We start from the raw sequence: 144,179 nt of genomic DNA, 5'->3' as shown, positions 1-144,179 counted from the left end.
GAAGGCTGTAAGTTTTATTTGTTTCTTGAACACAGCAACATTAACATTTAAGCAAATGAACTGCGCAGAATTTTCAGAATGTATCAGAATTAGGAAAGAACAAATGAAGCACATCTTTTTTGCTAATCCTGAAGTGTGGCGGAAACAAATATTTTCATACAATCAAATCAAATAAATACACTAAGTGATGACATTTCCACACATAATTGTTTGTATGCTTTATACTTTCATCAGTAAAATTGTATGTCTATGCAAAGTTAATGATCATTTCAATTAAATATATGTTGTCTGCAAAGGCAGTGCTCTGCCACACCATGCATACTCCACTTTACACCACTTTACTCTGCTTTGCACCACTCCACACCTTGCCACTCCACTTTACGCCCCACACTCTATGCCTCTCTATTCTGTACTACTCTACTCTATGCCAATGCACTCTATGCCACTCTACTCTACTCTTCACCACTCAACTATTCGCCACTGAACTCTACACTACTCCAGTCTAGGCCATTCCTCTCTACTCTACACCACTCCACCCTTCGCCACTCCACTCTACAACACTCTACTCTCTGCCAATGTATTCTATGCCAATGCACTCTACTCTGTACAACTCCATTCTATGCCAGTACACTCTACCTCAATCTACTCTATGCCACTACAATTTACACTTTACCACTCCACTCTGCACCACTGCACTCTACGGCACTCTGCTCTATGCCACTGCACTCTGCCCTCCACCACTCCACTCTCCATCACTACTTCCTACTTGAAACATTCTACTCTATGCCACTGCACTCTACACCCTGCACTCTACGCCACTCTACTCAACTCAGCAACACTCCACTCTCAGCAAATCAGCACTATGCCACTGCACTCTGTGCCACTGAACTCTATGCCACTGCAATCTATGCTGCACCACTCTTTTCTGTGCCAGTCTACTGCACTCTACACCAATGCACTACATGCCACTACACTCTATGCCACTCTGATCTGCACCACTCCACTCTCTGCCATTGCACTCTATGCAAGTCTAATCTACTGTGCAGCACTGCTCTCTACAACGCTGCACTCTACACCACTCTACTCAACGGCACAGCACAGCACTCTAAGCCACCCTATTCTATGCCACTTCACACTAACCTGCACCATTCCACTGTACCCTGCACCACTCCAATCTATGCCACTTCTCTCTCCTCTGAAATAATCTACCCTGCAGCACTGCACTCTATGCCACTTTACTCCATTCTACACCACTCCACTCTAGGCTACACCACTCCACTCTACGCTGTGCCACTCCACTCTACCGCACTCTTCTCTGTCTCACTGCACTCTGCGCCACTGCATTCTATACCACTCTATACCAGTGCACTATATGCCAATCCACTCTATGATGTTGGATAATAAGCTTGCTCTGGGTGACCAAATAGGTATGGTAATCTCTGCCTGCTTTTTGGCACTGAAAATAGTCTCAAGACAGTGGTCACGGCCCTCATAATATCCTGTCTTGACTATTGCAATGGTCTATATTTGAATGCCCAAAAACAACACATCAAGAGGCTTCAAATTGCACAGAATGCAGCAGCCAGATTGCTGTCAAGGACTCTGAATTTATTTTCCATAAAGGATAAACTTAAACAACTCCACTGGCTCACGGTAAAACAAAGAGATTGCTTTAAAGCACTTTGCACTGCTTTTAAGACCCTCAATGGAGTAGGACCCGATTTCCTGAGGCGAAAATTCCAGTGGTATATCCCAAGAAGAACGCTATGCTCAGCAGGAGCAAAACAAGTTCTTGTCCTCTCATTTAAAAAAAGTTAATTGGGGAGACCGGAGCTTTATCCTCTGCCCGTCAAAGGCTTGGAATGATCTCCCTTTCCACCTAAGGAATGCCACAAACCTCTTCTCTTTTAGGAAGGGGTTGAACACATGGCTTTTTACTCAGTAGCATACTCCATTACGCTCTCCAGCAGTCAGTGCTTAGCACCAGGACACCCAGGGTAACTGTGCGCTCTAAAAATGTGATTAACATAACATAACGTTATTCTACTCTACACCACTGCACTCTATGGCACTCTTTTCTACTCTACACCACTGAACTCGATGCCACTGCTCTCTATGCCACTCTACTTTACTCTGCACCACTCTATGCCAAAGCACTCTACGCCGCTGAAATGTGTGCCAATATACTCTGCACAACTGCACTCTAAGCCACTGCACTCTACTTTGCACCACCCATCTCTATTCCACTCTACTGCACTCTACACCAATGCAGTTTAAGCTACTGCACTCCACACTATTCTATTCTGCATTGCTACACTCTATGTATAATGGCACATAATTGTTAATGCTAGAAAACAGTACAGATGACTGTACTTGTTTTGCAGGTTCCTTCTCTTTAACTTTCTAGAATGTAAAAAATGAGCAAATTGCTGGTATTTTTCTCTGAAAAATGTGGCAGCACTCAGTCCACCTGTCTGCTGACTTCACAGTAGCTTTGTGGTTTTTGAAGTTGCACAGTTTGTATCTCCACCTGACATCATGGATCCATAATATTTTAATTCATATTTTGCACCTGTATGCTTCAAAGACAGCAGGTTACTAGCCAGTACCCTAAATCCTGAGTTTAGCCGGTTCTTACCTAGATTATCCATGTGTTTATCCTTCCAACCTGACTGTCTTCCTCCATTCAATTTGCTTCTTACTTACGCTGTTACTCCATTTAACTTGGTTTACTGACCCATTTCGGAAGAGTTTTATTCTTGTGCTGTCTATTCCTTATTAATCTAACTAATGAGTTCTTATTAAGTATTGCATACTGACTCACCTGTGGTTGTCATGCCTTCTGTAGCATCCCATCAGCCTAGGCACCCACTAATAAGTACACCACACATGCAGAGAGGTTTTACACATCTTCATTCTGCTACATGTAAATCAGAATTCAACTTTCTAAGCCTGTCTTCAACTCATCTCTTCAACGCGGTGTACAGTGGGAAGCAAAAGAGCCCCAGAGTTCTTTTTATTACAAGACACTACATCTCCCGGTTTGTTAAATAAAAAGTCACAACTTACAAAAATAGGTAACTAAATAAATACATAAATAAATATACAAATAAATACATGAATAAATACATAGATACCCAAGCAGTTGCAATTTTTCAATTAAGCGTCTTGGGGCCTGAATAACACATCCTGATCAGGTTACGGGAAACCGGGAACTGGCAGTCGAAGTGTCAGCGATCTGCACAGGTGATGTGGAATTATCAGCAGACAGTCAAGAACAGTCTGTCTAGACCCAGTCTGTACATTGACACTGATGTTTGGTGAGTAATGGGTCACAGGCTGAAAATGAGAGGAATCACTCATAAGGGACTTCCAAGGATGCTGGGCAGTCACCATGTGTCCTTTGGTGTTGGTAGTAGAAAAGGGTTCAACTTCAAAAGGAGCATCAGGTTTCCTTCTTCTGTGTTGTCTAACAAGCACTCGATTTCCTCTGATAAAAGTGGTCCTTTGAATGATGTAATTGGATAGCGTATATTTTAATGTTCTGTAAGTGACCAAAGTCTGTAGTGTGAATGTCTCCCTCGATCTGAGGTTGGGCCATTGGGGCAGTTGTTCATTATTGGTCCTCCAAACATGAGAGTTGCAGGGCTGTTCCCTGTCGTTGAGTGAGAGGTTCAATGGTAAGCTTGAAGAAGAGTGTTAAAAACAGCTTTGAGGTCCAGCTTCTCTAATGCAGCACACTGAACGTCTTTCTTTAGAGTACTCATGCACAGTGGCGGGTGGTGGAATTTTAAACTGGTGAGGCGTATGCAGAATGAATCAACTGATGCTAGCGAGCACAGCGAGCAAGCCCGACGGCAATTAGGGTGGTTCGGGGGGGTTCTCCCCCGTGCATCATTTTTTTTTAAATTGACATCTTTTTAGTGCGATTTTCAGCAGTATTTCTGTGATAAATGGACTAAAAATTCAGTTCTTCTAGGCATTCATAAAAGAAAACTCATACATTATTTCAGAGAATTTCTGGGTTGCCAAGCAAATCTGACTTCTGAAGAGGGCTAGGGTTCTAAGCACGACTGCTTTGGCTCTACCCTTTCCAATAGAAAACACTAGTTAGTGATGTGAACAAGTTTAATGGACAAACCTGGGGTCTAAGGAGAGTCCCTCTCCTGTGAAAGAAATGTAAAAAAGATTGGCAAATGGTGCATTTTAAAGCAAATGAATGCAGCAATAAAGCAAGGCTTATTAAGCAGTTGGAACGTATAGTCTTGAAATATTAAACATATTAAAAACTGCCCGTATCTTCTTGCATTCATTTGTTCAACAGTTACTGTAATATGTAAATTGTTCTGCATGACAACTTTAGCTCTTTACAATGTATGCTTGCCCAGTGTCTTGCACTACATGCAGCATTAACTTTGGAAAAATATGCTCTAACCAGACTTCGGGAAGCACCCACAGCTGCTGGCTATAACCTGTCATATAGAAATATGTTCAGACAGGTCTTTAAGAGAGATGAAAAAAGTGGGTGCTCCCTACAAAGGAACATGCCAAATATATTTCTGTGATTCCCATAGTGTGCCATCAGACCGGTATTTTAGTTTCTCTCTGAGATGTAATTTTATCCAGATAAATGGCACAGCAACTGACATATTCCTAAAGCATGTCAGTATGATTGGCTTTGCCACTGGGTGTTAGTTGTTTAAGATAAATGAGTAACAACAATGATATCCTATAAATAATTAACATTGAAAATGTTTACATTCTGAAATTCTGAAATAGTGAGTCTGTGAAATAAATAGCATTGAGCCCTGTGAAAGACAGAATTTTTGGCCTTCAATTATGTGAGCTTTATGTTAGATATGTATCCTATTTTTCTCTGTATATCTTGTCCATCTGCACATCTTCAACCTCCTCTCTTTTCTCTGCAGCATCCTCTTTTCACTCTTCCCTGAATGCCTTTCCTCAAATCTGTCACTTCACTGCCCCCAACATGTATTGCACTCCCTCAAATATAAGCACTTTGGCCCGATTTACAGAACTAACTTAAGACAAAAACCTAAACTTACTACTTTTGGTATTTTGGGGTGCCTGCATAAACTGCTTTTGCCAGCTTTGGGAGAAACGCTGCCACATCTACCTGAGAGCCCTTGTTAAACCGCCGTCACTGCTGCCTTCGCCGCTGCTCCACCGCTGCCTGTCTCCTCCCCCCGCCGCAGCCTCCCACCATCAGTGCTGCCGCAGTGTGGGGGAGTGGGCAAACTACAACTCCCAGCGGCCTCCGCGACCGGAAGTCGCGTTGAGGCGGAGCGCGCCAGGAGGCGCTTAAAAGCGGCCTTCACCTGCCGTGGAGTGGGTGCCTGCATAAACTGCTTTTGCCAGCTTTGGGAGAAACGCTGCCACATCTACCTAAGAGCCCTTGTTAAACCGCCGTCACTGCTGCCTTCGCCGCTGCTCCACCGCTGCCTGTCTCCTCCCCCCGCCGCAGCCTCCCAACCATCAGCGCTGCCGCAGTGTGGGGGAGTGGGCAAACTACAACTCCCAGCGGCCTCCGCGACCGGAAGTCGCGTTGAGGCGGAGCGCGCCAGGAGGCGCTTAAAAGCGGCCTTCATCTCCCGCGTCGCGGGAGCGCGCGGGGCCGCACCGGGCTAAGCCCGGGCAAAGGGCGAGCCCTCGGTGGCCCTCAGGGGACCGAAGAGGATGGGACGGGCCACCCCCCTAACAACCGTACTGGAAACACCTCGTCCAAAGGTTTTAAACAGGGTCTATCGATGTCGGGAGGCTATACATCCACTTTTAGAGGATGACGAAAGTGCCAAAAACTCCAATGGCCACCAGATCAACAACGAGACTGAAACCTGTGAGTACCCCACTACCAACTATAACTGCTATTGACATAATGCTGCAAAAAACTATCAGTGTAGTGGCGGATGCTATCCAGGACACAGAGAGACGTCTCTCTTTGACCCCAGATATGCGTTTTCCAAATCTCTCTTTACACACCACTAATAACTCATGCATTATGGATGATAGTTCCAACTCACAAGAATCTCTATTGATGCAATCGTTTACAGACCTACCATCCTCGCACATGAAGGATACAACATCAAAACCCTTATTTACGTGTTCAACTACGCTCGCAAATGAGAGCAGCCCCCCAACCCTAAGTAACAGTGGAAATAACATAAATCACCTGCATATATCATCTCCAGACCCTGAGGTCCAGCTAATAGAGAGCCAGTCACCAGCTAGCAAAATTGCCCTGATGCCTGCACTTGATCAATCAACCCCAAAAAAGAAGTGCGCAAAGAAAAAGCGTAAGACCAAACATCCCATGAAAAATATCCACCATCCTGTAGGCAAGTCTAAGCGATCAATCAAAGACTTATGGCAGAAACTCACCCGGGAGAAACCCACTGACAATATCTCAACAGGCCCCCTCCATATTCTCCCTCCAGACTCGGCCCAGTCCGGTAATCATAATAACAACTCAGAGACCACCCAGGTTAACGAGCAAACTGGTCACATAATCGAAGCACCTACATTGATTAGGCCATCTCTATCCGATATTGAAACATTGATTAAATCTCTTTTACACCCCATCAATAATCAGATAGTTAATATAGAGAAGGCATTAGGGAAATTTGAAAGAGCACAGAATGAAGTTTCATCTAAAATTCTCATTATGCTCAAAGCACCTATTACAACCTCTACCTTTGTGCCAGTGAGCACAAATCTCAACATTAGCAACCCGAAACCTAAAAATTCCAATGTTACTAGCTCAGTGGCTAGTCCTGCTAAACAGGCTACAACACAGAAACGGGGCCCGCCATCCGCAATTAATCTTCCCATACCTCAACAAGTAACTCAAACCCCAGCCCAGATAGCACCTACAAATAACGTGCAGAATACTATCGCTCCTGTGGATGCCGATGACAGTGAATGGGCTGCGGAGAGTTCCCCCATAGCCACAACTAGTGTTAATAACGAAACATCCAAAACCCTTAGCATCCCACCCAGAAATATCTCTTCTAATGTACCTGGGACAAACCATCTTAAATTTAGGCTCCCAAGAACGACCACACACATAAATCTTCCTCCCGAGTCTAACGCCCACACAATAGTCATGATTGGGGTACCCAAGTTAGCTGAAAATACGAGGGAAACTAACATTGAACTAAAGAATAAGGTTATGCAGTGGCTAACCACTCATAGACCACTTCCCTCCCACATAACAGGGACAATCTCTCAAGTTAGGAGAGTAGATTGGGTGGGTACAAGATATAAATCAACTGAGGGAGATTGCATTGTCATTAACTTTAAAGATAGGGGAGCTGCTAAATGTATTGCCAATTGGAGGAGCTCCTCTTCAAGCAGCCTGATCCGTACAATGGGATTAAGTTATTTCTATCCACGCAACCCTGATGGCCTTAGATATAACATCAAACGTCCCTATGGTTATGATGGGTCCCCGGCGGCTGATACCTACTCCCAAACATGGGCCCCCGCCCTAGCCCCCAATCAGGGAAGAACCACGGATTTAGAAGCACAACACTATGCTCACTCTTGGGAAGATAGAACTTATAACTATCCTACATATCCCTTGTACGAGAATCCAGAATCTGTCTACCAACCATATACAAGACCGCATTTAACCCATGATTTATACCAGATTCCAACCTCTAATAGATATGACGCCCTATACAACTATGACAACGACTACCTTGATGAGGTAGATTGACTAGCATCCGTCTCACCCTCCAGTCCTTTAAGTAATCAGTTAAAACCCGTTGTCCCTCCAAATATAACAAAATCTGTTGCCAGTGAAATCACTCACGCTACCTCTAGTGCACACGTAGATATCTCTAATACAGAGACGACAATATATAGTTCTGAAAGTTTATCTCCTCAAGGTGCACCTGCCCCTTTTCTTGCTGACACAGGCCTCCCTCATATTAATATACACCCCATCCACTTAGATAGTGATAGAAGCTCCCAGACAGATACCGAAAGGCATGGTGACTTGCACCTGCCCTTACCATCATCTGCGATAGGGAATCCCCACAATAATCCTAGCTCCATCAAAATTTTATCATGGAACATTGCAGGTTTGGCCGCAAAAATCAAAGATCACTCTTGGATAGCCTTTGTTAAAAATTATACCATACTGTGCTTCCAGGAAACTTGGCTCATTGACAACAACGTTTTTATTGAAGGATTCCAAAGCTTTTTTGTTCCCGGTCTTCCCTCACCCAGTGGAAGGGCAAAGGGGGGGCTGGCAATATTTATTAGCCTTTCCCTGGTGATACAGATAAAAAATAAACACCAGGACAACACCAACATACAGATCTTGGAGCTTAGAAAAGGCAAAAAAGCACTAACCCTGGTGAACTTCTCTAATGCCGTATCGCCATCAGGTGATTGCAATATCACCAAACTTCACGAGTACCTTCACGATAATCTGGCAGTTCTACCACGGAATAAAATAATTGTAGGTGATTTTAATGTGCATATCTGTGGTCACCCGACATCGGCATCTCTGGGCTCCATGGGATGTGGAAACAGGTCAGGCCTTCATTTAGTGCATTGTCCACGAGGCTCTAATATGAATAATCTAATAGACGGCCTGGATCTGAGAAATGCGATGACCCTGAAAGAGGATTCCTTTATCTATGAAACCCCAACCTACAAAGGTTCAGAACAAGGCTCCTTTATCGATCAAATACTGCTCTCCGTTGATATGGCATTTTCAGCTTCTAATTTTAATATTCATGAAAGTGTCCATAGTGACCATAACCCGATCTCAGTGGAAGTTAAAAGTGGGCTGTTTGAACTCAGCAAAAACCGCAAAGACCCGGGTGTCTTAAAATTAATTAATGGCGACCGACGACTAAAGTGGTCTTCAATAAACAGTGAAGCTTTACTCGAATCTGTTAAAACGAGTTGTGTTCAAGAACTCACCCTCTGCTCCTCAAATATCACTCCCCCGGATCTTATACTATCTGCCTTTGCTGCACTGACTAATAGAGTGGATCAACTACTCTCAGTACCATTGAAGGGCCATGACAACCAACAGCCACGATGGTTTGATCACACCTGCTCAAAAGCCAGTCGACAACTAAAAATGGCTCTTAAGATCAAACCAAGGGATCCCACATTAATCAAAATATTACGCTCTGATTATAAATCCGCTTTGGCATCACGTAAAAAAGCTATAAAGGCGAACATCTGGGAATCCTTACTTGATCCATCCATTTTGGGCAACAGCTCCAAGTTCTGGAGCTTAATAAATAAACCAATGTTTGATGATCCGAACGCTGCCACCATTGGAACCTGCATACCTGAAAGTGAGTGGGTCTCTCACTTTAGTGCAATCTTTAACCTCTTGGCTGCTAATGACAAGGGTAACTCGTCATGGACTTTCCATTGATTTCAATGGAAATTAAATAAGAACCCTAATAATGCCTTAGCAGCCAAGAGGTTAAAAGGAACGATACACGGCATATGCAAGCTCCAGATTTTCCTGTAGAAACTCCGTTGCTATTCACAGATAAAGAAGTGGAAAGGGGGATTCGCTGTCTAACTAGCAACAAGGCCCCGGGCCCAGATGGCCTCCCCCCAGACTTATTTAAATCCAACGTCTCCTTCTGGGCCCCAATCCTTACGGCAGTGGTTAATGCTGGAGCTGCTACCAGGGCCCCTAAGTCCTGGGGAGCCTCAACTATTGTCCCCGTGTATAAAAAAGGAGACAGAAGCAACGCAGCCTGCTATAGGCCAATCTCACTGATTAATTCTGTCGCCAAGGTTGTTGGTGGGATCATCCTAAATAGGTTATCCACTTGGGCCAAAAACAACAAAGTCATGTCACCAGTACAATATGGTTTTAGACCAGGACATTCTACAATATCACAATGCATGAATCTATACCTAATTAGTGGCAAATACACTCTGGCCAGAAACGGAACGCTTAATATGGCCTTTATGGACCTTTCATCGGCATTCGATTGTGTCGACAGAAATAAACTTTGGGATGTCTTGCTGAAAATGGGGGTTGAAAAAAACCTAATCAACTTCTTGGCCGATCTTCACAGCGACACACAAGCGAACGGGCGGTACTCCAAAGACCTAAAAGTGACCAAAGACCTTAAAATAAACCGGGGGGTCAGACAGGGCTGTATTTTGGCGCCTTTTCTTTTTAATTTATACATCAATGAATTAGAGGAGCATCTTTTAAGAACAAACCCTGACTACCCATACATAGGTAAAAGGGGCGTCCCTGTCCTTCTCTACGCTGACGACGCCGTCCTTATTTCAAGAACTGCACTTGGCCTTCAAACTTTATTGGACTCATTTTTTCATTTTATGAACTCACGAGGCCTGAGTATTAACAATGCCAAGTCATACATCATGAAGGTAGGACATGGGTCTAAGAAGACTTACCCTTTATTCGTTAACGGGGAAAAAATACCCTATACAACAACCTTTTTCTACCTCGGTGTATTGTTCGACAGTAAACTTACATGGGGACCAGCACTAAAGAAGAAGAAATGTGACTTAATAAGGACCAATGCGGCAATAATTGACTTTGCTCGCAAGATGGGTAACACACCTGTGGTTGCGATAATGAAATTATACCATGCCAAAAGCATATCAGTTGCCTGCTATGGGAGCGACCTTTGGGGGTTCTTTCCAGTGTCTGATTTAACAACCACAGAAAATAACTTTTTAAAACAAATTTTATGTTTACCAAAGAGTACGGCCAACTTTTCCACCCATGAGGAACTGGGCACGCCATTTCTGGAGGATAAAATTGCAGTAAACCCCCTCTTGTGCTGGCTAAGCTGTTGGATGAACAGGGAAATACCTTTTACCCAGAATATTTTATCCGAAGCACTGGCATGGGATGGGAAACTAAAGATACCCTGGATAAAGTACATTCGAGACTGTCTTCAAGACCTAGGCAGGTTGGACCTCTTCTTAACACCACAGACAGTAACAAAATATGATGTAACATCTGTAAAGACTACTTTTCTAATGACCCGTCAGATGACGAGGGAAGAGACTGAACTGAAGAAGGGCAGTGTGTTGAGTCACACTCTATCCAAAACATGTATTCAAATAGAGCCTTACTTATCCTGGGCCACCTCCAGACATGAGCGCTTTTTATCGACTAGACTTCGTTTTGACCTTTTTCATCTGATGCTAGCCGTGCCCAGTGGTGCCCATAGGGGACAAGTGCTGCCAGCTTGCAGCTGCGACAATAAGTCTCCGCAAGATCTGGTGCACTTTTTATTTATATGCTCCTACTACATCTTACCTCGAAAAATGTTTTTAAAACCTCTATTTAAAAAATGGAATTTCGTTCAAATAAGGTCTGCACTAATTTATCTCAAAATGTTGCACTGTGAAAGCACTTTATACGTAGTCAATTTTTTAAAGACAGCCCTGAGATTTAGGAAAAGTATGGAAGGCTATTAAGTCTCTTGATGAATTGTACTGTTGCTCTCGCATGAGCTGTGATAGGCTACATTGTAATCCACTGTTTTTTATCTAAATTTTTAATTGATGAACTGTTTACATATGTGTTACTTTTTTTCTTTCTGTACTTTTATGACTGATTTTTCCTTCAGTCGAATAAAGAAATTTTGAATTGAATCGAATTGTATTCACAGAAGTTAGGATTTGTCTTAACCCCTTCTGTGCTGCGCGGATTTTCCCCCGGTGCTGAACGTTCCATTGGGCTTATGGAACCATGACGGAACGGTTCCGTCATAACCACAGGCCACCTTATGCTCATGACGGAACCGTTCCGTCATGAGCATGGAAGGGGTTAAGTTTGTCTTAAGACAGACTTAAGACAGACTTAAGACAGACTTAAGTTAGGATTTTGTCTTAAGTCTGTCTTAAGATAAATTTAAGACAAAATCCTAACTTCTGTGAATACCAAAAGTAGTAAGTTTAGGATTTTGTCCTGTGAATCGAGCCCTTACATTTCTCTTGATTTTGCCTTGCAAATATTTTGACATCAGTGTACCCCTTCGCACACATTTCCACAGAATTTCAGTTGCAGATGGAATACAGAAATATTGTTCTGTGTGCTCTGCAGAGGCCAACTCACTGACAGGCACTTTCTTTGGCTTTAGCCTTAGCGCCTGCGTGCTCAATCAACGCCCCTCATAAACACCTGGCATGGCTCAAGCCTCAAAGTATGCACAGAAAAAAATACAGATAAACAACAACATTATAAAATAGCTAACTCATGGGGAATGCAAGATCAAGTAAACATGTAAAATAAGAGAGGAACTAAATCTCTGAAATGCATTCCCTCGACGTTTTTGACATTCATTGTTTGAAAGTCTATCCATGTTTTTGGCATCAGTGGTAACTTAGGGGCATGTACACAAGGACAGTTTTAATGCCATACATACTGCTTGCTAATCTATCTATGCACTTGTCCCCCCATTTGTTTCATTTAATGATTCATCCATTTCTTCCATTCAGCCAGCCACCCGTCCAGCCTGCTCCTAGCCTGTAAAGAGCATGGCTTATCTGCTCATGTGCTGTTGACTGGCCCTATCTGAGGAATCTGGAGTTATCCCTGAAGGGATGCACAGGCCAGCGGCAGGTGTTTGGAACCGAAGAAAAATAATGTAACTCTGGAAAGAGGCTCCAGGAACAGCGAGTTTCAGGGACATTAACATTAGAACTCGGGTCAAGTGTTCTGCAACTGCAGATTTATGCACACAGCTCTGAAATGAAGGGTCTCCACCAGGCTTGGGTAACTTGACGGAGCCAGCCAGCCGACAATGGAAGAAAAGAATAAAGAAATTCTGCTAGTGTTCCGGAAACGGTTGTATACGTCGGCAGTATTTGAATTTGGGATCAGCGTAGGCCCTAATATGGAAATAGATGAATGTTGGTGATGTCTGATATTTGTCGGTGGTGAATCCTATCCGTGGTATTTTAAGCTGATGGGCACCAAAATAGTTAAAGATTTACCTTTGGCTGCAATAAAATACCGCACACTTTACCGCTGCTCCATTACAAAACTGCTGTCAGGTTTCACCGCCCACAAACTCACATTGCGCTGATGCAAATCTGTTTATGAGGTGTGTCCATGTTTGCGGGATAATTCAGACAGCACCAATGAAACTGTTTTTGTGATTCAAATGGTGGTACATAACAACAGCGTTGGCAGTCATTTTAACAAGATTCTGCAAGGAGGCATTCCTCCATCTTGGCTTTCTGTTAGCTGCGCATTTGTTTTGTGTTGTTGGGTTTGAGTTTGTCAGGTGTTCTTAATTTATGGAAAAATAAACCTTACTGATGAAATTAAAAATAATGAATTAAACAGCATCAAGCATAGAAGTCAATCTTGCATGAACCTTCCTCAACACAGACAATTGTGACAGACAATTTGCTGTGATCCTCTTCACTAATGACCTGGCATGCCATAAGGAACACACAATAGGGAGAGTAAACTAAGCTTTCCCGAAGAGTCCAGAGGCTACTTCAAAAAACAGAATGATTTAGGGAAAGGGGCGATCCAAGCAATAGGGTGCTCATTGTGCGACAAGTTCAAGATGGACAGTCTGCACTTCAGAATACAAAGCCTTATGTACAGTTGTTTTGATGAGGGGCACGTTATACATGACGGTTTGCCATTCCAGCAGCATGCTTTGTGGATTTCATTCTAGGTTTACACACACACACGAAAGTCGCAGCTCACAATACTTGTGGGGCGGTCGCACGGGGCGGGGGCCGGAGAAGATTAAAATATAATAAAAGAAAACTTACCGGTCCGCAACGCCTCTGCTCGACTGCTCCTGGGCCAGTGGTTCCACGCTCTTCAACAAACAGGAACAGCCGCAACGTCACTGCCAACCCCTCTACTGACGCTGCTCCAGCAGCACCAGGATTGGTTGAGGGCAGGGATACTCCCTGCCCATTAGGACACCGAGGGCTGCTGCATGAAGCAACCCTCGGTCTCCTAAGGGAAAGGATAGTGCGCCTGAATGGGCTGATCGTAAAAATAATGAGCCCAAAAATGAACATGCGCACTATCGCTGTGACTGTGCGCTGCTGCCACTCAACTCCCTGAGTGCTGCCGCAGCCCCGCCCCCACCCTCTTCAGCGTCTCTCGTTCTACTTCTCCGACGCTAATTCCAATCAGGAGTCCTGATTGGAATTAGCGTCGGCGAATTAGAAAAAAGAATTTGAATGGGGCCGTGGCATTAGTGGGGCAATGCCCCAGAGCCCCCAATGGACACACCACCACTGCTCATGCACATTTTGCCAGTTCATTGGCCTGGGGCCAAATAGGAGTGCTTTTCTAATGCTTTATATTGAGGTGGTTAACAAATTCTTTAAATTCTTGACTATTGAAAGGTGGGCCGTTGTCAGACTTTAATACTGCAAGTTCAACCGATGTTGCAAAGATGCCGTATCATTTTTGAATTACCTTTTCATGTGTAGTGGATAAAATGTCTTCCAACAATGGAAAACTGAAGTATTCATCAAAAAATGACTAGAAGATGATGTCCATTCTCAAGAGGATCAAAGAAATCAAGAGCAATTCTCTCTCAAGCATGATGTGAAAATTCGGACATGTTCGAAGGATGCTGAATGACTTGAGATGAAAGACAGTAGCATATATGACAAGTCTTTAATTCTTTTATGACCCATTCATCCAGATACGGAAACCAGACTTGTCATGGAGTGCTCTCTTGAAGCCAACTATTTCTCAATGTCTCTCCTGGGCGGCATCGATTATTTGTTGTTGTAGACTCTCAGGAAAGCAATTTGTATACCTTGCAAAAAGAGGCCTTCTTAAGACACTGAAAGTTGATCTCTTACATTTTTGAACTTCAAATACTCACTGTCACTAGTGAAAGGTCTGGAGTGCTGGTTCCACGATGGATGAGCAATAATGCCTTTTAATTTTAACTTGTCACTGTCTTTGCTCGTGACAGTGACAATTTGTTCTAAAGACACAACAGCTTTTGTGCTCTATTTCACAAAAAAATCAGAGGCCTCTGCTGTCTTAGATGGGGTACCAGGGCATTATAATGGTACTCTTGAAAACGAATCAGCCAGACTCTGATCAATATTCAGTTTGAGGAAGCATTTTGGCTTTGTGAAATATCGTCAACAGTGCTAGCTGATCAGTCACTGCTGTGAAAGGGGTTCTATACAAGAAAACATGGAAACATTCACAAGCCCAGACCACAGCCAAACCTTCTTTTTTTGTGAATCTGTTTTATTGCCTTTTCATATATGTACACCATAAGACTTACATATGCAAGCACTGTTGAGCGTTTCAGTTGTTACATAACGCATAGGACTTGTACACATTATTCCTTCACAGAACATTTTGCAAGGCATTATATACAGCTGTGGATAGCAAGACTCATAAGTGCATTTACAGTTCATCTCCAATACGTAGATAAGGGAAGGAAAAGAAGGGGGAGAAAAGAGGGGACAAATAGACACGATAGCCACTCCATGTCTTGCAGTCTTGAGGCTCAATTGATGCGTGAGTATTCATACATGTCCACCTCTGCACGTTCGCGCACATGTTTCCTTGCAGAACGAGCGGTTGCACTAGCGCTCATATACAGGCAGGCGTCAATAATAGATTTGCAGGTAAATAAAAAGGGAAAAGCAGAACTTTGCATTTACTAACTGCAAAAAAGGGGAGGGGGAAAAAAGGAAGATGAATGCAAAAAAACCTGTACACTAAAATGTACACTTCCAAACCTTCTTTCTCAGGTTGCGAGTAGGTATGTTCTGTTTGTGACAGGCTCTTACTAGCCCAACAGACAGGGTAAGTATCAGCTACAACCTCAGTATGCAGTTTGGGATCAAAGTAAGACATGTCAGTGGCACTCTCATTGGCTTGCCTGATGTGTTGGAAGCTCTTCTCACACTCATATGACCAATGAAAAGTTACACTTTTTTCCCATTAGTTCTTGTAATGGTGTACTGATCACAGCAAAGTCTGGTATGTATCTCAAACAGTAACTGGTCCATCCAGTGAAGGATCGTAACTTAGAAATGTCTTGTGGGGGATTTGCAGTAGACAATGCTAGCACATTTGCTGAATAAGATGTTATACCTCCATCAGAAAAGACATGGCCAAAGAATTTAAAGCGTTTCTTGTGGAATTCACATTTTTTGGCATTCAGAGTGTCGTGGCTAGGTTAGGCCCTGACAGAAACTCTGTCATTTTACATGTACACATTACTTATGTTGCCTTCTTTTGGCTTTTGGCACACATTTGTTTACATGACAGAACAGGATTAGTTTCTCTGAAGCCACATTGATTACATTTCCACTTCTTAAGTACGCTATCACAAAATCTTGAACATTTATTACGAGGCCTGAACACACACTGTGCAAATGTTGTTGTTTGTTATACATCTATGAGTCGATATGGCTATCACAAACACAATAAACAATGTTGGCCGAGCTGAAACTTCAAAATGAAAGTACGGATGATGTTATTAAAAATGCACATGCATTTCCATGCTCAAATTAGAGGAGCCCTCTGCTGCCATTGCAAGGTCATCGCTGTGTTGGAGTCTCAGCCCAGTTGATTCATGTTTACACTCTCAAGGAGGGATGTCCCATTGTGACCAAGACAGGGACCTACATATCTTACCTTCAGGTAATGGGAAGTTTGATCATCCAGGAGGGAACATTTGGCAGAACACCTGCCATAGGCAACTTTGTAGGGTAGTGCATAGTATGAGTACACTATACCAAAAACTTATATGATGGCATACATATATATATACTGTTTTAACACAGTGGGTCAAATCAATTCCCTTTTCAATGTTCTTATACAGCTAATCACCTTTGTCTGCTTCTGCCTAATAATTTTTGCGATTAACAAAAAATGGTTCTGTTGGGTGGTAACACAAATTACTTTAAAGGAAGGCTGAAACAGCTCAAAACACAAAACAAGCAGACCTCTCTGAAGACAAAGTTTTTATATTGAAAAACAAAGATAAACAATACACGGGAATTAATTCATTCTGTTTTGGTCATGATAAAAGCTTCAAATTTGTGAACAGTGACTGTGGTGAACAATGTGACTAGTGCGATGCATATAGTGACACTTATATACAAAATTATACAATAAAACCACAGGGGGGGGCTTTGGGAAAAGGGCCGAGGGTGTTATCTTTCGTTAAACGGCCAGTATTGCAATGTTAATATTCCAAAGAAAATAGATGGTTAATGTCCAAGTTCCTGGAGCTATCTTGGCCAAGTAAGAGCGTTGACGTTTCGACCCTAGTTGCGCCCCAATTGGCGGTCGCGGCGGGTTTTATCAAGACAGGGGGGCTGCAAGGAAGGGAAAGAGGTATCAGAGAGGTGCTGGTATTTAACGTCAAAAATGACAGGAGTAGCTCAAGGTTACTTACAAGGGGTCAGGTCGAATGGAAGGTAAATCCAGAGGAAAGCCCGTCGGTCAATCTAGATGGAAGGGAATTATTTAGAACCTATGAAGTCGAACTGTTATCACCTCATGAACTGTACAGATCAATAATGGGAAGGCAAATTAGAAAGTGCCTAGGTGATTTACGCGGAGTACTACGACAGGATGTGCCTGGGTGATATGATTGTAGACAGTAGGTTTAATTAACCTGGTTTAACCTTAGGGACTCATATTGAGAGGGAGGTAATCTTAAAAAGTGCCTAAGTGATTTGCGCGGAGAACTAGGATTGGATGTGCCTTGGTGATTTAGATTAGAAAAATCGGTATTAATCTGAGGTGGTTGGAAGTCTAGAGATTCAGTTAATTAAGCTGGTGAGAGATTCGTTCAGACCGGCCGATAGGATTGCTTACCCTCGGTACTGCAGAATCAGAAATTAACGTAGGCGATCAGGACGAAGTCAGAGAGCCAAACGAGCTGTCCGGGAAGGCTCGGACTGAAAAACGAGCCCGGGATGTTAAGTAAGCTCGTAACCGGGCAACGCGAGTCGGAAGTTATGACAAACACCGACTGGCCCAATCAGAATGGAGGCATGGGCTGGGGAGACGTAGGGCTTGTCTCCTAGAGGACGCACGAAGCGTCAGTTGCTAAGCAACTTAGGAGAGTTATGACGTGCCGATCGTCGCCCAATCAAACAGGGGGCATAAGAAAGTGAGACGTGATGCTCATAAACTCGTGGACGATAGGTACGTGTGTAGCCGGGTAACTCAGGAGCAAACATATGCTAGCCTATGATGTCATGGGGTGATGAGTTGAGCACAATTCAAAAGTTTAAACAGTTGCCGCAATTCAAGGGATTACAATCACATAAAGTTGTCAAACTCACAAAACAACATCCAGGATTACATTGTTCAAGGGAAATAGATGGTTCAAAGCGGAATTCATGTATAAACCAAATAAACATTCATATACTATGATCACAGTAAGCCCATTTCAAAAGGATAGAATTTACAAAAGGCAACAGTAAAAATGTCATTGTTCAGTATCAAAAAAGGAGGGTGAGTCCATATTCAGTCTATCAGGAGATTCATATACCCCAGCTATAATAAGGCCATTTGTTTAGAAATCTCCTCGTGTTCATTCATTCCCTGACTCACAGAATTCAGTGTATGGATCCATTTGCACTCCTTTTTGTTCCATGTAGTAGACAGAGAGCCCCCTCTTGGGTTTGCATTGATTTTCTCTAGGATGCGCCAACGCATACTTTCAGGGTCATGGTTCTGAGTTACAAAATGGTCTACCATGGGTGCTACTTGCACCTTGCACCGAATCCTGCTCATATGTTGCAGTATGCGGGCCTTCACTTTCTGGGTCGTCTGTCCCACGTAGGGTTTATTACATGGACATAGGGCGATATAAATGACATTGGAAGTGTTGCAGTTTGTCAGGGAAGGCAAAGTATATGTCTTGTTGTTGTAAGAAAATGATGGTCCATCAATGCACACAGGACATGCTTTGCAGGTACTACATTTAAAGTGTCCTTTCATGGGAGGTAGACCCAGATGGTCTCTGAGGGTTGCTGGTTTGGGTGGTCCCAGGAAGGCTTTAACCACGTTATCCTTTATATTCCTACCCCTCTTAAATGCAAAGAGTGGAGTCTCATCGGTATTGAGTTCAGATGCCACCAAGTTCCAGTATTTCTTTATTGTCTTCTTCATGATGTTGCTCCTTGAGTGGAAGGTGGTGACACAGACTAGGCTGGCAGCGTTAGATTTTTTGTCTTTAGGGGTCATTAATTCTTCTCTCGGGCAATACCAGGCTCTTTTCTTAGCCCGTTTGAGAAGCCCTGATGGATAGCCACGTTCACGTAGGCATCTAGTGAGTGTCTCACATTCCTTAAAGAAGTCTGTTTTTTTGGTACAGTTACGCCTAAGCCGCAGATACTGACCAAATCAAATTGTCACGTAAATTACGTGGGTGATGAGAATCATATTTCAGTAGGGTGTTTCTCTCCATGGGTTTCCTATAGATATCACACAGTATTAGGCCATCCTCTGTTTTGAACAAAAGGTCAAGGAATGCAATGCTCCTTTTGTCATAGTTTATGGTGAATTGTATGTCTTTGCACCTTGCAGTAAGCCAGAGGAAGAAGTCTTTTAAATCAGCTTTCTTCCTCTGGCTTAATGCAAGGTGCAAAGACATACAATTCACCATAAACTATGACAAAAGGAGCATTGCATTCCTTGACCTTTTGTTCAAAACAGAGGATGGCCTAATACTGTGTGATCTCTATAGGAAACCCATGGAGAGAAACACCCTACTGAAATATGATTCTCATCACCCACGTAATTTACGTGACAATTTGCCACTTGGTCAGTATCTGCAGCTTAGGCGTAACTGTACCAAAAAACAGACTTCTTCAAGGAATGTGAGACACTCACTAGACGCCTACGTGAACGTGGCTATCCATCAGGGCTTCTCAAACGGGCTTAGAAAAAAGCCTGGTATTGCCCGAGAGAAGAATTAATGACCCCTAAGGACAAAAAATCTAACACTGCCAGCCTAGTCTGTGTCACCACCTTCCACTCAAGGAGCAACATCATGAAGAAGACAATAAAGAAATACTGGAACTTGGTGGCATCTGAACTCAATACCGATGAGACTCCACTCTTTGCATTTAAGAGGGGTAGGAATATAAAGGATAATGTGGTTAAAGCCTTCCTGGAACCACCCAAACCAGCAACCCTCAGAGACCATCTGGGTCTACCTCCCATGAAAGGACACTTTAAATGTAGTACCTGCAAAGCATGCCCTGTGTGCATTGATGGACCATCATTTTCTTACAACAAAAAGACATATACTTTGTCTTCCCTGACAAACTGCAACACTTCCAATGTTATTTATATCGTCCTATGTCCATGTAATAAACCCTACGTGGGACAGACAACACAGAAAGTAAAGGCCCGCATACTGCAACATATGAGCAGGATTCAGTGCAAGGTGCAAGGAGCACCCATGGTAGACCATTCTGTAACTCAGAACCATGACCCTGAAAATATGCGTTGGCACATCCTAGAGAAAATCAATGCAAACCCAAGAGGGGGCTCTCTGTCTACTACATTGAACAGAAAAGAGTGCAAATGGATCCATACACTGAATTCTGTGAGTCAGGGATTGAATGAACACGAGGAGATTTCTAAACAAATGGCCTTATTATAGCTGGGGTATATGAATCTCCTGATAGACTGAATATGGACTCACCATCCTTTTTTTGATACTGAACAATGAAATTTTACCTGTTGCCTTTTGTAAATTCTATCCCTTTGAAATGGGCTTACTGTGATCATAGTATATGAATGTTTATTTGGTTTATACATGAATTCCGCTTTGAACCATCTATTTCCCTTGAACAATGTAATTCTGGATGTTGTTTTGTGAGTTTGACAACTTTATGTGATTGTAATCCCTTGAATTGCGGCAACTGTTTAAACTTTTGAATTGTGCTCAACTCATCACCCCATGACATCATAGGCTAGCCATAGCATAGCACATGTTTGCTCCTGAGTTACCCGGCTACACACGTACCTATCGTCCATGAGTTTATGAGCATTACGTCTCACTTTCCTACGCCCCCTGTTTGATTAGGCGAGGATCGGCACGTCATAACTCTCCTAAGTTGCTTAGCAACTGACGCTTCATGTGTCCTCGAGGAGACAAGCCCTACGTCTCCCCAGCCCACACCTCCATTCTGATTGGGCCAGTCGGTGTTTGTCATAACTTCCGACTCGCGTTGTCCGGTTACGAGCTTACTTAACGTCCCGGGCTCATTTTTCAGTCCGAGCCTTCCCGGACAGCTCGTTTGGCGCTCTGACTTCGTCCTGATCGCCTACGTTAATTATCTGATTCTGCAGTACCGAGGGTAAGCGATCCTATCGGCCGGTCTGATTGAATCTCTCACCAGCTTAATTAACTGAATCTCTAGACTTCCGACTACCTCAGATTATTACCGATTTTTCTAATCTAAATCACCAAGGCACATCCAATCCTAGTTCTCCGCGCAAATCACTTAGGCACTTTTTAAGATTGGCTCCCTCTCAATATTAGTCCCTAAGGTTAAACTAGGTTAATTAAACCTACTGTCTACAACCATATCACCCAGGCACATCCTGTCTTAGTACTCTGCGTAAATCACCTAGGCACTTTCTAATTTGCCTTCCCATATTGATCTGTACAGTTCATGAGGTGATAACAGTTCGACTCCATAGGTTCTAAATAATTCCATTCCATCTAGGTTGACCGACGGGCTTCCCTCTGGATTTACCTTCCATTCGACCTGACCCCCTTGTAAGTAACCTTGAGCTACTCCTGTCATTTTTGACGTTAAATACCAGCACCTCTCTGATACCTCTTTCCCTTCCTTTCAGCCCCCCTGTCTTGATAAAGACCCGCCGCGACTGCCAATTGGGGCGCAACTAGGGTCGAAACGTCGACGCTCTTACTTGGCGAAGATAGCTCCAGGAACTTGGACATTAACCATCTATTTTCCTTGGAATATTAACTTTGCAATACTGGCCTTTTAACGAAAGATAACACCCTCGGTCCTTTTCCCAAAGCCCACCCCCCCCTGTGGTTTTATTGTATAATTTTGTATATAAGTGTCACTATATGCATTGCACTAGTCACTTTGTTCACCACAGTCACTGTTCACAAATTTGAAGCTTTTATCATGACCAAAACCGAATGAAGTAATTCCTGTGTATTGTTTATCTTTGTTTTTCAATATAAAAACTTTGTCTTCAGAGAGGTTTGCTTGTTTTGTGTTTTGAGCTGTTTCAGCCTTCCTTTAAAGTAATTTGTGTTACCACCCAACAGAACCATTTTTTGTTATTCACATATACCCAGGTTCTAAGGGACACAGGGTTTCCCCTTTTTGTAAAAGTAATAATTTTTGCAGCTCATATATTTTATACAAGAATCACAATAGTTCAATAATATTGAAATGCTTCAATAATATTGAAATGCTCCTTTGTATATCTTTCTTAGAAAGCACAAGTGACTGAGCGGAAAGGTTCTAGATATGCTACCACCATTCCTTGGGGAGTCAGGGTTGTCATGTTCTGTGGTTGCCCAATCCACTTGTTACCTTACTCAGTTTAGGGGTACATATAGTGGCACTGGGAGCTAGCAAGTTTATTAACCAGCATCTCCTAAGGGGGTGCATTGAATCAGTCTGGCTCCATCCCATTGTTTATGTTGTTCAACAGACAAACAGTTCCTACTGAGAAAGTGGAAACTTAACGACAAACGTTAGACCAGTACTGGTCAGCAAACGACATACCTACAACAGAGCTTTGTCATGTTTTTTCTGTGTGGCTCGGAAAACTAATATGTCCTCACTATAGTTAAATTGATTTGCCAAAGGCTTTGTGATATGTCGAATGACATCTTGACAAAGTTTTGCAGCAGAGGATACACCAAAACTCAATTGTTTCTAGTGAAACAGGACAAAATGCGTAGAATGGTTGTAATGTACCTGGATTTTTCTCCACGCTCCAACTTGTGATAATCTTTATTTAAGTCAATACATATGCGTTCAGCTCCTTCACTGTCTCTTTTGGGCACTACTACAATTGGAGAAACCCATGGTGTTGGATTAGTGCAGAGTTCATGAGGGTAGAGCTCACTGTATGTCTGCACATTTTTTGTGTAAGTGTTGAACCTCCAGGCCTTTTGTGTATCCTACTATGCAGCGCTCCATGTTCTTGAGTGTAGGCCCTATTAAGAAACTGGTGGGTATAGAAATTTGTATTTATTTGTAAAAAATCAGTTACTTTGTGGTACCATATAACCCTGAAACCAGAGATTAGAACTTAATGACAGAAAAATAATTTGCTCACTCACCAAATACATTTTTAATTGGAGGGAAAAGTTCATTTAGTTACTTGAATGACTCATTTGCTAGATGTTCCACAGCTTTGAGGCTGCACTCCAAAGACACATTCGCTTGAATGACTGCACTGTCACTGAGGTCAATTTGTTTGTCTGAAATGTCCAGCAAGGAATATATGGTTGGAAGGTTTTAGCCAAATACGATGGTTCTCCACTGTATTGATAACCAATGAAGGTTAACCAGGACAGGTGTAATAGTCTGACAAAAGATGGTTTTGGTTGCCACATGTGCTGTCACAACAACCAATATCACTTCCTTGAAATGTTAAAGGAAAGAAAATGTGCATTGATCCTAAAGAAAACACAGAAAAAGTCTCAATTGCAACTGTCTGTACTGAGTATCTACAATCATTATATTGAAGCACTTTGATTCTTCCACTGGCACTTAGGCAAATCATATTTTTGTAATCCTTATATTTGTTTTGTCAAGGAAAGCCACAATAAAGGGGATTGATGTAATACCACCACCTTGTTTTAGGAGAACCAAGGAATCCACTAATAAAATAAGAAGAATAGGTGAATAAGTTTGGGAATTACTAGGAAACCATTAATCGTCAAGATTTTCACCCCAGCAGAAAAAAGCTTTGATACTCAGTGCACTGTGGAAAGAGGTACAACTTGTTTATAAACACTTGCCCATCATCCTTGAAAAGATAGTGACCCAGTGCCAGAGTTTGATATGGAAGCAAACAAAAGACTTCAGAACAAATTTGTGAAAGAGAACAACATTGTCAAGACTAGTATGAGTTTTACACTCAACCTCAGAAAGTCCGAGAGACTGTGGAAAGGTTTGTTGCAAGGTTGCTTAAAATATCACTGAATTGCCAAATTGGTAACATGACAGTAAAACGTATTTGCAATCAACTTATAGTAAAATGTAGAAGTAAAAATTTGCAAGAGATACCATGGGGATTAAAAAAAGAAATCCCTAAAAGATGCATTTCATATACCCAAAGTCGTTGAGGAGACAGAGTACTGCATGAAAGAAATAGAGAAAAGGAAGGTGAACAATGGGAAAGATGTCTTGTTGATAGAAAACTTCGATGGGGGAAGAGGGAGAAGAAATGTTACTACTTAAAGTGTCAGTAAAATGGGGAGATGCCACAATAATGAAAACCAAGATGGCAAAGCATATTGTAGATGTGGTAGCTATAATCACAAATCAAAACCAAAGTATTGTAATACAATTAATAGCTAGTATAGTCAGTGTGGGTAACAGGGCCATTTTGCCAATATGTGCAGAGATAATGGTAGGAGTAGCAGAGCGGTGGTAGTACCTGAAAAATATGTTGAATAATATTAAGAGGACAGGCTTCTGAGGGTTGGGGTGGATTTAGAAGGAGGAAGAAGAGAATGTAGGCCAAAAGCTGAATTTGAAATTCCGGAACAAAGGTGTGTCTTGTCGTGGACTCTGGATCACTGTACACAAACGTATTGAGAAATGTATTTCTAAGAGAATAATTTGCGATTAAGTTGAAACCTAATGACATTGGGGTGTACTAAGTTAAAGAGAGTGACATATTGCGGAATATTTTTATGAAGATTGTGTATCAGGGCAGGAGACATTGATGGAAAATTTTACGCAGCAGAAGATTGCCCACCAATTCTTGAGTGGGTCCATAAACATAATTTGTATATCATCATTAATCCTAAGGAGCTGAACCAAGTGATGATTGTCGAGGAGACCACAGTTGATGACATCATTAAAATGTCTGAAAGTGTATTTAGGCAAAAGCGTGGGAAAGCGAAAGTGGATGTGCACAAGATCATTGTAAAACATGATGCTATACCTATTCAGCACAAGCTGAACAGAGTTTCGATATATGTGGGCAATGAGGTGAAGACAATGTTGGGAGACAGTAAAAGAAGAAAATATTGGGTTCAAGTGTATTCCAGAGAACGATGTCTGAAATTTCCAAGGGAGTTAATCAATCAATAAATCAATCAATCAGGTTTCTTATATAGCATGCCTACTCACCCGTGAGGGTCTCAAGGCACTGAGGGGTGGGTGGGGGACCTGCGGTTAGGTCGAAGAGCAGGGTCATGAGGTCCTTCCTGAATTGTGTCAGTGATTGTGTTTGCCTGAGGTGCAGAGGCAGGGAGTTCTAGGTCTACGCATCGAGGTAGGAGCAGAACCTTCCTCCAGCCGCGGTCTTGCTGATCCATGGGATGGTATCCAGGCCAGTTGGTATTATTTTTAAGGTCTTATTTAATACAATGCTACATTATTAGAGAATGTTACAAAATAAGACTGAGAATTTAGGAATATTACTGAGAAAGGGGTGCAACTTTGCATGGAGAAAATTTCAACAACGATGTTGTGACAATATTATTGAGGATATTTGTTCTGCTGGAATATTGGTTCCATTTGCATCAAGGTTTTGTTACCTTGTGGAATGGTAAAAGTATCAGTAAGGTTGGCCAGGTAAGGTGCTTGACTTGAGTATTTTTAAAAGTGAGGAGAGCATCACAGTTTTTCAGCAGTTACACGAATATGTGATAAGATACCACATACTCCAGTTGCACAGGCATCAGTAGTCAAAATAATTTGAGCTTGTATCAAATGGAACCAATATTCCAGCAGAACAAATATCCTCAATAATATTGTCACAATATCGTTGTTGAAATTTTCTCCATGCAAAGTTGCACCCCCTCCTCAGTAATATTCCTAAATTCTCAGTCTTATTCTGTAACATTCTCTAATAATGTAGCATTGTAATAAATAAGACATTAAAAATATTACCAACTGGCTTGGATACCATCCCATGGATCAGCAAGACCGCGGCTGGAGGAAGGTTCTTCTCTTACCTCGATGCGTAGACTACTGATGCCTGTGCAACTGGAGTATGTGGTATCTTATCGCATATTCATGTAAGTGCTGAAAAACTGTGATGCTCTCCTCACAGTCTTAATGGAAAAGGAGAGGAACTATTCTGTATTTCTAGAAGTACTAGCTGCATCATAGGACACAGAATATTTCAGAAGGTGCATCAAGGTTTTGTTACCTGGTGGAATGGTAAAGGTATCAGCAAGGTTGGCCAGGTAAGGTGCTTGACTTGAGTATTTTTAAAAGTTGGAAAATATCCTGGGTTGGCACAATGTGCAAGCAGATTGCCTGTCTCACTTCCCTTTGAATTGGGATGAGTTGAATTTTCAGGCTATAAAGATAAATGAAAAAGAGGACACTGGGGCTAGTGTGATGAATTTCCTTGAGTGGAGTTGTGTTAAAATGAAGGACGATACATAGACAGGTCATGTAGACATAGGTTAAGGATTTATTCTTCAAGTTACTTCTTCAGGTACAGGTTAAATGATGATAGTAAGATCCATATAATGCCCCACCAGGAGCAGCCTCCTTGCTCCTCATCCCATCCACTCCAACTGATTCTTCCTCAAGTACCAACACACTAAACATTCCAATGACCTCACCATTGGCTGAGCAGCAAGGCAGTGAACAACATTGGGGAGGGTTCAATACCCAACATGTAGATTATAGCACATCTCCCCCCTTATAATGATTATAGAAAATAAAATATATGCAAGATGTTAAGACACACATAGGACATATCCAATAAATCCATCAAAAAACTACATGCCCATCCATTCCAGGAAAAGTAGGAAAAACACAAGTAAAAGTTCCATTCTATAAAACAGTGGGTGCACACCCATGTTAACTCACACTCCATACACAACTAAGCACGGGGTATATCTCACCGCTCAAACAGTGGGCACCACATCACCTCGCCTGACCCTAAAACACAACGGGTACCCACCTCGCCTCACTAAGAGGCAAAATTACACACAGTGTATCTTCACAACCCCTAAACAGTGGGTAATCGGTATCTCAACCCACCTCTCCTCACAACAAAGCAGAACTACACTGAGTATCTTCACAACCCCTGAACAGTGTGTAATACATAAATTAACCCACCTCGCCTCACAACAAGGCAAAACTACACACATGGTGACCCCTAAACAGTAGGTAATACATAACTCAACCCACCTCACTTCACACAAACAGGGTATATATCATCCTGACAAACAGTGGGTATTTCATTCCACCTCGCCTCATTCCCAAGGCAAAAGTACACACAGGGTATCTTCACAACCCCTAAACAGTGGGTAATGCATAACTCAATCCACCTCGCCTCACAACAAAGCCATCCTCGTTGCCAGTGTTAAAATGAATGATGATACGTAGACAGGTCATGTGGAAATAGGTTAAGGATTTAGTCTTCAAGTTACTTCTTCAGTTACAGATTACAGAATGATGGTAAGATCTATATAATGCCCCACCAGGAGCAGCCTCCTTGCTGCTCAGTCCATCCACTCCATCTGATTCTTCCTCAAGTACCAACACACTAAACGTTCCAATGACCTCACCATTGGCTGAGCAGCAAGGCAGAGAACAACAATGAGGAGGATGCAATAACCAACATGTGGATTATAACACATTGCAGTGCAGTAATATGTGGAGAATGGATGAAAGAGAGGGATAGTAATATGACATTGAAAAATTATGTTTAGCTAATACAAAACGACAGAAAACGAGACAGCACTGTAATTTTGCTTCTTAGACCTTACCTTAAGGTATTCGTTGGGTTGTCTTTGTGTAGTGATAATTTAGTCATGAGTGTGGTGATAATTTAGTCATGAAGGGTGACAGATTGGTACCTCCCGGGGAAGATGTGAAGGAAAATTATCTATTTGGTGAATGAGGACCATTTTGATCAAACTTGAGTGAAAAATAAGCTATAGTCTGAATTTTGGTTGCTGGTAAGGACTGTGATATGATGTTATTAGGCCTAGGCAAACTATCAATTACACCGGAGTAATCAGCATAATTTCAGTGATTATGCATTACTCCTGTGATGCAAAATACAGAAATTATTCAATTGCACAATCTTGAGTAATTAAGAGTAATTTGGGACAAAGGTCCTACCACAGGAGCACAAGAACAACTAACTAAGAGAGAGTGAGTGGCTTCTGGCTAAATCTGTTGGTGTCCTGTAGCATTTAGTGCTATTTTCTTTGCACAAAAATCATCATTGGGACAATTTTGGATGTGAAGAAGCATTTTGCACAAAGGAAATAGCCCTAAATGTTTTTTTATGAGTAATTATGCTAGAGAGAATTATGTCATGCCCACCCCTATATGTAATGTCATGGGTGAAAGACTGTGGAGAGAACAGCAGATGAGAAGAGACTGAGAATGGGACCTCAGTCACAGAACACACACATGACGCTTTGAGGTGTGGCAAAGTGTATATGTGGTCTTTGTTGGTCTGTTTCTGGAATTCAGGGGGAAGTTGAAATTTGCTTTCTGTTGGTGGATGAGAAAAGATCCCTTGGAGAACACCTGTCAGTATGCTAAGATGTATAAATTTACATCATTGTAGCCCAAGTATAAGAAATAGATATTTTCACAACATACACTTTTCTTTTGGTTATCTTTTTATTTTGAAAAAAATGGGGGAAATTGTTATCCAGTATATATACAAAGTTAAAAACAAAGCATCACCAAATACATCAAAAACAATTATAATTACATCACTTCATGTTAAAATCAATCCTTTTGTAGAGAAGGATCTCTTAATTAATAAAAGATTGAGAGAAAAGACAAATGGATCAAAAGAGAATATGAGGAGAGAACAAAACAGACAGTATTCTTTGTCATATAGATACACATCAGGGAACCTGAATTTTAGAAACCACTCCAGGATACATAGTTATTTTGTTATCTATGGAGTAAGCTCAATCCCTTGATTGTGTTTACACTCGGCGTCGACGCGTTTCGATGGTTTATTTATGATTGACCATCTTTTTCAAGACCAAAATGATAGGTCTCTCCTGTTATCAGGCACTGGGTGGTTGTCGTTTTCAAGAAAAACCTGTAAATAAATATACTTAAATAAGTATTCTTTTAGCGATAAATCAAGCCTGTCTACAATCATATGGGTGTGATCCCACTCGATTTTCAATCGTGATGCCTTGCATTATATCCGTTATATTGATGGTTCCATGTAGATCTGTTTATAAGCTCATAGCAGGGCACTTTCTCAACATTTTAGTACATTCAAATAGCCATTATGGTCGTTCATTATCATACGTTGTTGGCTTTTAACAGTTTCATACATGCCAAGCCTCAAGTTATAATATTTTTCATTTCTTATCTGTGGGCTCTTCGTATTTCTCATCTCTAAACCTTGTCATCCCTCCCAGAGGTTTTATATTGCAGCGACCCACTCTATCAGTGCCTTCGGGCCAGTCTAGAGGTCTTGCTATGGTATTCACCTTATATCATCTTTAACTATTTTCTTCCATTTGTCCTAATTTCTTCTGATATTGTTGTTCTTAACCCGGAGCTATGAATGAAAACAAAGGTTTTTTAATTTCTTTCTTTGTCAGGATATTCTACCTCTTAGACTAGGTTATGCTGGCCTGAGTTCTGTTGTTCTGTTTTTACTTTTTATTATCAATGGTCTGTCTTTTATTGAGACTCTTATGTTCAGGCTTTAGTCGATATCCTGAAGACCAAGGGGGGATGCGATGTTCCCTTTCCAATTCTGAAATGGAATCTAACATCAGGTTTGTTGTATCTGGGTGTTACTCCTATTCTGCTCGTTGTTTCTAAAGCTAGGTCTCACAACATCCACATACCTTTTTAGTTTTTAATTTCTACTTCCCAGACGGATCCTCCCGGGTCCCGGTTGTTCTACTCCTCTGGTAATTGGTTTTGTGTCGTATTCTGTATCTTCTACGCTAGAAATTAAGGGAAATTGCCCATGGGTGTTAAATCGAAACGTGCATGATTTACCGGTTCCTACAACTTATTTGTATAACATCGTCTGTCAATTACATTAAAAAGGGGTAGGTGGAATCTTCCCTATTGATCGTGCGGCCAGGGTGGTTTATCTTTAAAATATCTTGCTCTGCTCAAATCGTTCTTGTGGGAAGAAATGGATATCATTTCAATCTAGCACTCCTTAGCTGGTTATTTAAACTTTATTTATACGAAGCATCCTATCACTTACACTTGAAGGGGGTAAATTGAATCCTCCCTGTTGTTCGTGCGGCCGATGTGGTTTGTCTTTAAAATCACTCGCTCTGCTTGAATTATTCTAATTGAAAATGTGGGTGGACGATTAATGAAATTTGGAGCCCATGAAACATCAGGAAGGAGCATGACGTATGTCCTTTTAATGAACAGTGTGTGGTTTGTGGCTAAGCAGGACCACAGGTTAGGGAAATGGGTTGTGCCCATGGGAACAGAGACTTTGGAGAATTCTTGCATATTTAAAAGAATACGTGAAGATTTGATTCTCAAATGAAATTCACCTCTATTTTTGCTGCTAACACAAATTCTTTTCTAGGATTTTGTTTACTTTTCAAAAACGAGCTGTAGAACCTATTAGTATTCTTGTCTAATGTTGGTGTACATGTAAATGGAGGAGAGGAGATATGTTATTACTTTTAGGAATAGAATGTTACTTAATTAATAATTCTAAATGTGTATCGGTTTGAGTCTTGTGGCTCCAAACCTGGACACTTGACAGCTGGCTGGTGAGGAAAGACTGCACTTTGGGTCATGTCTGTGAATAAACTCTTCATTTAACTGCACAGAGGCACCACAGTGATCAGTCCCATGTTCATATACTAGAAGAATATTCATCATGGGGACAACATGTTGCTTCCCGATGTTTTTGGAGCACCTTGTGTTTTATGGATATACAAATAAACAGTGTCATATAAAATGAATAAAGAAAGTGATGAGTACCTGTCTGATCATTTGCCCCACATGGTAGCAACTAAAGGCTGTCATTGAAAACGTGCTGTTCTGTTTGAGCTGTATGTTGTTGTTTTTTTTTATGTTGTTTCTTTGATGTCAACCACATTTACATATAGTGCCTTTTAAACTCTCAGGGCCCGATGTAGGTAATTCCGATTTACCTACTCTTAAATACCGAATCATACTGATTCGGTATTTAAGAGTAGGTAAATTGGAAGTAGGCAGATGTAGGTAGTTTTTCTTTTACGATAACCGATTCTGTAACATTCGGTATTTACTGATTCGGTAAATACTGAATCGGTATTTCCCATTGATTCCTATGGGCCTTGAAGCCCATAGGAATCAATGGGAAATACCGAATCAGTATTTACCGAATCCTGGCAGGGGGAACGGGGTGTCACTTTGACACCCTGTAGCACCCCAATTGCAGGCTTGTGTGCCATGTAGCACACATACATGCCCTAAGGGCATGTCTGTGTGTCACATTGCATAGGTGTACATGCACAGATGTGCATGTGCACATAAATTCATAATTTACCACGCAATAGTATTGGGTGGTAAATTAAGAATTCCTAAGGGCCTGTGGCACTGCAAACTGTGCCACCTGCAAAAAGGGAGTTACAGAATCAGTATATTTACCGATTCAGAAAAATACCAAAGCGGTAAATTTACCGAATCGGTAAATATACCGATTCTGTAAATTCCGAGACACCTACATCTCAAAAGCCAAATACCGGTCGGTAACGGCCGAAATCGGCCGTTACCGACCGGTATTGGGCGACCTACATCGGGCCCTTAATTTTGCCCGCAGGGCCTTAATAAGAGAGCCCAGTTAGGAGCAGGGGATCATAATCTAAGCCCTTTCAAAGAGGAATCATAAGTTAATATTACATTGATAATACTGAATTTTCATACAGTGGTTCCATATCAGCCTATGTGTCCATTTGGAAGCAATCAGAGCTTTTATCCGGTATAATCCAGTATCAAGAATCCAAGTAAGTCTCTCATGTTTGACTTCTTCAGCTTCCTTTTCATTGCCTGACTGACTAAAGGGAGAACAACGGTCTAAAGAGTGTGACAGTATGTTAGAGCACCTGCAGTTCACCAGTTATACATAGCTTGTCCCATCCCAGGCTAGAGTAAGGTTTCCATCAGCCGACCCATTTGGCGGAACTTCGTCATCTGGAGAACCAGGAGAGAAGGGTCACATATAGCCAAGATAGTACACAGGCTAAATGTACAAAAGTACTGGACCTCCTACTCTCTGGATGACTCAGCCTCTATGTTTGTCCAAGGTATATAAGGACCGGTGGAGTGCAGTGCAAGTGATAAGTGCAAGTGTAACAAAAATGACTAGAAGGACAAAAATTATGTTTATTGGAGATTGTCCTAATGCCATCTAATAAAAACCGCCTGATAGTTTGGGATTTTTTTTTTTACTATCATTTGGCAAGGAGTGAGGTCAACATGTTTCAGCCGAGAGGGTTAATGACCCGGCTTTCTTCAGGACCTAATGGATGATGTGTGACATTCCAGATGTTTTGAAATGACAGTGCTGCTGCTGCAAGCCTCCATTTCTCTAGTCCCCACATTTCCTTGCATAGAACATGTTGATTTTCCTTTCAAACTATAGACCTTCTGAGTAAAGGCGCTACCTCCAAAACATAGTGAGGCACAGCTCCAATCTTGGGGGCCCATTAGGATGGCGGGCGGATTGCCCCCGCCAGACTGGCGGTAGCCACCGCTGGCCCGGTGGGGCGATCCACCCGTCATCAGTCCATGATTAACCCTCGCCACATTAGAATGGCTGGGGGGTCCGCGGCAGACGGGAAGACTGTCTGCCGATTTTCCGCCGGTCGACACGTCGACCGGGCGGAAAAATGCTACAATATGGTGGCAGTGTCTGTAAGACACCACCATCCATATTATGATGAGGGCGAAGATGAGCCTTTCCAATTGAAAGGAATGCGGTCTTCGCTGTTGGGGGGGGGGGTGTAGTGTAGTTCCTATATCCCTGATAGGCTCTGCGCATTGGAATAATATACACTATAATTTTGACATACGACTGAGGTCAGAATGTCTCTATCGAGTACATTAAACTTAATTACTTGTGTGTGCAGCTAACTCAGAGGTCACTAGAAACTTCGCGAATGAACAAGAAGGGATTAGTTTCTGACAACTGCATAAACATGTGAACCAAATGGAACTGTGACTCCGCACTCAGGTGTCTTTGACAGTGTGATTTGTTTAAACAAAATTTTGTTGGAGTGTGATTGGTGCTTGATGTGAGTACCCTTCTGAGTCACAGGGTCATGTATCAATGTCAACACGTGTTTCTTGAGCCTCAAGATTCACATTCACATCCGCACTCAAATATATTTCATACAAAGGTGAAAACGATTATTTCATTGGTCGTTCGAAAAAACCTTTTTTCACAAGTTCATTGTTCACAAGGGTTCAGGTTAGTGATGTTGAAGTAGACAGACGTGTATTTATACACAAGCACGCACTCATTCAAAATCGGCAGGGTTATAAGGTGATATATAGTTATAAGCTTTTTTGCATGTATCACATGTTGAGGGAATGTGACAATTACAATATGGTCATTTGAATGAATCTTTGCTTTATTTATGTCTGGTACACCATTAGTAAAGGATCGTATTTTTTGCAGATAAAAAAGTCCCCTGAGGAAGAGCTGTGTAGCTCGAAATGCATCGGGCAATGTAAAAAGTGATATACTATCATGACAATCTTGGAATAATCTAAAGAACATGAAAATTGAAAATTGATAATTTCATGAAAATCTAATGAAATGAACAATGAACTTGTGAAAAAAGTTTTTTTCGAACGACCAATGAAATAATCGTTTTCACCTTTGTATGAAATATATTAAAGTGCGGATGTGAATGTGAATCTTGAGGCTCAAGAAACACGTGTTGAAACTGCATAAACATGACAACTTTGTTTCCCGTAGAATCTGAACAATCTCAGACTTGTGGAATCAATCGATAACAGTTTCACTCAGTCAATCGTGCATGCTTCGTTTCTAAAGAGTTGCACAGAAATAGACAGACGGGCGTTTCATTAAAAAAGGTTTATTGAACAGTCTTATTTCTCATGCAAGAGATATGAACTGCTACAATCGTAAGACAGAATGCAAAGTATAATACAGCGTTAGCAGTAGGTGTGAGTGCAAAATTCGTTCCGCTCGCGAATTTCGCAGCTTTTCAGTAAATCCGCAATCCGCGAACTCCCGCGAATTTACCGAAAATCCGCGAGCGGCGGATTCGGGGGGCAAAAGTTCAAGCCTTCAAGCTTGAAGTTGTAACTATTTTAGGATGGTGCTGGCAAGCTGCCAGCGTCATCCTAAAATAGGTACTAAGTTAGCTTCAACAGGAAGCATTAATAGATAAAATAAAGCAGGTGCTCGAGCACCTGCTTTATTTTATCTATTAGTGCTTCCTGAAGAAGCTAATTTAGTAACTATTTTAGGATGGCGCTGGCAGCTTGCCGGTGCCATCCTAAAATAGTTACAGGATTATAGGATGAGAGCTCACTCAAGGAACCCGCTGCGGGACCGCGGCGGAAAAGCTGCGGGCGGTCTTCCCGACCCCCCTGCCATCCTTATCTGGTGGGGGTCTTTTCTGACACCGCAGTGGTGAATCCGCATCCTCCGGACCGCAATCCTAATCGGGCCCTAAGAACTGGATTTCTATGCCTAAATAAGGGCAATGTGAATTGTACCTATATAAGGGCATGATTCGGGAAATCTATATACGGTATCTAAATCTACACACAACAGTTGGAGGTGTACCTACATTGGCATTGACAAGATGGCAGGCACCACTCAGTGCCTGTCACCTTGTGCATGCCAATGCACAACGTGCATTCCCAGCATTGATGTGGGCGGTGTAGTAAGCACCAGCCGCCACAATGCTGGGAATGGGGGATGCCCCCGCCACTATGTTGGTGGCATCCTAATTGCAGGTGCGGGACCGCCGCACCCTTGGCAGATGGACCCGCATTCCGTTACGGTGGCGGGCAGACTTTGCCTGCCAGCCATCATAATGGACCCCTAAGCTTCTTAAAAGTGTAATACTCATCAAAATGTGTTGCATATTACTAGGGCACCAGTCAAATCCCATGGACATTTTAGATGCTAGAGTTCCTCTTTGAATGGGATCGCTCATGATCAAAAGCCTGGATTCCTCTTCTACCACAAACTGTCAAAAAGGGGCTTTTTAAAATGTACTTTCATGGATTCAGCCACACAATTCAGAGGTACTTTCACCGTTGTGAAAAAATATCTTGCACAGGAGGATGGGATAAAGGTGTGTTCTTCAACCTATATGGAAAAAAAAGGAAAGAGGTGTGGCTTTGTAAAATTAAAATTAAAGTTGTGCTAGAGCACTGATGTTTAACATCTTAACTTGAAATACTCTGAGATTCCAAGGGGGAGATTTACCAAAAAGTCACGCAATGCAGCGCAGCCCCCTGCAAGGCTGCACTGCAGTGCGTGACAGGAAGGGAGCAGGCGAGCACCATATCTTCAGATATATGCCTCTCTCCTCCCATTTTCCTTGTGCCGGCACTGATTTCCTCGGTCATGCGCCACACACACACCTTAGTCCAATAGCGCTAAGGTGTGTGGATTATTCTAGCATATGTTTTGTACAGTAAGGGTATTCTTCCTGTACACCATACAATGCTCAGGCATGATACAAAGCTGTTCCCACTTTGTATGCATGCTGCACAGTGCAGCACGCATGCAAAGTTGGAAAAGGAAGGAGAAATGAAAGCATTTCTCCTTCCTTGCGTCTACTTGAAAAGGGCACAGTTTTCTCACGCTAAACCCAATCAACTTTATATAGTAAATTTAGTTTAGGAAGCGAAAAACCTGAGTGGTTGCATGGGAATGCCATTGCTTCACCCTTGCTATGCACAGCTTCGCATTACTTTTCCATTTTTTCCAGCACTAAACAACTTTAGCGGTGGAAAGTAAATTGGGAAAAAAGACTTTGTTCCAATTTGCATCACTTTTGTGACACAAACACGACACAAAATCTTAGTAAACCTCCCACAAGCCTCTTTCACATTTCACTACGAACTTAGGGCCTGATTGAGAGATTTAGGGCCATATGTAGGTAAATGGCATTTACAGAATCGTAATTACCGAATTTTACCGATTCGGTATTTACAAATCTGTAAATGCCATGTAGGTAATTATTCGGTATCTATTACCGAATCGTTATGAATTGGTAATTACCGAATCGGTATTTACCGATTTGGTAATTGCCATTGATTCCTATGGGCCTTGAGGCCCATAGGAATCAATGGCAATTACCGAATCGGTAAATGCCGATTCGGTAAATTTACCGAATTGTCAAGGGGGACAGGGTGTCACTTTGACATCCTGTTGCACCCCTGATTCTGGCTTGTGTGCCATGTGACACACATACATGCCCTTAGGGCATGTATGTGTGCCACATGGCACAGGTGTACATGCACAGATGTGCAGGTACATGTGCATGTGCATGTACAAAGAAATTCGTTATTTACCATGCAATTGTATTTCATGGTAAATAACGAATTCCTAAGGGCCTGTGGCACTATTTCCAGTGCCACCTACATCCCATATTACCGATTCTGTACATTTACCGATTCGGGAATTTACAGATTCTGTAAATTTACCGATTCGGTAAATATACAGAATCGATAATTTTACGGCCCCCTACATCTGAAACTACAAATACATATGGCCCTTAGTGACATGTTACTCCTTCGGAAAATTACTGGATATCCTATCCACCACATTGCAAGTCCATTATATCCTCTGGGACTCGTAATACGGCAGACAGTGTATCCATCACATTTGTGACAGAGTAACCCATCCACTGAACTGTAAATCTGGCCCTTAGTCATATCAGGTGTTATATCGGGACAGCAGAGTTGACTTATAAGGAGAATGCCATTTTGAAACCTTCCGAATAAATATTTTCTTCAGCATAACAAATACAATAGAATAAGAATGAGTAAATGTGACCTTTTATGAAAAAGGAAAATATCCAGACTCTGCAGGCCTTCGCGCGTTGCAGATCTCTATCCCTGGCAGCCTGTGTCTGGGTGATTAATAAAATAACTAGGTGTATAAATCGCTACGATCATACATTATTTTCAGGAGGCCCAAATAATGCGCTTGTTTATAGCATCACCCCAAATGGCACCTCCCTCTGTGAGGATAACCGAGTCACAAATTGATTTTCAAATACCCCGGAGGGATCTGAAGATGCTTCAGACTTTGGTGCTTGGAATGCAAATGTTTCAAACTCTCAAAAGCTTATTTTCTACACAGAGGCGCGCAGGCAAACACTTTTTTAAGCATCAGCAGGGCTTTAGGTGGGATGAAAAAACTGGGGGGTCTGTCAAAGGGGTGCAGCCGATGTAATTAAGGGCGTGGATTAAAAACACGTAAGCTAAAATTCTGTGCATAGCATGGTGTACCGCCCGATGGATATTTTTTCTGTTTCTGTCATTGCATCCAGATATATGATACAATTAACATTATAACTACAACAAGCCAGGACTATTGGCTTTGTCAATGATTATTAGTTGCATAAAATAAATAAGCAACAACTATGGATTTGTAGTATATAATATTGAAAATAGTTCCTTTCTGCCATGAAGAGACTGTGACATTTCTATAATGAGTCTCTTTGTAGTTACTTAAAAGGCAGTGAGGTTGGTACTGCTGCAAAGGTACGTTTTTTTCACCCTGGGGTGAGGGCAAACATGGAGAGCCCAATAGGGACCGGTCTCAGCACCGGCTTTTAAGAACTGCCAATTCTAAGCACTGGCAAGACCCGGCCCACTTAAAGCCCTGAGCATCAGCACATGTACCAATGGAGCTTTCCAGAGGCAAGCATTCTTATTCTGAGTGCTTCAAGTATCATTTGGAAGGTGTATCTATCTTGATGTATATGGCCCTTGTTTCTGCTGGATAGGGGCCCACTGTTTACTACTGACAATCTGCAACTATCATGTCATCTGATCTGGGTCGGGGATATGAGTGTGTCAGAGGCTCTGGAAGTAGGGCTGCAGCAATCCAGATAACCTTTGAAGAATAGAAAACAATAAAAAATAAAAAGCATTGAAATATCCAATAGGTCTTGCCTTTGAGACTATTGGCTCTGCCATATTCTTTTGTTCATGTTTTACAGCATGGGGACTGCTGATTTTTGCATTGATTTGTAGCTTGCTGTATGGCAGTGTGGCTGCTGTTCAGCATGGCTAAAAATAATATTAAAAAAGGACTATGATGCATCCAGAGCTAATGCACTTTTAAACAAAACGTGTATGAGACCTTTTTTTAATTAGTTTTAACCACAAAATTCTAATTTGTTCTAATTTAAAACATTTATAAAGCGCAGCGTGCACCGAACGGTTTCTTGGCGCTAGTAAAAGGGATTGGCTACAGAGATGAAAGTGGAGCCCGGGATTGAGGCCGGGGGAGGAGGATTACACTGGGAATGCCTGTTTAAAAAGATACGTTTTTAGATCCTTACGAAAGGATACATAGTGGGTAGACGCGCGTAGGTGGTCTGGAAGAGAGTTCCAGAAAGTGGGGGCCAAGGTGGAAAAGTTAGACCCACCCCACTTTTTGCGTCTGAAGCGTGGGATCTGGAGGAGGGACTTGGAGGAGGAACGGAGTTGTCTAGAGGGAACGTATTCTTTTATTAGTGAGAAGAAGGCGGGCGCGGTGCCTTGACGAGCCTGGAAAACCATGCAGGCGGTTTTGAACAGAGAACGTTCCTTGATCGGGAGCCAATGAAGCTCCCTGAGGAGGGGTGTGGAGTGGTGGTAACGTGGGGGACCAAAAACCAGCCGGGCGGCTTGGTTTTGGACCACCTGTAGCCTCCTTAGACTGTATGCAGGTATGCCATTGTAGAGGGCGTTGGCGTAATCCAGTCGTGATATGACTAAAGCGGCCATGATCATTTTGAGTGCCTGAGGGGAGAAGAAACGAGCGACAGTGCGGATAGTTCGGAGGGTGAGGAAGCAGGAGGAGACCACGGAGCTGATTTGAGAGTGGAGGGAAAGCTGATTATTCATTTTAACCCCCAGTGTTTTGACCGTGGTAGAAGGAGTGGGGGCGGGACCAAGGGTGGGGGGCCAGAAGAGAGAGTTCCAGGGACTGGAAGAACCTCCGGTAAGAACCAGCTCGGTTTTGTCCGGATTCAGCTTGAGATGGTTGTGGTTCATCCAGTCCCTGATGAATGTCATGGTGTGCTGGAAGCTGGAGACAGAGAGGGGAGAAGAGGATAGGTCAAATATGAGCTGGTGGTCATCCGCGTAGTTAAACACGGTGACCTCCAGCTGTTGAAGAGCGAAGATGAGGGGGAAGATGTAAAGATTGAATAGTAGGGGGGACAAGGAAGAACCCTGGGGGACACCACACGTGACGGGGAGAGGGGTGGTTGTAAAATCTCCGAGCCGGACCGCCTGAGTGCGGTCCCTCAGGAAGGAGGAAAGCCACACCAGGGCTGCTCCCTCAATTCCAGCCGCCTTGACACAGGACAGTAAGATGGTATGGTCTACCGTGTCAAATGCGGCCGAGAGATCGAGGAGTACCAGGGCCTGGTGTTTGTTATGATCCATGCCCTTCCTGAGGTTGTCCAGGACTGATACCACGACTGATTCAGTCGAGTGCCTGGGTCGAAAGCCAGCCTGGCGGGAAGCCAATCCCCCATTGGCCTCTACATGGGTGCTGAGTATCATGGTGACATAGCGTTCCAGCACCTTGCCCAAGTAGGGCAGCAGGGAGATGGGGCGGTAGTTGGCTGAGATGGAGGGGTCAGCGCCAGGCTTTTTTAGGATGGGCACTATGGTGGCAGATTTAAGCGTAGGGGTCACTACTCCCTGCGCTAGGGAGCTGTTGAGAAAGGTAATGGGGAGTTCAGGACAAGAGGAGTAGATTCGTTGGAGAATACGCGCCGGACAGATGTCTGCCGGTGAACCTGACTTTACTTTGGGAAGTAGGTCCAGGAATACCTCTTCAGTGAGGGGGGGGATGGAGGTGAGAAGGTTTTGAACGGTAGGAGGGGAAGGGTCGACGTAGGCTGAAGAGGGGGGGGATGTTGGCTTTGATGGTAGTGATCTTATCAAGGAAGAAAGTGTTTAATTGATTGCAGAGAGGCTGGGATGGGGGGATTTGAGGTGAAGCCCTGTCGGAGTAAGCCAAGTCCTGTACTATGCCAAAGATCACCCTAGGTTTGTTTTCGGCAGACATAATTTTTGTTGAGAAGTAGGAGGTTTTGGCGGCAAGAATTGCGATCTTGTATTCGGCGAGTGATTTCAGATAAAGGGATTTGAGTGAGGGACAGTAGTTTTTCCTCCAGTGCCTTTCTGCCTGTCGAGTGGACAGTTTTAGTACTTTTAGGTGGTCATTAAACCACCTGTTAGACTCCTTTGGTCGCCGAACAGAGATGCGACACAGGGGAGCCACTGAGTCACAGCCTCTAGCCAACCAGGTGTTAATTGTGTTGGCTTGGGAGTCGGACGAGAGACCAGAGAGAGACGGGGTGGAATTCTGAAGGTGGGACGTGAGGGTGGGAAAGTCAACTCTATTCCAATTCCATGCCCAGGTGTTTTTAGCGTGGGGGGCTTTGGATATCGGGTTGAGAGAGACGGAGAAGGAAATAAGGGCATGGTCGGACCAAGGACAGGGGGAGACGGTCGCCGGGGAGACTGGAAGATTAAGTGACCAAACCTGGTCAAGAGTGTGACCATGAGAGTGAGTAGGGACAGAGATGTGTGGAGTAAAGTTTAAGGATGTGAGAGTCTCTGTGAATTCTTTCGAGGCTGCACACTCAGAGGGGTCCGAGGGCCAGTAGTTGAAATCCCCTAGTACCAAGACCGAGGCATAATTGACCACCATGTTGGCCAGTAGGTCTTGAAAAGCCGGCAAGAACAGAGGCAAAGACTGGGGAGGGCGGTACATTAGGAGACAGGTGATAGGAGGGGAGAGGGCAAGGGAGCGAACAGTGAGGAATTCAGTGGAGGGGATAGAGGGAGAGGGGATGGGCTGGAAATTTAGTACAGACCGAGCAATAATCGCCACTCCACCGCCAACCCTGCCTGCTGGGCGGTCAGCGCGTAAGGCCACATAGGAGGGGGGGAGGGTGGCCAAGAGAACGGGCAGGGAAGAGTCGCAGAACCAGGTTTCGGTCAAGAGGAGTAAGTCAGGCTTCTCAGAATCAAACAAGACGAAGAGCTCATGATGGTGCTTGACCGCTGACCTGGTGTTGAGCAGGAGGATGGATAGTGACGGAGTTGGAGGGGAAGGGTCGGGTGGGAGAGGGCATTGCGGGGAACGGACGGGCAACGAGGACGGCAGAGTAGGAGTGGGAGAGGATGCAATCCCTAAAGAAGTAATATGCATACGGACAGAGTCTGAGAGTGGCAAGTGGCCCTGTAGGGTGACAAGCTCCTCAGCGGAGTAAGAGATGAAATTGGCATAGAGTCGTGCCCCTGGCCCTGTCCGGCCGCGGACGGGCGCAGACGGGCTTGCCTTAGGCGCGCCTTCGGTGCGCAAACGTCGCGCCCGCTGCGCTCGTCCGCTGCACTTCCGACCAAGACACATGTTTTATGCCGCTAGGTCGGGAGGTTGGAGTGGGCGTGGCCAGCCGAGGAGGCGTGTCTCGCCTCGCCCTCGGGAATGGCGGCCGAAGGAGGGAGTCGTTGCAGCGAGTAGCGCTGTTTTTAAGAAGCCAGAGGTACAGTTTAAAATCACAGTGTTGCGTGCTTATCTAGGTTCCTGATCGATACTGTGACCTTATGCCCCTATTCGGCTATAAAGCCCTTTATTCCCTATATTGGCATAACCGTTCAAGTGCGATTTTCTGTAAAGTCATCTCTGGCCTCACACGAACAGAGCCACATTCCAGCATGACTCTCTGCTACTTCCTTTGCGACCAATTAGTGCAATGACAGAGCAGCAGTCACTATCTGATATTCCTAGATAACACTCCGAGTTCTTCAACAAGATAAAAACTTAGCAAACCTGGAAATCCCCGCTTGCTATGTTTTGATTAGTAATGGAACTCTAATGAGCAACTGATAACTGTCACTTCCTAGTGACATCTTTAATTGACGTCTTATGTCCAGCAAACTTGCGTCAAACCCGGCACCTGTCAGGTATAAATATTACCAACGTTGCCTTAAGCAATGAGCGAACCTGTTGCTGATGCCAGCTGCCTGCATGACCCCGTGTTGGTAACAACTAGCACTCTGTCGCTGCAGCCTGCTATCCTGTGGTGGTGAAGCTACTGATTACCATTATCGCCGCTACAGCGCGAACTGTGGTTCAGTACGCTTGAGGAGCCGTGCAGCCGTCCTCTGCGAAGACATCCAGCCCAGCTGCCCGCGGACGCTGTCACCCCTCCTTCCTCGACGCGCTGAGAGAAGCCGCTGCATTTCTCGTGCAGAGAAATCCAGTCCCGGCGCTTCCGGTTTACCCTCGCAGGTGACTGGGATATCGAGAGAGACCCCTGAAGGAGATACCAATCCTCCATCATTCTATTCAGAGGTATGGTGTTGACTAAACCCTTAGACGAGAATTCTTGAAACAAACCTTGGCAAAACCAACTTAACTTAAGCTACTTACTTACTCCCCTTCTCACGTGTTAGGCTTAGGTCAGGCACACCGGGGTAGGCTTAGTTAGAAGCACCAGTTGAGTATGTTAGCCTAATGTATATATAACTGTATATATGTTTTATTACTTTTAAACCATTGTATGGCTAAGAAACCATATCAATGCTTTTACAGTTCTATTTCGCAATTCTTATCTTACTGTACGTACTTTTTATAATAACAGTTATTGCAATTGTGGCAATACATTTCTCTTGTACGAGAAGAAAGACTGTTCAATAAATGTTAACCCTTTATTGATAAACGCCCGTCTCTCTATTCTCTACATATTGTGAAAGTAAACTGCACTAGACTGACTGAGTGAAATCTATGTCTATTGTTTCACACGACCCTAGAGATCGACTCTTGATCTGAGGAGCAAAGTTGTCATGTTGCACGGTTGTTGGAAAACTGAATCCCTTCTTGTCTGTGCCAAGGAAGCTGATCACTTCCTATGCAGAGAAGAAAGTTTCCAGTGACCTCTCAGCTAGTTGGTAACACAACCCAATTAAGTTCAGCATAGTCAGTGGAGGCCTGGAATATCCGCAGTTCCACGTCGATACTACTGTTTATGTTATTCCAATGCGCAGGGCCTAGTGGGAAACTAGGAACTACACTACATGGCGCCCTAACGTTTGGTAAGGCGATAAACTAACGTAAGACTTGTAGAGTAACTCAGTCGTGCATATTTCACACCCCTTTCTCCCGTAAATACTCCAATAGACGTCTGGAGTGGGTGAAAGGTTAAAATCCGCCCGACCTTAGTAGGAAGAGATTCCTATGTAAAGCTCTGGTTTACTCAACGTTGAAGGATACAGTGTTCCAAAATATTGTGCACCTAATCTTTGTCTCCTTGGAGACCTACTCTGCAAAAACTGCATTTTTAGAATGTCAGAAAATGAAGAAGCAGTTAGACTGGCTTCCATACTAATAGAGGAAGACACGAGTCTCCTACAGGCAGACCTGGATGCTATTATCATCCCGGTCCAGTTAAGAAGATCTATAACTTTAAAACTTATAGATAACGGACTGCCACCTCAAGGTGGTACAGTAATTTTCGTGATAGAGGCTCACGAGTATCGGCAGACAGAGGTATTCTATTCATGGATAAACTTTCCAGCGGTAAACGCTATAACACAAGAGTTTCACTATTACAAAATAGAGGAACCTCCGGATGAGTACGCCCCTTTCGAGGAGGTTGAAATTCCACTTAAATTTCAAGAGCACCTGCTCTGGTTTAATGGCGCCCTGAAACACAATGATCACATTACCAGGCTCGGTCCACTAGGTAGACCAGGAGCCACGTGGCCGGTTCTAGCCAGCTACACACCACATCCTGACATTATAAGAATGTCTAGAGAAGAGCTGTTAGCACAGCTAAACACATTAATAAAAATACATAGGCAATTAGTCCAATATGTAATACGGACTGCAACAGTCCAGCCAGCTGTTAATTCACACCAGCTGACCCCTCATCAGGGGAACACAAATAAAATTACACCACAGAACATACAGTCATGTCTTGGTAAAACACCCGTAAAACGGGAACAAATTCCTTTCTGGTTAGCCCAGAAAATCACTCAAATAGAGGCAGTATTTCCTGATACTACCCCTATTGAGAAACACAGAATCTTGACCATCTGCCTTCCTATGGGAATCGCACCACACGTGGAGGACTGCGACACTTGGGGTACAGTCTTTGCTTCCATTTACACAAAAACACACGGTGTTCCGTCTATGGCGGTAATACCAGAAGTGCTAAAACAGATTCAAAATGAATTCGGTCCAGAGCCCGCTTTAAATCTAGGTATGAAATTACTGAAAGACTTCAAGCAGGTCACGGCTATATTATTAGCCAACGTAAAGGGAGAAGCAGCATCTGTGGCGATCCGCCAGAAGTTGAAGGAAACAGATATAAAAGATCCTGTTGAGCTTGCAAAAATCATAGAAAAATGCTATGAAGAATTAGGTAGAGACAGCTTGGGTGGAAAACCGGTTAAGCCCCAACTGCTCGAAAATCCTGAAAAATTATTTATTAAAAATAATTTAAACACTCCTAAAAAGAGCTGGGATGGAAATAAACAATCCACTCCCAAGGAAAAAGTTTTCCAGTCCAGAGGAAGGTCTCCTCGACGGAGGGAAAGAACTCCGACTCGAGAACGTCAGTCTCCCCAACGGGAGCCCTCTGAGAAAAGATATAACCTTAGAAATAGGGATAATATAAAAAAACCTGACAGATATCAAAGTATTGATACACGTCCCTCTCGATCTTCTCCACAGAATTCGGAAAGAAGAGGACGGTCAGACCCAGGAGAGCACACCAAGTCCAAAGACAAGGAACCTGCTCAAAATAAGAAATCTCAATTTCAGAAAAAGAAGGTAGCCAGTATTAGAGTAATCAACCATGCCGAGAATACTGAGGACACAGTTGAAAAACGGGGAGTGGGCATTGACAATGTTGGACAGTGCAGCAGAAATCAGTATAGCGCGCAAGAACTTGATGAGTCATCTGGAGACAGTGGACACGAATGAATACATTCAGGTTGAAACTGCCGACGCCAGGCTTAGCGAGCCCCATAAAATATACGAAATAACATTGCGTATAGAGGGTGATAAGACTAGGAAAATTAAGGGTCTATTTTGGGATAAGCTCTCAAAAGGCTATGATATTCTGTTAGCTGAAAAAGATTGGCCCCCGGAGTTTGTCAGGGATTGCCCTCGTGGCGAAGAAGTGATTATGCCTGCCTTCTCGAATCACATACCGATTCACAAAAAATATACATATGCAAGGAAATGGGCAGTAGCCCAGGCACCTGCATTGTATAAAAATCATGTAGGATGGGATGAGGATTCTCCGCCTCACAAAATCCAATTAAAAAGTGAACCAACTGCCCAACGGCAGTATCCCATAAAGCAAGAAGCTAAAAAACAGGTCAGGGAGATCTTAGATCAACTTGAATACCAGGGGGTGATTGAAACATGCACCTCTCAAATGAACAATCCTTTGTTTCCTGTCTCCAAGCCAGACAATTCATATCGTCTAGTTTTGGACTACAGACATCTTAATACATGTTGCAAAACCTTTGCAGTACAAAACTCGCATAGTGCAGCCGTAATGAATAACATAGTTAGGAAAAAATATAAAACGACATTAGACATTTCTAATGGTTTCTTTTGTCAAAACATTGCACCAGAAAGAAGATACTTGACCGCTTTCTCCGCATTTGGGTCGCAGAAAAAATTCTGTCGACTCCCACAGGGGTTCAAGAACAGCCCAGGACTATTCTCAGCTAGGGTAACAGAGTTACTACAAATCTATGATGATGAAGCATTATCTTACGTAGATGATATTTATCTCACAGACGACGACTTGGATACTCACTTGAAAAGAGTGAACACCATCATACTTGGGTTCGCAGCAGAGGGTTACAAATTCAACTTTAAAAAGTCCCGAATTGCCCATCTGACAGTACTATTTTTAGGGTACGAATTATCAAGTGAAGGGAAAAGCCTAGCGGACAACTTCTTAGAGAAGTGCGCTGTACTCCAAGCTCCAAAAACGCTGAAGAATTTACAATCAATACTAGGTTTTCTGAATTTCGGAAGAACTTACATTCTAAATTACGCAGAGAGGGTTAAACCTCTCTACGAACTAATTAAACCTGATTTAAAACAAATCAATTGGACTCAAAAACACACAGAAATTTTGAGATCACTGCAAACAGACATGTTAGCAAAAACAAAATTAGATACACGTGACAACACACGTGATCTTGTAATCCGAGTCATCCCAGGAAGATGCGGATTCACGTACCTAAGCTCTAATGAGGGAGAAAAGGTACCAATTTCAATTAAATCTCACTTGTACACACAAGCAGAAAAAACATTCAGTCACACAGAAAGAACTGTGAACGCAGTGCAAATCGCATTAGCAAATGAAAGAGAACTAGCACACGGCAAACGGATTAATATCCTTACAGCGGAATCCGCCTTCGAGGCGCTATTCAGCCCAGTAAACCTGCCTACAGTGTCACTGGATCCGAAATGGATACAGTGCGTAGATTCTCTTGGAGCGGAAGACGTGAAATACTATTTCGCCCCGCAATACAAAGAACTGAATGATTTAGAATATGAAGAAGAATATCCTCTGCCAATCGAAATTCTGCCTCTCCCACAATGCGCCTGTATAATCTATACAGATAGCTTTGTACAGCATTTTAATGTAGAGAGCAAATCCTACAATGCAGCATGTGCGATTATTAAAGGTCGTTGGCTGTGCGGTAAATTCAGACCGAAAGTAACAAAAACTGAATCAGTAAAGTACTGTTCGGTTCAAAGAACTGAAATCAGATCTTTAAAGATGGCGCTCGAAAATGCAGAACGTGAATTCCCGACACTTATAGTGTGCGATTCTCATTTTTGCGTCAACTCTTACAACAATAAGCTGCAGACTTGGATCGAAAACGACTACAAAGATGACACAGGTGCCACAATAAAGCATAAATTGCTTTGGGAACAAGTAGCTCTTTTACACAAAGAACTACAAAAGACTCACGTGATTCACGCACAGAGTCTTCAACGTGATGGCGTTCACGTTGCAGGGAATTCATTGGCTAATACAGCCAAAGCGGAAGCAACTAAACCGGCTTCCGTAGCCACAAAAAAGCGTACAGATAAGTACATAGACGGGGAAACCATGCTGGCAGTAAGAACGACCGTAAAAGGCGACTGTGCAGCACTACCCGTAAACTATCCACTCAATTATGCATACATAATCGATGCAAACTCCGTTCCTTTTGCTCGAATCCCTGGAGTGGGGGACAGAGTAATTCCAAACAGGAGCAGGAGGGGCTTCCTCCTACTGGAAGCACACATGGGGTTGGGTCTGAAACACCAAACAATCAAAGCCTCTCTGAAAGAATTGCAATCAGAGTACTGGTGGCCAGGAATGAGTATAGATATTCAATGTTTTGCTCAAAATTGTGAAGACTGCAACAGAGATCGCAGTAATGAACAGGCCAGTGTAGTTTCAGGATCCCTTCTAGACAGCATAAGGCGGTCTATCTGCGCAATCAAAGAAGAGAAGCGCGTCCCAGTGTACAACGTTTAAGACGAAATACACTTAAATAATGAGGCCTCCAGCGCTCGGCTGACGCTAGAACAGTTATAAAAGATTAGCGAGTCCATATCGGCACATACGCAATTACCACGTTCCATTCTGACCAGGGTCCTGCTTTCAGCTCTCGAGCTTATAGGGAGGCCATGGCCAGCATGGGAATTGTGTTGCGGTATTCTTGTCCGTCGCATCCCGAAGGGAATAGTGTGGTAGAAAGAAAAAACCGGGACATAAAGCAATCTATAACAGCGAAGGTATTAGGTTCAGGCGCTGGGTGGGTCAAACATTTAATAAGTGTCCAGACTAGTCTTAACAACATGCCAAGAAATTCTCTAAAAGGTTTCAGCCCATACGAACTATTGTTCGGAATTAGAATGAACGTTCAGGACCTCGATAGTCAGATGTCAGTGGTACAAGAAGAAAAAAAGCAGTTTGAAGTAAAAGACCGTTTGGCTGTTTTACAGGAACTGAATGAAACAAGAAAATCATTAAGCAACATAAAGTTAAAGCAACAGCCAAGTACCACTGACGAGGCACCACCCGCAACAGCCCCAGCAAGGCCTGTCTGGATTCCAAAGATTGGGGATCTAGTCAGAGAAAAGTTCGCGGTTAAGAAGGAATTTGGGCCTTCTTACAGAAAAGCAGTACCTGTCTTGGCAGTCACCGGAACAAGATCAGTTGTGCTACCGCCCCTTGCTGGTAAAAAGGAGAACAGAATCGTGTCCATCGATCTGGTAAAACCACAAGCATGTGGCCTATAATCAACAGTAGGCCCAGTGGACTCCCAAGAAACAACAGAATACCCAAACTTGCAACAATCCAAGAGGTTCAAACTGAAAGACTCATCACATTCGATCAGCCTGCAGTGCACAATGAAGGACTATGCAATAATGCCATGGAACTCATGCCTCTTGAAACACAGATTGAAACAGTTCGTCAGGAAACAACACCAGTCTACAATGATGTGGCATCAGAAAGTGCTACCGAGAGAAAGATTGAAAGAACAATCCCATCAATTGACAGAACTGCCTCTGGTTATTTCATCAACTTCGACAAGTTCTCTGAAGATTTTAACGACCCCGAAGTGATGCCAGAAACAAAAAAGTATTCTAAAAGAAAATACAACAGGACTCCTTCAACAAATCAAAGAATTATATCTGGATTCACCGTTGATTGAGCATTGGATTATTTCAGGGGTATTCATACTCCTACTCTGCCTAATTTTAGTTTTAATTTTAGGAAAGTTCATTACAATTGAATGGACACAGCAAGTCAGAACATCAACCTAGTCCTGAAACCACACAGATCATCCCACGTGAAGAAAAGAGAACTGTCAACAGTAAATGTCACAGCAATTCCAATACCTGGTGGGGTAGTATGGGAGAAAACAGACTATGAGATCTATGGTCCGGTCGAAATCCTGAAGTATCCTCATCAACTAAAGGTTTCCTTAAGTGACTTTGTGACACCAAGTACATTCTCTGATGATTGGGACTTTAACAGTATTAATGACATGATGTCTGATTTAGTAATGTGAGCTAGATTCACAGATCATGATTATTTACAAGGTTCATCTAGTTATGAGCAGTTATTCTGTTACACCCACTATGGGGATCATTACTTGCATAAATCTGCACAGCCTAGAAATGTTTTTATGTATAATCAATGGGAACATTGTTCTACACCACCTAAAAGCAGTTCTAAAGCATTTTTTGAGAAATTCAAATATTTTTCAGGGTTTAACACAAGTGATGCAGAAACGTTTTATTATAAACTGTTAGATAAAACAGGAATGAAAACAATGCTGACAAATTCAAAATTGATATATTCAGAAGCATTTTATGATAAAATGATGACATTTGGTTTTGATTATTGGAAAAATAATATTGAAACAAAAACAATTTGGGGTACAAAAGATTGGCAGGTGCAAGGCTTAGAAGCACTGTTTAGAACCTGCATGATACCAGAACAAATGTTATTTTTAAATGACACTGTACACCAAACATCTTGTCTTGGCCTAGCTAAGATCAAAGAAATGAAAACACCTTCTATACCAAAGCCAATACCTGAAAATACAACAGCTGATATTGAGTTAGACGTGTCACACATTTTACATTTCAACAGAACACATCCTGATTGGAATAAGTGGTTAATCTGGCCTACAGACACAAATAACTGTCAAGATAGGTTCCTGAATAAAACACATGGTTTAAAAATGACCAGATTAGACCCTAGATACTCCCAGAGACAACATCCAGGGATTATAACCACATACAGTGTAGGGAAACTCTGCCTAGAATGGCTAACTACATCCACACTGGCTGAAATTAAGCAACACTTGTCTTTATTAAAAGATGGTGCTGATTTGCGCGATTTCATTCTTGGACCACGCAAACAGCGTCAAAAGCGTTTCATAGCGACCAGTATCTATGCTGCTTACAACGAGGCTTGGAAAGTAAAGCAAATTGAAACTGCTGAAAAAATACGAGAAATTGATCGTATTAATTTGGAGAAATCACTTTCTGTGGTAGACAATGGGTTAATGACTCTGTCTTCCAGAATATATTCTTTGGACAATATTGTATCCTCTGCCTTTGATGTGATAGACAGCGATTTGCTAATGTTACAACATGGCCAGTCTCAATTACGCTCTATTATAGAACTAGGCTGGACGCTGCAAAATCTTCGTTCAGGCTATGTGCCTTGGCGTTTGATAAACACAACGTCATTATTTTCCATCTTTAACCTTACTGATAAACAGATCAGTTTGGCACAGAAAGGAGCAGACTATACAATCTTGAGCATCGAGAAACTCGAGAGATTACCATTGACAATGTCAGAGAGCCCTGTCATTGAATGGATAATACACGGAATTATCACAATTCCGATAACAACTTTCCGATTTCATAAATGCCTTGAGTACATACCTGCTGGCCAGTATGAACAATTGGGTAAGGGATATATTAAATCCGAATGGAAATTACCATACACTCATTCTTGCTATAGTGACAGCGACAAAAATGTATTTCTTAGTGGTGACAACTGTAAACACTCACTAAGCGGTATACTTTTGTGTCAGGGTATTAATTTACACGGAGCATGTGATGGAAATTCAAACAACCTCTCATGCCACCAGCTACTCACACCTGCAACTCAGATAGAGCCCTTCTTTATGCAACTTTCGAACAGGAGTTACATTCTTAGAACGGATCACAGGTGCTGTGGCCTCGCGCCCGGACTAAGTTATCTAGTACAAGTAACGTCCATGGTCAAATGCTGTATGCAAGCATTGTTCCCGAGCGGGCCTCCAGACATAGTGACTCCCCTCTGGCCTCGTCTGAATCTCTATTCTATACGAATTGATACATTAAGCAAAATGAAATCTGTGCTTTTACAGACAACAGTGCCTATAACGTCATCTAAAGAGACGTATGATCTTCTAGTCGCAAGGACAGCTACTGAAGTCCATGACCTTTTATCAACAAATTGCCCCGTGCATTTCGTAGAAATGTTTAGCCAACTCCTTAACATGTCTAGTGCAACAAGCATCCCAGGCATATTTAAGACAGTCTTTACGGGACTGCTAACACCCTTCCAGGCAATTTTGGGAATCTTTCCTAATTTTGTGCACTCCATCTTTGGTGGTATTCCACTATTTTTGGGACTCATCGCAGGGATTCTATTTTTGACCATCCTGCTACGTTATGGCAAGCCTCGGCTCAGACATAGCTCCCATGGGAATGGAAGAGACAATCCTAGCAATGCGCTACAGGGACAGGATAACTAACGTCCTCGGATTGGCCAGGCTGAGAGATCTAAACATGACCTGGTTCCTTTCATTCAGACCGATATGGCAAAATTGCATTTTACCTGTGCTACGGTGTATGCTTTGCGGCGAGGAATGCGTGTTGGACATCTGTCTTTCACTTCCATCAGCAGTACCAATGGACGTCGATACTTTGCTAAGTCCAATAACGGCTCACGCATTGTGTTGTCCCCAGCGGCTACCAATCCTGATGACGGCATTCGTGGAGACTCCTGTACTACAGCCAAGTGGTAACAGTGGAGCGAGTGACAAAAGCAACATCATCCAGGTACAACGTTCTGTGAGCATTGCTGGTCCTGCCTTCGATGACAGCAATCATTCTCACACCTGCCAAGTTACAGCGCTATCTAATTTGGTTGAACTATCACCTGATTTTGTAGACCAATTCTTTGCGAGCCTGTCTGATACGATGTTCTCACCCATAGAGAAACAATAACTTTTGAAAAGCTTTCCGACACACAGCGTTCCCATGAACTCTGAATTCGGCCTTCAGTTTTGATCAACAAAAAACTGCCAGGAGCTTTGGAAATCTATTTTCTTTGAATTGGACAATTTTTTTAATATTGACCCTTTTTTTGGCACGAACAATTCTTTGCTTAACGTAAAAACTATTCTTAGAGAACAGAAGCTTCACACTTCTATTTCTAAACACATCTAGAGACATAACAACATAACACCAGCCTCTAGCACACATGTTATTACAATGCATTTTTATGTGATGATTTATCTCGCATTTCTTCTGTCAGAGATACTTCATGTGTAATTCTTTTTGCATAATCGTTCATTGATTTTATATGCAATAACCTTTTGAATGATTACTATGCTTTAAAAAACGTACAGTACCTAAATTCCATGTATTGCAAGTACGCCTATTTCGAATGCATTTATGTATTTTGGGGTGGGCAATGTTACACATACATCTAATTGCTTAGTTTTAGTAATTTTGATGGACATGTATACGTGGAGTGGGTGTTGCGTGCTTATCTAGGTTCCTGATCGATACTGTGACCTTATGCCCCTATTCGGCTATAAAGCCCTTTATTCCCTATATTGGCATAACCGTTCAAGTGCGATTTTCTGTAAAGTCATCTCTGGCCTCACACGAACAGAGCCACATTCCAGCATGACTCTCTGCTACTTCCTTTGCGACCAATTAGTGCAATGACAGAGCAGCAGTCACTATCTGATATTCCTAGATAACACTCCGAGTTCTTCAACAAGATAAAAACTTAGCAAACCTGGAAATCCCCGCTTGCTATGTTTTGATTAGTAATGGAACTCTAATGAGCAACTGATAACTGTCACTTCCTAGTGACATCTTTAATTGACGTCTTATGTCCAGCAAACTTGCGTCAAACCCGGCACCTGTCAGGTATAAATATTACCAACGTTGCCTTAAGCAATGAGCGAACCTGTTGCTGATGCCAGCTGCCTGCATGACCCCGTGTTGGTAACAACTAGCACTCTGTCGCTGCAGCCTGCTATCCTGTGGTGGTGAAGCTACTGATTACCATTATCGCCGCTACAGCGCGAACTGTGGTTCAGTACGCTTGAGGAGCCGTGCAGCCGTCCTCTGCGAAGACATCCAGCCCAGCTGCCCGCGGACGCTGTCACCCCTCCTTCCTCGACGCGCTGAGAGAAGCCGCTGCATTTCTCGTGAAGAGAAATCCAGTCCCGGCGCTTCCGGTTTACCCTCGCAGGTGACTGGGATATCGAGAGAGACCCCTGAAGGAGATACCAATCCTCCATCATTCTATTCAGAGGTATGGTGTTGACTAAACCCTTAGACGAGAATTCTTGAAACAAACCTTGGCAAAACCAACTTAACTTAAGCTACTTACTTACTCCCCTTCTCACGTGTTAGGCTTAGGTCAGGCACACCGGGGTAGGCTTAGTTAGAAGCACCAGTTGAGTATGTTAGCCTAATGTATATATAACTGTATATATGTTTTATTACTTTTAAACCATTGTATGGCTAAGAAAACCATATCAATGCTTTTACAGTTCTATTTCGCAATTCTTATCTTACTGTACGTACTTTTTATAATAACAGTTATTGCAATTGTGGCAATACATTTCTCTTGTACGAGAAGAAAGACTGTTCAATAAATGTTAACCCTTTATTGATAAACGCCCGTCTCTCTATTCTCTACATATTGTGAAAGTAAACTGCACTAGACTGACTGAGTGAAATCTATGTCTATTGTTTCACACGACCCTAGAGATCGACTCTTGATCTGAGGAGCAAAGTTGTCATGTTGCACGGTTGTTGGAAAACTGAATCCCTTCTTGTCTGTGCCAAGGAAGCTGATCACTTCCTATGCAGAGAAGAAAGTTTCCAGTGACCTCTGAGCTAGTTGATAACACAACCCAATTAAGTTTAGCATAGTCAGTGGAGGCCTGGAATATCCGCAGTTCCACGTCGATACTACTGTTTATGTTATTCCAATGCGCAGGGCCTAGTGGGAAACTAGGAACTACACTACAACAGTATCACACAAGAATGGTTAAAAAGCAATTTGTCCCCGCTCCCGGCTTTTCGCCTCAGTAGCCAATCGTGAGTGCGGCGCCTAGCGTTGGCGCGCTCTATTTGTATGTTTTGGCGGGGGGGCGTGGCCAGACTATGCTGCTGAGCAGCATGGCTACAAAACATAGTTAAAACCAATAGTTTTCATAGGTGTGATGTATTCACTATGCTGATACGTGCTTATTATGTTTCTTTCTGTACAAAAAGCACACGTGCACCATTGTGTGCATTGGATGAAATAAAGCATTATGAAAATTAAACAATACAGAATGATATGATTATTGTATTAAATGCAGAAGGGCAACTCTCAGCATATTCAATTGCCATTCAATAAATGAAAGTAACTGAGTTATCAAACTTATCTTAAACTGTTGTGCATAGAGGAAAACACATTTCAAGAGATCAAGAGAACAAATAAATGTTTGTTCACAGCACATTCACAGTTGTTCCCAGTACACCCCATTAGAAAAGTAAATTAAACTGTTTATTACTGCAATGTAGAATTCCCAAAAGAAATAAAAGCATGTGCTCATGTACTTTCCTTCCTGTTAAGGGAACATGTTTCATTTCCAGTGTTAAAAAAATAAAAGCAGGGGGCGTGGCTAAGGCAGCCAACATGGCGGACGCAGCTTAACTGAGCTCCGTCCCGCCGCTCAATTATCCGTCCAAATTATCCTTCCTCCCTCACACCCGAAGGCATCCCGATATGGTGTGGTGCAGCGGAAGGTGGCAGGCACACGAGGTGCGAGTTTGAGCCGAATTGCGGGCTCGGAAGGCACCGTACAGCCGATACTAGCAGAGCGGCCTACTGGAGAGCAAGGCAACGGGGAACTCGAGTTTGGAGACGCCCGGAGGAGAGGAGGGCTGACGGCGACGTGATCGGTGTGGCATCTACGGCGCTGCTGAACGAATCAGACCTGCGGTGGTGGACCCGGGAAGGTATCGGGCTGCTCTATTCAGCGCGGAGGCCGTCTGATTGACTGGAAGCGGGGGCAAAGACACGCAGAACAGACGAGAGCCATTTGCACGGTGGCGGACCCCTGAGACCGCAGGGGCAACTGAGATCGGTGGTTGGAGCAGGAAGGCTCCCACAGACACCCCGGCGGAGGAACGAGACCCCGGACCAGGCGAGTGAGCCTCTCCTTGCAGTGGGGTGCTGCAGAGGTGCCCTCGGCCGGGCCCCCGAGACTGCCTATTTCCATCCAGAGCGCGGCTGGGTTGTGATGGCGCCGAGGGCCTAGTGCGAAGTACTATACCCAAGGGGCGGGCGCTCCTGCACTGATCGGCCGATGCTGGACCCGGATACATGGAAGCTGGGGCCCCCCGCGCAGACAGTCACGGATCAAGACCGGCGGTGAATCTATGGGGAAAGCACCCAGGCCTGACACTGAGAATTGAGGCTTGCGATGTGGGCCTAGATTGCGGGCCACCTGGCAGTCTACTATCTAGTGATTAAGTGAGGAGAGGCTGGTGAGCTGGAGAATGATATTCTGAGAAGGGGGGCCCCAGGCGGTGAGGAACTGTAGCCACGAGGGACTCAAGAGGGGTCCGGCTGCCAGAGAACCATGACTAGAGGTGGGAGCGGCGGCGGAACCTCCAAACAGGGGACCATCAACAAATTCACAGGCCCGAGTGGGAACTCTGGGGCCGCGGGAAGCAACCAGACTCAGGGTCCGGACAATGCGGCCCTTCTGGCTGCAATTTCCCAATCAAGGGATACGCTGGATGCCAAAATTGGGGCCGTTGGAGCGGACATTACACTTTTGCGCCAAGACTTGCGAAATGTGGTGGCCCGCATTACAGAAGCTGAAGCACGAATCACCGGAGTGGAAGACGATATGGTGATCCTTAAAAAGAAAGTGGCCAACATGGAGGGCATACAGAAAGGCCTGGCGCTTCGGGCCGAGGATGCCGAGGGACGGGCTCGGCGCAACAACCTACGGTTTGTCGGCTTTCCGGAGGACTGCGAGAAGGGCAATATGGAGGCCTTTCTTATGGAATGGCTAGAGGGGTGGCTCCCGCCAGAGTCCCTCTCCCGCTGCTTTGTTATTGAGCGGGCACATAAAGCGCTTACACAGTAGGCGAACGCCCGCGGCCAGTCATAGCCAGGCTCCTCAATTATCATGACCGGGACACAATTCTTAAACAAGCCAGATTGAAAGAGCCCCTCATGTATGACAACCAGCGGATCATGATTTTCCCAGATTACACAAAACTGGTGCAGCAGCAGCGGCAGTCTTTTACGGCGGCCAAGGCCCGCCTGAGAAACCTTAAAATCCAATATGCTCTACTCTACCCGGCCCGTCTGCGGGTGGTTTTCCAATCACAAACCCAGTTCTTTAATTCTCCCAACGAAGTGTTTGCATGGACAGATGAGACAGTACGGGTAAGACCTCATACCCCGCCGGCCAGAGACTAGGATTCATCCTCCTCGACAGCGCCACTGCGGACCCCAAGGCGTTCCCGTAGCAGAAGCAACTGGAGGTCTCGCTCGTCGAAACGTTCTCCTGCGAAAAAGGGGAACACAGAGGGAACCGAAACACCGGATGATCCAAAGGTAGATCCATGAGGGGCGTTGGACAGTAGGGGGGCCCCCCCTGTGTTGGATTGTACACTATAACATTGGCAGGTGGACTTCTTCGGTGGCCTGGCTGCAAAAAGAGGTACGCCTTCAGAGGCGCCACAACTGTGCGACTTATATACATGGGGTGCGGGATGGGTGGGGAGGGATGGACTAAAAGGCGGACACGTACCTCTAGTTCGGGGAGGTTTGTTCTTTTAAGGGGACCAGTTGGTATTGTTTTTTGGGGCTGTTGGGGGGGGCTCCATTGGGATAGACAGTCTCAGCTCTCCCGTTGGGGACTAGAGATGTTCTATACCGCGATAGATACTTCAATGTTGCTGAGGTTTGGGGTGGGGGGCGGCTGGGGGACTGAGGGTGGGTTGGGGACATGTGTGCTGAGTGGGGTGAGTTTGGAGCAGGGGGGAGGGGGAGGAGTATGGGAGACTAAGGGAGGGTGGGGGAATGGGTTGTTTTGCACATGGTTGTCTTGAATGATGCTGCTAGAGCGTCCAGGCCCGGAATGCCTGCTGCTACCTACACTATTACGATTACGCCTAAATGGCGGTTGAAATCTTGAGCGAAGGCCCGATGGGGCCCTAATGAAAGTGATGAGCTGGAATGTAAGGGGCATGCTCGATAAGATTAAGAGGGGTGCAGTGCTGAGGCTGGGGAAGAGAGAGAAAGTGGATGTCCTCCTCCTACAAGAAACACATTTAATGGGCAACAAAGCGTTGGGCCTGCAGAGATATGGCTATGATCAGGTTTATCATGCAGGATTTGTGAGGGGATCCAGAGGAGTAGCGATTTTAGTGCACCGCAGGCTGTCCTACACCCACACAAGACAGTGGACGGACCCACAGGGCAGATATGTTTTTATTCAGGGGACAGTAGGCACTGAGACGCTGATACTTGGGAGTGTATACGTTCCACCACCGCTCCAATGGGCATTGATAGAGAAACTGTTTACTGTATGGGTTGAAGTTCCAGAGGGACTCGCGATGATTGGTGGGGACTGGAACGACGTCATGAATTGCTGACTCGATCGACTTCGGCCTGGGGGCGATCCCATTTCAGATACTCCAACTAAACTGAGTGATATGGTGCGGGGCATGGGTTGGGTAGACACATGGCGACACCTCCACACCCACAAACGGGAATATTCCTATGTCTCGGCAGTTCACCACTCATTTTCGAGACTTGACTATATATTTGTCCCAGCTCTTGTGGCGAGAAGGGTTGCCTCTGCGTCCATCCTGCCACAGGGTCTTTCGGACCACTCTCCGGTTGTGATAGAAGCTACCTTAGACAAAAGGAGACAGCCATTTCGGTGGCGCCTTTCCGCCTGGAATTTACAACAGGCGGCCTACCAGCAGCATATGGGGGCGGCTATTGCTAACTACTGGGAGGAGAATTTAGGCACAGTGTAGGACGCGAGAACGGCTTGGGAGACCCTGAAACCCCCATTGCGCGGGATAGATATAGCCTGGTGTGCGACAGCGCGGCGGGAGCGGAAAGAAGAGATCGTGAAGGCAGCGGCAGCTGTGGAGCAGTTGGAAACTCAATGCGGGGTTGCGAGCCACCAGGAGGGAGTGGGGCAGCTGCTTTTGGCACAACAATCATATGCGTCCCTCTTGCTGAATGAGGCCCGACAGATCTGGTTGGCAACCAGAAGTAGAATATATCAATGGGGCGACAAGTGCAGCACAATGCTCCACAGGCTTTGCCAGAGTACGTTTCAGGCGTATGAGATGCCAGCCCTCAGAGATTCCACCGGAGCCTCTATTTCAGACCCGAAAGAGCTGGCAGACAGCTTTGCTTGCTATCTTGCTGCCCAGTATGCCCCGCTGGACTCCCTCCCGGCACTAGATGTTGAAAAGTTCATTGATGACCTTCCGCCCGCGCACTTCCAGACGATGTGCGGGAGTGGCTCGAGATCCCACTATCAGCGGAAGAGTTAGGTACAGCCTTTGGAGAGCTTAATACAGGCAAGGCCCCTGGGCCTAATGGGTTCCTGAGCGATTTCTTTAAAAGATATCACCTCCAGCTGGGGACTCACTGTAGGGCGGCCTTAGAGGTGGCGAGAGAAGATGGTCTCCAGCCAGCGGACTGGAGGCATGCAGAAATCGTAGTGTTCTGTAAACCTGGACGGCCCCCAGACCGCCACGAGTCCTATCGTCCAATTTCCCTGTTGAATATTGAGGCCAAAATATTGGCCAAGGCCCTTGCAAACCGGCTACTCCCGTACATCACAGACCTTGTTCACCCGGATCAGGCTGGCTTTATGCCTCACAGAGTGACGAGGCACAATATCAGGCGTGCACACGTGGCGGTAGAAGCGATGGCTAGGACCGGGGATCAGGCGGCACTGCTATTAGTGGACATCGACAAGGTCTTTGACTCCCTGAGCTGGACATTTTTATTTGCGCTCCGGCGCAGCTGCGGGGGTTTGAATGGGAGGCGGGACCTTCAGATAGAATCGCATTATATGCGGACGATGTCTTGTTCTTCCTTACGAATGTAAACCGGTCCGGGCCTTGGGTCCTCGAGATCATGAAAGTTTTCGGGGAAGTGTCGGGACTCTACCTGAATCCACGGAAATCCATGCTTTGGATGCTTAGCAATAGCTCCGGGATCGGGGCGTGGGCATCGATATTACAGATGGCTGCTGGGGGTCTCAAATATCTAGGGGTGTTTTTGACAACCTCGCCGGCTATTGCCTGGGAACGCAATATAGTTCCAGTGTGGGACGAGGTAAGGCGGGAGCTTAAGTGCTGGTCTCAGATGCCTCTTAATATATACGTCAGGTCAGCCATATTTAAGATGGTGGCCCTCCCCCGCATGTTGTACCAGCTGCAGAATCACCCGTACCCAATCCAATCGCAATGGTTAAAACAGGTTAACTCCGCTTTGGGCCTATTTCTATGGGCCGGAGGGGCGTCGAGAGTGGCTTTGCATACCTGATTTTTGTCCACATATTGTGGGGGACTGGCGACGTCCGATATGTTGTCAAATTACCAAGCATCACACCTTGTAGAGCTAAATGATTGGTGGTATGGTGACAGGGGAGACCCGGCTTACGCCCTCGAAAGGTACCTGATGGACCCAGGCACGCTACACACTATTTTGTACTCAGCGCGGTTGAGGAATGGGCTGCCAAGAGCAACGCAGGTGGTATTCCAGCGCTGGCGACAAACACTGCGCCGTAAGTGATGTGAGGGAAACTGACGAGGGAGACCCCACTCTGGCATAATGTACAGCTCCCGTAGCTGGCGTCGCTGCGGGGCTTTGGAGGCTGGGACTCAATAGGAATCTCCGCACTGGGGCATATCTTGAAGGGCACTACGCTTAAATCATTTCAAGAACTCAGTGAAGAATTCAGTATGCCCCGCACACAGTTCTTTCGATACTTACAGTTGAGACATGCCATCACCCCCACGCTGGAACGCCTAGACACCCTGCCAGAATTCAGCCCGATAGAAGCAAAGGTACTCTTGGGGGACCTGGGGGAGAAGAAAATCTCCTGTATATATCAGACACTAGTCACACATTGTACTTCTGACTTGCAGCCCCTACGTGATCGCTGGGTGAGAGATGTGGGAGAGTTGGGAGAGGAAGACTGGCGAGAAGCCCTCGAATCCCCAAAGGGGGCGGCTATTGCCGTGCGCTTGCGCCTGATACAGTTTAAGTACCTACACCGTGCTTACTATACCAGAGAGAGATTGTGGAGGGCTGGCATGATTGAGTCTCCGATGTGTCTGAGGTGTAGCCGGGAGACAGGTGACCTTCTACATACAGTGTTAGGCTGCAGTGGCCTAGTGAGATTTTGGACAGGAGTATGGAACTGTCTGTCTGATGTGCTGGGGTGGGACCTCCCTCGTACTCCAAGGCTGGGGCTGCTACATGTTTTGGAGGCAGTAGGAGGCAACATTTACAAAAGACATCTGCTTCTGCTGGGCCTTACAGTGGCGAAGAGAGATATAGCCCAGGCCTGGAAAGACCCCTGGGCCTCCACGGTGGTCAGATGGAAAAGAGGACTAGACTTTTGCATGGGACTGGAAAGACCGGTGTTCGAGGCCAGGGGCTGTCCCAAAAAACATTATAAAATATGGAAAAGATGGGCGGACTACAGGGGCCTATGGCTTGAGCCCCCAGCACAGGCGGGAGGTGAGGAGGAGCGGGTCTGATGGGCATATGGAGGCTAAGAAGTATTCATTACACTGTATATATATATGTTAGACGGCATCGGTGAGACATTGTGCAAAGGGGGGAGAAGGAGGGAGGGTCTTGGGGAGTTGGGGAACGGGGCAAGGGGCTGGGGGGAAATTTTCGAATGAAAATAAATCGCTGCTTCTGATGTACTGTATTGCTACAGCTTCTCCGGAATGCGGAGTGCTGTGTCTTCTATGCGATTTTCTCAATAAAAAAGTTGGGAAAAAAAATAAATAAATAAAAGCAGACAGAAGTGGAAACAGAAAACATTTTGACAGTTTATATATTTTACTGTCTGTTCAGGGCCCTCAAACAGCAAGTGGGCCAGGGGTGTTTGTTAGCATACAATAAAGGTAACACAATGCTCTCTTCACAGACTAATTGACCTAAAAAATCTTAAGCAGTTGTAAAAACAAAATGACTGCATCTGGCATCCGAGTGGAAGGCATGCTGTGGCAGCTAGTGAAGCACACCCTGTGGAAAGTGACATCTAAATAAAACATACCATTTCATGCATAAAAATGTGCCTTAAAAACTGAGGCAAAAAACACAGCAGCGTCTGGTAAAAGTAACTCTATAATCCACAAAACACCTTACAGAGAGCATTGGGGGAGGGTAGAAGTATGCAAATAGAGACATCTTTAAAACATGTATTCCTATGAAGTGCTTTACAAAAAAGCAAAAAGAGTTCTTAAAGTGCAAGCAGGCATGAAAGAATAGAAGGAGCCAATCGAAGAGGTAGTAAAAAGGCTATGCTCCATGGAAGGGAATAACTTAAGCAGGACAGAGATGTTTTAAGGCCGATGAAATGTGGGCAAGTGCCCAGCGCCCCCACCTTCCAAAAAACAATACTTTACATAAAAATGACCAAAACTATTAAACCTATATATTCATAATTAAATATTAACATAAAAGAATGTTTGTCACTACTAATAATTAATATACTTTTTAAATACTTCTTACTATTCCTAAACTTTGAACCATGAAATCAAAAATAACCTTTAAAAATTGTAAAATCCATTTATAAACCAAAAAAATAACATAATTATTTTCACAATATTATAATTTTCTAAATAAAATGTTGTTAACTATTTTATTGTAAAATGTAACATTCTATTAAAAAAATTAAATTAATCTACTTTATAAAATTTCTGTGTTTTAGATTTTTCATTTTTACTACAGTATTTTAATGTATAGAGTAATTTAAATATTTGCAATAAGATATGTCTTTAATTTTTATTTTTCATTTAATTATAAATGATTATTTATTAAGATAATTAAAGAAACAAATGTAAACATTTTATAATATTAACTAGCAGCCCGTCCCAACATTGTCCAGGTATGAAATAGAATTTGTGTAATGTGACACGCTCATTCGCGTGTGCCCCTGCTTGAGGGCCATCGGCGACCGTCTAACAATTAGAATTGTGTGAGTCTTGAATGATTGTTTCCCGCGGTAAACACCCATTATTCCGCAACTTTCTTGCCGCATACCAACACTCTGCATACTTTCATTACGAAAGTACCATGACTCCGCAATGCCATTATAACGCATGGCATTACCTTTTATATGCTTTTACCACGCATACATTTACAACGAAATGCGTTGTAAATGTCTGAATGGTAAAAGCATGTTTTTTTTAATGTTTGGATAAGGTAAGTATGGGTATAGGGGTATATGTTTTGGGGTACTGAGGAATATGTTTTGGGGTATAAGGGTTCAGATATAGTTTTGGGTTATGGGGTACCGGGGTATTTTTAGGGTTTAGGGATAGGTATGGGTTTTGGGGTACAGGGGCATTTTTAGGGTTCAGGGCTATGTTTGGGTTTTGAGGTACAGGGGTATTTTTAGGGTTCAGGGGTTGGTTTGGGTTTTGGTGTACAGGGGTATTTTATGGTTCAGGGATAGGTTTGGGTTTTGGGGTACAGGTTTTTTTAGGGTTCAGGGGTAGGTTTGGGTTTTGGGGTACAGGTTTTTTTTAGGGTTCAGGGGTAGGTTTGGGTTTTGGGGTACAGGGGTATTTTTAGGGTTCAGGGCTAGGTTTGGGTTTTGGGGTACAGGGGTATTTTAGGGTTCAGGACTAGGTTTGGGTTTTAGGGTACAGGGGTATTTTTAGGGTTCAGGGGTAGGTTTGGGTTTTGGGGTACAAGGGTATTTTAGGGTTTAGGGCTAGGCTTGGGTTTTGGGGTAAAGGGGTATTTTTAGGGTTCAGGTCTAGGTTTACCGAAGAGCGTCGGTGTGGGTCATAAAAAAATAAGAACAGCGGGAAAAGAATATGTGATGATATTCTGCAAACCAACATCCCGCATACCATAACTCCACAATTTTTATAACGCAGGACTATTACTCCGCAAAGCCATCATTTCTAAAACGGTTACAACGAATATGACTTTATCACGCATGCCATTATAACGCAAATACATGTGTGGTAAAGTCATATACATTGTAAAAGTACATTATTAAAACATTAAATATATGTTTGTATATATGTGTGTATATAATTTTTAATCCATCCACAATTTGCTTCAAAGCAAGATGCGCACTCAAGGAGTTACAACCAAAAGGAGTTTATTCCTGGTTACACGCTACGCGTTTCAACACCACTTGTGTGTATATATATATATATATATATATATATATATATATATATATATATATATATATATATATATATATATATATACACATTTTATTAAATTTAATTAAAACATTTATTCTTTTAAATTGCATTACTTATATTATTTTTATTTAATTATTATTTTATTTTGTTACCTTTTACACCCTAAAAACGAATCCCACCCTGGCCCTTTTAAATACCGCTGCACCCCATGATCATGCCCACAACGTTTGTCACGGCCCCACCGTGTCACGCCCCCAGCGTGCCCCTTGATGCGGCGCAATTGCGTAATTGGCGCTTGTATGTACGACTCACATGGCATGAAGGGCGGAACGTACCACACGCCCCGAGCGTGTGTCACGCCCCAGCACACGCCCACAGCAGTTTGAGTCACGCCCCCAGCATATGCCCACAGCAGAACGCAGACACAACCACAAGGGACTACTTTGCTGGCAGGGTTCTTTTACCTTTTAAATGTTTATGGTGGCCGTCTGCATAGCTTATGTCCTTCTGCTGCAACTGCCCTTTCCAACTCTGTATTGGGTGTTGTGATTGGTGCTGTTGTTACTGAGATTACCCGCCTCAAAGGTTTGGGCTCTCTCTTTATAATATTAGTATGGATTTGCATAGCATTAAAATAATTAACATTAAATATACATTAAAATATACACTTTTTAAAAATCTCCCCATCCTTATCACCTAATCACCCAATATCCAGCTGCAAAGAAAATGCTAGATCCATTATTTATATACATTAATATAACTAAAAGCATAGATTTCAACAATTTCATAATTAATAATGTATCTTACTAAAAAACATAAATAAAACAAATAATAAACATATAAATCAAGCACAGTGCACTAGATTACTTACAAAGTAACTCTTACAAATAATATTCCATACAACAATGTTTGCTTAATCAATATATTTTACAACATTAAAAACAACACTTAAAAAGATATATTTTTACCTTAGATATTCCTGTCAATATATTAAACTCTGCTATTTTTGATAATCCTCATTGTTTTGGCATTTCGTATTTTCCATTATTTGTATCACATTGAAGTTGCCTCTTTTTCCACTGTACCAATAAGTGGTGATCAAATGCTTATTAACCTTTTGCTTCTGTTCCATTCGGTCACGCTTAAATTGCTTTCATCGTGAGTGTTATAAGTAGCATGTCAGAAATATAAAGACTGATTCACGACAGCATTTTGTGAGTACAGGAAGTTGTAATACAGGAGTACTCTTTTACATACTCTTAACCACGGAGGGATTTCCCTCCTGTGCGGGGGGGGGGGGGGTGGAGGCCGCGTGCGGCGCCGCGGTGCTCATAACGAGCCCAGCTCGTCATGAGGCACAGGGCAGCTGTGCTCATGCCGAGCTGGGCTCGTTATGACTCCACCCACTCCTTTAGAACGTCCGCACAGGAGTGGAATTCACCGCGCGGGGGAGTGGCGCAGCCGTTATGACGAGCCCAGCTCGTCATGAGCAGAGCTCCACTAAGCCTCATGACGAGCTGGGCTCGTCATCAGCAGGCAAGGGGTTTTAAACGCTTTGCGAATCAGCACTACAACATCCAATTCCCTGTTAGTAAAAGTGAAAATAGGGCACAATCCTATTAGCATCAATTGTATATGAACAGTCTCATTTTATGCCTATTGTAGATTGTTTTGGGGTCATTTCACAAAGCCATCTCAGGGGTAGCAAAATAGTCTGCTGCACCACCCCCAGAATAAACATGCTGGAGGTCAGACGGTGAATGCGGCAATAAAGATACCTTTACATTTTATCTTGTCATTTGGCAGGCTTTGCCTCCCAACAAATTGCTTTTAATTATTTTTACATGGAGATTGGTGTTTTCTTTCTTTGAAAAGTGAGAGGATTTTGCAATGTTACCGTTTGGACGAGGGTGAAAGGAAAGGCTGCAGGATGTTTATTTTTTTGTTTTGAGCACGCAACTAAACTTGAACTGCACAAATATTAAAACGTATATCAGCAAAGAAAAGCACACATATAGCATTTTCTTTTGTAGTTTTGAACTGTGATCAACTATTTTAAAAGGATCAAAACAAATCAAGACACTTTACTTGGTATTGAGAAAATTATAAAAATTCTTTGCAATCCAATATTTGTGCGCTGTATAGTGTTATCAGTAAAACTACATGGCCCTGCAAATGTAGTGGCAATTTCAATGGATAATGTGCTGTAGGTAAATAAAAAAGTGCGCTACCACACTAAGGCTTGGTAATATATATTTTTGACAGTATGCTCCAAAATGCACCCCCCCAGTTATGTACCACACCCTTACCACTCATGCTAAATTGGCGTTACTCATTTGCTACACTTGTTTTTCACAATCCAAATGACTCCAGTGACGTACCATTGATTGCAGCATCGCCGCTATGAAAATTCTTCCAGCGCCACCGTACTTCTCATGCTCCAAAATGTCTTTGTGATAAGCTGCGTAGTGGTCAACAAATATACTAAGTTGCAAGATTTTATAATGAAAAAAACTAATTAGTTAATTAAATCTGATATTTATTGATGTTAAGTAAAATATTTTCTTGTTTAAAAAATGTAGCACAAGAAAACAACAAATATTAGGTGACCGGTAGTTTTATCGTGAAGCAATAAACAATAGATAACTTAAAGTACATTAACCAATTAAATTAATTTACAACTAGTCGATTTGGGATGCAAAAGCTTTGGGGGCTGGAAAGTTAAAGACTAGCATGAACCGACCTTCCCCCAGCGAGATCTGCACCAGCCTGCATGCACACCTTGACATTTGCAACTGCTGTACCTGGACAGGAAGCAGGAAGGGCAATTAGGTGATAGTGATGGCGAAGCATGGGTTCTCAGCTGAAAGGACCTTGCCCATATTTGGCACTGTTAAGCATAGGGTTACCAGATCACTCCATTTTGGTCAGACACCATGGATCCAATTCACAATAAAAGTTTTAACTGTTCACTTACAGATTTACACTTACTTGTGAGTGTAGATTTAGTGTTTTCTGCAATTCATAGACATTCCCAGTGAGGCCAGGTTTTCATGAGTACTCATGAGAAGGTCAAGGGATATTCCCAGCAGGATCCTATTGACACAATGTGGAGTTTTCTATAAGCGGGGTATATGAACCACTTTGTAAACCAATGTGCTTTGTTTTTTTTCTGCGTGATGAAAATATTTTTCCCCATGGAAAACCTTGCCCCTCAGAAGCCCATCATATCTGGGGAGCATACATTCCACTTCCAATCCCCTGTCTGGAGTAAAAGTTCGACCCTTTCAAGGGTCGAAAAGGGAAGGAATGGAGTTTTTGAATGCAGACAAACATCCCTGTTTGCTGGTCTACACAAATTTCTAAGGCTAACCATGTCTTCGCACACTCGCTTTCCCATCCTACATGTGGGATGCATGGTGTTGGAGCGATATGCAGGGGACACAAGGGGCTCGATTCACAGAACTAACTTAAGAAAAAATCCTAAACTTGCTACCTTTATGGTATTCACAGAAGACACTTACTTATTTTGGTATTCACAGAAGGCATTTACTCATTTCGGTATTCACAGAAGTTAGGAGTTCTAACTTTTGGACTCCTAAATGCCTTCTGTGGATACCGAAAGTTTTAAAGTTAGGATTTTTTTCAGTTTAGTAGTCCTAAAGGTAGGAGTCCTAACGTTACTACTCTTAACCTGAGTAAAATCAAAACTTTAAGTCTTTCGGTATTCACAGAAGGCATTTAGGAGTCCTAAAGTTAGGAGTCCTCACTTATGTGAATACCAAAATGAGTAAGTGCCTTTGGTGAATTCCAAAACGAGTAAGTGACTTCTGTGAATACCAAAATGCTAGTAAGTTTAGGATTTTGTCTTAAGTTAGTTCTGTGAATCAGGTCCTAGGACCCTGCACAGGACACAAGGGGAGGGAAAGAGCCACTGGACAACAATTCTGGTCAGGGAAGGTGGACGGGGCATTTTTCAGGACACCTGCAAGGAGGAAGTTAGGGCCTGCATGCACAATGACCGTGCAACAGAATAAAGAAGCGTTGAAGCACCTACCTATCTCGTGTGGTATTTGTGGGACGGGCCCGAGTGTGACAGGACATGTGGGTGTTGAAAAGTCCACACTCATGGTGGAGATCTTCACAGATGCAAAAGGGTCTTACACCTGCCAAGAATCCCATTGTGAATTCCTGGCAGATGTATGTAAGGTAAATACACTCATAAATGTATATTTAGAACCAAATTTGACTTTGTTAACAGGGCACTTTGCTTCACAGGGATTCCATTAGCAAATTAGTGCATTTTTTCAGTTGTGTTCTTCATTTGCTTTTGATGGAACCTAATCGCCTAACACTTTGAAAACAATGTGTGGGAAAATCAATGGAATGGCAGAATGGTGTCCTTCTGATATGGGCTATTCTGGCAAACCTGGTTAGGGAGCCTTATATGACATAGGCCACTAACCTCAGTTTGATTGGAACTTGCTAGTGGTACAAATATATATATACTTGGTACTGGCAATACATTTTGAGACACACTATTCTATGTTAAAGTGTGGAGGGCCATTTTTACATTGCAAAATAAGCACCATGATGCTATTGATGGCAGTAGTGTCTGGCACAAACAGGGTTGCTCGTCTTCCTCATTTTTCAATGATAATTTACTTATGATGCACATTGCTACATCTGGAACACTATTTACGACAGGTTTGCCTTGTGCCATAGCTCAATATTTCAGAATGTGATAATGTCAGAAACCAGGGAAACAACAAAAGACCCCTGAACTGACCAATAAAACGTGGTATACAATGACAACCTGATAGATGGTCAGAGATACCCATCAGTCACCACTCGGAACCGCCCTTCATCATTTGAGATTTTTTCAAAACCATCTATGCAGATATGTTTTCTTCAGACAGAAAGAGACCAGGATGTAAATAGATCTCTTCCACTGAACAAACAAATGTATGGTTTACCACTCCTCGAAACTGGTGAGTGGTCAAGTGTGGTGTGACTGGGGGAGTGCAGTGCAGAATTTTTTTTGCGTGAAAAAATAATAAACATAAAGAGGTGTATTTAAAATTGGATGAGGGAGCATAGAACAGTCTTTATTCGGATGATGCTCACTCCGCCAATATTAAAAATTTGTTAAAGACAGTTTGAAAAATGCGCTGTCTAGAGGTGGAACCAGGTCGACATGTTTCAGCAACAAGTGGACACAATTGTCCTTGCTTTCTTCAGGACCTTTACAACAAATAAACGTTACTGCATACATAAATTAAATAATAAGTGACAACTAAAAGACAAGTATGACAGACAAGTACAGAGATCACCTGCAGTTTCCAGGTGATGAGTCTTGTCTTTAGCTTACAGCTTATGTCGTTCACTAGAAGGTCAGAACAAGAAAGGGTCACAAGTCAGACAGACTGACTACACACACACAACCTCACATAAAAGCTAGGCCTAATAAGTGTAGACTTTAGACTAAGTCAAACTGATAGTGCTGACTATGAACACTCGTAAAAGTAGTGTAGTTAGTATACCATGTCTGGATATATAGTTTATATGCCAAATATACGAAAGTACATCTTACCATAGCTTGTAAGAAGTGAAGACCTCACCCCACCTGGCAGTGGCTCAGGAGTAGAGTGAAGCATCGCTCTATAAAACACGAACAAAATGAATGAAAACATGTTTTTCCAAAGTGTACAGAAACCTGAATAATAAAAAAGCCTTCAATAGACTGAACGTGTACAGGAGGTTTAAAAATACGGAATATGCAGAGTCGTATCATACAACTCCACATCAGTCTTGTGAGCCTCTCGAAGATAGTTTACAGATTTAGCATATTACCGAGTATCCCCGAAAATAAGGCTCATGTATCCGTAGCAAGGTGCATACTAATTGTTAAACTGAAGACTATCGCTTAATGTCTTGTTCGCTACCGCAAAAAAACGTGGCAGTCTTACCTAACCGTCGGTACTTCCGGGCCGGCGTCTGAATCGACTGGGGAGGCACCGAACGGTCGATTCGTGTCTCATTAAAAGGTGAATCCTGATTGGCCGAAATGGACACGTGACAGGCTCATCGTGCCCTGTGATTGGCTAGCTAACGAGCCAAGAAGTTACAGCGCTCGTCATTCGTGGTGGTACGTTACCTGGGTAACCAGTGTGTTTGTATACTTGATTATCTAGCCGATCGCTTCAAATTTGTGGGTTTATTTATCGCCCGCATTTGTATCCATAAGGCTATAACAGATGATCGCAGGCTTAGACACCTTAAAGAAGAGGAGTACTCCTCTTAACCACAATAGCGGGAGCGAGATGAACACCCAAGTTATAAAAGGCTGCATCATAGCAAGAGCAGGTCGGCAGGGTAAAATCAGACACGGCCGTCTCCTGTATGGAATAATAAGTAGTGTTGATAAAAAATATTGTTTATAAAAAATATACCTCTGAAAAGTTATGTTATTCTCTCAAAACCAAGCACAATGGATTGGGTTGCAAGTCATAATATTGACAGGGCTGTGTGGTTATGTGGCAGAAGATGTTAATGACAGGGGCTGGTGTCGATAATGAGACTATAGATATTGGTATGCTCACAGGGTGGACCAAGGAATTTCATCGTTGAGCCCGTTGCGTGGGTGTTAAGCTTGAGGACCCATTTCTGTTCCTTCAAAAGGAGGAATTTTGCTACATCCGCAGTGTGGGAAGGAATGAAGGGTTGTTCTAGCACAGTCCATTGGAATGCAGTAGAAGGATGATTAGCTTCTAGAAAGTGTGTGGTGAGCTTAGTGGCCTCCGTCGTTTTTTTAGTTTGTGGGCAGGCTTGACATGCACCACAAGGGTGATGTCCTGTGACTGGTGGGAGGTCCCATAGTGACCCCAGAGCCCTAGGTTGTTCTTCAAGGGGTCTTGTGTGCACCAACCTATCTCTCAACGGAGATCGATATAGGAACATTGAGACCTTGGAAACAAATGAAATTCACTAACTGTAATAGTGAACGACTAGTCTATCTCATCCCATGCCCATGTGGATACAAGTATGTGGGAATGACCACACGTAAAATACGCATCAGGATATTAGAACACAAGAGCACTATCCATTGCAAACGGCAGGCCACTAAGCTCACCAAACATGTTTTCATTCATTTTGTTCGTGTTCTATAGAGCGGTGCTTCACTCTACTCCTGAGCCACTGCCAGGTGGGGTGAGGTCTTCACTTCTTACAAGCTATGGTAAGATGTACTTTCTTATATTTGGCATAAAAACTATATATCCAGACATGGTATACTAACTACACTACTTCTACGAGTGTTCATAGTCAGCACTATTAGTTTGACTTAGTCTAAGGTCTACACTTATTAGGCCTAGCTTTTATGTGAGGTTGTGTGTGTGTAGTCAGTCTGTCTGACTTGTGACCCTTTCCTGTTCTGACCTTCTAGTGAACGACATAAGCTGTAAGCTAAAGACAAGACTCTTCACCTGGAAACTGCAGGTGATCTCTGTACTTGTCTGTCATACTTGTCTTTTAGTTGTCAGTTATCATTTATTTTATGTATGCAGTAGCGTTTATTTGCTGTAAAGGTCCTGAAGAAAGCAAGGACAATTGTGTCCACTTGTTGCTGAAACATGTCAACCTGGTTCCACCTCTAGACAGCTCATTTTTCAAACTGTCTTTAACAAATTTTTAACATTGGCGGAGTGAGCATCATCCGAATAAAGACTGTTCTATGCTCCCTCATCCAATTTTAAATACACCTCTTTATGTTTATTATTTTTTCACGCAAAAACTTTTTCTGCACTGCACTCCCCCAGTCACACCACACTTGACCACTCACCAGTTTCGAGGAGTGGTAAACCATACTATTGTTTGTTCAGTGGAAGAGATCTATTTACATCCTGGTCTCTTTCTGTCTGAAGAAAACATATCTGCATAGATGGTTTTGAAAAAATCCCAAATGATGAAGGGCGGTTCCGAGTGGTGACTGATGGGTATCTCTGACCATATATCAAGTTGTCATTGTATACCACGTTTTATTGGTCAGTTCAGGGGTCTTTTGTTGTTTGCCTGTTCTCCACACACTATAAACCCACCTTTTTTCCAGACCCTCTGGTACTCCTTTGTTGTTCTGTATCTGTGGGGGCCGTTCCCAGAGCTTGATCTTTAAATATTCCCCCGGGTCCTACCCTACCGTAGTGGTTTTTGTTGTAATGTCAGAAACCATACAGACCAAGTGCGAGATACTTCTATTACGAATATATCAACTATTTTGTAGCTACAGTTAAGTAATGCATACAGGCTCTTTTAAAAAATTACGAGGTGTTAAATCATTTCCTGGTGGTAACTATCAGATCTGTTTTTTGTCTCCACATTGAAGAGAGACTCATGGAGGGGCACGTCAGAACTGCCCTAAATGCAGGCTATATGCGGCTGGTATTTTTCATATATTTGTTCTGTGCCCTTCCCTGAAGGTGTTTTGGGATAAGATATAGTAGCAATTAAAGATAGATGAGGTAGGGACCTCATGCTCTCAGTAACTGAAAGGATGTTAGGGTATAAGGATGACTGTGAGCAGAATAGGCCTATGTTGACAATTATGCTGGTTGCTGCCCGGTTGGCGATAGCTAGAGCCTGGATCTCCCCTAAATCCCCTACGGAGATGGAATGGTGGCTAATTCTTAAAGAAACTGGGGAAAGGGAAAGGGCACTTGCCAAAGCTAGGGGAACTCAAGAACTGCAAAAATACAGGTCCATTGGAGGGTTTAGAAGAGCTGTAAAACATCTGCGCATACCCAATTGATAGATACGATGGCTATATGGATATATAGATGGCTCAGGAGAAATCCCACTTCCTTGGTCTTTTTTTTTTTTTTTTTGTTTTTGTCTTATTTTTTTTGTCTTGTTCTCTGTTTGTTTTGCATTTGCTTTTCAATAATGCTTTGCTTATATTTTTTCTGGCTGGACTGTTTGTGCTTCTTTTTTTTAACCATAAAAAATTAATTGAAAAAAAAAACAATTGAAGAGAGACCTAATAGCGAGGAATGAAAATTATGAGACCTCAACCAACATAGTTATGCAAATAATCTGCACAGTCCAGGTGGCACTCGTACGTTATTCCCCTACTTTTTGCCACTTCTCTTCCTTTGAAAACTGAGGAACATATTGCTTCCATTACAAGTGTGAGAGATAGAGAGAAAAGAAAAAGAGAGAGAAACTAAATTCATTTATCAGCCAGTTTTCTCTCCCATCATTTGAGTGACAATCTTGTAATTTTTCGGATGTATCAAACTGTGTGGAGGTCTCCTGAAGGGCTGCACTTTTTTTCTTTGTTAAGAATAAGCATATGATAAAAATCAATCAAGTGGCTTGTAAAGTGCACCTACTCACCCTTAAGGGTCTCAAGGCATGGGGTGGGGAGGACTGCAGATCTGTTGCAAGGCACTTGTGGTTCAATCAAGAGCCAGGTCTTGAGGTCCTTCCAGAATTGGAGCAGTGACGGTGATTGCCTTAAGGGGAGAGGCAGGGTGTTCCAGGTCTTTGCTACAAGGTAGGAGAAGGATTTTTCCCCACCATGGTCTTGCAGATATGTGAGGTGTTGGCCAGGGCCAGTTGGGCAGAGCGGAAGTCTCTGGTGGGTGCGTGAAATGAGAGGCTGTGTTTGAGGTATGCAGGTCCTGTGTCATGTAGGGCTTTGTAGGTATGTGTGAGGAACTTGAAGGTGATTCGTTTGTTGGTAGGGAGCCAGTGGAGCTCTCTCAGGTGGCTGGTGATGTGGCTGTGGTGGGGGATGTTGATGATAAGTCTGGCAGAGGGGTTCTGGATGCTTTGCAGTTTCTTGAGGAGTTTCTGTGTGATGCCAGTGTAGAGTGCATTGCCGTTGTTGAGTCACCTGCTGATGAGTGCATGGATGACCATCTTTCTGGACTCTGGGATATACTTCAAGGTCTTTCAGAGCAGGCGTAGCGTCTGAAAGCAGGATGAAGAGACAGTTTTGATCTGTTGGGTCATGGTGAGTGAGGAGTCCAAGATGATGCAGAGATTTCGTCCATGGTCTGTGGGTGTGATTGGAAGTGCAGGAACTGCGGGGCATCAGGACGAAGACTTTGGAGGAGGAGGACTTTGGTCTTTCCTGTGTTTAGCTTGTGGCAGCTGTCCTTCTTCCAGGTCGCGACAGCGTTTATCCCTTTGTGGAAGTTGCTCTTGGCAACTGTGGGTGTCGTCGGTTTAGGAGATAATGTTAAGCCTGTGCTTCCTGATGATGGCTGTTAATGGGCCACGTAGATGTTGAAGAGAGAGGGGCTCAGGTAGGAGCCCTGAGGCACTCTGAGCTGAGGCGGTGAATCAAAGATTAAGATTAAGATAAATTAAGATGCAATATATTCTTAACACAGCAGAGGCGACTGCACAATACGTATCAGTACATTTATACTGAAAGGTCCAACAAATGTGGTAAAAGCTTCAACATCATTTTCATGAAAAAATTGATAATTTACAATGCTCTACCACTAAAATTTTACTTAATGTTTCATTCATGCCAACATTCATGAAAAGCCATGGCACCCTTACCATCCACCAGCAAAAATGTTATGCTTCTTTTATACATACAGGCATCTCATCTGCATTTGAAGTCATCCCCATTGTGCAATTACACATTTTCAATTTGTTTTTCTCCAAAGGGAAATCATTTTTCTTTGTAGAGAAATCCCTTCCCCTATGCCCCCAAGAACTCACAAGTATGTAGATATTTCTAAACATAGTGACCTGCCAACTTTCCACCGTCTGCATTTGGTTTACTGCAGTGCAATTGCATTTTCAAGGTAGGTTTCCAATGGAACATTTTACAGTGATAAATGTATGTTCATGGACAAAAGGAGAGAGCAGTAAGTAGTATAGCAGAATGCCCAGTAAGGCCAATGGAAGAGGAAGATCTTACTCTGTGAGATTTCCAGTGCAAGTTATCATATCTTGCCCCTTTCAATTACAATCTGTGTCCATGTGTCCATGTGCCCAGGACTAGGAACGCCAGTATCTTACTTCCTCTTCCAACTTCATTAATTGGAAGTCATTACCTTAAAGTTGAAAGCTTAGTGTGTGATATCCCAGATTATTAATCAGATGACTATTACTTTTAACAAAAGACTCTGAAGGATGAAAGTGTAAGTTGATTCTGAAAAGATTTTAACCTGAGATCTGAACTATAGGCCAGCAGCTTTTAATCTTTTGACTTCTGTGTACCCCCACTTAATTATTACTGGAATACAGGGACCTCCACTGAATAAGTATTGGAATCTGGAGACCCCTCTGAGCCATTACTGTAAGCCAGAAACCCCTGCCTAATCAATTTTGATGATTTGAACTTCCAAGCAATACACAAATGAATACATATTTAATCAATTCACATACTGATATTTAAAAAGAATCACAATTTTCATATTAATGGGATGATGGAGCTTTTCTAAATTCAATTAAGGCGACCCACCGTCCACAGTATATTCTGTTTGATGGTCTTGTATTGTGTCGGAGTCAATCTGAGCGTACAAGCTTAATTTTAGGCCTCCAATTTCAAATTTGTTCACATTTACAGAACATTTTAAAATGTTCAATTTTACATTTGCTTCTTTAGTTATACACGCTCTGATATTCCTATTTATTTTTTGAAGCAGTCAAAGACCCCCTGCGTATGTTTGCTGACCCCCGGAGATCCACAATCCACAGGTTAAAAAACACTGCTGTATAGCTAATATACAGAACTTTTTTGCCATTAACTCAAAATCCATTAGACTATCTTACTCCTCTTCATGATGTTGTATCCCTCTGCCAGTGAAGTCCGGAGTATTTGTCTCCTATGTTTAGTGCCTTGGAAGGTCAGGAATTGTTTTGTAGTGGTTGTCTCACTTCTTAGAAGCATCAGATGGGTTAGTTCTTCTCAGATGTATGATGTTTAGTCAAACCTGTGAATTCTAAAATGGCTGTCTCTCCAGATTGTGAAGAAACCTCAGTCTGTGTAGTCTTCTCCTTCAAACAATTTAGAACACTCCTCTTACTCAGATGAGAGTGCCAAAGTATCTGTATTCAGAGCTATACATCTCATCAGTGCAGTTTCATGCATGAAGGGATCACCATACTCTCAGGACAAGCCACAGGTCTCTTGCTAGAGGTGTCAAAGGAACCAAGCAATATCTCACTGATGAGATCTAATAAGGCTGAAACTGGTCCGACGGTGCTTGTCTCCCATTCAGCAGGGGTCCTCCTCTGGCAGTTCAGGATGAACTTTTTCCGTAAGCAGCAAGTTCAGAACTGATTTGCATAAAAAAGACTCTAGAGTGGCATGGTGGACGAAAAAATGGATTTGAATACTACTTCAAATGATTGCCAGTGATTTTAACTGTTTTCAAGCATTCCTTCCATCACTTTTTGTGTGCCCGGTGGGATTTGAATCTGAGACCTGCAATGTATTGAACATTCACATCGTTTTAACAAAATTCAACTCATTTCTCTATCCTGCTACTCGACATTATGTAGTGTCCTTCTACAACTAAGCATTGTCTGTCTCTAAATGCAGTGGGGCAGATATATAAGCCCCTTGCGCCTCTTTTACGCCGCCGTTTCATCTCTTTTGTGACGCAGCGGCAGCGCAAAAGATGCGCCATGCTGCGGGGTATTTACAATGTGACGCATCTCACATTGTAAAAAAGGAGGCGTTCCTGAGCAGGGGGGGGGGGGGCGGTCCGGTGCAGGAACCCCTCCTAAAAGTGGCTGAGAGACATCTACAAGATTTCACTCAGTCACTTTTGAGCTCATGCTGCGTCTAAACCTTGCGCCTGCTTGAAGCAGGCGTAAAGATTGACGCAGCATTGTAGAAATAGGGCACCCCTGAGCATTGCTGGAGCTGTGTCGCGCCTGCGACGCAACTCCAGCAATGTGCCGCCTTTACGGTACAGATGCGTCATGCATCTGTGCCGTTTTACCACAAATTCAACTCTTTTCTCTATCCTGCTACTCTACATTATGTAGTGTCCTTCTACAACTAAGCATTGTCTGTCTCTAAATGCAGTGGGGCAGATATATAAGCCCCTTGCGCCTCTTTTACGCCGCTGTTTCATCCCTTTTGTGACGCAGCGGCAGCGCAAAAGATGCGTCATGCTGCGGGGTATTTACAATGTGACGCATCTGGGAGATGCGTCACGTTGTAAAAAAGGAGGCGTTCCTGAGCAGGGGGGGGGGGCGTTCCGGTGCAGGAACCCCTCCTAAAAGTGGCTGAGAGACATCTACAAGATTTCACTCAGTCACTTTTGAGCTCATGCTGCGTCTAAACCTTGCGCCTGCTTGAAGCAGGCGTAAAGATTGACGCAGCATTGTAGAAATAGGGCACCCCTGAGCATTGCTGGAGCTGTGTCGCGCCTGCTACGCAACTCCAGCAATGTGCCGCCTTTACGGTACAGATGCGTCATGCATCTGTGCCGTTTCTGCGCCAAGGTGTGCCGCAATGTAAATGCGGCACATCCATGGTGGCGGAGGACTGGCGCACAATAACTGGCGCATCCCTGCTGATAGTGATGGGAGGTGGTGGCAAGAGTGTGGGAGCAGGTGGGTTGTTTCTCAATTTGAGCAGGGGTGTGCTTCCAGCTGGGTAGTAAGGGGGGCAGGGATCTGAGCGTCAAGTTGGTAGTGATGGGAGGTGGTGGCAGGAGTGTGGGAGCAGGTGGGTTGTGTCTGAATTGGAGCAGGGGTGTGCTTGGAGCTGGGTAGAAAGGGGGGCTGGGGTTTGTTCGTCAAGTTGGTAGTGATGAGAGGTGGCAAAAGAATATGTTGGCACAAGATGGGGCAGATGGACATGACTGAGGTACGGCAGGAGTGCGACTCTAAAGGGTTGGCTGTGGCTTGAGGTGAGCAGGTGAGTAGTGACAGATAGAGCAGACAAGTAGTGATTAAGGTTGCACCTATGGTCTAGGGGGCTAGTGGATAATGAATAAAATGAGGTGTGGGCAGATTTGTGGACGGGTTCTGTCTGGAATGTGGGTCTTTAACGCAACTCATGTAAAGCGCTTTGATACCTTTGGGGCTAGTTCACGCTTTATAAAACTCCAAACACAAAAAAGTTTTATTTTTTTCATTCATATTCTGAAGTAATGTCTGCCCATTCTAAAATTCATGTTAAAGGTCCATGCCTTCCCAGCAGCAGCAGCAGAAGCAGAATCCTGGGAACAGAACACTAATGACGTGCAGACAATCGAGTGTGAGGTCACAAGGCCAAGGGTACGCGCAGCGTGGAGGCCTGCTGCAGCAAAGAGAAAAGGAGAACTCACTGTCGGGGGAAGTATGTCGGGTAGGATGGGATCTTCTTTCAGGTTAATTGTGGGATCATGTCTGTGACTAAATAGTTGGAGTTTGTTAAGAAATTGGACAATACCTGTGCCATGTTTGCCTCTCCTCTTAGATTGAAACACATGGCATCACCCACAAAGTCGCGTTGTATGATGACATGTTGAAAATTCTCCATTGTGAGGGTCCTTGGTATAAAAGGCTGGTTACCAGGCAGCTGCAGCATTTCAAACAGGGACATTCGACGGAGAGGACCACTGCTGGCGGCTGGAGCAGGGACAGCGAGAGGCTAAAGGTGCAATGGCTGAGCAAGCTCCAAAAAGGAAGGAGGCAGGGGTGGGTCTAAGGGTAGATGGGGAGTGAATGGACCAAACCAAAACGTAACTGAATACCAAACTGAACTGAAAACTGAACCTGAAACCAAACTGAAAATTACCTTGAAATAGGCTTGAAATTCCAATTGACCTTAATACTTATTTATTCACCCCCATTCTTTCACCCCAATCTTGAAAAAAAATAGCCACCCTACTGAACTATGCTTACCTACCCATCATTCTATTTGACATGTTCAGACCTGTCCCTTCCTGTCATTGTCCATTTCTTGCCTCCCTTCCACCTTCACCCACTCCCTTCTCCAGTCTTACCCCAGCCCCTAATCTCATCTTGCCTTCCATTTCCTTCATCACAGGTTCCCATTTTCCTCTGCTCCACAATTCCTTTACTACCAATTCCATCTTTTAATTTGAGATTTATTCCCTTCGCCCTTTCTTTTACCCCCTACTCTCTAATACTCTCTCATTTCCTGCATCCTTTCAATTCTCACTCATTCCGTTCCTCTCTTCCCAGCACTTTTCCATTCCCTTCTGTACCCAGCACTTTCCTTGCCATATACCGTCTTTCTCTTAACCTGTCCTTAGTACCCTTTCAAACTCCCTTTCTTTACCTCATTCTTTACTGCCTGCTCTTCTCCCTTTCTCCATTTCTTCTTTCTTTACATCCACCCCCTTTCCTTCCCTTCCCTTCCCTTCCCTTCTCTTCTCTTCTCTTCTCTTCTCTTCTCTTCTCTTCTCTTCTCTTCTCTTCTCTTCTCTTCTCTTCTCTTCTCTTCTCTTCTCTTCTCTTCTCTTCTCTTCTCTCTACCCTACTCTTCCCTCGCATTCTCTACTCTTCTTTTGTCTTGTCTTGTTTTCTCTTGTCTTCTATCTTTACCCCTCCTTCCCTTCCCTTGCCTTTCCTTTCCTTTCATTTCCTTGCTTCTCTCTTCTCTTCACTTCTTTTTCTTCTATTCCTGTTCAGAAACGTTTGAATCTCCCTGCTCCCCTTCCCGGCAAAGGTCATCGAGAAAATCGCCAACATACAACTGACCCATCACCTCGAGGACAACAACATCTTAGATCCATCCCAGTCCGGATTCAGATGAAACTACAGCACTGAGACAGCCCTCATCACCGCCACAGACGACATCAGGTGCCAACTAGACAACAGCAAAACTTCAGCCCTCATCCTCCTGGACCTGTCAGCCGCCTTCAACACAGTCTGCCACCACACACTAAGAACACACCTTCAAGAAGCCGGAGTCCAGGTGAAGGCCCTGGACTGGACCACGTCCTTCCTCTCCGGCAGAACGCAGAAAGTCCGCCTCCCACCCTTCCGATCCGAAGCCACCGACATCATCTGCGGCGTACCCCAGGGCTCATCCCTCAGCCCGACCCTGTTAAACATCTACATGGCCCCCCTCACACAAGTGGCCCGCCAGCACAACCTGAACATCATTTTCTACGCCGACGACACCCAGCTCATCCTCTCCCTCACCAAGGAGCCGCACACCGCCAAAACCAACCTCCACGAGGGAATGAAGGCCGTCGCTGAGTGGATGAGAAGCAGCCGCCTAAAACTGAACTCGGACAAGACAGAGGTCCTCATCCTCGGCTCCACCCCCTCTGCCTGGGATGAATCCTGGTGGCTGACCACACTGGGAACAGCACCGACACCCACGGGCCACGCACACAACCTAGGATTCATCCTCAACTCCTCCCTCTCCATGTCGAAACAGGGCAACTTCATCTCCTCCTCCTGCTACCATACCCTACGCATGCTTCGCAAGATCTACAAATGGATCCCAACCGAAATCAGAAGAACAGTGACCCAAGCCCTCATCAGCAGCAGGCTGGACTACGGCAACGCACTCTATGCAGGAATCCTGGCCAAACACCTATGACGGCTGCAACGCATCCAAAACGCCTCCACCCGCCTGATCCTCAACACCCCTCGGTGCAGCCACATTACCCTCCACCTAAGAGACCTGCACTGGCTCTCCGTCAACAAGAGGATCACCTTCAAGCTCCTCACCCACGCACACAAAGCGCTCCACAACACCGGACCAGCCTACCTGAACAGTAGACTCAACTTCTACACCCCCGCTCGCCAGCTCCGCTCCGCCAGTCTCGCTCTCGCCGCCGTCCTGCACATCCAACGAACGACCTCCAGCAGCATATCCTACTCCTTCCTCACTGGTAAGACCTGGAACACGCTCTCTACCAATCTGGGTCGGACCCAAGACCTCCTCACCTTCAGAAGGCTCTTCAAGACCTGGCTCTTCGAACAGTAGCTGCACCCCCCCCCACCCCAGCGCCTTGAGACCCTCGCGGGTAAGTAGTGTCCTCTACAAGTTGACTGATTGATTGATTGATTGAATTCATTTTGTTTTGCAGAGCTTTTTGTTTTTGATTTTGGTGACAGTGGGCATTTGGTGCAGTCTGTTGAGAGAAAGAGGTGTATTAGGGGACCATTAGATTAGCGGGCTGAAAATCACCCCAACCACCATGGAGTCGGAAAACAACCGCCCGCCGGGACCGCGGATAACCCATGGTCAAATTTGGATCAACTTCCACGGTTGCACACTGCAGTGAATGGGAGAGACAGCAGAAGAGCTGCAGCATAGCCACCGCAGCAGACTTTACATGAAAAACATGGCGGATGTAGCCAAAACACTGCAACGATGCCTAACTGAGCACAAATAAAAGAAGCCATGCCCATCAAATACACAAAACACATACCAATGTAAAAATAAAATAATAATAATAAAATACTCCCAGGACAACACCCACAATACACCTCACAGGAAAGGCTCAATTGGACACACCCACACAGCTGAGTATAAAGACAGGTCCTTCACTGACCACAATTATTTGCAACACTCCAGAAGAGAAGGGCATACACCAGATCTGAGAGGAGAGGCAAAATAGCACAGCACACACACATCACCACCACCACCATCACACCAGCACTAAAACTCCCCAGCACACAACATATCTCACACCTCAACACCACACCCCCAACATTCCACCCCTGCACCCACAAACAATGCAAACACCAACCACCATGGCAGTACAGAAAATGCCAAAATTCACACAGGGTGAGTTGACAGTCATTGTCAATGAGATAGTGAGAGTGGAACCACAACTGTTTGGTAGCCTGGTCCAACAGACACCATTAGCCACAAGGACACAAATGTGGGAAAGGATAATCCAAAGGGTCAATGCAGTAGGGACCACCCCAAGATCCAAGAAGGAGATCATAAAGCGGTGGCATGATCTCAAGAGGGTTGTCAAAGAGAAGAGGAGCAGGAACTGGGAGATGGTGAACGTGACTGGCAGTGGCCCTCCCATCCCACAGAAAACATTCACACCATTGGAGGAGAAGGTGCTTGCCATACTGCATTCTGAGAGTCTCACAGGAGTATCCTGGGGAACAGAGCCTGGTAAGTACAAACAAATGCCAAACAACACACTGATAAGTACGTCCTTTCACAACCCAAACACCATTGCACTGTTCACCCTCACCTAACAGGTAGCCAGCCATCTTCACTGTAAGGCCTGTTTGGGGGAGGGAGGCCTCTACTACCACTCCCAGCATGCCCCTTATTCACACTCCAGCAGCATGGAGACCTCACCCACCCTGGAGCGTGTGTCAGCTATTGTACTGTCCACCCTCACCTAACAGGTAGGTAGCCATCTTGTATTGGAGGACTGTGTGGGGGTCGGAGGCCTGTATCAATCACTACTCCCAGCATGCCCCCTGTCCCACAACCCAGCAGCATGGTGCCCTCCCCCATCCAGGGCCATGTGTCAGCCATTGCACTGTCCACCCTCACGTAACAGGTAGGTAGCCATCTTTTATTGGAGGACTGTGTGGGGGTGGGAGGTCTGTATCACTACTCCCAGCATGCCCCCTGTCCCACACCCCAGCAGCATGGGGGCCTCCCCACCCAGGGGCATGTGTCAGCCATTGCACTGTCCACCCTCACCTAACAGGTAAGTAGCCATCTTGTATTGGAGGACTGTGTGGGGGTGGGAGGCCTGTATCACTACCACTCCCAGCATGCCCCCTGTCCCACACTCCAGCAGCATGGAGGCCTCACCCACCCTGAGCATGTGTCAGCCATTGCACTGTCCATCCTCACCTAACAGGTAGGTAGCCATCTTGTATTGGAGGACTGTGTGGGGATGGGAGGACAGTATCACTACCACTTCCAGCATGCCCCCTGTCCCACACTCCAGCAGCACGGAGGCCTCATCCACCCTGGAGCAGGTGTCAGCCATTGCACTGTCCACCCTCACCTAACAGGTAGGTAGCCATCTTGTACTGGAGGTATGTGTGGGGTGGGAGGCCTGTATCACTACCACTCCAAGCATGCCCCCTGTCCCACACTCCAGCAGCACGTAGGCCTCCCCCACCCTGGAGAAGGTGTCAGCCATTGCACTGATCACCCTCACCTAACAGACAGGTAGCCATCTTGTATTGGAGGACTGTGTGGGGGTGGGAGGACAGTATAACTACCACTCCCAGCATGCCCCCTGTCCCACACTCCAGCAGCCTGGAGTCCTCACCAACCCTGGAGCATGTGTCAGCCATTGCACTGTCCACCCTCACCTAACAGGTAGGTAGCCATCTTGTATTGGAGGACTGTGTGGGGGTGGGAGGCCTGTATCACTACTCCCAGCATGCCCCATGTCCCACACTCCAACAGCATGAAGGCCTCACCCACCCTGGAGCATGTGTCAGCCATTGTACTGTCTACCTTCACCTAACAGGTAGGTAGCCATCCTCACAGCTCTAGCTGTTTCTGTCTGGGAGACTTGCAATACTACACAGGGCACCAATTGCATGCAATGCAGTGACACAGGCAGGGCCGGACTGGGAACCACAACCGGCCCTGGCAAAGTGCTCAACCTGCCCCCCCCCCTCCCCACAGGGAGGGGGGGCTGGCCGAGGACTGTGCCGGGCCGGTTTTTGGCCGATTTTGTTACAGGGCCGATTTTGCAGCTGCACCTGTAACAAAAACTGCCCCCAGGGGCCCAAAACCAGCCCCCACCCTTGCAGCGCACCGGGGGATTGCCCGGTGCCCGCTATGGCCAGTCCGTGCCTGGACACAGGACATGTATGAGTTCATGATGTTGGCATGCACCATGTAATAACAGCCAGTATTGCCTGTAACAAGAATACAAAAGTTGTCTCAGTTGTGTAGTATACAGACAGCAGATGACATGCAGCTAACAGAATCCCTGCACATCGCCCAACACTGACCATTTTCCATCTAATCCACAGGTGATGAAGATCTTGCTGCTGTGGACAACATCAACCAGCAGAGCCAGTCTCCAGCCCCGGTACATGGACTCTCTTATGTAGACTCCCAGGACAGTTTGGAGGATGAGCTCCAGGCCGGCACATCTGGTGTGCCAAGGTCCAACCGGGCCCAGGACCCCATCCTCCCCACCACCACGTCTGCTGTACCAACAACTACACAGCAGACCCCTGCAGTCACGCCCTGTGCCTCCACGGCTGCCACCTCAGACACCACCACCACCACCACCACCCTCCCTGTCCAAAGAGACGACCAGGACACACCACAAACTGTGGAGGTCAGGGAGAGTGTGCGAGGACCCATCGTGGTGAGGCAACAGGTCCATGGCAGCAGGGAAGGTGGGAGGGCCAGGATCCCCCCAGACATCAGGAGGTTGGCACACCATCCCTGGACCACTTCACCATATGAACAGGACCAGGGACAAAGTGGCCGGTCGGACTTACTTTTAAATGAGCTCATCCTGCTGAGGAGGTCCATCAACAGACTGTTGGACTTGGCCCTTCTGGCAGGTTCACCCCTGAACTTTTTGCCTTTTTAATGTGACATCAGTATAATGATTTCTGGTCTTTGCGCACTTTAGCACTGTGGCGCAGTGTAAAGTGCGTGCGCTCTCTGCGTGTCTGAGATTGGCCTGCCCTCCCATTGGAATGCATGGGGAATGTGTGTGTCCATGATAATTCCTGATGCGCGGGGAGTGCAAGGTCGAGTTTGATATGTCCGAAATCGTGAGATTGAATGCTGCGTGATGATGTGTGCGGCGTTCATGTGTCTAGTGTGGAAGTGCCACTTCTAGAAGTTGGGTTGTCTGCGCCGTGACTGTCTGGCTTGTGATTGGCTGGGGCTGACTGGTGTGCCTGGCTCCAGAAGTCAGCATGGGTCTGCCCTGGTGGTGAATGGGGAGATCTGCATGTTCATTGCAGGGAGGGGCTGTACCTGGGACCTGAATAGGGCTGAGCTTTCCCCACACAATGCTGGCTCCGCCCCCTGTGGTGCGACTGATGACCCTAGCCTGGCCAGTGAATGGGGAGAGGGGCTGAGCAATATAGTGCTCCATAACCAACTGCGTCTGTTTTTCCCCCACCCTGCACCCTAGAGACAAAGGGATTTTGTGTATAAAAAGAGCCTGTGACCTCATGTTAAATGTTCTTATTTCCTGACTTGAATATACCAGGGGCATGCTGCTGCTGGGGGCCCAGTGGACGGCTTGCTTCCGTGGGCCCTGCCCAGCCCCTGGATGCCTGATGGACTTTCCTTTTGGACCTTGCTGCTTGGGACCCCCTCCTTTCTGCTTTAAAGGGTCATTCCTTGGGGGCTTGGTTGTTTCTTTGCCCCAGCACCTGAGGAGTGCTTTAATTTGCTTGTAAAAATTTCCCAGCAGATGGAGAGCACGTTGACTATTTTGGGAGCGCTTCTGTCTCTCCCCAGCCCCCCCCCCCCCACCGGCAGCGCAGGGCTGCGATCACCACTGAGGGAATCCCGGCATAGGGATTCCCCCATTTTGTTCAGGCATTACAGGTGCCCACCCTGCATTGTGGCCGATTCCTCATTATAAATTTACACGGGTGCCCACCCCGTTTATAGGTATAGGAGCCTTTAACGGGTGCCCACCCTGTGTTTACTTTTATTTCTTCCCCTAGGGAGCCTACCCCTCATTATGCCCAAAATGAGATCACCGCCGCAGCCGCGGGTCGAAAACAGGAAGCCAGGCAGCCATATGCCTGGCGGTGGACGGGACTTCCGGTTTCGGAGGAAGTCCCATGCACGCACGGGCAGCAGAGGAAGAGGAGCAACCAAGATGGCGTTGCCGGTTCCAGCCGGGCTCCCGTGTGTTGGAGAGAGACCTGCCGGTGGACTGTAAAGCCCCGGGTCCCAGGAGGGGGCCCGGGTTAATTGAAGGTGGAGGCCAAGGAGCCCCCACCAGAGGAAGAAGCCCGGTGAGTGAGAATGGGCTGGGGGGCTCCGGACGGCTGAGTATTGGTGCCGGTTTTAAGGCCCAATAGGTAGGGGGCGTGTAGGGTGGCCCCGGATGGCAGTGGGCCGCCCCCACATTGTACTGGTCACTTCCCGAGCCTGAGGGCTCCAACGAGGCCACAGTTGTGTCCGGAGCCAGATGGCCTCCAGAGGCAGTTTATGTAGTCCCTGAGCCCCGTGTGGCTCCACCGGTTGGCGCATTATCCCCTCCAGAGCCTAGAAGGGATCCCCGAGATGCACACATTTTGTTTAGAGCCTAGAGGGCTACCACCTTTTGGGGGCACAGCTGTTTGAAGAGCTTGTAGGGCTCCCATGTGCGCAATTTGTATTCCTAGAGCCTGGAGGGCTCCCACGTTTTGGTGCATCTTTGATCTAGAGGGCTAGCGAGAGCCCCTGTCGCAGTTATCATTACCAGCTGCCCAGCAATTAGTGGACAGCTGCACCATTTAGGTTTCTGCCTATGGACATGAACTTTGGACTCAGGTGTGCGTCACACTCCTTCATCCCTACTTTGGCCTTCCCCAGCTGCGCAGCACTTAGTGACAGCTGCAGCGTTTAGGCCCCTTGCTATTGTCCCCAGCTGCCCAGCAAGTAGTGGGCAGCTGCTACATTTAGGTTTTGGCGCAGTGGCGCGACCTGGACTTTGATGTGAGTTATGTGCTAAATGTGATTTCTGAGCTAAATGTGATTTAGGTGCTATTATGATTCATGCGCTAATCCTTTGGGTGTTAGGAAATGTACTGTGTGTAGTATGTTTTGCGCACCCTGTGTACCTACACCTCTGAATGTGTTTTTATGCATCATGTGTCTTATCTACACCGCTGAATGTGTTTTCATACATCATGTGTAAAGCTTCTGGCCTATACCCCTAAATGTATTTTTATGCTTAGGTGGTTGTTTTTCCTAGTATAGTTATGCTAGTGAGTTCATGGTTCCCTGCGTGATATTTTCCTACGGTGGTTAGGGTTGCGTAGGGGGTACTTACCTTTTACCAGTGGTTACTGGATGTGTGCTACCATGAATATTTGGTGCTACAATTGTTCTATGTTCTAAGCGCTATTCTTATAATTGTTCTATGTTCTAAGTGCTATTCCTACAAAGTGCTATTTTTGCAAAGTGCTAGTTCTACCAAGTGCTTGTTCCTGACAGTGGTCCATGAGGCCCTGTCCTGTGTATGTAATCCCTTGTAAATATTGCCCGTGCCAGTTGGCACAATGTATATGGTGTGATTACTATCTGATGTGTTTTGATAATACAAAGGCTATTTTTGATAACTTGTGTGGAGTTCCGTTTGTAAGGGGTCTGGGATATTGTTGCTGGTGGTTCCGGGCACAAATTCTTAACTTACATTGCCTCCGGGATCAGCCTTACTGCTCGTGTCACGTTGCCAAGGGGATGAGCAGTGGTTATCTTTGGAGTGTAACTTCCTTGCCCTAACTAGAGTGGTGGTTTCTGCCTAGCTTAGGCGCAAGCCTTAGCCAACCAGAAATCCCATTTCTAACACAGACGTATAGGTCAAATGGTGGACCTCATGGCCCAGCAAGTGGCGTTGCAGAGGGACAGGCCTGTGTCCCAGCCAAAACCTCTGCCCCCTCCTGTTGTGCCGCAGGATGACAGTGCACCATCCTTCCCTGTGCCAACAGAGAGGGGCGAGTCCTCTGATGCCGCTGGCCACTCAGCAGGTCCCCCACTGCCAAAAAGATCAAGGGGGCGTCCAAAGAAGAGCCTGGGAGTCTCCGTAGGCAAAGCACCTGCCACACGCCAGTCACAGAGCCAGCCCTGATGGCAACCCTCTTCCCTACTGCATTGACTGTTTGGACTGTCTTTCCCCACATTTCCTTGGCAATAGTACTTGTCTGTTAGACTGGGTCACCACATCCATGGTGTCTACTCTTGCATCTCATCTACCATGACTTTCAACTCACTGATCATTCCCCACCTTCATTTAAATATTCCCGCACAAATCACATGTCCACTTTCCAAATAAAATAACTGACGCACCAGATTTTGTGCAGTATCAGTTTAGTGCAATATTTACAGTGCTGACAATGTCCATGGTGTGTCTAAAATATGTACAGTATGTAGGGCAGGATCATTCTGAAGCACATAGGGAGACACAACAGAACACCAGTCACTGGTGTCATTGTGGCATCACAGACAGAACACTACACAAAACATACACAAGAGACTACTGGCATACAAGACAGTGGGCTGCAGGTATGAACAAATAGAGTCCAGCATACGTCCTCATATGGAACGTCAATGCCACATTTACCACACACAGGTGACTGAACGTGTGCCTGTCTCTACCATCCGCAGATAGCCCTGCACAACAACAACCACCACAACAACAGATAATGTACAAGTTGAACATCTGTACACACCGCCATATGTGTGGCGCAGCATGCCCACCGCCAGCAACTCATGCCAATAGCTACCGCACTTGTGGACGGGGGTGGTGCTGGCGTCACACTGCCGTGGACAGGCGGTAGATGGACACCAGCACCACCCCCGTCCACAAGTGCGGTAGCTATTGGCATGGGTTGCTGGTGGTGGGCATGCTGCGCCACACATATGGCGGTTGCTACCGCCTGTCCGCGGTGGTGCATCACCTCCATGGGGCATAGCCTACAGCCAATGGGAGCAACGATTGCGGTGGGATGATGCAGGTTTGAAAATCGCGGAAGGAGTGCTCCGCCACCGCGAAGCCAGTCATTGGATGGGTTTGAAAGATGCACCATTGCGGTAGCTCACCCCGAGCCCCTGTGGTGCATCACCGCCATGGGACATAGCCTACAGTCAATGAGAGCGACGATTGCGGTGGCATGATGCAGGTTTGAAAATCGAGGAAGGCGTGTTCCGCCACCACGGAGATGATCATTGGATGGGTTTGAATGAGGCAGACCTGGACAACCGATAATTGCAGCTTTGCACCTCACAAACGAGCCCATGGGGCTATAAATCTGTGGGAGTGAGCCCAACATGTCCACTGCTCACAGAGCCTGCTGCCTGGGACCCTCTCCTGCAGCTGCCTGAAGTGCCTGCTGTCTGGGACCCTCTCCTGCTGCTGCCTGGGACCCTCTCCTGCTGCTGCCTGAAGTGCCTGCTGCCTGGGACCTTCTCCTGCTGCTGCCTGAAGTGCCTGCTGCCTGGGACCCTCTCCTGCTGCTGCCTGGGACCCTTTCCTGCTGCTGCCTTGGACCCTCTCCTGCTGCTGTCTGAAGTGCCTATTGCCTGGGTCCCTCTCCTGCTGCTGCCTGGGACCCTCTCCTGCTGCTGCTGGAAGTGCCTTCTGCCTGGGACCCTCTTCTGCTGCTGCCTGGGACCCTCTCCTTCTGCTGCCTGAAGTGCCTGCCGCCAGGTGTCACATGTCCACAGGGATGGCAAGAACAGAGAAGATCTGTGCCAGCCCATTCACAAGCGAGGAGCTGGAGGTGCTAGTGGATGAGGTGCTGGCACAGTACCCAAGGCTGTATGGTGGCCACAATGTAGTGGTAAGTTATCATTGAGTGTGCTGTTGGGCAGGGGGGCATACATGCATGGGACTGGTGATGTGTGCGGCACACAGAGGGCTTTCATTGCAGTCATCCTGCATGTGTGTATGTTTGGCATGTAGCCTGTACGCCCTCATGTTTGCATGCCATGATGACTATTTGGCCCATGCAGAGTGCCCTTGTGTGGTGTCCCCCAGTTTGGGTGTTTGTGGGATTCTAATATGTCGAGACTCTGCATAATGCTACTGTAGTAATAGATGTGTGAACATGACACTGTGCAACTGGTAACTTACCCTACTTTTCTCCCATACCTGCAGCTCAAGGTACACCAGCGTAAGGCCGTGTGGAGGGCCATTGATGCCAAGGTGCGGGCCCTGGGGTATCCAACAGACAACGCACCCACTGCCACAAGAGGTGGGACAACATCAGCCGGCTGGCAAAAAGCGTGGCCGAGATAACCTTGGGGCTGCTACCACGCACTTGGCGTCTGGCACGGCGAAACTTAACACCACTGATGTACCGCATATTGGCAGTGACTAATCCAGAGTTGGATGCACTTCTGAAGGAGCATAGGCAGCAAGGCAGGGGTGAGTATTTGGTGAGGGTGACTTTGCCTGGGAGCCAATGCATGTATACAGAGCCAGTTGCAGCGGTGTGCCATTTCATGTTTGCGGTGTGGTGCAGTGATGTGTCATGTGAGTGGCTGCAGGGATGTGTGTTAGTGTCAGGCATTGTGCCTAACAGCTCATGTAAAGGTTGATCATCCATGTCGTGCTTTATCATAGCCAGGTGTGCTGGGATACACATGGTCATTCTGCATTGTGATGGTGTGGGAAATGTATTAGGGGATAAACTGAATGGTCCACTATCTGAGTGTGAGTTCATGTATTCCTACTTCTCATGCACCATGATTGTTGAGGCTCACACGTATGACTACGAGGTGCCCCTGAGTAGCACATGTTGTTTAGTATGGCCTACTTGGCATTGTGGACTGTCATGTCCTAATAGGTGTGTGTGTTCTCCCATCCCGGTCCCTGGAGGCATGTCAATGTCACTGAGTTTGGGTGCATGATAGTTGTAGGCATGTGAAGTTGTGTGTGGTACACTTCATCCACCGGCAAGGTGTTGTGCGGTGTGGCCTGAACATGGCTCGGTCATGGCAGGTAGTCAGTGTTGCAGACACTGTTGTAGTGTATGTAGTGTGTTGCTGCAATGTTTGTGCAGGGTGTGGTGGTCAGCATGTTGATTTGTGCATCCCCTGTATGCATAGTTTAATTAGCTTGGTCCTGATGATGTAATTTATACAACTCTGCATCTGTCTCACATGCAGATTCGCCAGTGTGCACGGAGGAACCGGAGCCGGAAACCAGTGCAGGGGAGAGTAGCACTACAGCTGCACTGGAGGCCAGTGAGACAGAGCTCACCAGCACATTTGAAGGGGACAGGAGTTTGCAGGAAGAATCCGTGGCACAGACACAGAGTACTTCATCATCTGATGCTAGTGGTGATGCATCCATGTTGTCAGGCACAGGGGATGGGGAGTCTGCTACAGCACCTGCCACTCAACGGGCAGTGCCCAGCCTCCCATCCACTTCCTCTGATGCTGGCCGTGTCCGTAAGAGGGGACGTGTTACATTCACACCTGGTACCGCTGAGCCTGCACCTGTCACCCCTGCTGCCATCAATGCTGAGTGTGTAGAGTTCCTGCGTCAGCTTTGTGTGGGCCAGACCACCCTGCTCAATGCCTTCAGCGACCATGAAAATAAATTGGGGCAGATGGTTGCCTACATGGAGGGCATACACTCTGACGTGGGTGGGCTCAGCCGTACAGTCCAGGGTTTGTCAGCCGCAGTGACGTCTGCCCTTCAAAAGGCACATCCTCACATTCTTGTTCAGGTGCCTTTGTCCAAACCCCAGTCAGTGCCCACATCAGAGGACAGTGACCACGGTTCACATGCATCACAGAGACGATACAGCACAAGGAGAACAAAGCAGACGCAAGCCAAGCGGTCCCGCCCACAGACACAATCCCTTCAGAAGAGCAGAGCCAGCCCAGAATGCATAGACAAGAGCCCGTGAGGGAAGAGCAAGGCTGAAAAAGCAATGAGTGGTGACCCACCGGTTTAGCAGGCCAAACGAAGGTTGCACAGCCGTATATACGTCGGTATTCCAAATCATACACTTCCACCATAGTAATCCAATTTGAATCATTTTCTTTTCTTTTAGTTTCTCAAGTTCATCCATTTTTTAACCATCACGTCAAAAGTTCAAAATTTATCAACTCTTTGGTTTTTTATAATTCGATGTATTGCCCATCCAGGCCTATACAGGAACATTTCAATGGTGAATGGTTGAAAATTCGATATATGTCATTACGAAATGTATGAAAATGAAAAATTTCAATGTTTTGCTCACCGAACCAGACTCGAAACGTATAGACAACCAAAAAGATGTTTTTGTATATATTGTAACATAAAATATTGAATGTCTTTATTTACAGTGTCCCCTGAAGAAGGGACTCAAGGTCCCGAAATGCATCGGGCCATCATTTCAACACTGTACTCTTAGATGGATTCATAACATACAGAATGTATCAGGAGTTCTTGTTAAAGAAATATTACGTTGAAATCCTTAAGTCATAACTTAAAGAATGAATGTATAATTCAGAATTGTGGCATATTTCGAACTTGTTGAAAAATTCAGAATTAAAGAAAATATTCTTTGAAAAATAAATTTGTCAGAGAAGGTAATCATGAACAGAATTGTTTCATAAAATGTTGATTTGCATTTAAACTGTGAACAGAAGGAACTAATTCACATTTAGAGCTGTGCACAGGGTCAGGTCGTGACAGCAGGTCTCGCACCTTAATTCACAGAATATATTACCCCAGGGACAGACAGCCCTCTGACACCCTATAGCACGCTAAAAACAGAATAATTTTGATAAAATAGTCAAGTTGACTAACTTTAGAGTCAAAAATAAAAGGAATGCTAGTGACCCACCCAATCCTCTAGAATACATTTAACTGCCTCCATAATATCACCAGCACCCACCACAAGATGGCATCTTTTGAAAGCATTGCGAGTACTCCAGAAAACCGCGCAGATACAAAAGCATCCACGAATGAACAAGCCTCAGAAATCTACGCCTTAATTAAAACTTCTAAAACCTTCGAGTCACATCAAGGTTCGGTCATACAACAATTGAAAAACTTGGAATTCATCATGCGCAGGGAGCTCAATCAAAGACTTCACACGTCTACGCTCATTCAATATCATAAACACCAGCGTATACCAAGAGGTTTGAGGCTGGCGATTAAACCTCTCCTCTTTCATCTGCAATACAACAAAGCATTCATGGATAAATGGCATGCAGTACTAAATAAGTGCTCCCAAGATTTAATTCTTCTAATCATAGAAGAATTATCTAAATCCATGAAGGAATTAGAAGAAGAAATTTACAACACCCAGCGAGACCTGTCAGCCCGTATGCACGGTGATGAATGGACAAAATTTTGGGAAGAGATGAACACCAAATTGGAAAGCTATGGAAATGATCTACAAGAAAGAAAACTAAGAAAATTTAAGAGAGATATGATTGATCATCGTTTGAATGAAGTGTATACTTGGGCCGAAATGTATGCCCAACATCGACCTTACAAAAAACAATTTACATCATCAGAAGAAAGTGTTGTTTCAGACAAAGATTTAGCAACAACAAGACCACCATTACAGATAGAAGACAATGGGGAACCATCCACGAGCAACCAAGGGAAAAGAGACACAACACAACAAAGTGTATCAAGCACCACAGTATCTTTTTTGTCCAAAGGACAACAACCAACCCAACCACCGGATCGAACCACACAAAAAAGCAGTGGAAACGTTCAAAACCAGGAGAGGACAAACCAAAGGAAAAAGGAAAACCGAACCTAAGGAGTCAAAGGACATAGTGATTAATATCTCATCCACAGGATTGACTGAGAAACAAACAAATGTTTTGAACAAAGGAACTTAATTTGTCCCAACATATAACACCAATTTACTAGACACAGAAATAGCGTTTTTTAAATTTACCAGAACCATCAAACTTCATAACTTCTTTCAAAAATGTCATTTCTGAACAAATTCCTAGTGAAGAAAAAGAATATATTGAATTTAAACCCAAGAATACATATACAGCACCGACTTCACACAAAACCATTGATTTATTTGAAAAGTTAGTTCTGCAAGATCTACAATCATTGAACTTTCAAATCAATAAAAGATCGAATTTAACGAAAGACGAAAGGAAAACACTACAACAACTATCCAACAAAAAGGAACTCACATTTCAACGGGCTGACAAAGGTGGGGCACTTATCATAATGGACACGACATATTACCATCAAAAAATAGAACACCTGGTCGACGAATCAACATGGGTGTGGGGGCACTCAGTGTTTTGTAAAATACCCCTCACACACCAACAGGCCCATTGGTGTCATGCTTCATCATAGGGGTCTTCGCACCCCTCTAACGGGATGCGGCGTGCTGCGACCTACGACTACGCGGGAGCACTGATAGTATGGACTATGTGTGGTGCATGTGGTGTACGTGGTTGGGGTATTAATGTGAGTGGTGGGATATAGTGAAGGTTTAAAAAGTACCTGGCTCGTGGGTGTATAGGAAAAAACTTTATTCACAACCCCGGGCTGGTACTGTTAAAAGATGTGCAGTGCGAGGTAGTTCTCTGTCGTGACTATGGACAGTACCTCAGGTGTGCGTCGACATGTTTCGGAGCATATGCTCCTTCTTCAGGACGGGGGCACAACTTCCCCACCTTACTCACGTATCTCTATTACTTGTGTGTAAATAACCAAAAAGTGCAGGACTTTTTCAGGTCATGCAACTGCATGTGTCCTGAGCCAAAAACGGCTGTAGGCACATTATAGCCTATAATCTTTGATTAAAACACTGTAAATAGTCCTGCACTTTTTGGTTATTTACACACAAGTACTAGAGATACGTGAGTAAGGTGGGGAAGTTGTGCCCCCGTCCTGAGTGCCCCCACACCCCTGTGGTTGACACTTTCCCCTTTCACTGCGAGTAGGATTCCTTTTGTTTACATAACTGTGCCCGCGGAGTAAGAATCCTACTTCTATACTCTACCTCCCTCTCCTGATGTTTTTTCAACGAATCTACATACCTGAAATTTGACTTAGATCCTACAGATGAAATAGCCAAAACATTGGGAGATATATTGGAACATGCTTCATCCATGGACTGGATTTCAGGAAAAACAAAACAATACTTAACCAAACACAATCCAAAAAGGCCCCATTCATATCTGTTACCCAAAATTCATAAGCATCCCATCGATCTTCCATTCAGACCCATCGTATCTGGAGTTGAATCAACCTTTGAACCAATTGGGAAATACATTGACTATTTTTTACAAAAATTTGTGATGATGTGGAAAACCAACATAAAAGACACTACCGACTTTTTGAATCAAATCAACAATCTCAATACCACTGAGAGTGAACACTGGATTCTATGTACGATTGACGTCACCTCCCTTTATACATTGATACCATTAAAAGAAGGAATAGAAGCAGCAGAATGGGCTTTGCTACAAATGGATCACATTGGAGTCAATAAAGTTTTTTTGCTTGAATTATTGTCATTTTGTCTACAACACAGATACTTTCGCTTCAACAACACCTTTTATTTACAAACAAGCGGGAACAGCATGGGATTTGGGGGAGCCCCCACATACGCCAATATATTTATGGCAGCATTTCAAGAACAACACATATTAAGCATCCAAGAGTGGAACCAGGAATTGGTAATTTACAGACATTTCATTGACGACATCTTTTTAATATGGTCAGGCACTAAAGCAGCCCTAGAGGCAAATATCAAAAAAATGAACAGCCATCACAGCAGAATTAAGATCACACATCACTTGAGTACCAATGAAATATCATTTCTGGATGTGAAGATCAACAAAGAAAATATGACTATTCAGACCAGAACATACATTAAACCTACAGACAGCAACAATACTCTGATGTTTCAAAGTTTTCATTCCCCACAAATTATCAATAATCTTCCATTTTCACAAATGCTCCACACGAAGAGAATTTCATCAACTACAGAAACGTATCTCCAAGACCTTAAACATCTAAAAAATAAATTTCTCAACAGAGGTTATCCTCAAGAGTGTATTGACAAAGCGGAAGCAAGAGCAGCAGCTATTGATAGAAAATATTTACTGGTACCCAAACCTAAACAATCTTCTAGCAACTGTACTGTATTTGTATCTAAATATTCTACAAGATCAACACGCATAAAGAAAATAATACTAAGAAGATGGGAACTGCTCCAAAAGGAAACAATTTTAATGGAATCTTCACGGAACGCCCGATATTTGAGTACACTAGAAGTCTCAATCTCAAGGAAGTGCTCAATGTATCGAAAAAAGTCGAAAACACACAACACAAAGGCCTGAGAAGATGCAATAATTGCACCCACTGCAATAATATCGTGCAGCAAGATTATATTACACACCCACGAACAGGAGAAAAAACAACACTACGCTTCACAGCTGATTGTAATTCAAATTTCGGAATCTACAGCATCAAATGCCCATGTGCACTTCTCTACATAGGGAAAACGGAGAGAAAAATAAAAATCAGAATAGGGGAACATAAAAATATGATCCGAAACAAAAACACTAATTTCAAATTAGTAGTACACTGGCTGAAGCATAACCACAACATAGCCCAAGTCCGATTCATGGTGATTGAAAAAATCACAACTCAAGAGGGGAGAAATCACAGCCAACACTTATCACAGCGTGAAGTATTATTAATCAAGAAATTCCAAACAATGGAACCCTTGGGTCTCAATGATAACATAGATCTCAGTTGCTTTCTATAACTCAAGGGTGTTATGGTTAGAACATTGATATTAGAGTTTAAGAGAATAAAGGTGTCATTTGAGATGTATTTCCGTAACTTCTATTATATTTAAATTATTTCGAAAGTATTCAGTACTAGATCATTTATAACAAGAAATATGTAGTTTCTCCCTTCATAAACAGCAACGAAAAAGCTTACATGATGTCTTGTTAAATTTCAGTCATATCGTTACCCACATTGAAACTGAGATTGTACCAGTGTAATGAGAAGTACAATTGTTGTTAATGTCTTCAATTAGAATCTTCTATACATGTTTATTTTCTTTGCACCATTTGGTTCTCTCACTTCAGACTAACGCACTAATATGGCCGCCATGGTTATAGTACTTGATCGCGTAGTTGTTGGTTTAATAGTCCACTCTTAGTGTTGAGTGATTCATGGGTCGACACGGTTATTTTAGAATGGAAACTGCCGAGAATGACTAACAGCGGAGCAAAAGTAGACTGGTTCATCAAGCCGTCCATAGAACAGCATAGGTAATCCCACACAATCGCTAGAATTACGAGTTTTAAAATCGTGAAACTGTTAGTTCAGGTTCTCAATGTTTGCGTTTACATTGCAGGAGCGTTCACCACGACAAACTCCAGATTCAAGGTAGATTGACTCAAGTGGCGTTTTCACTCATATAAAACTAACACTTGCACACTCTATTCTTGACGTTGTGTTGTTCGCTTCTTCAGACTACGCGTCATCCTATTCTCCATTATACCGCTGTCTGTGGTATCGAGTGCAGAACAGGTCAGCAAGCTACCCGTCACGGTGCATGAAACTATATGTTACGTATAAACATAATGCATGATCCAACTTTAGAGTTCGAGCGTTCGTTGCACTACTTGCAAAGTAACTCCTTCCAGTTATGCACTATCAATGTAGTATCGTCACATAGCTGCATGATATAAGCCTTACACCAGTTTCAATTGAAAACAACACGATGCATGGGAACACATTTAATAATTTTTGCTGTTTTTGTTTCTCTGTACATCAGCGCATCTCTTACATATTTCTCACCTTTCTAAACTCAATATATGTCATTACGAAATGTATGAAAATGAAAAATAAAACTTTTTGTTCACCGAACCATACTTGGAACGTATAGACAACCAAAAAGATGTTTTTGTATATATTGTAACATAAAATATTGAATGTCTTTATTTACAGTGGCCCCTGAAGAAAGGACTCAAGGTCCCGAAATGCATCGGGCCATCATTTCAACACAGTACTCTTCGATGGATTCATAACATACAGAATGTATCATGAGTTCTTGTTAAAGAAATATTACATTGAAATCCTTAAGTCATAATTTAAAGAATGAATGTATAATTCAGAATTGTGACATATTTCAAACTTGTTGAAAAAGTCAGATTGAAAGAAAAAATCCTTTGAAAAATAAATGTATCAGAGAAGATAATCATGAACAGAATTATTTCATAAAATGTTTATTTGCATTTAAACAGTGAACAGAAGGAACTAATTCACATTTAGAGCTGTGCACAGGGTCAGGTTGTGACAGCAGGTCTCGCACCTTAATTCACAGTGTGTTGTGGTTGTGCCAGTTATGTCTGTGTGTATCTGTTGTGCTTTTTGTGCACACACTGCCTGTTGTGCATACAGTGTTGTGTGTCTGTGTGCTTGGCATTGCCTGATGTGCATCCCCTACTGTCCTGTGGTGTTTGTGTATAGTTTTGTGCAGACATCTGTTCAGGCTACCCTGTGTGTGTGTTCTGTTTGTGGTTACACCCAGGTTGTGTGTATGTGCAGGGAAGTATTGTCAGCCTTGAGTGTGTGTGGCACTGGTGTAGTGGGTTTCTTGTCAGCTACTCCTGCGGTGGCTGACTCCCTGGTTGTCTGTTGTGTGGTGCATGGTGTGTATTGTGCTTGCTTGTACCTGTGCTTGTTGATGTGCATAGGGGTGTACAGGATGGGCACATGGCATGTGACTTGATGGTGTGTGTTGATGTGTAGTTGGGGGTGGTGTGTCCCTGTGGTGTCAGTGCCCTGCCCATGCCTTGGAGTGGCCCTGCCTTCTGCATTGTGCGCTTGTATTGACCGCGGCGGTGACATGACCGGGAGTGGGACGTTGCTGCTAGTTCGTGGTCGATGTGTGTCCCGGATGCAGAGGGGTGACTTGTTGGCAGGGGGGTAATATAGGGGTGCCCTTGTGGATTTGTTGTGACCCCCAGCAGGGTGTCTGTGATGGACTTGGACCCTGTGTCGGGCCGTGTGTTGTATTGGTTTATTTGCGTACCTGCGGCGGCGTCCGCGGCGGCCCGGTTGATGGTAGTGCAGTAACAGGTACATGACCTGATGCATGTGGAGGGCTCGGTCCATGACGTTCATGGCCGGGTTTCGGCTATAGTGTTCCGCTATCGACTTTCCGCCGGCTCTGGTTATGGAGTGTCTCCGTTGCGGTGCATCTGCCTGTTTGGGCCATCCTAATTTGTGGTGGTGTGCGGACGTCATTCCGCACGGCGGTGAGTCTTGATTGGCTCCATAGCCGCAGTGGCGGGTGCACTTTGTTGACGGTGCGCGTCGCTCCGTGGCGGACGGGAAATGAGCTATGTTTTACTATACTAATATGGCGGACGTGAGTTCCGCTGTTCGCGGGTGAAAAAAGGCATTTTTCTGCTCCGCCAGCACCGCAATAGTGCCACCGCCCGACATCCAAATGGACCCCTTAGTTGGGTCAGTTTATTATGAATAGTTATTTTTTAGTTTGGGTTTCCTAGGTTTAGTTTTAAATAATGCCAAGGCTTTATTTTTACTTTAAATGTTTATTTCATGCATTAGTTATATTTCTTTAGATGTCGTCTTTAATGAGCTTGTGCTTTTCAGATGTATGCGGGTCTATTTTCTCTTTTGTATGCTTTTGTCTTATAGTGCAAGGTTCGTTTTTGGGATATATATATATATATATATATATATATATATATATATATATATATATATATATATATATATATATTACCTACTGGCGGTCGCCAGTAGGTATATATAGTTAGGATTTTTTCTCTATGGAACTTTTGAAAATTCTATGTCTAATAACTTTGCCGTTTGTGGACGGAATCGGCTGAAATTTTCAGGAAAATGGCACATTTTGTTTCTGAGCAGCCCCTGAAAATTTGGGGGGGTTCCGTCAAGGGGGGGGCGAGAAAAAAGGGGGGTCCCAAAACGCGTTTTTCCCATTCATTTTTCCATAGGGCCTTTGGCCTCACTTTTAGCTCGAACGGCTGAATGGATTTACACGAAACTTGGCAAAATTGTAGGGACTGTTTGCCCGATGTGCCTTTGCTGGGTCTCAATATATGTGCTCCAGTGGATTTTGAGAAATTAACGTTTAAAAAAACAGATATATCTGTGACAGCGTACCAGATAGCGCACCAGATCGCGTACTTTTCGCGTAACGGAGCTTTGCGTAGCGAAGCTGATTGGCTCTCCGGTGTCTGTCAACATTCTAAACAGTCCGGTGCGGCCGCCATCTTGTCTCTCGGTAGGATCGAGAGACAAGAGGAGGAGAAAAACGAAGGGGGAATTTAATGAAAGGGGGCAACGTAGATCCTTCTTGACCCCCTAGGAATGATGTTGGGGTTATTGAAGGGTCCCGTGGGGCAAATAATAAAAATTTGATTTTTCACGGTAGAAGCGCTTCTCGATTCGCGAACCGGGTCGCAAACTGGTAGCGAAACGTGAATTCGCCATTTTGTGTTTTGATTTAATTAAATTACTAGGTATAAGGGGGTACGGGAGACGTATCCTGACCCCTTATGTTTTCTGAGGGTGGCTGAGTAGGCTCATATATGTTGATACATGTCTTCCAGCGGCTGTGCGTGAGCGTTTTTTTTTTTTGCTGCGTGACGTCTGTTAACGTTCGATTTGATGGAAATCAGGAACTGTTGACCGCCATTTTGTCACTGCGAGTAAATATTTTGTTAAAAATAATTGTTATAAATTAATCCTTATTGATAAACATTGTCTGCGCCATCTTGCCTTTTTTGCAATGCCACACTTTTGTCGAGCACGGCAGCCATTTTAGATGCCTTGACCAGACCCACTCTCTGCACACCGCCGATACTCAGCATGGCTCTTCACCCTCGCACGCATCTCCCCCACGCACTGGTTACCCCCGCTCTCTCTCTCATGCATGGGCCAGAAACCTCCTCCCATCTGCGCTGTTCGTGAGCGTTTTTTTTTTTGCTGTGTGACGTCTGTTAACGTTCGATTCGATGGAAATCAGGAACTGTTGACCGCCATTTTGTCACTGCGATTAAATATTTTGTTAAAAATCATTGTTATAAATTAATCCTTATTGATAAACGTTGTCTGCGCCATCTTGCCTTTTTTGCAATGCCACACTTTTGTCGAGCACGGCAGCCATTTTAGATGCCTTGACCAGACCCACTCTCTGCACACCGAAGATACTCAGCATGGCTCTTCACCCTCGCACGCATCTCCCCCACGCACTGGTTACCCCCGCTTTCTCTCTCATGCATGCGCCAGAAACCTCCTCCCATCTGCGCTGTTCGTGAGCGTTTTTTTTTTTTTTGCTGTGTGACGTCTGTTAACGTTCGATTCGATGGAAATCAGGAACTGTTGACCGCCATTTTGTCACTGCGATTAAATATTTTGTTAAAAATAATTGTTATAAATTAATCCTTATTGATAAACATTGTGTGCGCCATCTTGCCTTTTTTGCAATGCCACACTTTTGTTGAGCACGGCAGCCATTTTAGATGCCTTGACCAGACCCACTCTCTGCACGCTGCCGATCCTCAGCATGGCTCCCCACCCTCGCAAGCATATTCCCCACGCACTGGTCACCCCCGCTCTCTCTCTCATGCATCGGCCAGAAACCTCCTCCCATCTGCGCTGTTCGTGAGCGTTTTTTTTTTTTTGCTGTGTGACGTCTGTTAACGTTCGATTCGATGGAAATCAGGAACTGTTGACCGCCATTTTGTCACTGCGATTAAATATTTTGTTAAAAATAATTGTTATAAATTAATCCTTATTGATAAACATTGTGTGCGCCATCTTGCCTTTTTTGCAATGCCACACTTTTGTTGAGCACGGCAGCCATTTTAGATGCCTTGACCAGACCCACTCTCTGCACGCTGCCGATCCTCAGCATGGCTCCCCACCCTCGCAAGCATCTCCCCCACGCACTGGTCACCCCCGCTCTCTCTCTCATGCATGGGCCAGAAACCTCCTCCCATCTGCGCTGTTCTTCTCTGAGAATCACACCCTGTGCCGGCCCGACACCTCCCTTTCACCCTATTCACTACCGCACCCTCTGACACTCCTCTTCCGCTGTGTCCGGTTGTCCAGGCCGGTCCCAGGCTATCGCCTAGCCCTGCAGATGTAGTTTATGGCCCCAGCTGTAGAGAATCACCCTCTTCATAGGAGTTACAGTAGATCAAGGCCCCCACCCGATGAGATCCGTCCCACCACACGCGTTCCTACTATCTGATAACCATCCTGTATTGTGCTTGGGGAGGGGATTCTCACTGTGAGGGTGTGTGGGTCCGAGCCTGAAGCGGAAGATTCCAGGGATGCCTCTTTGTGCATCAAAGTTTTTACAATTATGTGTCACATTATAAATATATAGCACTCCAACAAAGTTGTAGGATTATAACATTTTAATAACTTATAAATATATACAACGTAACAAAAACAGTAAATACATTAAAACATTTTTTAAAAAAAGAAGCAACAATGGTCAGTAGCTGTGTTTTGTGCGAATAGTCCCAAGGCAGCACAACGTGCTGAGTTCTGGACGGCACCCAGGTGATGTTACCTGGGTGCCGCACTGGTTTTTGGTATCCTACAATGCAGCTCAAAAAACGGCGTGGGGCGTCCCGGGTGGTGCGGGGGGAGGCCTCGTCAGTGGCGGTCTGTTGTGCGAATAGTCCCAAGGCAGCAGAACGCGCTGAGATGTGGATGGCAACCAGGTGATGTCCAGTAAGTTGCCGCACTGGTTTTGGCATCCTACAATGCTGCTCCGAAAAACAGCGTGGGGCGCCCCGGGGGGGGGGGGGGGGGGGGGGCTCGTCTGCTGTACTGGGGCGCCCCTTTACCGTTTCAGTTGCCATTCTGCTCGCTTTTGCTACACTGTGCTGTCATATGGTTATTACGTTTCCATAGATTGTGTTAAGTTAGCATGTGCTTATTAAATGTTTAAACGCCATATTTTCTTTCTGCTTCGGTTTGCACACGACACCTAATTGTTATTACAGCTTTTAACCTAGACGAAAGATGTGATTTATTTCAGAATAATATATTATTGTACTGGTATCAGTCGTGCCTGGAACACTTGGTACAACTGTCTGCACACTGAGAACTGCACACTCTAACACAAGGTTACTGTAGGCCTGATCCTCGCACTACGTTAGTCATGTGCCAACTTTGGGCTTTACGTGAGTTCAAGATACAGTTACAGGGAATTAGAAAACACACTTGATGCTGGACATGCTGAGAGCTGGTAGCTGTTGATGTGATCTCCTCCTACTGAGAATTTGAGGTATGGGTTCGCCCAGCTAAAGCCCAGATGAGACCTTCTTAGATATAATATAATATGCTAATTAGGGTGCGCGAAATATAGGTGATACAGAATTCTATAGATTTTTGCATCATAATATGTTATCACAATTTGCTTACTATGGATTAGTGACTATGCTGCTGACTCTGATTTTTATAATATGTATGTTGATATTATACAAGATACTGCGTTTGAGAATGTTGCATTGAAAAAATAAACATTTCAAACTTGCACGTGTTCTCATTGCCTCCCAGTTTCGGTTTGGAATGATAATATAACGAAAGAGTGTTCATGTGTTCCACGATACCTGAGGTATTCTAAGTTCATGTTCTGGATTGTCTAAGACATCGGGAAGTATTCACTGCCGATGAGATACTGTAGCTAGCCTGGTAAGGGGATTTCTGAAACGTAGGTGAGTTGTGGGTCACCCTGACTCACCCAGGTTCTAGGTCTCTGAGCACAGTTCTGTGAGAGAACGGAAACCCTGCGACATGGCGCCCATACGTTGGTTGGCCTTATAACATGACACTCGAGTAGTATATCATTCAAACCTTAACGCCTACATTCCCGTTTCCGGAAAACGGCAGTGTCGGAGAAACCTACCTATTTTTGAAAATAGGTAATTTTCAAGCTTGAATCTATTTAAAACGGTTTCTTTGAATTACTACCCAGTTGTGCTACAAAGTATACTTTGTTTTTTCTTATTCCTGTGCTAACATGGCTCAGCCCGTGGACATCCCGCAGCATAGTCGCATTGCGGTGCGTGACCATTTGCGGATGTATGATGTTCCTTTGGAAGGCTTGGCTGTGGTTCTGGTAGTGAGCGCGGAACATGCTTACCCGTACGAACTGTTTTATTCGTGGGTGACATTTCCAGGGGTGGACGCAAATACTGGTGTGTTCCACACATACACTGCTTCGGTTGTACCGGCGGCGTACGCTCCGTACAGAGCACTGGAGGTACCTATAGACGCTTGGCAGCATGGAGTTTGGTTTGGTGGCGCCCTACCGCACGCTTTGACCGCTCCGAGGTTAGGTCCTTTGTCCATTGCGGGCACTAATTGGCCTGCTTTGGGTGGATTTACTCCTCACCCTCGACGTAACGCTTGTAATGTGGGCGAACTGCGGCAGCTTCATGAAGTCGCGGTGGGAGTGATTAGAGCGCTTGTTCATTACATTGGCCGTAATGTTCAGGACGCGGCCCCTAGAGGCGCACAGCTTCGAGCAGAACATGCTGGTCTGAAAATCAACCCGGTCATGGTTAATTCCGTGATGGGTAAAAAGCCCTTAGAAAAGGACGATTTTCCGTTCTGGCTTGCTGAGAAATTCGGCCAGCTGGAGGCTGTGTTTCCTAATACGAGTCCGGGTGATAAGCACCGGATTCTTACACTGAGTTTACCGAAAGATCTGGCTCCTGACCTTGCTGACTGTGAGACCTGGGGAAAAACGTTTGCAGCGGTCTATTCGAGGTGCTATGGCTCCCCGTCTGTGACCAATCTAGGTGGGGTCCTTAAACGTGTTCAGGACGAACACGGACCGGAGGCGGCTGTTGAATTAGGCATGCGCCTATGTGGCTCCTTTGAAGTGGTTTGCGGTGTGATCCTTGCCAATGTCAAGGGGGATGCAGTGAACTTTCAAGTTGCTAACGCGTTAGCGTTGGTTCCCGAGCCCGACCGACCCCGACAGTTAGCAAAGATTATTGTGAATGCTTACAAAATGGTGGGCCGCAATGCAAAGGGGGTTAAAACTTTTCCTGATAAGGAGAAGAAACAGCTCCAGAGTCAGACATCGGAAACTAGTGGACAACAAAAGACCAAGAAACAAAATTGGCCTAAAAAGCAGAATCAGGGTAAGCAACAACAACAACAAATACAGGTTTCTGCTCCTGCGTCTCCATTGCCTGCGCAGTCGGATCGTGTTTATGATTTGCGCGACCGCGCGATGATTAAATCGCCTGAGAGGTTTCAGGCTTCTGAACAACGCTCTCCTCGTTCCTTTCAGGACTCATCGGCTCCGTCAACCGGTGGTGGAGGGGGTGGCAAGGGCCGGGGTGGCCAGCAAGGACGTGGTCAGCCCCACCCGCGTTCCAGTGGAGATCAGCAGGAAGGCTCTACGCCCAAGAGACCTCAGTTTGCCACGAAGAAAGTCGCGGCCCTGACGCGCATCGTTATGCCCCAGATAGTGAGAACGCGTCTTCGGAATCTGACGTGGGCTCTGACCTTGCTGGACAGCGCTGCAGAGATTACCATAGTGAGAGAGGCCCTCCGTCCACTGTTGAAGGTGACAGCGACTGAAACTTTTGTTGTGATTGAAACTGCAGATACGCATGTTGCTCCCCCTGAAAGACTTTTTGAAATTGTCCTGTTAATTGAAGGTGACATGCAGCGAACTGTAAAAGGGGTATTTTGGGAAAATCTCTCGTCTACGTATGACATTTTGCTTTCGGAGGCTGACTGGCCCCCACCTTTTGTTCTCGCAGCTCCGCGAGGGGAGGAGGTAATCCTACCCAGCTTCGCGCACACAGTGCCGAGGGTGGAGGCGCTGCATTTTGCAGAAGAGTGGGCTCTGGCGCTTGCGCCGGCTGTGTACCGCAATCAATGTGGCTGGGATAAATTGTCACCAAGCCATGAGATTCCTTTACGGTCACAGCCACAGCCTCAACCACAATATCCCATACGGCGTGAAGCGAAAGCTTCAGTCGCAGCTATCCTTGAACAATTGGAATATCAAGGTGTAATTGAAACGTGTGTGTCACCGATGAATAACCCCCTTTTTACTGTGAACAAGCCGGACGGCTCATATCGTTTGGTTTTGGATTATAGGCATTTGAACTCGCATTGCCGTAACTGTGCAGTACAGAATACGCACGGCTCTGCATTAGTGAATAGTCTTGAGCGTAAACGGTTCAAAACCATGCTTGACATTTCCAATGGTTTTTATGCACATAGATTAGATGGTCTAAGTTCCCAATGGACCAGTTTTACATGCGCCGGAGTGCAAAAAATGTTTAAACGACTCCCAATGGGCTACAAGAACAGTCCGGGAGTTTTTTCCGCGCGCATAGTCTCTCTTTTGGAGAGCTTCGACCCAGTTGCTTGTTCGTATGTGGATGACATTTATCTCACAGACGACGATCTTTGGGAGCATCTGTGTCGAGTAAATAGCATAATTTGTAACTTTGCTGACATGGGTTACAAGTTTAACTTTGCAAAGTCGCACATTGCAGAGTACACAGTGTTGTTTCTAGGTTACGAGCTTAACCATGAAGGGAAGGGTTTAGCACCCCATTTCCTGGAGAAATGTGCACAGTTGTGCTCTCCGACAACACTGAAAAAATTACAATCTCTTCTGGGTTTTCTGAATTTCGGGAGGACTTACATTCCGGAATATGCCCAGCGTATCAAGCCTTTGTATGCTTTGATACAACCATCTTTTTCCAAATCATGCTGGCTGCCTGAGCATTCGGCCATTCTGCAGTCTTTGCAGGCTGATTTGCTCGCTTCTGAATACTTACAGACTCGTGATAACCAAACCAACCTGGTGATAAGAATTATCCCTGGGGCGGTGGGTTTCACGTACCTGACTTTTAATGAAGGAGATACAGTACCTATTGCTTACAAGTCACACTTGTACACTTCGGCTGAATTGCGTTTTTCCACTGTGGAGAAAGTTTTAACGGCTGTGCAGATGGCAATTCTTAAGGAACGTGCCCTGTCACAAGGAAAGCGCATGTTGGTTGTTACCCCGTGCCGTGCCTTAGAGGAGGTTACGAAAGCCAGTGTACCTAATTCCAAAGCTTTGCACCCTCGGTGGATTCAATGGGCTGCGTCCTTGACGTCCCAGGATGTCACGTTTATTTTTGACGCCACCTTACGGTCCCAGGAGTATTTACAGTATGAGTTTGTTCATCCTGCTCCATTAGCAATGCGGCCGTTGGAGGATTTCCATTGCATCATTTACACTGATGGTTCGGCGCAGGTTGCGCATGGCTCTAAACATGCCTACGTTTCCGCTTGCGCCATTGTGGTCGGTGCCATGGTGAACGATGAGTTCAAGTCCAGTGTCGTGCACATGCAGACGCTTGGAGACTGCACCGCTCAATTAGCAGAGCTTCGTGCTCTGATGCTTGCATTGGAGTACGCAGATCCTAGTGTGACGACTTTAATCGTAAGTGATTCTTACTACTGTGTCCAGTCTTACAATGAAAACTTGTTCTTTTGGATTCAGAATGATTTTCGTGACTCCAAAGGTAGCACAATAAAACATAAAACTATCTGGGTCCGAGTGGCGGAACTTAAAGAGAAGCTGCCACTCGTGTTTGTGATTCATACTCTCGGTCATCAGCGCGTGGGGGTCCACGCTGTTGGCAACTCGCTTGCTGATGAAGCAGCGAAGTCAGCGGTATCAAAATACTTAGTTGCAGTAGTCACGAGGTCCAAAAGCAAAATCGATGATGACATCTTGGCAGCTGTAGCTGCAACGGAGAAGGGAGGTAAATATCCTGCGGGATTCCCTTCTAAATACACATACCACTTAAGTCCCAATAAGGTTCCTTATGTGAAAATCCCTGAAGTTGGCGAGCGTTTAGTTCCCAACTCGGATCGCAGAGCTGCTTTGATTACAGCGGCACATGAAGGTGTGGCGTCTGCGCATGCGGGCGTCTCTGCCACTGTAACTCAGCTACAACAGAGATTCTGGTGGCGGGGTCTGTACAAACAGACGCGTGAATATGTTCTTCAATGTAACATTTGCCAGCAGATTAAGCCTTCTACTGCTGCGCGTCCGCCTCAGACACAGTTGTACATCTCTAATAAACCGCTTGGTTGCATTTATTTGGATCACTGCGGTCCTTTTTCTTCTGATACTGCGTTTAAATACATCTTAGTAGCAGTTGATTCATGCACACACTTTGTATGGGTATGGCCGCATCGAAGCGCTGATTCGCGGACTGTCATTAAGGGTTTGCGTGTCTTTGTGGGAATTTTTGCCTGTGGTACTTTCCATTCGGACCAGGGCCCGGCTTTCGCCTCTAAGGCATACAAGGCTGCTATGGTTTCGTTGGGAGTCCAAGTCAAGTTTTCAAGTCCCTACAGGCCTGAGGGCAATAGTGTAGTAGAACGAATGAACCGGGACTTAAAGCAATCTTTGACAGCCCGAGTTATAGGTACTGGTAGAAACTGGCTAGCCCACCTCATAGGCGTGCAGCGTGCGCCTAATAATCTCCCTAGAAGGTCTCTGGGTGGGCGGACCCCATACGAAATGCTCTTTGGTATCAAGATGTATGTACCTGACCTTGATGGGCCGGACTACAAGGCCCAGGCCGGGGCCTTTGACGTAGATGAACATTGCAATGTTTTACAGAATCTACAAAAGACCAGAGACAGTCTTGCAAAGGAACATTTGCCCTCCACATCGGATGATGCGTTGCAGATCCCGGTAGTTGGCTGGCTACCCCAAGTTGGAGAACTGGTTCGAGAGAAGATCGATAACAAGAAAGAGTTTGGTCCCTCATATCGAGCACCAGTTCGAGTCCTTGGAGTGAAGGGCACAAGAACAGTCATTTTACCACCACTTCCAGGTCGTAAGGAACACAGATTTATTTCTATTGACAATGTCAAGACACACAGGGTGGCTGATTCTTCATAGCATGACACCGGCTGTATCCTGTCCTTCCATGGTGAGGCACTCTGTGCTGGCTATTACATCTGGTACAGAACAGGAGGTGTCCCTCGAGATGCCTGCCATATCCAGTCCTTTATTAAATACTATTCCTGATACTAACATTGATGAGCTACACTATACTTATCCTGCTGATTTATCGATGCCTGATTTGCAGACCCGTTTGGCAGGCCAGTCCAGATTCTCTTTTGACTCTGTTTCGGAAACATCAAAGAAACCCACAAACATTGCAAGATATGCCACGTTGTTCAAAAAACATTTTTTAATTCCGCCTTGGACATACATATGGTTGATCCTATTTTCATTCTATCTTTTTATGTCAATTGGTTTTGTGTTTTATTTTTTCCGCCTGATTGATGGTCACTACGTACAAGAAAGAACAGGAATTCGGTACCTTAATGGAACATTGGCCCCTGTTTCCTCTTCACATTCTGCGCACAGACTGAAACGAAACTTAAATACAGTTAACATTACAGCTTGGCCTGTCCTTGATGGGATTGTGTGGGATGCGGTTAGGTTTCAGATACACGGACCTACTGAAGTGATTAATGTTCCAAATGTGCTTAGAGTAAACATGGGAGATGTGATTAAACAAAATATACGTTCTGATGATTGGGATATTCAGGCCGTAGAAGCATTATTCTCGGATTTGAAGTATTATGCTGCCTTCGATACTGAGGATCTGTATACAGATTCTGTTAATTATGGTGATTTGTTTTGTTTTCAACACTATGGTAATCATTTTTTGCATAAGACAAATTCCAGGAGGGTTGCTGTAAATTATACACAATGGGAACATTGCCCTGCTCCATTCAGTGGCAATTCCAATACATTTCTGAAAAAATATACCTATTTTACAGACTTTGATCAGTCTAATCCCGAGTCGTTTTATTTTAAAATGACACAAAAGCCCATTTCCAAAGTTAGACTTACCGATACAAAATTACTGTATTCGAAGTCCTTTTTAGACAGATTGGCTGTAGATGGCTACGAGTTCTGGAAAGGAACAATTGACCTTAAATCGGTTTGGGGTACCAAAGATTGGCAGGTACAAGGCACTGAGGCTTTGCACCGTGCATGTCTCATCCCGAATCACATGTTGTTTTTAAATTCTACCATTTTCCAGACAACATGCTTTGGATTGGCTACTTTTAAAAAGTTAAATACACCATCCATCCCAGATTTAAATGAATATACAGGTTGGGGTAATTTCACTGATTCTTCCATTCAAGGGTTGCAAACTCTTTTACACAATTCGTCCTTTAACATTTCCAGTTTGGATTCCAAGGGTTGGCTGGTATGGCAAAAGAGTGCTGATTCTTGCCAGCGCCGATTTATGGGTTTGGCTGAGGGGTTCACAAAACTCAGGCCCGATCCACGTTTTGAAGAAGACTATACTGTCACGACTTATTCTGTGGGGAAGCTGTGTCAAAATTGGTTACAGCATTCAACTTTAGCTGCAGTTAAACTACATTTGTCTCAATTACATGATAATGTGGATTTAAACGATTTTATAAAAGGCCCTGCTAAAGGTAGATCTAAACGATTCCTGTATGCAATTTACAATGAAATTTGGAAAGTTAACCAGGTTGAGGCTGCTAAACGCCTAAGGGCTATTGATCAAGCTAATTTGGAAAAAGTGCTTGCAGTGGTTGATAACAGCATTAACACGCTTTCTTCCCGAATTTACACTTTAAATAATATTGTGTCTTCTGTTGTCGACATTGTACATGATGAAGTGTCCGTGTTATATCATGGTCAAAATCAATTGCGTTCTGTGATGCAGTTTGTGTGGACACTACAGACTCTTAAGTCTGGTCGAGTGCCATGGACTTTTTTGAACGCGTCATCATTATTTGCCCCGTTTAATTTAACTGAAAAACAGCGCATGTTGTCAATGAGAGATGCGACATTTTCTATGTTACATATTGAAAAATTAGAATCCCTGCCATTTTCAGTGGCTGAAGTAACTGCAGCAACATGGCTTATTCATGGTGTTATAACATTACCTTTTGCTTTGTACAAATTTACAAATTGTATGAAATATATTGCCATTGGGCGATATGAACCATTAGGCAGCGCTTTCCTCCATGAGACATGGTCTTTACCATACACTTACAGATGCCTTAAGGAGGGGAATGAAGTGAATCTGAATGGTGAAGAATGTACACAGTCCCCTGACCGCTCACTTATTTGCAGACACATCCAGTTGCATGGTTCTTGTAATCAGGACAAACCTAATTTGGCCTGTGTTTTGAAAGGGACACCAGTTCCTGCAATAGTTCCCACGTTCACATTGTTGTCCAACGGTAGTTATTTACTTTTAAATAACGAGTTTTGTTGTGGGTTAGAGCCTGGTATCGCATATGTGGTTACCGTGTCTGAAAGGGTCGTTTGCTGCAAGAATGTGTTGTATCCACCCACGCATGGGAATTCAGAAGTTTTAATTTGGCCAAGAATACCAACCTTGAGAGCTGAATTCAATGGTTTAGGCCGTATAAGAGACCTTTTGTCTCAAAAACAGGTGGCCCTGAGCTCTGCCCGCGAAACTTATGTCCTTCACATAGCAAACACACGCACAGAAGTACAAGCGCTTTTAAGTACTGATTTGCCGTTTCATTTTTGCGAGCTGGTTCATCAAATCTTTAATGCCTCCTCCACATCCAGCCTCGCTCATTTTTTTAAAATGGTTAGCAGTGGTCTCGTGACTACATTTGAAAAAGTATTTGGTATTATCCCTGCGTTCTTTCATTCTATATTCGCTAGTCTGTTTGGCGGATTTCCTGTTTTGCTGGCTTTGGCTGCAGGCGTTCTGGTGATATTTTATTTCATAAAACATGGATGCCCATCCTGCGCAAGGAAACGCACAGCACCAACTGATGCAGTTTCGCAACCGGATGCTTGATTATTATGGATCCCTGCCGCTTGCGACTTTAAGCACGGCTTTTGGATTATCTTTCAGATTTTCCTATTTCACCTGTGTCCAGCCTGTGTTTCATTGCCTGAGCTGTGATTTCGACTGGGCCATTGATTTGTGTCTCTGTTTACCGACTTCTCCTGACGTCGACTTTGATCAGCTGATGTCCCCCGTAGTGGCTCATGAGTTGGTCTGTTCTGGCGAAAGGGTTATGGCTGTGGCAGCGATGCATGGACTAATGGGTCAGTGGGACATTTTCGCAGCGGCGCATGACTTTCTGGCACAGAGCGTTCTCGAGAACCCACTGAGTTGTCCTCTGATGATGCTAGAGGATTCAGTACTGGAGGAGCACGTATGTTCTTTCCCATTGCTTAATTGGATGGCTGAACTGTTTTCGGATGATGACAGTGATTTCATATTGGAAGCTGTTGCTACATATTTTGCATATTCATTCAACGAGGAATGACTCTGAATACTTCCATCTATATGGCACGTGACTTTTTAGTAATTCTGAATGGTGCCAATTTCAATACGAACATTCGATTTTTTCATATGTTCTAGGCCTATTTATTATATTTAGGCCTCAAGTTCGACTTTTTATATTTTGTGTGGCCACTATAGGCATTCATACATATTTTTTGTATTTTTTAAATTTTACATACATTACATACATTTAGCTTGGCTCAATATCATTGAACTCTGCTTTCAAGTCTTGCCTCTCATAGAGTATTGGCTTATATATTTGTCTTTTGACCGTCCTCGGATCATTGGGGGGGTGTCATATGGTTATTACGTTTCCATAGATTGTGTTAAGTTAGCATGTGCTTATTAAATGTTTAAACGCCATATTTTCTTTCTGCTTCGGTTTGCACACGACACCTAATTGTTATTACAGCTTTTAACCTAGACGAAAGATGTGATTTATTTCAGAATAATATATTATTGTACTGGTATCAGTCGTGCCTGGAACACTTGGTACAACTGTCTGCACACTGAGAACTGCACACTCTAACACAAGGTTACTGTAGGCCTGATCCTCGCACTACGTTAGTCATAACACAAATAATGTTTGTGCCAACTTTGGGCTTTACGTGAGTTCAAGATACAGTTACAGGGAATTTGAAAACACACTTGATGCTGGACATGCTGAGAGCTGGTAGCTGTTGATGTGATCTCCTCCTACTGAGAATTTGAGGTATGGGTTCGCCCAGCTAAAGCCCAGATGAGACCTTCTTAGATATAATATAATATGCTAATTAGGGTGCGCGAAATATAGGTGATACAGAATTCTATAGATTTTTGCATCATAATATGTTATCACAATTTGCTTACTATGGATTAGTGACTATGCTGCTGACTCTGATTTTTATAATATGTATGTTGATATTATACAAGATACTGCGTTTGAGAATGTTGCATTGAAAAAATAAACATTTCAAACCTGCACGTGTTCTCATTGCCTCCCAGTTTCGGTTTGGAATGATAATATAACGAAAGAGTGTTCATGTGTTCCACGATACCTGAGGTATTCTAAGTTCATGTTCTGGATTGTCTAAGACATCGGGAAGTATTCACTGCCGATGAGATACTGTAGCTAGCCTGGTAAGGGGATTTCTGAAACATAGGTGAGTTGTGGGTCACCCTGACTCACCCAGGTTCTAGGTCTCTGAGCACAGTTCTGTGAGAGAACGGAAACCCTGCGACAGTGCCTCATCCTCCATTCAGCTGTTTATCGCCCGCTCTTGCGGCTACAGCGTCTCGCTCACCATGTAGTTGAGTTGCGCCCACTCTTGCAGTGCAGTGATAGGCGGCTGCCACAGGACTCTTAAAATGGCGGACGGCTCTTCGGATTTGGGCCTGGTCCACTAAAATGGCCCTGGGACACCTTGGAACTCGGATGTCCCCTGAGCCTTGAAGATTTTACAAAAGTCTTGGGGGCCCCCGACTCCTGCAGGCTTCCGGTGGGGAGCGGCTGCCATGATTGCTCGCGGAATGACCACGGCGGAGCCACGAGATGGTGGTGCTCTCATGCTGACGCCAGCTTCAGTCTGAAACATCCAGAAACAAGGTGGGGCTTTCATCGTTTGGGAAATATGATCAAGCCTTCTATCATTAGGAAACCAAAAGTAAAATGAACCAATGAAAAGTTTTATAAACAAGTCACATGACCTGTTATGCTTACATTACGCGCTGCTATAAAAAGCGTAGAAAATCCGTTGGCACGTGAGGCGGCATCAGTAGCGGACTGATGTGCGAATAGGCCGAAGGCAGCACAACGCGCCAAGATCCGGATGGCACCGAGGTGGTGTTCAGCAAGTTGTCGCACTGGTGTGGCCATCCTACAATGCTGCGCCGAAAGTCGGCGTGGGGTGCCCCGTTGGCTTATGAGGTAGTGTCAGTAGCGGACTGATGTGTGAATAGGTCGGAACCAGCACAAGGCGCCAAGATCCAGATGGCAAGTCCTGGATGTTGGGTGCCATAGTTGAGAGTTCTGAGCAGTGCTTGTAACACTGTCTGAAGCTTATTTGCACCTGCTTCAGCTTCACTATTGCCCTGGTGTGGCCAAAGATCGCCCATGACATAGGCGGCCGGCTTCCGAGGTCTGGCGGAACTTTTTTCCATTTCCTTTCTGCATCTTGTCCCACAATCCGTTTGACCTGAAGACACAACCAGGTCCCTGAATGTGTGCAGGGGGACGCTATTGATTGAATCAAAATGGCGGCTTCACACAAAGCTGACTGAAGCGTTGCTGGTGATTCTATACAGACAAAAACTGGTTTTCAGTTTGTACATTCTTCAGGATTTTTCCATCCAAGGCTGGTTGAGAGTTTGTAGAACAATGGCTTCAGATCTTGCCCTCCCCTCTTTTGACTGTTGGTTCTTGTTGCCTATCTCTTCTGTTGTCATTTAACTGAACCTTTTTTGACTGCCGAAAGGGGTTCTGGTCCGACCGCTGGTTGGTGGAGACATTTTGACTATATCCTGGACCTGCCCGGCCTCGCCCAAAATGGCGCCGGTATAAATGGGACTCGTAACTCCTTGTTGTGTACTGGTTGTACATCTTTGATATCACGAGATACGTATGCAGTTTTGAAGCACATGGCGGGCGGGGACGAGAATTGATTGAATATTTCGACATCCTTATTGATATTAAGTTCTGATGTGTTATTGATTACTGTACTATTGAAAGTTCGAATTAACGTCACCCATGGTACTTGCCCGCAAATGTATATCTAGAAAATGTTATTGTAAGTGGCCCTGTCGTATTTTAATTACAAAATGTACGTCCACCGATTCCGCAACTGTTAGACACCTTCGTTCTTGCAACGTAATGGCCCGCTCGTTACGTTCCTCTACAGTGTAAATGTCTCCTTATCATATACGATTCCAGTTTGCTCCGTGGCCGGCCCACGTGGTTATAGGCCCGTATTTGTATACTGACATTTTCACAATAAAGGTTTTTAAAACAAAACATGGTAGTAGTATTTACATTGGTAAAGTTTTAAATTTTAGTCACTGTTTTCGAATCAGTAAAAGGCAAGTGAAATAAAGCAGTCCAATTACATGACGGATAAAAGGTATAATACGCAGGAACGCAGTAAAGATAAATGGTCAAGGGCTGTTGTGTTTTTTACTCCTGCAACATAAAGTGATCGATAAGAATCTGATATTCAGGCGTATCGGCGACTAAGACAGCAGGCCGAGCATCTTTTGCTCAACGGCTCCGTCATGGGACGAAGAAACGCCCTTTTGCTAGAAAAAGGAATATATTTTACTTGCAGGACAGTTGTAAATTTTCCGGGAAAGTACATTAGCCTGGAACATTATAACATATATGTTTAAGAAAAAATAAAGTTCGAAAGCAATAAAAAGCGTAATTTTTAGGTCATATGACCAAGCCTTTCATCATTAGAATAACAAAAGTAAAATGAACCAATGAAAAGTTTTATAAACAAGTCACATGACCTGTTATGCTTACGTTACGCGCCGCGCCCCGGATCGCTTCCGGGAAGCTGCACTTTGCGCACCGGAGCACTTCCGGGTGCGCTAACGCGGCGTGTCATATAATGCATTACGCGACAACGTAGGTCCAGAATATACTCAAAATGTCTCCACCAACCAGAGGTCGGAACACAACCCCTTTCAGCAGTCTAAAAAGTTATGTTAAATGACAACAGAAGGGACAGGCAACAAGAACCATCAGTCAAAGAGGGGAGGGTAAGTTCTTCCCTACCGGATCACGTTGGGGCGCTACCGGAACTGATCGAATTGGTAGTCTACAGTGTTTCTGGATGTTTCAGACTGAAGCTGGCATCAGCATGAGAGCACCACCATCTCGTAGCTCAGTCGTGGCCATTCCACAAGCAATCATGGCAGCCGCTCCCCATCAGAAGCCTGTGGGAGTCGGGGGCCCCCAAGACTTTTGTAGAATCTTCAAGGCTCAGGGGACGCTTTCGAGAATGGGGCCCAAGCCCTAGCAGACAAGTGTCCGAGTTCCAAGGTGTCCCAGGGCCATTTTAGTGGATCACGCCCAAATCTGAAGAGCCGGCCGCCATTTGGAGAGTCTTGTGGCAGCCGCCTATCGCTGCATCGCAAGAGTGGGAGCAACTCAACTACATGGTGAGCGAGACGCTGTAGTCGCAAGAGCGGGCGGTAAACAGCTGAATGGCGGAAGAGGCACAGTGTAGCAAAAGCGGGCGAAATGGCAACTGAAACGGTAAAGGGGCGCCCCACTACAGCGTGTCTTCAGGTCAAACGGATTGTGGGACAAGGTCCAGAATGGAAGAGTCATCAAAAGGCAAAAAGTTCCGCCGGACCCCGGGAGCAGGCCGCCTATGTCGGGGGCGATCTTAGGCCACACCAGGGCAACACGACTTGGGGAGGGGGCAGGGGCCAAGCGCCCCTCCCAGTCCGCGCCACCACACCGTATGTTGAAAATCTGAAGCCATTGTTCTACAAACTCTCAACCAGCCTTGGATGGAAAAATCTTGAAGAATGTACAAACTGAAAACCAGTTTTTGTCTGCATAGCATCATCAGCAACGCTTGCTATCAGAGTGCATGAGTTTCATGCTCGATCGATTGAGCTAGCCGGATCAGGCAACAAAAAGTATAAAATAGTTATGTAAATAGTTATTTAATAAAATGTTTTACCCTGTTACTTTGCTGGTGTGTTGTATATATTTATAATATTTGCATAAGGTTTATCGTTATTTTGGGCGGGGTGGGTGGCGGAGCCGAGCTGTCTTGCAGCCATCATGGTGTGGAGCTCAGTTCATCTCACTATTTTCGTATTTCTCATGAAGGGTTGTTCCTAATGTTTCTATTTTAGCGAGGTCAAAAAGAGATCTCATTAGTGGCCTACTGATTTTGCTCGATTACTTTTGTTTTTTTACACGATTTTTCACTATCTGCAAAGACTAAACAGAGTATTGCGACTTTGTGCTTCTTTGTAAATAGAGAATGAACCAAAGAGAATCAATTCTAAAACAGAAAATGCTTGGATAACAATCAATCAAATGGAGAGACAAGCAGGCACGATGGATTACAACGGGGGCAAAGGCCTGCGTTAACTACCCTTCACTATCTGCAAAGAGAGAGTACTACTAAGAGAAAAGAGGGGGGGGGCAGCGTTCAAAGCACATCAGCGTGCATAAACACGAAAACGTTTTTACCTATCACGTACTTGACATTTGACAGCTTTTGATATTTGCTATTAAAAAACCATTGCAATTCACTGAAAAAACCATAGGTTTTAGCCCATGTATAGTTAGGGATTAGCATTTACAAAACCTTAATTTACTCGCACAAAACCATAGAAATTCGCATATATAGTTAGATGCAATAACTATATATCGCGCAACCGCAACCCACTGCTGATGATGTCACATATTACATCATTCATGACATGGTCAGTGACATCACTGATGACATCACTGATGACATCTCAAATGACATCACTGATGACATCACTGATGACAACATCCAGTGACTGTATGTTTCTGTAAAGTTAAAATATGTCTTACATATTAAAGAATGAGTGTATGTATAAGTGTCTGGATGAAGCATTTAGTAGGTGCATGACTGACTGTATGAGAGAGTGATTAAATGAGTCTCACTGAGTGCATGGGTTAGTGACTAAACTGTTTTAACCCCGCCCTTTGGGTGCCCTACATAACAAAGATTGCTAATGCAATAGCCAAAGGATCCAGATTTCCCAAGTCGTTGAAGGGGGCGGAGATACTCCCAATACATAAAAAAGGTGACAGGTCTAACCCGGGCAATTATCGCCCTATTAGTCTCATTGACTGCATTCAAAAAATCATTGCACACATGGTTCTGGGCAGGGTCCAAGGTTGGGTCGAACTAGAGGACATACTATCTCCCATGCAGGCGGGCTTCAGATCGGGAACGAGTACCATCGACCAGGTGTTCAGATTTTGTCTGATCTACTGGAAGGTGGTCCTGCTTGGCGGTTGTACCATCTTTGCAGCGTTCATCGATCTGAAGTCTGCCTTCGATCTAGTGCCGAGGGGCAAACTGTGGGGTGTCCTGAGGGAATTGGGAATACCCTTGGAGCTACTTGATCTAATAGTTAAAATGCATGAAGACAACTATGCTAGGGTGAGGTGGGGTGGCCAGGGACAAGTGACGGAACCTTTTTCCGTAACCCGAGGTGTCCGTCAGGGGTGCGTCCTGGCGTCTACACTCTTCCTTTTATTCATTGATCAGGTAGTCAAATTCTTTGCAGACACTCCCACTGATGCCCCTTTGCTGGCAGGGACAAGGTTCCCAATGCTCATCTTCGCCGATGACACCCTACTCCTCTCAAGAACACGTAGCGGACTACAGCGGGCGTTGGACCGCTTTGAGGAGTTCTGTGTCATTAATGACCTTAATGTAAACGTGGGCAAAACCAAGTTTATGGTCCTTACAAGGAACCATCCTGTCCGGAGCTCTGTAAGCATGAGTGGAGTCAACCTGGAACAAGTTGAGACTATGACATACTTGGGGGTTACTCTTGACCGTCGTCTGAGATAGAAAGACCAAGTCGGTGCCCAACAGCTTAAGCTTGCCCGACTTACTGGTTGTTTATTAAATGAGCAAAAGAGATCAATTACAGAACGGGTTACCCCAGCACTTAAGATTTATGACACCAAGAATAATTCAGCAATCTTATATGGTGCTGACCTCTGGGGTTACATGGATCTCTCTAGTTTATTTAAAACCCAGTGTAAGTTTTTACGGAACTTAATAGGACTACCCCAATCGACCCCATCCATACCCCTTTGTTTAGATCTGGGGTGCCTTCCCATTAATGAGATGGCTAGATTTAGACTGGTGGCCTTCTGGAGGCGTATATGGACCTCCCCCGATCTCACCCTTTTTGCAAAGGAACTGGCTGAAGTCAGGTCAATCGGGGGTACCGGGAGAATCCCTTGGCTTCAAATGGTTAAAAACATTCTAGTAGACATGGGGCTGGAACAGTTGTGGACATCTCCTAGCACTAGCACCTTTCCCTCTAAACTGGAATTCAAGGCATTGTATTGGGCTTCGCTCCGGCAAACACGTGTTTCTGTCTTCAGCTCCACTAGTCTCACGGGAAGGTTTCTGACCTTCAAGTTGGATCCCTCCCTTGAGTCATATTGGGATGTTATTACCAAACCGCTAGACAAGAAACTCTACCATCAGTTTCGGGTAGGAGCTTTGCCACTAAACACCTTCACAAATAAGTGGACTAATGGTGCCACTGAATTTTGTAGATGGTGTCCAAGTCATAAGGAAACCGAGGGCCATTTTTTGTTTGCCTGTCCTATCTACTCAGCACCGCGAACTAAATGGCTAAAACCCCTGTTTCAGCGCCTCCCTTTTAGAAAGTCTGCAGAGGCCATTTGGGTTTTAAGAACCAACACCTCTGAGGTGATTGTGGTGAGCTTAGCCAAGTTCTTAGGGTGGGCATTGATTATCAGGTCAAAAAGTAGATAAACTCCCTGATAGAGTCTCCGATGCCCCCACTATAAGACCAACTGTTTTTCTCCCTCTTTAACATAGGATAATAATATATTATGTATCATGTATTAGGAATGGTTTTGCTTAATTGTATATTCCCAAACCCTTCGAAGTTTATAAAATTCTTTATGCTTTGGACAGGTCTGTCTTTGTATTTCATGTAGTTTAATAACATTTTAATTTTTTTAATGTGGTCTTGTTTCGTTTTGCTTTGTTTAGTTCTATCTTATTTCGCTTAGTTATTGTATTAAGTTGATGTTGTGGTGTTCTTAAATTATAATTATTACAAATGTATATTGTTAAGACTATTTAAAAAAAATTGACATTTTTAAAATATGTTACAATGTGTCTTTTATGATTTCTTAAATCGAAATAAAGATTATAAAACCTGGAACCTGGACTACAGTCCGTCAAAACATTTGTTATGATACTTTAAATGTCTCACGCCCAAAGAGATACAGATAGTCTTCCTGGCGGACCGCAGTGCGAAATTTGAGCCGGTAGTTTCCGGTACTCGGCACTGGCACTTATGACAGTCTGCTACATGGTGACACTATCTAATTTATGGATGAGCAGAACAAGAGTTGTATATTAATTCAATATACGTTAAAATGGCTAATACCTGCCGGTCAAGCCATTTTTTTAAATATAGCTTTGGGAGGGGGGGGGGGGGCTGGAATAATATGAATTGTCACACTTGTATGAGTGAAATGCTTTGCAGTTGTGTGGGTACGGTCTTTGCTAGCCCTGGCAGGGTCAATGTATAGTACAAGTTGCAGTGGCCTCCTGATGAGGGCCCTGGCACTTATCTTTTTTACAAACTAAACACCTGAGGACCATCTTGGTCTTGAGTATGCAGGGCAAAATACATGCTCGGCATCCTCTGTTGCCTCATTTCAAAACGTGCAGTTTAATGGTTTAGAATTGCTATATTAGGTTTCCATTTACAGGTACATTTATTCACCAGCAGTGTGCCTAGTCTAAGTTTCATAAACAGGGTGCGGGCCTATGGTGGCAAGTATACGATATAAGGTTCATCACAGTTGCAGGTTTGATAGATGGAAAATCATCAACCAGCCCTGCTGATTTAGCACTGCGATGGTATGAATCAATGGTGTTTTTCCTAAATGCCTCTTTAACAACTGCTTTGGTGTTGCTGTTTATCAGGGAAATGTTACTCAAATAAATTCTCAAACCTAAGTTGCTAAAATGAAGTTTAATGTGTGAAAACCTTGGAATGAGATTACAATTTCCTGTGTTCATTACCTGTTCCAATCCCGACCTATAGGAGGACAGTTCTGGAGTTTACCATAATGTTACCCAGAAAAGTAGAGGTTTTAAATAGCTAAGTAACCAATCCTTTTGAGATCTGTTTCAAACAACAAGGGAATGCTTGGGGTCCTTTTGGACAGACTGAATAGAGATTTTATAAAGCTATTTTATTTAGATATCATGCCGCCCGTGTTTCCTGCACCATAGATTTCTGTACCATAAAGAGTAGGAGTCTGTACCTTTATCCTGTGTACTTAAATGACTGGAGAGATCGATTTTGGGGTGGTGGCTTGATATCTCTTGATAACTGCAGAGGCACAATCTGTGGAGTAAGGACCAGGCACAGCCGATGCCAGGCGTTATACTGGGGCGGTGACATCAGGCAGGGGAGGGTCAGCGTGGGGGGTTGTAAAATGCGGGATATGGACCATTAGAGGTAAGTACCGGGAAAAAAACCGAATTTCGTTGCCCACTCTGCATCCCAAATGTGGTGCAGCGTGGGCAATGAAATTCGTTTTTTTCTATCTTTTTTCATTACTTACTTCTAATGGTCCATATCCCGCATTTTACAACCCCCCACCCTGACCCTCCCCTGCCTGACGTCACCGCCCCAGTATAACGCCCGGCACGGGCCGTGCCTGGTAAGGACATATCTGATTTTCATATTTCAGACTTTCAGGCATTAGTTTGTCTATCCAGACACCTAGTCAAAATTATCTACTAATTGCAGTTTCATCCCCCTCTGATGGAACCCTCTTCTACAAGATATATGATATACGCCATAATCTCTCTCTTAGAGATATTTACTTCCAGACCTCGGGTCTCAAGGTAATCAGCAAATTTTCGGAGCTTATTTTGTAGCTCAGCCGGGGTACACAGTAGTAGCAGGGTGTCATCTGCGAATAGTAATATCAAAACAAGAGAGCCCTCCAATCTAGGTGAGTCATGGACAAAGGTATTTAGAAAATTGACAACATCATTTATATAAAGGGGAAACAAGGTAGGGGCGAGCACATAAACCCTTCGCACTCCACAATCTATTGGTGTGTGGTCGGTGAGCTTGCCCCCGGCCCCTTAATTTACGTATTCTATTTGAGCACAGTTCTTGTCATGAAATCTGATAAGAACATCTAGTAATCCAGAATCAATGCCCATTGCAGCCAAAGTGAACCAAAGTTGTTGTCTGGGGACTAGGTCAAAAGCATCTGGCCGGTCCACAAAGGCCATCTACAGGTGATCATTTGAAAGCTCCAGATATTTACATACTATAAGATTCAGTCAAAGGACCTAGTCTATAGTGCTTACTCTGGTACAAAAACCTGCTTCGAAAGCATACTAATAGTACCCATGTAGCAGGGTTTCGGCTCCTACACAGAACTGTGCATAGAGACTTGGAACCTCAGTGAATTAGGGTGTACCAAAACTCACCTTAGTACCCAACATCCCCTACCAGACTAGCATCAGTGTCTCATTGGCTCTTCCAAAATACCAATGATTAGACAACCCAGAACATGGAACTTAGATTTCCTCAGGCAATGTGGAACACATGAACACTCTTTCGTTATACTCTCATACCAGTCCAAAACAGGGAGTAAAAGAGGACACGTGCAAGTTTGAAAAATTTATTTCTAATGCCGTGTTCTCATGCGCGGTACAAAAGGGGGTGGTGATGGACGGAGCTTCTGAATCAATCAAACACTCACACCCAGTCAAAAGATCTGAGTTTAATCCATCACCGTTCTTTAGCCCACTCTGCCACCCCAGTTCAGACATGGCTATATGCAAATCAGTCTGACCCTGTGCCTCATGGGAACAGTCCAGCCCGAACTGCCAAGCCATGTCTTCCCTGGACCGGAAACAAGCTTCCGAGGACCGGTTTCTGGAATTCCAGCCGTCTTCAGCCCGGCTTGCTTGAATCCAGTGGCAAAGGGAGCAAGGGACTCACGTCTGAGCATACCCTGCCACACTTATGGCGACCAAAATCGGTATAAAAGGGGGTGGTGATGGACGGAGCATCTTAATCAATCAAACACTCACACCCAGCCAAAAGATCTGGGTTTAATCCATCACCTTTCTTTAGCCCGCTCTGCCACCCCAGTTCAGACATGGCTATATGCAAATCAGTCTGACCCTGTGCCTCATGGGAACAGTCCAGCCCGAACTGCCAAGCCATGTCTTCCCTGGACCGGAAACAAGCTTCCGAGGACCGGTTTCTGGCATTCCAGCCGTCTTCAGCCCGGCTTGCTTGAATCCAGTGGCCAAGGGAGCAAGGGACTCACGTCTGAGCATACCCTGCCACACTTATGGTGACCAAAATCGGTACAAAAGGGGGTGGCGACGGACGGAGCATCTGAATCAATCAAACACTCACACCCAGTCAAAAGATCTGGGTTTAATCCATCACCGTTCTTTAGCCCACTCTGCCACCCCAGTTCAGACATAGCTATATGCAAATCAGTCTGACCCTGTGCCTCATGGGAACAGTCCAGCCTAAACTGCCTAGCCATGTCTTCCCTGGACCGAAAAAAAGCTTCCGAGGACCGGTTTCTGGCATTCCAGCCATCTTCAGCCCGGCTTGCTTGAATCCAGTGGCAAAGGGAGCAAGGACTCACGTTTGAGCATACCCTGCCACACTTATGGTGGCCAAAAGCGGTACAAAAGGGGGTGGTGATGGACGGAGCATCTGAATCAATCAAACACTCACACCCAGTCAAAAGATCTGTGTTTAATCCATCACGTTCTTTAGCCAACTCTGCCACCCCAGTTCAGACATGGCTATATGCAAATCAGACTGACCCTGTGCCTCATGGGAACAGTCCAGCCCGAACTGCCAAGCCATGTCTTCCCTGGACTGGAAACAAGCTTCCGAGGACCGGTTTCTGGCATTCCAGCCGCCTTTAGCCCAGCTTGCTTGAATCCAGTGGCAAAGGGAGCAAGGAACTCACGTCTGAGCACACCCTGCCACACATATGGTGGCCAAAAGCGGTGCAAAAGGGGGTGGTGATGGACGGAGCATCTGAATCAATCAAACACTCACACCCAGTCAAAAGATCTGGGTTTAATCCATCACCGTTCTTTAGCCCACTCTGCCACCCCAGTTCAGACATGGCTATATGCAAATCAGTCTGACCCTGTGCCTCATGGGAACACTCCAGCCCGAACTGCCAAGCCATGTCTTCCCTTGACCGGAAACAAGCCTCCGAGGACCGGTTTCTGGCATTCCAGCCGTCTTCATCAAGACGAGCATCAGGTGGAGAACTCAATAAAGGACTGGAAACCGCAGGCATCTCAAGTGCAACATCAGGCGTGGTGTTAAGAGCCTGGGCCAGAACTGAATGTCTTAATATAGATGGACTGGAAACCGCAAGTGTCATATTAAGAAGAATCAGCCACTCTGTGTAATTTGACATTGTCAATGGAGATGTACCTTTTTTCTTTATGACCTGGAAGCGGAGGTAAAATGACTGTTCTTGTGCCCTGCACGCCAAGTACAGGAACTGGAGCTCGATATGAGGGACCAAATTCTTTCTTGTTTTCGATCTTCTCTTGAACCAGTTCTCCAACTCGGGGTAGCCAGCCAACTACCGGAATCTGCAACGCAGCTTCAAATGTGGAGGGCAAGTTTTCCCTTGCAAGACTGTCTCTCGTCTCTTGTAGATTCTGTAAAAATGACAATGTTCATCTACGTCAAAGGGGGCAGCAGCCGCCGCCCGGTCTAGACCTTCAAGGTCCGGGATGAACATTTTGATACCAAAGAGCATTTCGAATGGGGTCCGCCCACCCTGAGACCTACTAGGGAGATTATTAAGTGCACGTTGTACGCTTTTGAGATGGGCTAGCCATTTCCTGCCAGTACCTATAACCCTGGCTGTCAAAGACAGCTTTAAATCTTGGTTCATTCATTCCACAACACTAATACCCTCAGGCCTGTATGGAGACGAAAACTTGACTTGGACCCCCAATGAAATCATGGCATCCTTGTGCGCTTTAAAGGCGAATGCTGGACCCTGATCCAAATGGAAGGTGCAACAGGCAAAAATTCCTACAAAGAAACGCAAGTCTCCTAAGACAGATCGCGAATCAACGCTGCGGTGTGGCCATACCCAATCAAAGCGTGTACAAGAATCAACTGTTATGTTTATGTTATGTTATGTTATGTTATGGGGATTTGTATAGCGCTCAGCTGCCCCAGCCAAGGGGCGTCCGGGCGCTGTATGGAAGACTGGAGGCAGACGGGAAGGACACAGAAGAGGGAAAGAGAAAGGTCATTGAAAGAGGTGAGTTTTGATGGCTTTCCTGAAGGCCAGAAGATCCTGCATGCCACGGATGGTTTCCGGTAGTCTGTTCCAGAGTTTGGCGGCCAGCAGGCTGAAGGCTCGGCCGCCCATCCTGGCTAGTTTAGTGCGGGGAATGACCGCAAGATGTTGTCCTTCAGAACGAAGTGACCTCCTGGGGATGTACTCTGTCAGGAGGGGGCATAGCATAGGGGGGGAGGCGGTTTTTACGATTTTGAAGGCCAGACAGAGTGCCTTGAACTGAATCCTCTTGCCCACCGGGAGCAAATGTAGCTTGTAACTGCAACTAAGATATAATTATACGCAGTATCAGAAGAAAAAGGACCTCAGTGATCTAAATTAACACAACCAAGTGGTCTATTAGAAATGTACAACTGTGTCTGTGGCGGACGCATTGCAGTCAAAGGCTTTATCTGCTGACAAATGTCACATTGAAGCACATAGTCTCGCTTCTGTTTGTACAGTCCCAGCCACCAGAAACGTTGTTTTAACTGAGATACGGTAGCCGAAACGCCTGCATGGGCAGATGCAACACCCTTGTGGGCAGCTGTAATCAGTGTGGACCTGCGATCCGCGTTGGGAATAAATATTTCACCAACGTCAGGTATTTTCACATAAGGAACTTTATCAGGACTTAAATGATAGGAATACTTCAAAGGAAATCCCTTACGATATTTACTTCCCTTCTCAAAAGCAGCAATTGCTGCAAAGATGTCATCATCAATCTTACTTTTGGAATGTGTAACTGCTGCAACCAAATATGTTGAAACTGCTGTTTTTGCAGCCTCATCGGCCAAACTATTGCCAACAGCATGAACTCCCACACGTTGATGACCAAGAGTATGAATTACATACACGAGTGGCAGCTGCTCTTTAAGTTCAGCCACTCGGACCCAGAATATTTTATGTTTTATTGTGCTACCCTTGGAATCCCGAAAATCATTCTGAATCCAAAAGAACAGGTTTTCATTGTAAGACTGGCCACATTAGTAAGAGTCACTCACAATTAGAGTAGTCGCACCAGGATCTTCATACTCCAATGCAAGCATCAGAGCACGGAGCTCCGCCAATTGTGCTGTACAGTCCCCTAATGTCTGCGTATGTACGACATCGGACTTGAATTCATCATTCACCATGGTACCTACGACAATGGGGCAAGCTGAGACATATGCGTGCTTAGACCCATGCGCAACTTGCGCTGAACCATCAGTGTAAATGATACAATGGAAATCCTCCAAAGGCCGCATAGTCAACGGAGCAGGATGAACAAACTCATACTGCAAAAACTCTTGTGACTGTAAGGAGGCATCAAAAATAAATGTGACATCCGGAAATGTCACTGATGATGCCCATTGTATCCACCGTGGTGCAAAGCTTTAGAATTAGGTACACTAGCTTTCGTCACTACCTCTAGTGTAGGATACGGGGTAAAAACAAAACATGTGTTTTCCCTGCCACAGTGCACGTTTCTTAAGAATCGCCATTTGCACTGCTGTCAAAACTTTTTCCACAGTGGAAAACCGCATTTCAGCCGAAGTGTACAGATGTGACTTGTAAGCGATAGGCACTGTGTCACCTTCGCTAAAAGTAAGGTATGTGAAACTCACCGCCTCAGGGATGATTCTTATCACCAGGTTGGTGTGGTTATCACGAGTCAGTAAGAATTTAGATTCTAGAAGATCAGCCTGCAATGACTACAAAATGGTTGAATGTTCAGGCAGCCAGCATGATTTGGTAAAAGTAGGTTGTATCAAGGCATGCAATGGCTTGATACGCTGGGCATATTTGGGAATATATGTATGCCCGAAATTAAAAAATCCCAGCTAGGACTGTAATTTTTTCAGTGTTGTAGGAGTGCGCAGCTGTGCGCATTTCTCCAAGAAGTGAGGATCCAATCCTCAACCCTTTGTTTAGCTCATAGCCCAGGAACAACACTGTGTACTCTGCAATGTGAGACTTTGCAAAGTTGAACTTGTAACTGAAGTCCGCAAAGTTACAAATTATGCGCTCAACGTGACACAGATGCGCCCAAATTTCATCGTCTGTGAGATAGATGTCATCCGCATACGAACACGCATCTGGGTCAACTCTCTCGAAGAGAGAGACTATACAGGCAGAAAACACACCTGGACTATTCTTATAGCCGATAGCCAAGTGCTTGAAATGGCGTTGTTTGCCTCCACAAGTAAAACTGGTCCATTGGGAACTCAGACCACCCAAATTGGGGGCAATTAAAACGTTGGATATGTCAAGTGTGGTTTAAAACCGTTTTTGCACAAGACCCTTTACTAGAGTAGAGCCGTGGGTATTCTGTACTGCACAGGTACGGCAATGCTAGTTCAAATGCCGATAGTCCAATATCAAACGGTAAGATCCGTCTGGCTTGGTCACAGTAAAAAGTGTGTTATTCATCGGTGACACACAAGCTTCAATCCCACCTTGATATTCCAATTGTTCAAGGATTTCCGCTACGGAAGCCTTTGCTTCACGTCGGATGGGATATTGAGGTTGAGGCTGTGGCAGAGACTGTAAGGGAATCTCGTGGTGTAGGGAAAATCTATCCCAACTACAGTGCGTATGGTACAGAGGGCAAGGGCTTTAGCCCACTCTTCTGCAAAATTCAGCGCATGCTCCTTCGAGACTGTGTGCACAAAACTAGGGAGGATTACCTCCTCCCCTCCCAGAGCTGTGAGAACAAAAGGTGGGGGCCAGTCAGCCTCCGATAACAAGATGTCATAGGTAGTTGTAAGATTTTTCCAAAATACCCCTTTTATGGTACGTTGTATGTCACCTTCAATTAAAGGACTATTTCATAAAGTCTATCAGGGGGAGCTACTCTGGTATCCGCTGTCTCCACAACAACATAACAGTCAGTCGCTGTCACCTTCAGTAGTGGACGTAGGGCCTCTCACACTATGGTAATCTTTGCCGCGCTGTGCAACAACATCAGCGCCCATGTCTGATTCCGAAGCTGCGTTCTCACTATCTGTGGCATATATCGCAGTTAATGCGGCGACTTTCTTTTTCTGAAATTGGGGTCTTTTCGGTGTAGAATCATCCTGCTTGCCCTTGCCATTTTCGGGCTGGGTTGGTCGCGACTTTGCTGGCCACCCAGACCTCTGTCGCCTCCTCAACCACCGGTCGATGATGCCGATGAGTCCTGAAAAGAACGAGGAGAGTGTTGTTCAGAAACCTGAAAACGATCAGGTGATTTTATCGTCGCACGGTCGCGCAAGTCATAAACACGTTCTGTAGATGCAGGGAGATGCAGGACATGACTTCTGCTTCTGTTGTTGTTTAACCTGTTTTTTTTTCTTAGTCCAATTCTGCTTTTTGGATTTGGACTGTTCATCATTTTCTGACTTCGGCCCTTGGGGTTGCTTTTTCTCCTTAGTAGAGAAAGGCTTGACACCCAAACTATTATGGCCCACGGTCTTATAAGCCGCCGTAATAATTCTCATTAACTGTCGGGGTTTATCGGGAACAGCCTGCAACGCGTTAGACACCTGAAAGCTTACGGCATCTCCCTTGACATCTGTAAGTAGGAGATCAGAAACTACGTCAAAAGTGCTGGATAGTCTCATCCCCAATTCAGCCGCTGCCTCAGGTCCGTGCTCATCTTGAACACGTTTAATGACAGCGGGAAGGACAGTCATTGACGGAGTGCCGAAGCACCTCGTATACACTGCTGCAAAAATCTTACCCCATGAGTCACAATCACCAGCCTCCGGTATCAAGTCTTTCAGCAAACTAATTGTAAGAATCCTGTGTTTTTCAACAGGAGTCGTGTTAGGAAATACTGCTTCCAGCTGGTCAAATTTCTCGGCAGCCAGAAAGGCATATCATCCTCATCTTGAGGACTCTTGCCCATTACCGCATTAACCATTACAGGACTAAGTTTCATTCCGCTCGGTCCGGCTGGAAGTTCCGCAACACCTGGGGTCCCGCCCAGGATATTGCGGGTAATGTATTGTACCAAGGACCTAATATCACTAATCGCTACAGTATGTAGGCATCTTAGATCTGCTACGGGAACCGCTCCTGCTTGAGGATGGGATGTAAATCCAGCCAAAACAGGCCAAGAAGCGCCTGGAATGAACAAAGGACCTAATCTAGTTGTAGTTCAAGAGTAGGGAAGGGCGCCATTAAACCAAACTCGGTGCTGCCAAGCATTTATTGGAACTTCCTGTGTCCTATAAAGAACATATTCTGCGGGCACGGCTGTGTGAGTATATGTGTGAAACACACCAGTATTTGCATTCACAGCAGGGAAGGTCACCCACGAGTAAAAGATCTCAAAATGGTAAGCTACTTCAGCACTCACAACCAAGATTACTGCCATGCCATCCAGTCCGACGTTATACGTTTGCACATGATTGCGAACCGCTATGCGACTATGCTGCGGTATGTCAACGTCACCCATTACGACACAGTAAGATAGTGATACAATGAAGAATCTATGTAGCACAACTGGGTAGTAATTCCAAAGAAACAGTTTTGATAGATTCAAGCTTGAAAAGACCTATGTAACTATAGGTAGGTTTATCCGTCAGTACCGTTAACCGGTAACGATAGTGAGGGGCTTAAGGACTGATATAAGCACTACTCAAGAACCTCGTAAATACAATCAAAGCACATTGGGCGCCATGTTGCAGGGATTCTGCTCCTACACAGAACTGTGCATAGAGACTTAGGACCTCAGTGAATTAGGGTGTACCAAAACCCACCTTAGTGCCCAAACCCCCTACCAGACTAGCATCAGTGACTCATTGGTTCTTCGTCCTATAGCAAAAACACCAATGATTAGTCAACCCAGAACATGCGACTTAGGATACCTCAGGCAAGGTGGCTAACAAGAGCACTCTTTCGTTACAGTCTTACACCAGTAAAAAACAAGGAGGAAATAGAGACACGTGCAAGTTTGAAATGTTTATTTCTAACGCCGTGATCTCATGCGCAGTACCTTAGATAATACAAGCAAACATATTATCAGAAACAAGGTTGTCAGCATTGTTACTATTCCATAAAATACAAAGGGAGAAAGCATCTTATAATGCTAGCGGGAAACAGATTTAAAATATACCTATGTTTCACCCTCCCTAGTTAGTGAGTTAGATTATAACTAATGAAGGTCTCATAGGATTACATGGGCGGCCCCATACCTCTGATACTCAGCAGTAGTGGATCACATCGAGTTCTGCACAAGCTGTCAGGATATGAAAGTTCTCCAAGTATGTGTGATCATGCCTGCACTGTGCATTATTAAACGCAGCAGTATCAGAGGTGGCCACAGCTGCATATGTGTTATGTCTAGAACGTGCGCATATCATTCCGAATAACAGACACAGTGTCCAAGATAACCTTGACAGTCTCGGCTCTCTATGTGCAGACTAAACTAGCGAGGCAGTTTAGAAATGCATAACAAGCTATTCTTATGTGAAGCTAAAATACTCAGCTTTCTCTAAACAATATCGCAAGTGCGTGTTGTGTGCAAAGCAGAGCAGGAAAGTAAAAATGGTGTTTAAACTTCTAATAAACCCATGTTCACTTAACACTGTGTAAATGTAAGACACTGCCCCACTACAGTTACCTTCGCTTTGGCTTCAAGCTGGACTGGGGCTGACGCTGACTCTCCAGGCTAAATCTGATGTCCGGGGCCCTCTGGCAATGGTTGTAAGGCAGCAAATATCTATTAGTGGACAGAACAAAAGGTCTTTAGACAAGGCACAGAAACAGTCTATCAACAGAGAGGATAGTCTCAAAATATTTCTTAGTCTTGGGACGCCCCATATATTAGCAACAAAACACACAAGATGATGGACGGAATGTTGCACAATGACAAAACATTCACCCCCAGTCACAGATCTGGGTTTAATCCATCGTTATTTTGCTCACCAAGCCACCCCAGTTCAGACATGGCCATATGCAAATCAGTCTTGACCCTGTGCCTCATGGGAAAAGTCCTGCCCGAACTGCCAAGCCATGTCTTCCCTGGACCAGAATCAAGCATCCTAGGACCGGTTTCTGGCTCTCAGCCATCTTCAGCCAGGATAGCTTGACTCCAGTGGCTTAATGAGCACTGGACCCACATCTGGGCATACCCTTCCCACATAGGGTGAACAGCAAACCACACAAGATGGTGGACAGAATGTTGCACAATGGCAAAACATTCACCCCGAGTCACAGATCTGGGTTTAATCCATCGTTATTTTGCTCACCAAGCCACCCCAGTTCATACATGGCCATATCCAAATCAGTCTTGACCCTGTGCCTCATGGGAACAGTCCAGCCCGAACTGCCAAGCCATGGCTTCCCTGGACCAGAATCAAGCATCCTAGGACATGGCTTGGCAGTTCGGGCTGGACTATTCCCATGAGGCACAGGGTCAAGGCTGATTTGCATATTGCCATGTCTGAACTGGGGTGGTGTGGAGTACAAAAAAGCGATGGATTTAGGCCAAGATCTCTGTACTGGGGAGAATGCATGACATTGTTCTGCATTCTGTCCATCAACTGTTGTTTTTGCATTTGTCACCCCGAGTGAAATGGGTATGCTCAGACGCGAGTCCCATGCTCTCCACACCACTGGAGTCAAGCTATCCTGGCTGAAGACAGCTGATAGCCAGAAACCGGTCCTAGGATGCTTGATTCCGGTCCAGCAAAGACATGGCTTGGCAGTTTTAGGTCAGACTGTTCCCATGAGGCACAGGGTCAAGGCTGATTTGCATATGGCCATGTCTGAACTGGGGTGGTGTGGCGTGCAAAAAACGATGGATTTAGGCCCAGATCTCTGTACTGGGGTGAATGTATGAAATTGTTCTGCATTCTGCCCATCAACTGTTGTTTTTGCATATATTAGCAAGGCACCCAAAAACCACTTCCATCTATCTATGTGAGAGTAAAAAAAAAACAGCAGCCTGGACCTATTGGCAAGTATAAATGGAACTGTTTGGTGAACTGACAAAATTGTTACATCACCCAATCCCAAGCAGCCAAGGAAGTCTGTATTCATTTAATAAATTGTGAGGAAAAGAGAAAAACAACACAGGCATACCCTAAACCCTTACATTGGTGTATTCCTGTGTACTAATCTGAAAGCCCTAAAAAAAGGACATGTTCTACACTTTTGCTCATAAATTTTACATTACTTGTACAGGACTGCAGACGCTTCTAAAATGATTCTTCTTAATAAAAGCACCTACTTACCTACATTGTACGCTTAGGACCATGCTCTCATGTTATAGGAGCAGCAGGAAAATCTAAAACTGCTAATTTAACAGGGTTTCTTAGCTATAAAACATCATTTTCTTCAAATTATTTTTTTTGTTGCTAAGGATCACATGGGCATCTTCCCTGCGTTCTACTTTTCATGATCCAGACTATGCAACATCAGCTCTAATAAGGACTGTCAGTTTATTTACACGGACTAGCTAATAAAAAACTAGCAATGCCCTTGCAAAACTATGTAGCATGGAATAACATACAATAATGGTGTTATCACCTAAGAATTTCAGAACAAAAACTACCCACATCTAGCTGGGTAAAATAAGGGAACAACAATCTAGACTATTTATCCAGGCTGGGCAGTAACATAACATATATTTTTATTCATTTTATTAATGCTAACAATGTTTAAAACAGTATTACTGAATAGCCAATTAAATGTCACATTGCTATTTCACAGACAGCTTTGACAGGCAAAAAAATTGAGAAAAGGAGAGAGTAACATACATATTACCTAGCTTTAATTTATAGAGGACCTAGCCTCCTTCCCCCATTTTGACAGTAGGAAAACTGAAACAGGTTTCACTTCTGTCAACACTATCAACCCCTATTTGTAGCAACTGGGCATAAACAAAGTTATAGGAGGTAGATAGCACATTTGGAGAACTAAAAAACATGAATACCCAAACCCTAATCCTTTTAGCAAATGTACAAATGTAACATGGGGGCGAATGAATTCAAACTAAATCCCATTGGCTCAGCCCTAGAAAGCCCCAAACTAAAAGCATTAGTGCCTTATAAATATGGCAAAGCTTATCTGTTAATCAAAGTTCACATATACCATTATATAGGTTTCTATCACATGCGTGCATAAAGTGCTTGGTTTTTTTTGCCACAAAAGTAAAACTTCTCCTTTTCTCCCCTGTCCTCTTTCAAAAAAGTTTCAGAAGTCAAAATGGCAATGCAGACCTTGCTCTGTGAGCCCTGCCAGGCTTCTAAATATAGAACCGACATTTAACTCTTACCAGCTGTCCTATTCTGTATTCAAGGGTGTCCATACGGCTGTCCCAATTCGCCTAGAGACAGAAAGCTGGAAAGCACTGTTTGTAGTTAAAAGAATAACGTCTGCTGGTTTTTTATATTTATTTTCAATTGTAAGCAGTGTGCAATATACTTGTCTAACAATATAGAAGTCAGCTGTTTGTATTATACCTAAATGTATGCATTTACTGAAGCCTAAGGCACTTCAAAAGCTGCTCTGAATGGAAAAAATGCTGTTTAAATAGTAAATTTTGCCCAATTTCGACTTTGATATTTGGGGCACTTAAAAATTAATTTCCTATATTTTTTTTGCATAATATTCATTATCAGAATGTTCTCTACATAGCCCTGAGATGGGATATCAGAATTATCTCATGTTTACCCGTATAAAAACGAGTTTTTTACGCCTGCACAGAGTGATATTTCATATGCAAATATCCTCATTATGCGGTACAACACAACTTAAATAAAATTTTATTGCTAGGAGGTCAAAGTATGAGTATTAATCTTTATAAATATTAAAAAAACAAATTTAAAAGCACTCATTTTTTAATATATATATATTTTTTTAATAAAACCAATCATTTTGATAATTCCACATAGGAAAAGCAGGCTTAATTCCTTGCCCATCATATTTAGACACATTCATTCACAAGCCTAAGCACAGAAGCCTAACTTAAAACATGAAAAGTTTTTACGCTACTTTTTAAAAGGACAGTCATAGTCATTATTTAAACATCAGAACCAAGAATGTGCTAATGTAAAAAAGCTTTTAAGAAAGGAAATCCCTACTTGAAATGCTTTCCTGGTATCTAAAATAATGAACCTGATGTTTGTAACTTTTTAAAACAGCAGTCTGAAATGCAGGCTTTTACCCCTTGTTTAACTGAAAAAATCCTGGCCGAGTCAACATTCCTGTCTCTCCGTGGCCTACAATCAAAACAACAGCTGCTGCTAAGCGGCAGTTAAAACACAGCTGCCGCAAAGCTCTTCTCAGTGTTAAAATGTAAGCATGGGGACAGTCTATTTAAAACTGAGGCATTTCAATGCATGTTCTATAATATGTGTTTAGTTCAGCAAAAATGTACTCAGATGATGTGTTTGCCTGTTAATATCGAATACAATGTATCTAAGGAAAATGCTGTAATATTTTTATAATTGTTAATTTATTGCAAAACACATAATTTCGTTTTTTTCGTTAAGGCCTAGTTTATTCCTACTCCATGTGAATTCTAATTTTATCTTTTAAGCATTGTCAGTTTGTACATGTGTATAGTTCCTTACTCTATCAATTAAATAGTAACATATAATTATTTAGCACATCATATGGTTCATTTCTGGATTTTTATTATTTTTATTTAATATTAATTAAATGACATTTTGCAGAACAGACTGATGACAGCAAGAAAACACAAACACACACATTGAGCTCATTCCAGACATGTACAGAAGGGGGGTCAAACACTTAAAACACACAATACAGCGCGCTTAAGGCCAGCAATCCTTACACAAAGTGTGCAATCGTTATTTACTTACAGAAGTATCACTAATGTGAAAACCACAACCCACAAAGACATTTAAACACACATTTAACCAACAGATAAACACTTAAGACAGAAGCAAAGGACAACCCACAGACTGATCTTAAACCAAACCATTTGTAAATACTAGTTATAAGTCAAATTTACAAGAAGAGCTTCTTAATAGTATTCCAAAAGACTGCAAAAAAAAACAGCCCAACAGACTGTTTTATTTTCAAGAAGCCAAAATACACTCAATTCACTAGCTTTGGCCGGCAGAACACTATCAATCAATCAATCAATCATGACATTTGTATAGCGCGCTACTCACTCGGAAGGGTCTCAAGGCGCTGGGGGAGAGGGGTCTGTTACTGCTCGAAAAGCCAGGTCTTGAGTTGCTTCCTGAAGGAGAGGTGGTCCTGGGTTAGCCGTAGATGAGTAGGGAGGGAGTTCCATGTCTTGGCTGCCAGGTAGGAGAAGGATCTTCCTCCAGCGGTGTCTCTGCGTATGCGTGGGACGGCGGCAAAGGCGAAGCTGGTCGACCGTAGCTGTGAAGTAGTGTGGCTCACTGGTTAGAGGCGGCAGACCCGAGAGCAGAGGACGGCCCGGGACCAGGGTTCGATTTCCCGGCGCGGCAGGTCTCTGGACCAGGGTCAGCGGACTCGATAATTCTCTCGCCTCGGTGCCCACTCTGATCAGCGATCACACTCGGCAACTCTGGGCATTAGCTTGCCTCATCTTCACTAACGGCCCCACCAGATCGCTGGGGATGCCTGGTCTCACCCTGGAGATACCCATTAAGGGAACATCTCTCAGGGAAGCCAGGAAGGGTTTCGCAGCGGTCGAAGCGCCTTGGGACCCTACGGGTAAGTAGTGCGCTATATAAATGCCAATACACATTTTAGCTGGTGGGTGGGCGTGTAGAAGGTCATGCGGTTGTTGAGGTACTTGGGGCCCAAGTCGTGGAGAGCCTTGTGTGCGTGGGTCAGGAGTCTGAACGTGATCCTCTTGCTGACGGGTAGCCAGTGCAGGTCTCTCAGGTGGCCGGAGATGTGGCTGTGTCGGGGGATGTCCAGGATGAGTTGTGCAGAGGCGTTTCGGATGTGTTGGAGTTTTTTCTGCAGTTTGGCTGTGGTTCCGGCATAGAGGGTGTTTCCGTAGTCCAGTCGGCTGGTGACCAGTGCCTGGGTGATCGTCTTCCTGGTTTCGGAGCATGCGTAGGGTGTTGAAGCACGATGGTGAGACGGTGTTGACTTGTCTGGTCATCGAGAGGGAGGAGTCCAGGATGAAGCACAGGTTGCGTGCGTGGTCCGTTGGCTTGGGAGTAGTGCTCAGGGCGGGGGGCCACCAGGAGTCATCCCAGGTGGAGGGCGATGATCCCAGGATGAGGACTTCAGTCTTGTCTGAGTTCAGTTTCAGGCGGCTGTTCTTCATCCACTCTGCGACGTCTTTCATCCCTTTGTGTAGGCTGGTTCTGGCGGTGGCTGGGTCGTTGGTGAGGGAGAGGATCAGCTGGGTGTCGTCGGCGTAGGAGATGATGTTGAGGTTGTGTTGGCGTGCGATGGCTGCGAGGGGGCTCATGTAGACATTGAAGAGGGTGGGGCTGAGCGATGATCCCTGTGGTACTCCGCAGATGACTTAGGTGGCCTTGGATCTGAACGGGGAGGCAGACTCTCTGGGTTCTTCCGGCGAGGAACGAGATGATCCACTCTAGTGCCTTCTCTTGGATTCCGATGTTGCTGAGGCGCTGCACTAGGGTGCGGTGGCAGACAGTCTTGAATGCTGCGGACAGGTCCAGGAGGATGAGGGCTGCTGTTTCCCGTTGTCGAGCAGGGATCTGATGTCGTCAGTGGCTGCGATGAGGGCGGTCTTAGTGCTGTGGTTGGCACGGAAGCCAGACTGCGAGTGGTCGAGGGATCCGTTCATCTCGAGGAAGGCGGCAAGCTGTCTGTTGACGGTTTTCTCAATGACTTTGGCAGGAAAAGGGAGGAGCGAGATGGGGCGGAAGTTCTTGAGGTCGGAGGGGTCCGCTGTTGGTTTCTTCAGGAGGGCGCTGATCTTGGCGTGCTTCCAGCTTTCCGGGAAGGTGGCCGTGTTGAAGGAGGCGTTGATGATGTCCTGGAGTTGGGGTGCGATGATGGAGTCGGCCTTGTTGAAGACGTGGTGGGGGCAGGGGTCGGTTGGGGATGCGGAGTGGATGGTGTTTATCATGCAGGTGGTGTCTTCGGTGCTAACCGGGGTCCAGTTGCAGAGAGTGGTGGTGGGGGGCGTTGGTTCGGTGGTTGGGTACGAGGTTGGTGCGCCGAAGCGGTTGTGTATTTCGGAGATCTTGCGGTGGAAGAACGAGGCGAGTGAGTCGCAGAGGTCTTGCGAGGGGGTGATGTCGTTGTTTCCGGCGCTGGGGTTGGAGAGCTCTTTGACGATGCTGAAGAGTTCCTTGCTGTTGTGGGCGTTGTTGTCCAATAGTTCATTGAATGCTGTCATCTTGGTGGTGCGGATCAGCTGGTGGTGTTTGTGGGTGGCGTGTTTGAGGGCAGTCATGTTGTCTATGGTCCGGTCTTTGCGCCAGGCTTTCTCGAGGGTGCGGAAGTTCTTCTTGGAGTTCTTAAGTTCGTCGGTGAACCAAGAGGCTTTCTTGCTGGCGTGTCTGCTGGGAGGGGTCTTCAGAGGTGCGAGGTCGTCTGCGCTGTTGGTGATCCATTCTGTGAAGTGGCTGGCTGCTACGTTGGGGTCCGTTGTGCTGGCGGGAGGGTTCTGGCTGAGGGAGGTGGTGAGCTGGTCGGTGGTGATCTTGTTCCAGTTCCTGCGAGGGACCTGCTGCGGGTGGTGATGGGTCGTGGTTCTTCTGAAGCTGAAGTGGACGCAGCTGTGGTCAGTCTAATGTAGTCCGGTGGAGTGGCTGAAGGAGATGTGCTTCCTGGAGGAGAAGACTGGGTCAAGCGTGTGGCCGGCGTAGTGGGTGGGGGTGTTCACCAGTTGCTTGAGACCGAGGTTGGCGAGGTTGTCCAGCAGGGAGGTGGTGTTGCTGTCCTTGTTGTTCTCCAGGTGAAAGTTGAGGTCCCCTAGGAGGATGTAGTCGGCGGAGGGGAGGGCGTGCGGGCTGATGAAGTCTGTGATGTCTTCGCTGAATTGTGTGTGTGGTCCCGGGGGTCTGTAGATGAGGGTGCCTCTGAGTGTGGTCTTGGGGTCGATGTGTATCTGGAAGTGGAGGTGTTCGGCGGCGGTGAAGGTGTCGTCGGAGCTGGTCGTGATGCGGATGGTGTTCTTGTGTATGATGGCGACGCCTCCTCCAGTCTGGTTGACGCGGTCCCTTAGGGTGATCTTGTATCCGTCTGGGATGGCGATGGCAATGAAACACTCTGCATATCTACATTCTCCATTCATAAAATTATGCAGAAAAAGGATCCTTGTTTGTATTATATCCATATTTGAATTCCATGGGGATACAGAATCACCATTGAAGAAATATGTTTTTATACCTAAACCTATTTTGGTATTCCCTCAGGGGAGCCGGCTAATTTAATTCACATCTCACTATGGTACCTCCAAAAGCAACACATTCTTCGATGTGTGCTTGAAACAGGCATGCCAAAAATATTGCAGAATATGCAGTATTATTATCAAAGTAGTGCTTCGTACTCTTCGTACGTTGTGCCGTTCAAATCTTATACAAAGTTGAGAAAAGTCTCCTCATTACCTACCTCCACAAATTGCAATTCGTATATCTATTCCACATCGGCGGCCCGTGGAGGGTGTTGCAGTGGGGCGAAAGGCGGGGCAGGGTGGGGGATGCTAAAAACCGGAGTATGGATAATTGGAGGTAAGTAAACAATTTAATTAATAAAACGAATTTCGCAGCGCAGGCTTCATCGCATTTTGCGATGCATGGCGCGCTACGAAATTTGTTTTATTAATTAAATTGTTTACTTACCTCCAATTATCCATACGCCGGTTTTTAGCATCTCCCACCCTGCCCCTCGCCCGCCCCGCCTTTAGCCCCACCGCAACTTCCTCCACGGGCCGCGGCTGCTATTCCATACAAATCCAAAGTTGGGCAACACAAATTCCAAAATTCCAAAGCCACAGTAAGCGTTACTAAACTACTTTACCAATCCAAGGCATCACACCAACAGCAAGTGCCACAGAACGACTCTTACCAAACAAATGGTTGTCCAAATTCTAACTGCCAAGTGCTGAATGACCTAATGGTCTTTTTAGAATACTCACACCAAAAAGGTTCTCAGTCAGGGGTGACATCATGTGGAGGATCAAAAGCAAGAAGATCAGAAATATACAGGGCTGCAGAGACAGAATCCCCAGGATATCTTTGCACAGAGTACCTCCTTAGTAGAGTCCTGTCCTGTCCTCCTCAGTAGATTTCTCTCTCCTGACAAGATCATTCCTTAGATAGCCACTTCCCTGACGAGGTCCACGTTGGAGCGCCATTTGTAGAAAATAGAAACCTTCTCAGGGGTCCCACTGATACTCGGTCCTTTTAAACCAACAAAGAATAAATTGGCATAGAAGCTGTAATATAAAATACATATTTATTAAACCTCAGAGGAGGGAGACTACGTAACACAGAAGCCTTAGCAAATGAATGAGGCAGTCTAAGGAGTACAGAAAACGGGGGCCTTATATATGCTTAGGGTTACATAGTCAGCATAAGACCAAGGGGAGGTCCTGGCACATGTAAGAATGCAAAATGACTAATATGGGCATGCAAGATCTGCTTGCTCAACAAAGTGGGTGGAGCTAACAGTGGCTGTTTTTGGCAAACACATCCTGACATTTACAGACTAGAAACAATTGCAAGAACAGCTGCAAGCTCAACTGAGCATGTGCGAAGATGGAAGATGCTGAATATAGTTTGTTTCTAGGAAGATTACAAGAGCAGTCAACACTGAGGGAGGACAGAGCACAAGGCGATCACGTGGCAGCACATGACTAACTAAAATGGCTGCCAGAAATACAAAATGGCTTTCAGCTCATGCTAACAAATCTGTCCAATATTTAACATTCTCAGGACCCCAGCAGGTGACCACTAGACTAGGAGCCGTCCGATCAAACGGGTTGGGCAGCCAAGAGAACCGGGCTCTTATTGTGTGGGTAGTCCCGATCCACCTGACAGACCAGATGCATCCCCGACCGTACAACCCGATTAAGGGTGAGCTGAATCACCTTGCGGAGTACCTGTTCAGGAGCCATCTGAAGGAAGTGTGCCTTAGGGGACCCCGGAGTTATTTACAACCTCCTGCTTGCCTTATACTAAATGAAGAGTCAGTCAGACAGTAGAAAATATAAACAAGCATTTATTAGCAATACTCTGTAGAGGAGTCCAATTCTGACCTGCACCATAAGATGTCTGCAGAGGGACTAGCTCCCCAACAGTCTTCAACAAATAACCATTCCTCCAAGAACCTCCAACCACGCTCACAGTGGAAAGTTACCAGCTTAGGCCTGACATGAACAGAAGAATGGGCTACTGCCTGCTAGATAGGTACATACTATCACAGTCTCAAGGTTGCCATGATGGGTCTCAGCATCTCCTAACGTGGGAGCAGAACTACACACATGGATAGGTATGCGAGGGCAGAAGGGCCTATTCATTAGTAAGTCAGAAGGCAACCTTGAACAGGAAAGGAAATAACTAAATGCTGTGTTCTCCTGAGGCAAGCAATACAAATAATGAGGCCTAGTTCAGACACAGCCTAATAAGGATTACAAAATACAAAATGGAGTCACACTCGCCAACTGAAGCTTGCACATTGCAGGGATAACTCAGTGGGTTGCATAACGTGAATACAAATGGTGTTTAATTTAGCTGCACACTGCTAACCTTATATAATACGGGACAAGTGCATAACGAGAATGGGGTTTTCAAGCCTAACAATTTGGCAAGCTTTGACCTTAAGAACCCAAATAGAAAATAACTCTTAAGAGGTTTTTGCTAAATAATCTGCAAAACAATGACGCGGCCAACTGAGGACTAGTAGTATAGGAAGTGCAAATGTCGATGCATACATTTAAAAACATTGCCTTTCACTTTCAGTAAAGCAGACGTAACAAGTCAGTTAATTAATGTATTTCCTTTACTACTGGTGTCCATCCATGTCACCGTTAAGATGGCAGGATGATTATATGTTGTAATGTATCCTACACTAAGGTTCTCATAAACAATTTAAGTGGTATGAAGATAATCATCTAAAAAGACGTCCAGCAGGTGTACAAAATAAACTGTATTAAATATATGATTCATTTTCTGTGGGCGTAAATGAGCCCCGCACATCCTCTCAACAAGGCTTGCTTCAAAGCATAGCGGCTAAGACCTGCAGCACATAGTGGTGCTTTCCACGTGTTACAATGTGGAATGAACATTCTGTAAAGACAAGGGCGAAGCAACAAGAAGGACTTTAAATGAAGAGGTGTAAAAAGAAGAGAAGGCAGCGAAAGCACGGTAACTGAAGAAGGTACCCCGAAAATAAGCAGAAAGAGTACAAAGTAGAGGCAAGCAAAGAAAAGAAAAGGCAGAGTGAAGTGATCGAAATCATGGAGAAGCGAAGAGGTGAAAAAGGCACATGGTGAGGTGTGTCGAACGGGCCAGTGTAGTGTAGTTCCTATAATACCCTTCATGTAGTTCATGCGCTATTTATGGATAACATATACTGGGGTCTGGTGGCAGACTGACTCTGTACACCACCGCCGAACATGTTAGCCTATGTTTTGTATTAGCTAGCTCGCACTGCCACTAGAATCTCTTCTTATCAGAGAGATTAGTTTTTGGCAACCTCAGGACACAGCAAACCCTGATTTCTCAGACTCGTGGAAACAATATACTACTTTTCACCCAGTCACTCGTGCTTGCTTTTTTTGCTCTCAGAGATATAAATACAGAAGAAACAGGTGAGCGTGTTTAAAATAAGAATTTATTGTACAGTTGTTCTTCTCATGTAAAATAAGTTTGCTGCTACAACTGTAACACAGTAGCAGAGATATAGAAACAGCAGTACAGTGAATAAAAAGGAATACTATTGTTCTACCATTTTGCTATAGTTATGAACATATACATGAATATAAAATGCATTTATAAAATAAAGTGGGTACTCCCAAGATGCCTGTCTAGATGTACCTAAGTGTACCTAGCATGTGAGTAGGTGTGAAGGAGCCTAGGAGTCTAAGAGCCAAGAATCCTGCTAGGATTTTGTCTAACCCCATTACCTGGATAGTGAGAGTGTGGGACTTCATCCTGGACTTGAGTTGGACACCCCGCAAGGGATAGTCAGACCACTGTAAGCTGGAGCGATGGCATGTCGGAGCCGCAGCATCTCTGGTCAGTGTGTCGGCCTTGAAGTCTCGGTTCCCTCCTGTCTACTGATAGCAAGAGGTGGTGAATGTGTTCAGTCTATGTACGTATGTTACCCTTTGTTCAGTATGAGGATGATGTTAGGGATTAAACCATGTGCTTTGATGGGAGAGGTGAAGTATACCTCCTGGAGCGTTTACTCATAAGTTATTCATATGTGATAAGGTTGACCTCTTAGCAATATTGATTGCGAACCCCCCCCCCGCGTGGAACTAGGTGAAAGGTTTAGTCCATAAAAGGCTGCAGCCCTTATAAGGTGTTATGTTCCTTTAAGGCATTCTGTCCTTATTTGGAGTTATGTCCTTATAAGGCTTGTTCATATGAAATGACGCAGAGATGATGTAGGGAAAGTGTATGATGTTCCCTGGACCTATATTAGGGTACCTATACGAAATATAACACCCACTCCACCTTATACTTAACAACAGCCACGGCCGGTAGTAGGTGAAACTGCAGGGCGGTGATGTACGGAGGGGGAGGAGCAGGATGGGGGGTTGTAATGTATGGATTACGGACTATAACAGGTAAGTAAACTTATAAATAAATAAAATGAATTTCGTTGTGTGCACTGCATCACCAAATGCGATGCAGTGCACACAACGAAATTCGTAGGAATTGCATCGGGTTTAGTTGATATGTCATTTTCCTCCCGACGAGGCATGTTGATGTAGACGTCTATATTAGGTCTAATTGCAACTTGTGAATTATTCAGATTTTCATTTTGAATTTGAATGTTTGGTTCAGGTGCAACAAGTTCCATAGCATTCCATAGCATTGCTACGCAGTCCTTTATTCCTTACAGGTGGCAAGATTTCATTTGGAAGAGGATAATCTTATTTGTATTGCAGGAATGCTTGTGTTTTTAAACTTGGATCAAATCTGTATTTAACGTCTGTTGCAGTAAGAGAATTAACCCCTTGTATCCATCATGGATGTAACGCTTTCACATTTGGGATGCTGGCCTTTGTAACAGCTTTTAAAGCCATCATCAGAGTTACGAAAATAATGCGTCCCCCGAGCCAGTGCTCTTTCTCTTGATACAGCAGTTTGAACGGCTGCCAGTATTTTTTCTGTTGAAGTGAAATGCATTTCTGCCTTTATGTACAGGTGTGAGTTGTATGTGATTGGTACAGTTTCTCCTTCATTGAAGGTCAAATAAGTGTGTTACAGTGTAAACACGTTTTTCCCTTGGCTCAGTTCAATAGCTATTGAAGCCAAAATACTCGTCTTGGACACAAGCAACTAGAGGTTAAATCATAAACATGGCAACATTCTTTGTATGAAAATATATAAAATATTTTATTAAAACAATTATCAATACCGGACCATATGGACACAACACTTCATAAAAATAGAGTTGAAGAAGACTCTATGCATAAATTATAAAAACATCATCACATAATTGTATTAAAAAACATGAATGAAACATGTGTGTAAAGCATTAATCAAACAATTAATCAAAAGGAAGACCTACTCAAGTTGAATTGAGACATAAAGGAAAGGTGTTTGGGGGAGAGAAACAAAACAAACACAGACAATCACAATTTGTCATTAAATCTTGCACATTAAATATCCAATCTGACTCAAACCCAGACCCGACTTGTTCTCGTTGTTCTTGGGGCGAGTTTGGTTGTTTAATTGTGCACTAGTATGCGTCGACGCGTTTCGATGGTCTTTTTAGATGAATGCCATCTTTATCAAGACTTGTAAATCTTGTTTATTGCTCTCCTACAATGGCACTGGATGGTTGCCTTTGTACATAGATCCTTAAATCATCTTTCTTGTGAGATATACAGCTTTAAGCATCTTATAATGATGGATAGTACTCGTGGACGGGCTTGGTCTGCAAATGATATCCCCTTCGAGAATTATTGGTCCTGGTCAAAAATTCTTGATCTTGAATCAGGAGATATGGAGGCATAAATACGGTCACACCTCAAATATTGTTCTCCTAAGCTTGGTACTTCCGTTCCTTTTTGCTTACTGTTTGCTGTGTGATGGGATTCTCTCTCTTTTTTACTTCATGTCCTATTGGTAACAAGTAAAGAGTCTTGGGATCGGGTGGTTATAACAAAGAAGGGCGCCGTGTTCCCTCGTCGGGTTAGCCTGGTGTACCCTGTCTCTCTGTTTCTTCTCTCGTCCCGCCCGTCCGTATCACGTCTGTCTTGTTCTCCGTCTTTCGAGAAAGTGTACCAGCATTGACCC

This window comes from Lissotriton vulgaris, chromosome 5 (assembly GCF_964263255.1).
Source record: "Lissotriton vulgaris chromosome 5, aLisVul1.2, whole genome shotgun sequence".
NCBI classification, from domain to species: domain Eukaryota; kingdom Metazoa; phylum Chordata; class Amphibia; order Caudata; family Salamandridae; genus Lissotriton; species Lissotriton vulgaris.
Note: the sequence above shows the minus strand (reverse complement) of the source record.